This window comes from Pteronotus mesoamericanus, unplaced genomic scaffold, assembly GCF_021234165.1.
Source record: "Pteronotus mesoamericanus isolate MK-2021 breed Mesoamerican mustached bat unplaced genomic scaffold, CSHL_Meso_final contig_68, whole genome shotgun sequence".
NCBI lineage: Eukaryota > Metazoa > Chordata > Mammalia > Chiroptera > Mormoopidae > Pteronotus > Pteronotus mesoamericanus.
The window spans coordinates 182,187-302,791 of NW_026555234.1; the positions used below are offsets into that span (position 1 = coordinate 182,187).

At 69.5% G+C, this 120,605-nt stretch overlaps 6 protein-coding genes across 9 annotated transcripts; 2 read left to right on the top strand and 4 right to left on the bottom strand.

Moving 5' to 3' along the window:
• Positions 1-1,988: 1,988 nt before the first annotated feature.
• CPLX1 (complexin 1) lies at positions 1,989-20,949 on the bottom strand. The gene is made up of 4 exons (XM_054581848.1): positions 20,860-20,949; positions 19,518-19,621; positions 8,459-8,634; positions 1,989-3,572 (listed from the first exon to the last, which is right to left on the bottom strand). Exons 2-4 carry the CDS (start codon positions 19,546-19,548, stop codon positions 3,375-3,377), a joined length of 405 nt encoding a protein of 134 aa, XP_054437823.1. The 5' UTR covers positions 19,549-19,621; positions 20,860-20,949; the 3' UTR covers positions 1,989-3,374.
• Positions 20,950-26,940: 5,991 nt separating this feature from the next.
• On the bottom strand, positions 26,941-64,315 carry GAK (cyclin G associated kinase). The gene is made up of 28 exons (XM_054581838.1): positions 64,095-64,315; positions 59,873-59,934; positions 59,195-59,254; positions 58,295-58,409; positions 57,640-57,782; positions 54,786-54,911; positions 53,840-53,929; positions 52,643-52,778; positions 52,286-52,398; positions 51,033-51,123; positions 49,977-50,100; positions 44,165-44,214; positions 43,552-43,700; positions 43,272-43,394; positions 42,325-42,458; positions 39,671-39,865; positions 39,441-39,558; positions 39,189-39,268; positions 34,596-34,789; positions 33,868-34,014; positions 33,302-33,751; positions 32,887-33,060; positions 32,517-32,627; positions 31,681-31,797; positions 28,692-28,916; positions 28,284-28,432; positions 27,404-27,580; positions 26,941-27,313 (listed from the first exon to the last, which is right to left on the bottom strand). The coding sequence occupies exons 1-28, from the start codon at positions 64,237-64,239 to the stop codon at positions 27,212-27,214; spliced, it is 3,900 nt and encodes a 1,299-aa protein (XP_054437813.1). The 5' UTR covers positions 64,240-64,315; the 3' UTR covers positions 26,941-27,211.
• A 142-nt stretch (positions 64,316-64,457) lies between these two features.
• TMEM175 (transmembrane protein 175) lies at positions 64,458-76,906 on the top strand. Of its 4 annotated transcripts, XM_054581846.1 has the most exons (12): positions 64,458-64,542; positions 69,308-69,474; positions 69,711-69,749; positions 70,422-70,519; positions 71,831-71,882; positions 72,085-72,120; positions 72,641-72,724; positions 72,920-73,084; positions 73,722-73,800; positions 73,973-74,108; positions 75,211-75,325; positions 75,539-76,904. In XM_054581846.1, exons 2-12 carry the CDS (start codon positions 69,316-69,318, stop codon positions 75,866-75,868), a joined length of 1,293 nt encoding a protein of 430 aa, XP_054437821.1. In that variant the 5' UTR covers positions 64,458-64,542; positions 69,308-69,315; the 3' UTR covers positions 75,869-76,904. The 4 variants fall into 4 exon arrangements, with proteins under 4 accessions (XP_054437821.1, XP_054437820.1, XP_054437819.1 ...); XM_054581845.1 differs by having other exon boundaries at positions 72,971-73,084; positions 75,211-76,906; XM_054581844.1 differs by having other exon boundaries at positions 70,425-70,519; positions 75,211-76,905.
• Positions 76,907-76,999: 93 nt separating this feature from the next.
• Positions 77,000-88,539, bottom strand: DGKQ (diacylglycerol kinase theta). Its single transcript, XM_054581850.1, has 23 exons — positions 88,266-88,539; positions 85,831-85,910; positions 85,184-85,283; positions 84,811-84,896; positions 84,599-84,724; positions 84,271-84,424; positions 84,110-84,184; positions 83,922-84,022; positions 83,597-83,844; positions 83,387-83,477; positions 83,200-83,254; positions 83,021-83,082; positions 82,571-82,721; positions 82,094-82,132; positions 81,406-81,521; positions 80,036-80,187; positions 79,673-79,821; positions 79,364-79,542; positions 79,009-79,109; positions 78,704-78,850; positions 78,462-78,573; positions 77,565-77,717; positions 77,000-77,229 (listed from the first exon to the last, which is right to left on the bottom strand). The coding sequence occupies exons 1-23, from the start codon at positions 88,537-88,539 to the stop codon at positions 77,128-77,130; spliced, it is 2,853 nt and encodes a 950-aa protein (XP_054437825.1). The 3' UTR covers positions 77,000-77,127.
• A 5,855-nt stretch (positions 88,540-94,394) lies between these two features.
• On the top strand, positions 94,395-108,267 carry IDUA (alpha-L-iduronidase). Its single transcript, XM_054581840.1, has 14 exons — positions 94,395-94,657; positions 95,436-95,576; positions 104,483-104,565; positions 104,736-104,843; positions 105,096-105,191; positions 105,270-105,472; positions 105,548-105,727; positions 105,833-106,049; positions 106,284-106,496; positions 106,598-106,719; positions 106,796-106,921; positions 107,002-107,078; positions 107,449-107,549; positions 107,696-108,267. Exons 1-14 carry the CDS (start codon positions 94,494-94,496, stop codon positions 107,800-107,802), a joined length of 1,938 nt encoding a protein of 645 aa, XP_054437815.1. The 5' UTR covers positions 94,395-94,493; the 3' UTR covers positions 107,803-108,267.
• SLC26A1 (solute carrier family 26 member 1) lies at positions 96,403-99,176 on the bottom strand. The gene is made up of 2 exons (XM_054581839.1): positions 98,598-99,176; positions 96,403-97,932 (listed from the first exon to the last, which is right to left on the bottom strand). Exons 1-2 carry the CDS (start codon positions 99,174-99,176, stop codon positions 96,403-96,405), a joined length of 2,109 nt encoding a protein of 702 aa, XP_054437814.1.
• Positions 108,268-120,605: the final 12,338 nt, after the last annotated feature.

The window sequence follows — 120,605 nt, forward strand, 5'->3', positions numbered from 1 at the left end:
ACGCGGACACGCGGACGGAGACGACCGCGAGCCGCGCGGCAGCCCAATCCCGCCCCCGTCCGAGCTAGTCAGGCTCCCAGGGACCCGCCGCCCACGGATGCGAACGGCCGAGACTGGCGTGGAGCCGTTTCCAGCGCGGACAGGTGGCGCAGACCCGTGGGTCGCCGGCCCCGCTGGCTGCGACTGTGGACAGCAGGGTTCGTCTCGCGGCGGATTAGCAGAACTAGACAAATGGCCCTTAATTGCCGGACCTTTAAAAACCTGTCCTGACGGCCTCGATGGTCGGTGGCTGCGACTCCAGCCGCTCGCCGAGCGCAGGTCTCCTGGGCGGAGTGATGCCTGGCTGGCTGCGCCCGGGGGCCAGGGAGAGGTCATCAGAGCCCGCTGGGTGCCTGCCCGCGCGGTGGAGGACGCCTCTGGAGGGAGGGCTCCGCTCTGTCACGGTCCAGGGAGGAGAGAAACTGCTACCAGGCAGCGTGGCCTAAAGCAGGCTTCCCGGGCAAGGCCCCCGCTCTGGAGCGCCCGGGGCAGCTCCTGCCCCACGGCCCTGGCGTGGCTGTTCCTCAGCCTGCAGGGCTCTCCGCGGGGCTCTCTGTCCACATCACCCCCGCGCGAGGAGCAGCAGCCTCACCACCCTCTCTGTGCCCTGACCCTGACTGACATCCTCCGCAGAAGGAATCTCCGCTTGGCTTTTGTGTGGGTTTATCATCTGCCTCCTGCTGCTGGAAAAACCAGTCCCAGGACGAGGGTCCTCGGTTACCCTCCGTGCCTGGGACTGAGTTGGGGCTCAGTCAACAGCAAGTGCTTGCTTTCCCTGGAGCCCTCGGACCCCAGCACCCGAGGGGTCTGCCCACCAGTCGCTGAGGAAGGAGGGCTGCCCAGGGTTGCGGGCACACCCGTCGCCACCTCGCACCAAGAAGGGTCCAGCCGGGCCTGGGTGGAGGGGAGACTGAATGCTGGGTGCCCTGCGAGGAACAGCCATACTGGGCGCTGCCTGCAGAGCCCAAAGCACAGAGTTGGCTGCGAGGACTGTGAGCTTGGGGTCCAGGCAAGGAGGGTGAACGGCTGCTCCCTCAGCAGGTGGAAGGTGCACAGGACGCTCAGTGTCGTTTGGGGCTGGGAGCCGCCCCACCCCCACCCCACCCCCGGCAGGAGGGGGATGGGAGATGCTCCACCCCACCCTGCGCTGGTCCGAGAGCATGTTCCTCCCAGACCCCTCCCCACCCAGCATGTGCGGCTGGGGGGGGGGGGCTGTGGCTGGCTCCCGGGGGTGCCTTGGGGCGCAGCTTGGTGGGGAGGCATGCGAGGGGCAGGGTGGGGTGAGCACGGCCCCCTCCGCGCTGAGGCCGGACGCCCCCTGCGAGTGCAGCCAGCGGTGAGAAAAGTCGCCGGGGACCCAGATTCGCCGCCCTCCTGGAGAGGACCCCAGAAGTGGGAGTCTAACAGGCCTTTCTGGGCACAGCCCGCCGTGTGGGCTTTGGGCACGGGAGGGACCGGGCAGATCCCAGGGAGAGACCGCGGGGGTTGGGGTGCCCCAGGCTAGGCAGGTACCACTAGCACCTTAACTGCTTCTGCCCAGAAGCGCGGGCACCCCTTGCGGGGTGGGAGACCAAGGCCCCCGGGACGTGCTGGCGAGGGGCAGGCTCCCCAGGGCAGAGCAGAGAGGCCCGGGGCACGGCCCGCACAGTGGGACCCCAGCCAACCCAGGGCCTGCGGCAGCTGTGGGGGAGGAGGAGCCTGCGGTGGGTCTTGGAGGTGGGGGGCGGGGCGCTACGCGGAGGGGACCCAGGCTGAAGCGGTCGCCTGGCCTGCGTCTTAGACGATTACTCCTGCTGGGGTTGCCTTAGGGAAGGGGCGTCTGGGACAGGGTGGTGGGGGGCCCTGCAGCCGCTCCAGGAGGAGGGGAAAATGCTTCCTATCGGATGGGCGCGGGGGGAGGGGGCGGATCCCTGTGGGTCCCACCGGCCCCTTCTCTCCTCCCAGGCGGGATCAGGTCTCCGGAGAGAATGTCCACACGGTATGAAATCACGGTGGTGTTTATTGGCTGCGATTCCATCCGGAGAGGACACACGCCGCGCCCCCGACATGCGGAGGAGGCGCGGGCGCGAGGACAGACAGACGGACGACATCCAAGGTCTACGCGAAGCTGGGCTGCTCCGGCGCCCCAAGCGCGGGGGACGGGTGCGGGGTTTCTGCGAGACAACGCCCTGCCTGCTCGGAGCGGGCACCCGAAGCGTGGAAACGGGCATCTAGGAAGACGGGGCAGCGGAGGAGCCGGGGCGCAGGGCGCGCCGTTCGTATTGCGGTCTGGTCGTTATGGCTTTTCTGAACAGCGCTGCGGAGCCGCGCCCGGCCGTCCACTCCTGCCCTCGACGGATTTCGGACGCGCATACCAAGGCCACCGGCTTTCAGTCCAGATAAACTCCCCGAAGACACTAGACCTCGTTTACCTGAGATTCAACGCATGTGATGCAAATTAAACAGGGACGGGGGCAAGCAGGGCTGCGGGGTCCGCTGTCGAATCCGCCGGGCGCGCGCCACGCCTCGGGGCGCCCGGCGGGAGGGAGCGGCGGGGGCGGGCACACCCCTCCGGTCAAGGCTCCCTCCGCCGGAGGGTGGGAGCAGGGTCTCCCTCGCGCAGCCTCGGGAGGGCGGGCTTGCGGTGCCGGACTCGGGCGGGCTGACGTACTAGGACGTGTTCCACTCCGGGGGTGGGGGTCCCCCACTCGTATTGCTTTGTTTCCTTCAGCTTAGAAAAGGGCCCCGGCGCCCGGAGGAGCGGGCCCGGGGGAGGGACGGACGGACGACGACGAACGCGACGGGTTCAGACGGAGAGGTGGGCGGCCGCGCAGGGTGTCAGCGTGGGAGGAGTGCTTGCGGGTCCGGCGCATCGGACAGGGAGGGGCCCAGGCACCGGCCGCTGCCCTTCCCGCCGCCTCCAACCCGCACCGCGCCCCCGCCCCCCACTATGGCTGTGCTCCTGAGTTTGGGGCCGATCAAGCGCGCATCAAGCGCGGAGGGGTGGCCGGTGGCGCGGCCTCAGACGCTGCTGGGCGGGCGGTGAGGGGCAGGGGTGGTCAGGGGGTTCCGGGCTCGAGGCAGGGGTCCAACCCTCCAGCTCAGGGGGAGCTCAGGGGGCTGGACCCCGGCCGCCGGCACGGACGTCAGGGTCCCTGGGGGTCGACGCCCCTCCCACGTGGCGGGCGCGTGGCAGTGCGGGGAGGGGTGGCGGCGGGCAGAGGCGCCCCCGCGAGGGGCGCGGGGCGCAGGGACGGGGACTATGGCTTGTGTCGCGCTGGGGCTGCACTCTGCTCCCGGCCTCCCTGGGGGCCTCCGCGGGGCCGGGCGGGGGGCGGGTGAGGGCGGGGCGGGCGTTACTTCTTGAACATGTCCTGCAGCGGCCCTGGCAGGTACTTGATGACCGTGTCCAGGATGCTCTCGTCCTCCGGCTCCGGTTCGTCGCCGCAGCCTGGCGGGATGGCCTTCTTGGGCCGCGTCAGGCTGCCCTCCGAGTTGGCCTCCATGGCCGCCTGGGCCTCGGCCTCGCGCTCCTCCTTCTTCTTGATGCCATACTGTGGGGACAGGCCCAGGTCAGCGGCCCCGCCGGGCCCTGTGCCCGCAGGACCTGGGTGAGGGGCCTGAGGGGCAGCACCCACGGCTATGGGAGGCCACCTCGGCCCCACCAGAACCCCGGAGGGAAGGCAGAGTCCCCACTCAGGAGGGCGCAGAGGCCCCCACAGAGAGCTCCTGGGCACCGGCGCAAGCGGGAAGCCGCAGGGGAGCGCGTACAGGCATGTCTACCTGTTTGGGGGCACCACGCAGGGTCCCCCAGCTCTGCCCTGCCCGGTGCCTCCTTGAGGAAGCTGTACAGCCCCCAGCCTGGCCCGGGCCGGTCACAGGAGCAGCGGGAAGGGTGGCCATGGCGGGGAGGACCCATTGCTCCATTGCCAGCTGACCAGACCCTTGGTCCCGGCCCAACTGTCACCCCTGTGCCCGGCCAGGTCTCCCCGGGACACAGCCATGACCCCAGCCCCTGGCAGATGCCTCTGCGCTCTGTGAGCCACTGGTAGGAGACATGCCCCATGGCCACTCCACGGTGGGTGTCTCGGGGCCTCGGCCACAGGGCTGGCTCCCTGCGTGCCTGCCCCCCACCCAACCCAGCTCCTCCCTTGTAGTGGGTCGAATGGTATCCCCCAAAATCCTTGTCCCCTGGAGCCTTGGGCAGTGGCTCAGTTGGCTGGAGCATCACCGGGACCAACAGGTTGCAGGTTTGGTTCCCAGTCAAGGCACGCGCCTGGGCTGTGGGTTTGAGCTCTGGCCAGGTGCACACAAGAGGCAACCTATGGATGTTTACGCCCCCCCCCCAACTTCCTCTCTCTCTAAGATCAATAAACATGCCCTCAGGTGAGGATTTAAAAACCCCCGCGTCCCAGGAACCTCCAAATGTGTCCTTATTGGGAAACAGCGTTGTTTTGCAGATGTAATGACAGTAAGAGCGGCAGGAGAGAACCCTGGGCCCCAGGTCCAGCGAGCGTTTGCTGTGAGGCACAGAGCAGGCCGTGTGAAAACGGGGAGGCAGATGAACATCGGGAGGGATGCTGCCCCGGGCCAAGGACACCGCGGCTGCCCGGCGGCAGACACGGGAAGAGTTCGCTCCTGCAGGGTTCGGCGGGAGCACAGCCTTCAGGCCTCCGAACTGAGGGAACAGGTTTCCCGGAGGCCACCTCGGCCCTGCCAGACCCATCAGTCCCTGCCCCCAGAGGCCCTGCCGCCTGAGCCTGTGGTCGCAGGGAGCCCTGGAGGCCACAGCAGGACCCCCGCCTTGGGCTGGTGGGAGCCAGGCGGGGCCGGGCTGGCCTCTCGGCTTTGGGGGTCTGGCCAGCCGCCCACGCTGCGGGGAGGGGAGCCCCTGGGTCAGGTCCGAGGCTGCAGGTCTCACTTGGGAGCCCACAGGAAGGAACAGGGGGTGAGGACGGCCCACGGGGGTTGGGTACGGGTGTCCGCGACAGCCAGCTGCCGAGGGGCCCACACGTGGCCTTGGCGACGGGGTGCTCTGCCCAAGCGGGGGACCCCCACTGCCCACAAATCTCTCCTTATCAGCCCTTTCCCCCAAAGCCTGGCTCTCCACGGCCCTGCCGTGTTTCAGGTTGGGGGGCTGACTGTGCCCCACCCCTGCTCTCCCCTGGGGCTGCAGGCACGGGGCAAGCAAGAGCCACCTTCAGCCGAGGTCTGGGAAGAGGAAGCCACGCGCTCGGCCCAGCTGTGACCAGAGCACAGCCGGGGGACCTGTAGGCCAGAGGGACGAGGGACAGCTGCACCTCCTCAGCGGGGCTCCTGAGTGGCACGGAGCCCCCTCTGCACCCTGACCGGAGCCAGAAGCACTGGGAGGGTCCCGACCAGGGGCAGTGAGGGCGCCCAAGGGTGCCTGGAGCGGCAGGCACTGAGCACTGAGGGCAACACGCGGGCCACACGCCAGGCACCCCTGGGGGCCGGTGCAAGGAGCACGCGCCCTTTCCCTGGGCCGCCGCTGCTCTGGGACACCCCCGCCGCAGGCAGCCGCGGCCCAGGCCACAGGAGGAAGGGAGACGCCTGGGCCCGGGAGTCCTGCAGGGCAGCGCGCGGGCTGGGGTGGGAGGTGCGGCCAGAAACTAGGTCAGAGCAGCCTCCTCCCCGGCAGGGCGGCTGGCACAAGGCGGGAACCTGCGTGGGCCTTGGCGGCCCAGGAGGCTGTGCTGCCCCCGGCCTGCCCCACGCGCACAGCGAAGGGGACTGGGCTCCGGGAAACGCTTGGTCCTGGCAGAAACACTGGCCTGGCAGGGGGAACTCACCTGCAACAGGAGGGCTGAGCGGAGGAACCCGGGGAGGGGGCGGGAAGCAAGCTCAGGGGACTGGGTTGGGACCCTGTCTGCAGGCACTTTCGGAGCTCCTCCCCGACGGGGTGCAGGAAAGACACCCCAGCCCGGTTGCCCCAGAGGCCTGAAAGCTTCTGAGGCTAAGGCTGCTCACTCTGGCCTTGACCTGAGGGTCACGTTCCTCTCTGGGCCTGGCGCTCCTGCGCCGCGGTAGCCCCAGAGCCTGGCTCAGGCGGCTGCGAGCCGGCCAGCTCGAGGTTCCCACGCCCTAGAGCCCGGGGTCCGTCGACAGTTGTTGACCAGCGACGCTGACCACCGAGAGGCCACGCCATCAGCGCTGGACCCACGGCCTGCGGCTGGGAGGCAGCTCGGGGCGGCCTGCGCCCCAGACGGCAGTGTGACCGCACGAGTAATAAGCGGCGATCGCGCCCGCCGGGATCGGCACAAACCTCCAACGGGCTAGGAGTGATGGCGGGGGCGCGGGGCGGGGCGGGGGCCGGAACCCGGCGGGGCTCGGCGCGGGGGGGTTGGTTCTGGCTCAAAGCTGCGAAACTTGGAGGCGGGAAGCCCCACGCCTGGCGGTGCGCATGCCAATCTGAAGGTGGGCGTGCAAATCAGGAAGCACGAAGCACAGCAGGGTCGCGTGTGCAGGTGACGCACAGGTGGGCCCAGCCCCCCTCCCACCTGCTCCCGCGCTCCGCCGGGAGCGAGAGGCTCCGCCCACCAGCCTCCCTCCGCGGAGGTGCCTCTCAGCCTCGTCTCCGGGTGAGGGGCCTGGGACCGGGAACCCCGCACCCCTGCCCTAACCATCCCTCACGAGCCCTGGCAGAGGCCGATGGAGAGGCACACCGGCCAGGGGAGGGCGGGAGGAAGCCGGGGCCAGCGGGGAGGCACCTCTGCGGAGCAGGAGGGCGGGCGCGCGAGGCCGGAGCACAGCCAGGTGGAGGGGCGCTCTGCGGGGAACGGTGCGGACTTGGGCGTCGGGCCACCTCGCGGGGCCAGGGCCGGGCCGGGTCAGTGGACGCAGCTGGGACGCCGCGGAGCGGGAGGCGCCAGGCGCCGCGCTCCCCACATGGGCCACCAGGGGGCGCCCCGCCCTTGCGCGTCCCGGGGATGCCCTCGCCCCTCGCCGTGCGCGCTCCCCCTTTGGGGGGCCGTGGGGCCGCGGGACCTGGTCGGGGGGGCCCTCTCTGCTGAGCCGAAGGCTCCTCGCAGGGAGTGGACCAGGTTCCGGAGCCTGCAGTGCTGCAGCGGGAAGCCGGGGCTCCAGCGTCTGGGACCTGTCGTCGCTCTCCCGAGCGGCCTCGGATCCGGGAAGGCGCGGCGTTGGCGGGGGCGCAGGGGGGACACACGACAGGGCGAGTCTGTTTCTCTGTCTTTCCCTCTGTCTCTCTGTCTCTGTCTTCCTGCCTTGCACCCGCGCCGGGCTCTGACCCGTCTGTGCCCAGCACAGCTTCCAGGGGGTCTGCTTGACGGTGCCCATTCTCGGGCTCCTCCCCACACAGCTCCTGACTGCGGCAGGACAGGCAGAACCGGGGCGGGGAGGCGGCTCACGAGCCGCAGGTCCCTAGGGAAGGGCCCCAGGCGGGGGCCCCTGCACTGACCACTCGCGAGGGCGGGGAGCGGGCCCTCCCGCGCGCCCCGAGGCGGAGCGCAGCAGGCTCCCCGTCCGCCTCCCGGCTCCTTGGCTGGTCCAGGCCCGGCACCGTGGAGACCCACTCAGGAAGCCTCCAGGCCCCCACCCAGCCCGCACCCCGAGGGTGCATCCACAATGGCTGGGACCACCTCCTTCAGAGCCCAGAGATGGGGGCCAGGCAGTTGGGGGCAGGAAGGAGCCCGGCGAGGCCGCGCCCCCAAATCCCACCTCCCACCGGAGCACCCAAACCCAGCGATGCCTTCGGTGCAAAGGGCGCCCCGAGGCACGAGGGCCTTTGGGGGAGGAGGCCCCACCCGGCAGGGGCCGGGGAGGGCAAGCACCCCAGGTGGCATCGCCTCAAGGACCCTGGGAGGCCACATGGCTCAGGGGACCCCTCCCTGGGCCCCTCTCCTCCAGCCTGGCCCCCAGTGGCCCTGGCCTTGCCCACCCCCGACCGGGCCACTGGAGGCAGGTCGGAGGCAGGGAGGGGTCCCCCGGGAGACAGCCGCTCCTGCAGGAACCTCCACCTTGTCTACGGTGCCTGGGTGTCCCCACCCCGAGGACAGGCCACCGGGGGCAGGAAGGGCTGGGCCCCCCACCCCCGCCGGGCACTGCAACCCCCAGTGAGCCTGCGTGGCACGCGGGGCGGCCTAGGGCGCAGCCACCCCTCATCCCGCACCCCTCAGGGGCCGCGCCCCGAAGCTCCCGGGGGGCAAGCCACAGTCCTGTCCAGTGCAGCCTGGCCAAGCGGGGGCAGAAAGGGGCCCCCAGGCTCCACATGGCCCTCCCCCCGACCGCGCTCCTCCCCCCGGGGCTGGTCCCGCACCCAGGCCTGGCCTGGCAGCCCCCGCGGGGCGGTGCCCGGGTGGGTGCAGGTTCAGGGCCGACTTCCCCGTGGGAGGGGCGGGGGCTCCCCGGCCCCAGGGCCCAGCCGCCCGCCGCCCCGCCTGCGCCCGCCGCCGAGCCCCACCTTGTCCCGGATGCCCTGCCGCATGGCCTCGCGCTCGGCCTCCATCTTGGCGTACTTGGCCTTGCGCTCCTCCTCCTCCTGCCGCAGAGCCTCCTGCCGCTCCTCCTCCTTCTTGGCTGCGTCGGGGTCCTTCTCCTCGTCGCCCCCCAGCATCTTCCCCATGTCCTTGGTGGCCCCTGAGGACAGGAAAGGGAGTGAGCTGGGGCAGCCCCGCAGGGGGACAGCCCTGCCCGGCCCGGGCTTAGGTCCTGGCTCCTGCTACCTGCAGAGGGAAGCGTGGGGGCCGGGGGCAGGAGGAGGCGGGGTGCACGGGTCATCTGCAAGGAGGCAGGGTTGCGTGTGTGTGCACACGCATGTCTCTGTGAGGCTCTGGAGCAGGCCGGTGCCTCCTCTGTGGGCGCTCTGTCGGACTGAAGCTCAGCCCCCAGGAAGTGCCGGAGGGGTGGCGGAACAGCGGCCGGCGGGTGGAGGGGCGGGCCCGGTGTGCAGCGGCTGGGCGGCGGCTGAGTCTGCGCCCGGCGCCCTGATCTCTCCTGCTGCGCCGGCCACGGCTGTTCTCTTGAGGTCCCGATCCATAGTCAACAACCAACACGTCCCCGGACACCCCGGGACTGGTCCCCCAGGGCTGAGCACCGTGGTTACAGCCTCGGATTGCGGCAGGTGCCACGGCGAGTCCTGGCCCTTTGGCAGCTCCAGGCAGCAGAGCGGCCGATGTGCCCATCCCACGCATGGCACCCCCGGGGCAGCACCGCGGGTCAGTGCCTCTCAGCCGCAGCGGCCAGGCCCGCAGGGCGCCCTCCACACATGCATGCACGGCCAGAGCCGCCAACTGGCCCGCCGTCTGCACGCTCCCCGGCCCCGCGTGTGCCCGAGGGGACCCCCGTTGCTCCCAGTGACAGCTGTCCCCGTGCGCACGGACCTCGTGCCCCCACCTCAGGAGGCCCTCCCCCTCCCCTGACCCTTCACGAGCTCCGCCCTAGGCCAGCCAAGCAGGCGCCTTGGGAATAAACTGTCCGTGTGGGCGGGTGCTGACCCCGCATCTCCAGCCACGCTGTCCCCGCCCTGGCTCCGGGCCGGCCCTGCCCGCTCCCCCGGAGGCTGTGGCTCCACGTGCTTGGCGCTCGCTCTCAGCGTGGCCGGGCTGCTCTGGCACCGCACCGGGCTGCGTGGGACGGAGCCTGGACGGGCCCCCTTCCCTGCAGGTTTGTCTGCCGGGTGCTGCCTCTGCCCCCTGAGTACTCAGGCACCTGCCCCTCGTCGGGGAGGAGGGCGCAGCTTGGAAAGCCGCCCGCTGCAGGTGGAAAACAAACCAGTTTCTGGCTGCGCTCTGGGCTGAACACCAGCCGCCCACAGGCTGCACCATGCTGATCACCTGGGCCTTCCTGGCGGCCGGAGGCCTGTGCAGGTCGTGGGGTGTGCGGTCGACTCACCCCCGTGGTCCCTGCGGGCACGGGCAGCGCCTACGCCAGGTGCTCGGCCGGGGGCACAGACCCGGGTGGACAGACCGAGGGCCTCAGGGCCATTCTCAGCCGCACCTGTGAAGTTTTGCCAAACAGATTTCAGGCCAATGACTCGCAGGAAACTGGGTCACAGAGTCGCTGACACGCTCTCCGGACAGTTCCCCTGGTAACCGGGCCGGCAGCTGGCCGCCTCCTGGGCTGCCGTCCTCTCTGGCTGGCGTGTGGGGGAGGCAGGGGCACCCCCCCCAGGGGCAGCGGCCGCCGCGCTCCCGCCTCCCTGGCCTGTTGGCGCCCGAGGCAGGTGGATGGTGGCTGCGTGCGTTTCTCTCGCCCGGACAAGCGGGCGCCCCTGGAGAGAGGCCCGGGGAAGCACAGGAGCCCCGAGGAGGAGGGCGGAGGGGGCCACGCGCCTCTCCCTCCTGAGGGTGAAATGTGGGGGCGGGCAGGGGGCACGGGGCTGGCGAGGCCGCCCTCACTTGGCGGCAGGTCCCTGAACCGGCCCCTCTTGTGTGTCACTGGGCTGGAGCTCCAGCAATTGCAACAAGCGTTTAGTGAGCACCGACTGCGTGCGGAGCTCGGTGACGCTAGGCGCCGGCCTTGGGGGCTTGCCTGGGGCCCTCCAGCGCCACCGTCCCTGGTGCCGGCCCGAGCTCTGGGCTGGCCCAGTGGTCAGAGGGGTCAGAGCGGGCCCAGCAGCGCAGCAGAGCATGGGGCGGCAAGGGGAGCCTGGATGACCTCTCCTGGGCCAGGGGTGAGGGCAGAGGTCAGGCGGAGCCGATTCACGCTGGGGGCCGGCTGCACAGACACCGGCTGCGGGAATGGACCCGGCTCTTAGGTGTCCCCAGCGGGACCTTGGGGGGCCCAAGAGCCCCCTGTGCCGAGGGCTCAGAGCCCCACGGCCCAGGGGTGTGCAGACGGACCCCGCCTGTTCCCCACGCCCCTTCACGTTCCCTGCAGGACGCGGGGGGCGGACCTAGCATTAGGGTAGAGGGTGGCAGAGGGGGCAGGTCTCTGCCCTAGCTCTGCCCTTTCACCCCTGACCCCACGGAGGAGGCCGCCCGCAGCCTCCCTGAGGGCAGTGGCTGAGTGGGGGGCCTCTAACGGGGAACGAGTTAGAACGGGAGTCCAACCCCAAGGGCTGCGTCCGGGAACCGGAGAGCGAGGCCTCTACCTGGCGGAGCCTCCGGCCGAGGGCGCCACAGACGCCCTGGAACAAACGCCCCTCACGTCCCTGCATCAGCAGGACACACAGGACACAGCCGCGCCTCAGCCTCAGCCAGGAGCGGGGGCCACACTGCCCGCACGGCCGCGGTCCTGGGGAGAAGACGGGCCAAGGGCACGGCCGCCCGGCACGGGGACGGCGCGGTGGGAGGAGAGCGGGGAGCACGCGGGGGCGGGGAGGGCCGCCGGCCGAAGGGGTCCCAACGACCGCGGACCGCTGGCCTCGCGGTCCTCGCACATGTGACACGGGAGTGGAGTGGCCTCTAAAAACTGTTGTCAGAAACTGAGAAGTATGTCTAAGAATTCACAGATGGAGTGTTTCAGACATTCAGGAAACATAGTTCCAGCGGTATTTAGAATGTTCTTGGAAGGGAGAAAAAAGGAGGAAATTCCACAGTTTATTTCTGTGAAATCGGCATAAGAACTATGCCAAAAATCAGCCGAGAAAGAGAGACAGAGAGAGAGACAGAGAGAAGAGGAGGAGCAGGAGGAGGAGGAGGAGGAGCAGAAGAGGGGGCGGGGGCGGTCAGGCCCCTGTACACTGGCCGTGGAGGTAGCTGTTCTCATTAGGGCAAAGTGAAGGTTCGCCCTTGGAGAGCCACTGCCCTGGGGCCTCCGGGTCCGTGGACAGCGGGGACTCCTGGAGCGGGGTCGGGGGCTGTCCTGAGGCCCGGCGCCAGCCCTGACACCCGCCCCGCCTTCCTCCCCAGCACGGGGCACGGCCGGGCGGGCGGGGGGCGGAGCGCGGACTGGGCTCCGCTGCAGCTCCCCCCCCTGGAGGCCCCGTGACTGCTGGGACCCTGCCCGCCTGTCCCCCTCCAACGGGGAGGGGGTGGGGTCACGGTCATCGCAAAGGCAGGCGTCCTCAGGGGCGCGCACGGGGGAAGCGGCGTGATGGGCACGCAGCGCGGCGCGGCGGCCAGGAACCAGGAGCCCGCACCGCGGTCAAGACGGTGGTCCCGCCCGCTTCCCGCTGCTTCCTGGTGGGAATCGAGAGTGAAGACATTTAGCCTGATATGCCACCCGGACACACAGAATGGGGTCGGGCGGCTACAAAGCCACGGAGGCGTCGCGTTCTGGCAGCTGAGCTCCGGGCGGGGGGCACCAGGCCCTGTGGGTGGCGGGGTGCCGGCGGCTGAGGCCGCTCCTCACCCTGGGGACCCGCTGCCCAGGCAGCGGCAGGGAATCTAAGTCGTTTCCCTGGAGAAGCCGGAGCGGAGACCCTCCGGGCTCAGGCTGGGCTCGGGCACTCGGGGGCAGAGCCGCACACCGGGCCCGAGTGGACATTGGTTTCCTGAAAGAGGCCTCGCCCAGGCCCCGGCTCCACCCACCAACCCCGTCCTCTGGCTGCACCCAGTCCCCAGACATAAGAGCCAGGCCACCACACGTTCATTGCACAGGGGAGCCTGGAGGCCCCACGGGCGCAGAGGAGGGACAGATGGGGCGTCTGGGGGAGCGACAAGAAGCCGCGCCCTGGAGCTGAGCGATGCGCCCGCAGGGTGGGGAGAAGACCCGCAGCGAGGGCTGGAAATCTGACATTTCCGAAGGCCAGGGTTGAAGAGAAAACCCAAAAGCCTTTGGAGAGAGAGAGAGAAAAGGTCACATGAAAACACCAGGAAAATAAAAATAGCACCTGGCTTTTCAACAGCGACTTTAGGATCTGGAAGACCATGGAAAAAAGGCTTCACATTTTTGAGGAGTAAACTCTATGAATCTGAAATTTTATACCCCGCCTGACCACACTCAGGCGTGAGGGTGGACTGGGGCCTCCACCAGCCTTCTGTGCCCTTCCGTCAGAAAGCCCGCACGGCGGCGGCCGGACGGCCAAGCAGCTGCCAGTGTCCGGGGCAGCTGCTCCGGCTCTTCTGGACCCTCAGGAGCACTGTGTTCGGGGGCTGCGGGCGGGTGTGGGATGGAGGGCGGCCCCCAGAAAATCAGGCGAATGGGGAATGAGGTGCTCGTTAATTACAGGGTGAACCTAAGGGTTCATTTATTCTTGGAAAGTGAGAGTAAGTTTATTAACGCTCAGATCAGGGAGGCAAAAGGGGGGCCCCGGAGACAGGATCGGGGTGGACCCGTGTGAGCCACGGCTGCCCACTGCTCCCCTGCCTGCACGTCTTGCCGGAGCCCTGACACTTTAAGAGAAAAGGAGTGAAAGGACGGCCCCGGCTGCTGGGGCCCCGTGGCCTGAGCGCCGGCCTGCGCACCAAAGGGTCGCCGGCTCGATTCCCTGTCGGGGCGCAGGCCTGGGTTGGGGGCCAGGTCCCCGGTTGGGGGCGCGCGAGAGGCAACCATCACACGGATGTTTCTCTCCCTCTCTTTCTCCCTCCCTTCCCCGCTGTCTAAAAATAAGTAAATAAAATCTTACGAAAAAAAAACAACAGTAAAAGTACACGCCTGAGGAAACGGGGGGTGGCGTGCTCAGGAAGCGCGTGCCCCAAGGTCTCATCGCAGAGAAACGCAGTCTGGCACCCGCTCATCCGTGAGCACCAGTCAGGTGGCCACAGTGACCGTGGGAGGCCTCCGTGCAGGGGCAGGGAGGGAGGGGCGAGGGCTGTCCCCTGCCGGGTCCCCAGTCCGGCCCGGAAACCACAGAACTCCTGAGGGGCCACGGTGAGCACTTCCCCGAGAAACACGACGGGACTCGTCTTGGGGGCGGCCTGAGAAATGAGTTACTTCAGCTCCACGTTATCTTGTCCGGCCTGGATGGGAATTATCCCGTCCCCCCGGCTCGGCCAGGGGGCAGCAGCAAGGTGGGCGGCCTGCGCACACGCCTCTGGAACGGCCTGCTGGTTCTGCCGCCCACCCCGAGGGGCAGGATTCTGCCCACACCTGCCTGTGAGGCGGACAGAGACCCCCGACGCCTCCGAGTCCCGGGGCCGGACACAGGGCGGTCGCAGCTGAGAGCCACCGTGACCGTCTCCCAGGCTCACCTGCCGCCCCGGCTGGTTCTCGTTGGCAAACAGCAGGAAGGACCCTGCAGCGTCTTGGGAAATTAAAAAGGGATCTGAAGGCATTCCACGTGAGAAAGTATTTTTAGATTTTATTTATTTATTTCTAGAGAGACGAGAAGGGAGGCCGAGAAACATCCATGTGCGGCTGCCTCTCGTGCGCCCTCTCCTGGGGACCTGGCCCGCAACCCGGGCCTGTGTCCTGGCTGGAAATCAACCGGCGACCCTTTGTTTCTCAGGCTGGTGCTCAATCCACGGAGTCACACCAACCAGGGTGAAAATATTTTTTTAAATAAAGCAATGAGTGATGATAACAGGTGAATTTAAAAGTGAAGCACTATTCCCATTTTCTGTACTTTGCTTCAGTATTTCAATTCCCTACACTGAACACTTACTATTTCAACAATGGGGAAAGTCCACTTCCACGTTCAAAATTAGATGCGTATGAATGTGTCTAACGAAAGAGAATGCAAAGACCGAAGCGTCGTTGTGTACGAGGACCACAGACGGCGGGTCCCAGCCGCTCAACGGAGGGCCGGGCGGCGCGCGCAGAGCCCGGGGTGCAGTGGGCTCGCCCGCCCATCGGAGCTGAAATAATGCTCTAAAAGGGCACGTCAGCTGCAAAACTCTGCGGAAGGCTTGTAAATTTAAAAAGAAAAAAAGTCCTTCTATCAGGAATAAATAAGTGAAACGGCAAGGAAGCATTTTAAAAGCAAAAGTCAGGACGACAGAGGTGGGGTCAGATGTGATCACTGAGGCCAAGTCCCTTCACCAGCCCCTCCCCCCCAATAGGAGGGGTCTGGGGGGGCCTGGGGGGCCTCCCCTCCCCATCCTGGGTCAAGGAAGAAACTAGGAAGGTCCCAAGGACAAGTGAAGCTGCCACACGCCAGGGGAGGGGGCGGGGTGGGGGAGGCGCCGTGTCCTGGGGCGCCAACACGCCAGGATGGAACAGCTAAAAGAAAGTTGCTCTCTGCCCCTCCTTCCTGGCAGGGACAGAGCCCACCCTCCTGCGTGTTGGGGGCCCCCAAGGCTCCGCCCCCTGACGCTGACCTGCTGACTGAGGGTCACTGCCGCCTGGCCGTGCCTCCCGGAAGCCACCACCCCGCAGGCACTGACTGCAGGTCCCTCATCTCCTGCCGGATGGAGCCGCCAGGACACCTCTCCCCTCCCCCGAGGGCCTGTGGTGGTTCCGCAAACCGGGGTCAGCTGTCTGGACACCAGCCCCTCCCCAGGGCCCCTGTGACACCAGGCGCCCGCCCGCGTCCCCGCCTGCACACACACACACACACAGCGTCCCCCCTGGCTTTTGGGGGACAGAGGCGAGATGAAAACGCTGATTAGGGAGCCCGGCAGAGCGGAGCCCGGCGACAGACGGTGCGGCCGGGCCGCTGCAGTCCCCTCGCCCGCCCCTCCGTTCAGCCTCTGTGCTCCCCCCGCAGCCTTTCCACGGCAGGGGCGTCTGTCCGTCGAGGGGGCAGGACGGGGTGGGCGGCAGGCCCGGGAGGAGGGCCTGGCCCTCCTGACCCCCCGCCTGCTCCCCCGGCCCCCGAACAGGAGCCGTGGCCGGGGCTGCCCTCCCTGACGGCCTGGCAAACGGAAGCCCCTTCGGACCCACCCCTGCCTTCCCCCAGACGCCCCGAGGGGCCCCCGCTGGGCTGGCGGCTGGAGCTGCGCTGGGGGCAGCAGGCGCCCTTACAGGCGGGGGCCTGGGGTGGGTCCGCGCAGGACAGGAGCCCCAGAGGCTGGGCGTCTGCTTGGCTGGATGGACAGAGGCCTGGGTGCGAAGTCCACCTTTCTAGGACCTTCCTTCTGAAGGGAAGCTACGTGGCGGGCGGCCCAGCGACTCACGGGCCCTCCAGGGCCCCAGGGCCCCAGGCCGGCGGCTCTGCTGGGGTCTCTGCAAAGCCGCCGTCTTTGGTCGCCTAGCACCCGGCACCGGCACCGGCACCTGAGCCCTCTGCTGGGTCCCGACAGCTGCCTGGCCTCGGCCCACCCGTCTGCCTGGACGCTGGAGTTCAGGCAAGCCCATAGGACCCAAGGGGACCCAAGGGGACCCAAGGGGACCGTGGGGTGGGGCGGGGACTGTCCGCTCGGCCTGCCAGCTGCCCCCTAAGGAGAGGGAGCCAGCGTTCCCGACTGAGCCCCGCGGGGCGGAGAGGGACCCGCCCGCCGCTGGCCGGGCACGACGTGGGTGACGCCGGGCGCAGGTGCCCCAGGAGCCCCCGCGTCCGACGGAATCGGGCGCTCTGAGCGGGGGCCTCGGAGGGACCTGCGCTCCCCCGCCCCCGCTGCCTGGTCAGGGGTGACCGGGCCTGGCCCCACGAGGCTGAGGTCTCTGAAATGGGCCAGCGCCCGGGTCGCCCCTTCTCGGGGCCCCTCCCTCCCGGCGCCGCCCCCCGCCCCGCCCGGACGGCCAGCGCCCGCAGGGCACGGCCCGCACTGACCACGCCACCGGGAGCCCCTGGCCTGCCCACGGCTCTGCCCCGCCCTCCGGCCGCCGTCCCTGCGGCCCTGGGCCATCGCGTGCTGTGTCCCTGCCTGTCTGTCCGTCCTCGGAGCGGCCTCAGGCCTGCAGCCTGTGGGAAGCCCTCCCCTCCCCCCGCACGGCCCCCAAGGGCCTGAACGTGTTCTGGGCACAGAACGTGTCACGCTGGGCGGACGACGGAACAGCCAACCAGAACTGGGGCTTTTGGGCCAACACAGCCAGGCCGAGGCTGGGTCGCCTGGCGCGCGCCTGCCCACGCAATCCCTGGGTCCCCTCAGCCCCTGGGCCACGTGCCGCTTCCTGGCCTCGGGGAACCTGTCTCAAACTACACCCTTGAGGGCCGAGCCGCTACAGACCCGGGCAGCGTGGCCGGGCCCCTGCTCCAGGCCGCTGTGAGCGGCCGGCCTCACCCCCGCGCGGCCCCCGTGGGGACTCAGCCTCATTGCTTCCTTTGCTCAGGGCCAAGCCTTGGCCGACTGAAATCCGGGGTCACCTCCGGCCCGCAGGTGGCACGGGCCTCTACGGCCTCCAGCGCATCCGCTCGGGGAGAAGTCGGCCACAGCTGCCGTGTCCCTTTATGGCTGGGCCCCGGAGAGCCGCCCCCGACAGCCCACGCGCCCTGGCCTTGGGGCAGAGCTGGGGGGAGGGGCATGTCTTCCACGTCGGGAGAGCTTGCGCCCTGGGCGGACGCTGCCTCCGGCCGGCCCGCTCACCCCCCGGCCGCGGGGGCGACAGCCACCGCTTAAGCCTCAGTGTCACCCCAGGGGTCCGGAGACCGGAGTGTCCGGGCCGGTCCTGCCATCGCCGGGTGGGGCCCTGGGAGCCACCTGTCCCTCCCTCCGAGGGCCATAGCTGCCTGCCTGCCCTTCAAGAAGCAGCTGGGGTGTGACCGGCCAGAGCAGTCGGTGAACTGGCCCCTGGGTCCCCTGCTCGCCACCCATGGCCATGCCAGAGGCGCAGAGACAGCATGGACGGAGGGCACGTGCCTCATCCCCGGCCCGGGGTGCCCTGGGCCCAGAGGGCCCAAGGCCCCGTAGGACCGGCCCTGCGCATGGGGGGCCTGCTGCACCCTGTCTGGCTGTCTGTCTGTCTGCCTGGCTCAGGGTCCGCACCAGGCAGTCACCTCTGTCCGGCACACGGTCAGGGCAGCGGAGGAGGTGCCAGGTGGTGCGCCCTCAGCAGAGGACTGGCTGCTGCCAGCCACCAGGCCGGGGACGGCCTCAGGGGGCCGGGACTCAACTCCTGTCCCCAGGGCGGCTCCGGCAGGCACCCCGACGCCCTCCTCCTGCCGAGAGTCTCTGAGGTGTGCGTGGGCGGGCATGTGCTGAGCTGTCTCAGGCTTCTGCCCCAACTGTGCCCTGCTGCTGACGCGTCTGTGTCTGTCGGTCTCTCCCTGTCTCAGTCTCCGTGCCGTGTGTTCTGCCCCCGCACCTCCGGTCCCGTTTCCTTGGGGCCCTCAGCCTGCGTGCCAGCCCCCTCCACGTGCTGTCCCCTGGCTCTCGGGCGCCAAGCCGCTCCCTGGCCCCGCTGCCGCCCCCGCCGGGCTCCCGGGAACCTTGCTGTCTCGCTGTCTCCGTCTGTCTCCCTCCACCCGTCTCGCATGTCCGGAGGCATTTCCGCTTCTTTTTCTGGGTCTGTTTCTGGGCTGTGTGCTCTCTGACTCCATCCCCTTTCCCGCGTCTCTGGGTTCACCGCCCAGGGCGTCTCCCAGGCCCTTCCGGCAGGCCCTCTGCGGCGGGGCTCCAGTCTGCCTCTCTCGGGATACGTGTCTGTCTGTCTGTCCCTCCGTCTGTCTCCCTGTCCCCACACTGACCCTGACGGCCTGGCAAGAGGAAACGCAGGCGGAAAGCAGGCCTCGCCTGGAGGTGCGGCAAATGCGGGGGTCGCCACGGAGCCCGGGGCGCCCCCTCGCGGCACCCCCGTCCCTGAACCGCGGGAGAAACTTCAGGATGACACCAAACAAAGGGAGCGCAGGCTGGCAACCACCCGGCCGGCTGCAGCCGTGCAGTCGGCCAAATCAGACCTGTCAGTGTCCCCACCACCCCGCCTCTGGGCCCGAATGAGCCACGAGTTAATTGCCAACACAGGCTGGGCTGGCTGGGCGGCACGGGGCTCCCCCTGGCCCCCCCCCCCCAAGTGCCTGGATGCTGCCTGTCCTCGAATCACGTCCGGTGATGTAATCATTATAATTAGACTCAACCTGCAGCCCAGCCTTGACCACGAAATCTCTGGACGCGGCCCCGCAGGAAAATGCCTGTTCACGTGCCTTCTCCAGCCATGGCTGCTGCTGGGGTGCAGGGCACGGCCCCCGTTCCTGGCCCCAGTGCCCACCTCTGGCCGAGGCTCCCGGTCCCCCTGACACAGCGGCAGCTCCAAGACGGCGGCGGTGGCACAGCACCTGACACACGCCCGGCTGGGGACGGCGCCAGGCCAGGTGTGGCCGAGGGGACGTCCATGGAGGACGGTGGCCACGGCCGCGAGGCGTGGGCCGCAGGCTGGGGGGCAGGGGTGGCCCCATGGCCGGGGCTGAGCTGAGCGCCCTGCCCCGAAGCCGCCCTGCCAGCGTGGACCTCGGGCCACTGCCCCCCTGCCTCCTGGGCCAGGGTCTCCAGCCCCGAGGTGGCCTTGAGCCAAGCCGGCATGGGACTCAGCAGGGCTGGGAGCGGGTCCTCTCCCTGAAAACATGAGAGGCCACGCTGCCTCCTGCAGGGGGGCCCGGGCGTCTCTGGTCCTGGTGCTCAGCCTGCTGCCCTGCCCCCGTCCAGCTCTGTCCCCTGCCCCAGTGGCTTGGCTCACCCATGGGGCCACCGACCCTGCCGGCAGGACTGTCCCTCGCTGCCCCCGAAGCCCACCCTGAGGCGCCCCCGCCAGGCTGCGTCCTGAGGCTCAGCCCTGGCCCCCGAGTGTGCGGTCACAGCCTGCGCCCCCCACCCTGTCCCTACCTCCCAGGGCCTGCTTCATCACGAACTCCATGACAACGGCTTTGACTCCTCAGTGGTTCCTCGGAGGGTCCGAGCTCTCAGGCAAGTGTGGCGGTGTCCGGTGCCTAGAAGAGAGGAGAGGGTCACAGGCTGCCAGGTGACCCACCCTCAGGCTCCCTGCCCCCCCGCCCCGCCCCCCCCCCACTGCAGGTCTGGGGTCTGAGAGCAAACACCGTTCCCAGGACTCTGGTCCCAGGAGGGTCCCTGAAGAGGGGGCTTCTACGCCCACCCTGTCCATGGCGGGCAGACCCCAGAGCCCCCACAGGCCTGCAAGGCGGTCTCACCCCACCCTGGGGGCGTCTGCAGCAGGGCCCCCGGGGGGGTGCTCACCGCGGGCCGGCGCGGCGGAGGGAGGCCAGCCTGCGGCAGCGGGGCAGGGCCAGGGGCGTTTGAAGGTGACTGGCTCTGCGGCTGCCCTGGGGGGCTCTGGGACACAGGGCCAGGTCCCACTCACAGACAGGGTGCAGGTGGGTGGGGCCTGAACGGGTGCACCTTCAGGGGGTCCTGGAGGCTGCTGGGGGAGTGTTGGGAGACCAGGCTCCTTCCCGGGGAGATTCAGTGCCCACTGCCACCAGCCCACTGCAAAGACTGGGATGGAGGAGCCCCCAGGGGCCAAGCCGTGGGGACACCCCCCCGCCAGCATCTGCAAAGGTGGGGCGCTGCGGGACCCAGGCCAGGTGGAGGTGGGGAGGTGTTTCCAGTAAAGCCTGCATTTGCATTCCCCCGGCCCTGGCGGGGCTCTCCTGGCAGGCAACCCAGGCCCCTGCAGAGCCCCTGTGTCTGTGGGGTGTCTCCTCCCTCTGAAGGGGACCTGCGTGTAAGCTGGACGGGCGGGAGGTGGCAGGCGGGCCCCCCTCCCCGCCAAACGCCTGTGCTGCAAAGCAGATTCTCTTCCAAACTTCTCCCCCGGCTTCTGGCTGAGAGGGAACTGCGGGGCCCAGCCGCAGAGGAGTCGGGGTGAGGACGCTGGAGCCCCCCGAGGGGCGCGGGCCAGGCTCCCGCCACCGCACCCTCGGCGCTTTGCGGCGGGCGAGTTGCCCGGCTCTGCGGAGCGGTCCCCAGGCGGGAGCGCGCCAGGAGAGAAAACGCAGGAGACAGGGGACGAGGGAGGAGGGCGCAGGCAGATGCGAGAGGCAGGCGACGCGGAGAAGGAGCTCGAAGGAGGGGGCGCGGGCCGGGGCCGCGGGGCCGCTTCAGCACCGCGCCGGCGGACAGCGCCCGCCGGGCGCAGCGCGCTCGCGGCGGACCGGGGCCGGAGCCAGGCGGCCGGGCCGCTAGGGGCTCCGCGCGGGGCGCCGGTTACCTTTCCGGGGCCGGGGCGCAGGCGGCGTACGGGCGGTCAACGGCGGGGCGCGCTCCGGGCGGCCGGGTCCATGTGGCGCCCCAGGAACTGCGGCGGCGGCTGAAGGGCACGGCGAGGAGGGCGCGTCACACGGAGGAGCCCCCGCCCCGCGCCGGTGACGAGGAGGGCGGGGCCGCGGGCGCCGGCGGGGGCGGGGCGGGGGCGGGAGCCGCGCCCCCAGCTGCCTCCAGACCCGCCCCGCCGGTCGCGTTCGGGGGTCCCGCGACTCGAGGCCTCAGAGCCAGCGCGCGCGACCCCGGCCCGCGCCGCAGCCAGAGTCTGGATGCGGCGCCCCATGCGTGTCCGGGTGCGGGGCCGCCTTCCCGCGCGCTGGGGGCGCTTCGCGAACGCGTGCGGGGCCGACACGAGTGCACCCCCTGCGGGAAAAGCCCTTCCTCGCGCCGAGAGGGAGGAACGGGGGTCGCGCCCCCTTCCGTTCACCCGGGCGCGCGCGGGAGTGCGGACCCCGGCGCGGTGGTGACAGTGGTCCCGCCCCGGCGAGCGACCCACACCCAACCGCCCCCAGACTCGTGAACTGCCCCCGCCTCGGCGGGGAGAGACCCACAGACCGGCCGGGACCTATTTTTCAGGGGAACAGAGTCGCAGGGACGCCCCCGTCCTCCGGCGGCCGGGCCCGCGGCGGGGAAGGAGCGTGAAGGTCGCCGCGGACGGGCCGCCCCGCCCCCGCCTGGGCCTCGGGGCCGCCGCTGCGGCGGGCGCTGCACTGCGGAGACCGCGGGGGCGCTGCAAGGTCGCGCTCGGTCCCCCTCCCGCCCTGCCTGAGGGTCGCCAGACCCCGCCCTGCGTCCCCGCGCGGGCCTTGTGCGGGGGCTGCGGGGAGGACCAGCTGCAGGGCCCTGTCGCCAGCAGCACCCAGGGCTCCCCTGGTGGCCGCTTCATCAACATGTCACCGAACCCACGGCTGAGTCATAAGGAGTCGCTGGGGCGGGTGGGGGGTGGGGGTGGAAGCGGTGGATCCTGGAGCCGCCCTGGCCCCTGACGCCCCCCGGGGGGCGCCCTTCCTCCTGCCGCCCCTGGTCGCGCAGCCGAGCTCAGGGAGCCGTCCAGGCTGCTGGGCGCCCTGCTCCAGCTCCCGCTCCCGCCGACACCTGCAGGCCCCACGTGGCCGCCGCGCCAGGCCGGCCCTCAGCCCCGGAGGTGTCCCGGCGGGAGGCCCCGGGGCAGCTTCCTCTCAGCCCCGACTTCAGCCAGGCCTTCCGTTCTCCCACTCACAGGCCTGACGCCTGGGTCCGGGCCAGGAGACGTGGGAGGTGGGGGGCTGCCCAAAAGAGTGGGCCTGGGGACAGGGTGCAGGGAGCCCCGCATGCTGCCTGCCCTGCCGCCCCCCGAGGATGTGAGAAGCGCGTTTGTTTCATTTCTTCATGGGAGGTGGGTCGAAGCCTCAGGCCTTGGGTAGGTCTGGGGACAGCTGCTCGGTGGAGCGGTCACATTTCCAAGTGTTTGAGGGTCCCCAGCTCAGGGTCTGCTCAGCCTGGCCCTTCCGGACTCCTTCCCACAGGGCCTGCAGGACGACCCAGGGTGGACACCCTGCCAGCAACACCAGGCGGGCCCCACACCCCCGGCCCGGACGCCCTCACGAGCCACCTGCAGGCAGACGCCCCGCGGACCTCAGAGCAGCTGGGCCCGGCAGGGTCGGCCTGCACAGGCCCCGGCAGGCGCAGGCCCCTTGGGACACAGAGGGCGGGGGTCCCCGACCCGGCGCTGGAGGCCACGGCCCCACGAGGCCACACGCCCGGGCCGGGGGCCACGTCATGGGGGACGGGCTCTGCGGGCACGTGGATGCCGCCTCCCTTCTCTCTGGGTCTCGTTCTGCTCCCGCCCCCGGGGGGCGCCATCCCGTTGGGTCTCGGCCGCCGCGCCCCGTCCCTGTGGTCACCTGCGTCACCCTCGCCGGGCTCCGGGGCCCCCCGCTCGCGCTTGCCCAGGCCTGGAGTGGGGGCAGGTGGCCCGCCAGGACTCAGGCCCCAGGGGGAAAGAGCAGGTTGGGGACGGCCCGGTGGGAGGGGCCGGTGCCCCGGGCGGGGGGGGGCCCCGCTGGGCAGCACACTTGGCAGGAGGGGAGGACAGGGCCCGCCCCGCAGGGTCCAGGCCCTGTGAGTGGCCGGCACAGGACCCGGTGCAGGTGAAGAGCCAGCAGACCTGCAGGAAGCCGGGAGGCCCCGGAGGCTCAGTGGGAGGCTCCTAAAGCCGAGGAAGGCTGCTGGGCGGCGGCTCGCAGAGCCCCTGGATGTGGCCTCTGCCCCGGGGACGTGCGGGGCCCGCAGCAGCGGGAGGCAGGGAGGGGGCCGGGAGCTGGACAGGGGATGCCCCGGCCGGGAGGTCGGCGTGGTCCCCCCGGCAGCAGCCAGGGCCCCCCGCCCCCGAGCGGGGCTGGGCCGAGGGAGGCGTGGCGCTGCGTGCGCGGCCCCCCTGTCCGCAGGCCCCTGTCCCCCACGGCCACTCCAGACGGCAGAGGTGGTGTCCTGCCCCAGCCCCAACTCCGCCCCTCCAGGGCCCTGCTGGGCAGCCCTCTGCCCCCTCCAGGAGCCTGTGCCCAGGGCAGCCCCTCAGGCAACGCTGGCCCTGGAGCCGGGCTTCCCTCCTGGCTGGGGGGCTGCAGGCCCCGAGGGAGGGCCTGAGGGGGCTCCCGGCGCAGAAGCTAAAGAGGAAACTTAACAATTTGAGAAGCTGAGCAATTCAGTCCCCAGCACGGGCTCCACTGCGGTGCTGTCTCGCCGCCGGGCTGCTTTCTCCCTCAAAGGGCAGCAACGGGGCGCGGCGCAAGGCAACTCTGAGGCGCCCCGTGGGCTGTGGCTCCCTGGCCCCCAGCAGCAGCCCCTCCGGGCCCCGAGGGGAACGGCGGGGGCCGATGGGCGTCCACCCCGGAGCCCGGCACAGCGGACCTCGGCGCTGGTGCCTTTCCCACCAGGGTCCCCCCATGGCCGCCAGGAAGACGGACCCCGAATGAGAGGACTGTCCAGGCGGAGCAAATGCCCTGGGGCGTCTATGGCTTGGGAGACGCCAGCGCATCTGCGGGAGTTTGGTGGTGACCCAAACCCGCGTCCCTGATGGGCTCTGGGTGTGGTCGCCCCGTCGCGTGACCCCCACAAGGGGAGGGGCCCCGTACGTGCTCCTGCCCTCTCTCCTCCTTGTCCATAAGGTCTGCGCCCCCTGCGCCCCCCACGGCCCCGCCGCCTCCCGCTGGCCAGCGCGGCGGCGGCCTCGGGAACCGCTCGGTGAGGGGAGCCAGGACGCAAGCAGTGGCAACGGGAGGAGCCCGCCCCTCGGGGAGCAGGCGCCCCCCCAGAGAGGAACCGGTGATGACTGGCTGGAGCTGCCGCCTCGAGCCCCAGGGTCCTTCTGGGTGGGGGTCGGTGGGGGGACCGCACGGAGCGGGGAGCCGCACCTCCTGTGGGCCCGTGTGGGAGGCTGCAAGGGGGAGGCCTTGATCTGGGTCCCGCCGTGGACGGTCAGCGCCTGGCCCCAGCCAACAGCTTGGCCTGGCAGCTTTGGGGCCGGCCCCGGGCCTGGGCCCCTCCTCTGCAGCCTGTCTAGGGCCAGGCCGAGACTCTGGAACTCCCTCCTTGTCTCCCCCCGCACCAGGGGTCCAGCCTCCCCGCTCCCGCCTGTCCTGGGGCCCAGCAGATGCAACCCCAGGCCAGGCGTCCCCGTGGGGCCCGGCGGGGGCCTGCTCCCAGCCCCCAACCCTGCCCACTGCACTCCGCGCAGCCACCCCACGCTCGCTGCTGTCCCGAAGGCAGGGCTCTCCTCGCAGCCCGAGCGGGCGCCTTGCCCTTCTGCGCCCCCCGGCCCGCGTGCGCTCCAGAGTGGCCCCGGGGCTCTCCTCGGCCTCAGCCCCGCGCGCGGGCAGAGCGGGCCAGGGGCCGCAGAGGCGGACGGGGCAGCCGGGGCTCGTCCTGTGGGCGCGCCCTGGGGGCAGGGCTGGGGGTGTGCTCGGGCCAGAGGAGGGCCCACGGCAGCCCCCGGGCCTGTACAACCCCAGGGCGGGGGCCGGGCCCGGCTCCTGACGGGTGTCCAGCGGGGGTGGGGGCGGACGGTCCTCCGGCTCTGAAGGGGGCCCCCCAGGGCAGCGAGTGCTCGCGTCAGGCTGCTCGCTCCCGGGAGGGATGCCAGGCGCCGGGGCTCTTGGGGGGCCCCTGCCCCAGACAAACCCTGGTGCCTGCCCCCAGCGTCGGTGCCAACGAGGAGTAAGAGGAACCAAACACGCTTGTTGGGTCACCAGTTGAGAACTAGTCACACCAACGACAGGCCCGGCATCTCGGGCGTCTGCACGGCTGGCAACACCTCCGGGGGTCCTGCTGCCCTGGCCCAGTGGGTCCTGCCCCCACTCTCGGCTAGGAAGGGCCCGGACGGGCCGGAGGGGCACCCCCTGCTCTGGGCCTCCCCGCCCTGAGGTGTGCGGCAGGCAGGGCGGCAGGACCTTCCTGAGACGCTGAGTCCAGGCCTTACCCGCTGCCCAGGAGGGGCTCTGGGCCTGGCGTGGGGACCACAGGACAAGGGGCGCATGCAGGGCCCGCTGGACACCAGGGCGACAGAGCAAACACCAGATCTGTGGGCGTGTCCTGGCTCTGCTCTCCTGGCGGCCAAACTGCCCCCGCCAAGGCTGCCACGTGTCGGGGACAGGCTCCGTCCTGGCGCCGTGGCTCAGCCGGCCGTCACCGAGACGGGCAGGCCCAGCTGGCCCGCGGGGTGGCTCCTGGCGAAGTCCCAACCCCGTGGTGCTGGGCTGGGGCGCGGGGGCCTCTCCCAAGGTGTCCGCAGGCCTGGGGCCAGACCCATGCCCGAGGGCCACTCCAGAGACTGCAGGATGGGACGGGGTCCTGGCAGGCCTCTGGAGGGGCAGGCCAGCCCAGGCCACCCGGGGTCCTGCGTGGGCTCAGCCCACGGCTGTCCCTGGCCCGGGTCCGGGTCCGGGCAGGACACCGCAGGGCGGGCTGGGCTCGGCTCCCGCAGGCCCCGGGCCCCGCAACCTCCCTGTGAAATTCCTGAGCCTATTTAGGTTGCTCGTTATTTTTTAAAAGAACTAAAAGCTAAAAATAGTGGCGACGCGGCACCAACACGGTCCTTACCCCTCCGCTGCCGCCCAGAGGCTGCGCCGCTCAGCTGCGCCCCATTCAGAGGCTGGCGCTCGGGATGCGCCCCCCCCCCCCACACCCGGCGGCGGCCGCACGGCCTCAGCCGTCCCCACGATGCGCCCGGAGCCTCAGGACACCAGCACCCACTTCCCACAGATACAGCGTCAGCGACGCCGCCCGCGTCCCGGAGGCTGTGGGGCTCCCTTGAGGTGTCCCAGAACCTCCCCACCCCACAGGGCGTCTTGTTGGCTCAGCAACTCCCACGAGGGCTGGCGGGGTTGTGCGGGGGGTTAGGGGCTCTGCCGGCCGTCGCCAGTCAGGGAGGGGAGGCCGCGTCTCCGGGCCCGAGCAGCACAGCGCCCGGCAGCTGGACTCAGATGAACCCTGGGCCCCAGGGACCCACACATCCACTGGGGGCTCGGGCAGCCCCTCAGCCACGGCTGTCGCCGTCCCGACGCGGGTTGTCCCCGAGCCTCTGTGGCCCCGTCGCCACCCACACACCTGGCCGCGGGCGCTTCTCCCACAGGCCTTTGTGCAGAGAAAGCCGTCTTGTTTTGGATCCCTGAGCGCCCCGCCCCCCTTGGAGGGGGGACCCCGAGGACACAGGGTGTCCAGTCGCACGGGGGCCTGTGTCCGGGCGCCAGTGCCCCAGCCGAGCCCAGGGACCACGGCGGGGGCCCAAAGCCGCGGAGCCTGCCCAGCCCTCACGCTGCCCGCCTTCCCCGCAGGGAACCCCCGGCCAGGGCGGCGCCGGCCAGCGTGAGCCGCAGCCCCGCCCGCAGCGCCGGGTCCTGCGCTGCGTCCTCGGGGCAGAGCCACCTCAGCCGGTGCCCGCAGAAGAGCCGGACACGCGTCATCAGAAAATAGTTTAATTATGTACAGGCGGCCCCAGGCCGATCACACCCGGGGCCACGGGAGGCGCACGAGGGGCCGGGGCGACGGGGAGCAGCGCGCTCCGCCCCGAGGGGGGACGGCCACCGAACACGACGAATCACAAACCGTGACGACTGGGAGAGGCGTGAACAGACACTTTCCTTTGGGAAAAAGAGGAAACCAGAGGCCCCGGGACGCTTTCTTCCCGCCGGGGTGCAGGCCGGGGACCCGCAGGGGCAGCCGGTGGCCCCGGTGCGGCCACGCTGGCCTGGCCCACGCGCCTCAGCCCGGGCAGGTCCCGTCCGACCTCTGCTGGTTCCACGCGCAGCCGTGACCGTGAGGGCTCAGAAGAGGGGCCGCGCGCCTTGGCTCTCGAACTCGGACCAGGCGTCGCTCAGCTCCATGAAGACCATCCTGGCCTGCTGCTCGTACGGCTGCCCTGCGGCCTGCGGGCGGCGGCGAGGCGGGCTCAGGCCTGCTCCCGCCCCGCGTGGGCCTGCCGCCCCGCCCCGCCCCGCCCCGCCCCAGGCGCGCACCTTGTCGGGGTGGACCACCAGCACAGCCCGGCGGTACTGCCTCTTCACCTGCTCGGGCGTCACCAGGTCGGCCATGCCCACGGGTGTCCAGCGAGTCTCGCCGTCCCACAGCACGGTGTGCAGCGTGGACAGCAGGGCGCGGATGTTCCTCTCCTTGCCCTCGGTCCAGTCCAGGAGCTGCGGGGACGTGGGGGACACAGGGGCTGCAGGGCAGGCCTCGGGCCCCGGCCCCACCCACCGCGCGGCCGCCCTCCCGCTTTCGGCGCGGACCCCACGCAGGCACAGTCCGCTCTGCTCCCCGGGTCGGCGGGTCACCACCCAGACCCAACAGCACACGGAACCTGTGACCCTCGTCAGCCGGCGTCTGCCGACGACCTGCCCGCATGGTCTCGCCTGGCGCGTCCCTGGACAGCAGGCCAGTCTCCAGGGCAACCCGCCAGACGACCCCAAGGCCACGGGGCCGCTGCCGCCTGCCGATGGCCTTGTGGCCAAGGCCCTGAGCGCGCAGTGACGCGGGCCCACAGCCAGCCCTGGGCAGCAGAGGCCGGCGCGGGGACGTCCCCTCACCCCCAGGCCCTGCGGCGGCCTCCAGGGCACTGCGCCCAACCAGGGGCGCGTGCGGCCCGACCTCCGGGGGCGGGACGCTGAAGTGAGAGGACACCAAGGCCGCCCTCAGGCCCGATGGCACCGGGGCCTTCGCGGAGACGCCGCCGTGTCCGGACGGTGTGCGTCCGCTGCAAAAACCCTCAGGCAGGAGGCGGGCCTCTGCGGGGGTGGCGCACGAGCCCCCCCGAGTGTGAGGGCTGGCGAGAGGCACCGACGGCACCAGGAGACCCTCAGTGAACCCCACGGCCCCCGGGGCGCCCCGTCTGCCGCGCACCTTCAGCTTGAGCGGGTCTGCGTCCCTCGCCTGGTCCTGCCGCCTCATCTCGGCCATGGTCCTCGGCCCCTTCTTGTCGGTTTTGGAGGAGAAGCCTTGATTGGACAGCAGGTCTTCAAAATCGTTCTCGGACACCCGCGGCTTTTGACCTGGAGAAAGACAGGGTCTGCTGAGGCACGCGGGCCCCGCGCGGACCTCCCTGACGCTGTGCTTGCAACGCGGCGGCCGCCGCGGCCTGAAGCGCAGCAGAGGGAAGAGGACGCGCCCGCCAGGGCGGCCGCCGCCTGGGCTGTGCTGGCCCAGGGACCCCCCGAACCCCACCAGCCCCCAGGTGTGGCTCGTCCAGGGTTAGGGGCCTCGCCAGGCAGCTTCCCAGGAGGAAACCACACACAGAAGGGGGCGGCTCACCAAAGCTGGGGGCGCGGACGCCCCGCTCCTCGCGGTCGCCGATCACGCTGAAGTTCGCGGCGTAGTTGGGCCTTGGCTGTGGACAGGTTTTGGGGGATGCCTTGGTCTGGGGGGCCCACGGGGTGCCCTGGGCCGGGGGCCGACTTGACTGCCAAGAGTTGCCACCCTTGGGAGGCGGTGCTGCTTTGGAACCGAAGCCCCCGGGAGCAAACCCGCCGGGCGAGCCTGGGGAGACAGAGAGGGAGCCTAAGACGCAGAGGCCGGGAAACGCGCACCTGCCAGGCGAGCGTCGGCGGTCCGACACCAGGAGGGAGCAGCATCACTGTGGCCCCCCGGCTGGGCAACGGGGGGACAACCGAGGGGCAGGGGCACAGCGGGGACGGTCCTGGGGTGGTCTGCCTCCCCAGCGCTCTCAGAGGCAGGGCTGATTCTTTAACCGCTCATTCGGAAACAGGCTCACAGGAAGCTGCAGAGCCAGAGCCCCCGCCCAGAGCCCCAGGCTCAGCCCACACGCAGCAGACAGACCGACCGGCAGCCTGGGCGCACACGGGCTCGGCTGGCGGACGTGTGTGTGCTGTGTACACACTCCCATGAGCTTGCGTGTGTCTGCAGAAACCTTACTAGATCCCGGGAGGGAACTGAGCGCCGTCTGCAGGTCTGGGGCGCCCTGGCCACGCCCCCTCAGGGCCTGCCTCCAGTTCCTTCCGTCGCGTCTGGCTGTGCACGGTCACCACACGCCCCGGTCCCCGTCCCTGACGTGCCGCCTCTCTCGGTGACTGTGAATGGCGCTGTTTTTGACCCGGGTCCGTGGGTGCGCCGCCAGTCCCCAGGCACGGCCGAGGTCTGCCCGCAGCTCGTGGAGCTGCCGCAGGAGGAGGGGCTCACCGCGTGCGTCGGACAATTTTCAGGAATCCCGGGAGGCGCGCCGCGGAGACAAGCAGGTCAGCTGGGACGGACAGCGCCCCTCCTCCCTCCTGCCTGTGCCGGCAGCCCCCGGGGAGGCGCGGGGGCAGGGCGCTCTGGCCTGCCCCCTCGGGTGCGCTTTTGTAGATGCTCCCCCTCAGGCTGATGAACGCCCCCCCGCCGTCACAAGTTGAGTGTGTCTGTCACTAACGGGCGCCGAACTCTGTCAGGGCCTCTTCTGCGCTGTCGACGGCTGCCCTGCGGGCCCTGCCGCCGCTTCCCGCGTGCGGCCCCCCTGGGACGAGGAGCCCCCGCCGGTGTTGGCAGGACCCCACCCCGGGCGCCCGCCTGCCCAGGGTCTCGGCCCCGACCCCAGCGCGGTTCTGGCCGCGAACGTGCTGGCAGCCGGCCCGGCCGCCCCCGTCGCGGGGAGAGCACGTGGGACCAGCGAGAGCCCTTCAAGCGTCTCCCGCGAAAGCACCTGGGACCGCGGCTCCCGTTTTGGGAAGTTCTAAGTAGAAGCTCGTTCTCCTCGTAGTTAGAGAAGTGCTCAAACGACCTACGACACACGCGCTTGTCTGTCCGCTCCGCAGGCCTTATCGCGCTTCCCAGCCGTGTCCGCCTCCTCGGGGCCTCGGTCTGCCGCCGGTGTCATCTTTGTTTGTAGAGTTTCTCTTAGTAGAGCTTTGTCAATCTCATCGGCCTTATCAAACACCCGCTTCCTGTTGAACCCGTTCGAGTTCACTCTGCTGCTCCTCTCGGGCGCCTCCCGGTGAGGCCCAGGCCTCGGCATGTCCCCTCCCCTGCGTTCTGAGATGGCCTGTGTGTCACTCACAAGTGCCGTTTCCAAGCGTGCGAGGACCTGCCCGTGGCCTTGCGGCCCAGGTGCCGGGCTCGATTCCACGCGGCTGTGTCACGCCCAGGCCACGGCCTCTCCGGGGCAGGTGCCCCAGGGGCGCGAGGACACGTGCCAGCCCTCCTCTCACCCGCTCGCCGTCCGGGCAGCGCCCCACGGTTGGAGACCCCGGACGCGGGGCTCTCCAGCAGAGGGAGTCTGAGTTTGTCTGCTTCTCCTTTCGGTTCCGCCATCTTGGTTTGAAACCGTGCTTCGGGCGGTGGGGGGAGGGGCGGAGGGCCTGGGGCTGCCGGGCAGAGCTGAGGGTGGGCTCCCTCCCACGGGTAGCGCTGCAGACCCTGACAAGCCCTCCCCCCACGGGACGTGGAGCCCGCAGGCCAGGCAGCCCCCCCACATGCCGAGGGCCCAAGACACAGCTGTGCAGTGGGGGGAAGCGGGGGCCAAGCCCAGCCGCTGGGAACGCCCCTGAGGGACTGCAACCCCAGCACCAGGGACCTGCTAGAAAAACGGGCCCAAGAAAGAATGGAGCTCTCCTAGGACCCGACCAGAGGGCGGCAGCAGGAGCCCTCGACACACAGCGGAGGGAGCGGCGCGGCCCACAGGCCCACAGACCCACCCGCGGCCGCCGAGAGGGGGCGAGGGCGGGGGGGGGGCGGGGCACAGCAGGGGGCCTCCTGGTGCCCGGGACTGGGCTCCCATGCCTTTAACGGACGGCGCGGGGCCACCAGCACGGGGCTGCAGGGGCGGCCCCCACGCTCCAGCGGGAGGCGCTGGGCCGCCCAGAACTGAGAGGTGCTGCTTCCAGCCTCCAGCGGCACCCGCGGCCCGGCTGCCGCAGGACGGCAGGCCTCTCAGACACTCGCGGCCTCTGAACAGTCTGTGCCCACACACTTCTGAGGGGCCACACGGCGGGGCCACGTGCCCCAGGCCGGCCCCAGGACGCCTGACATCAACAGAGCAAGGCAGATGCAGGGTGCCCGCGGGGGCCCCTCTCCCCCACGGCCCCACGGCGCCACCTGCGAGGGCCAGGCCCGGACGGCCCTCCCCCGCTCGAGGCACTTGGTCAGCAAGGCTGGCCACGGGGGCAGCTGGGCTGCTCCTGGTGTCAGTGGCCCGGGTCCCAGTGGACGAAGGAGAAGGTCCCTTCCAGGGAACCTGAGCCTGGCACAGGGGGCTGCTCGCGAGCAGACCCGGCCCCGCACGCCCGCCCGGGCCCGCCCTGCGCATCACCTTGGAGGCTGGAGCCAAGGTCGCCGAGGTCTGCGAATGGGTCCAGGCTCTGGGACTTGGTCTGGCTGGCCGGAGGGCCTGGAGGGGCCGGCTGGCCTCCCGGACAGAGGAAGGGGCCTGGAAAAGGACAGATGTCACACCGGGTGCGGGGGAAAGGGTGCCCAGCCCACTCTCCGGCCTGACGCCGCGGGAGGCCTCGCTCGGCTCCACGGCATGGAGCGCCCGCCCAGACACGCCGCGCCCAGCACTGCCCCCGCCCGCCCGCCCGCCGCCCCTGGGGCCTCCCACAAGTGTGAGTGCGCCCCGCAGTGTCCCTGCGACAGGGTCGGTTTGAGGACGCCCTGCAAGTCAACGCCCGCGGGGACGCCGGAGCCGCCACAGGCGGCGGCTCCTTGAGGCCGGGGCTCCCGAAGGCAACGAGCCAGGGACAGCTTTCCCGTGGGAAAAACAGGCCAAGAGCATGAAACAGCTCTAAAAAGATACAAATAACCAAAAACGTGGAGCAAACAGGAGATCGAGGGACCCGTGCCACACGCCTGTCAGCCCGACAGCCTCTGACCGCCGCCCACAGGTGACACTGCCCAGCAGGACAGAGCCGCCGGCGCCCGGAGAGAACGGACGTCGCACGCACAGGCCACGAGGGCTGTCACGTGTGCCCCCCAGGACACGAGGGGGGACAGGGTGGTGGGTGCCGGGCTGCCCCCCCAGGCGCCAACCGGTGTGCGGGCCCCGCGCCCCGCCCGTTCCCCCGCTTTTCTGGGAGGAGCTGCGGCTCCGTGGGGAAACACGGAGCAGGCACCCTGCGGGGACCCCAGCTCCCGGGGACAGGGCCGCACCTTCTGCGGCTGGCGTGGGGGCTGGCGCCTCAGCCCAGGCGTCCCACCCTCCCAGGAGGTCCGGCGGGCTGGCCGAGGCCCTTGTCCTGCTGGGCTCTGCCGGCACGTCCCCTGGAAAAGAGCGCGCGCACCACGGTGTGTCCCCGCGGGGGGCCCCGTCAGGTTCCAGGGGCCCGAGAGGCCGGGGGTGGCGGCCGCGCTGACGGAAGCCACAGGGGCGGCCGGCGGAGCGACCCGCGGGCATCGCCGCCCCGCCCCCCAGGCAGCGCCCACGCGCACGGCCGGCTGCACACAGTGCCCCCGCGCTGCCTGCACCCACCCTGGAGCCGGGGCAGGAGGGGCGGACCTGCGCGGCCGGGCCCCCACTCACCCAGCTGCAGGAAGTCGGTGCTGCAGGCGGGGGGTGGGGCACTGTGGGTGCGGGGGAAGGACGGGGACGGCGCGGCCGGGGTGTCTGCGGCAAGGAACGCGCCGAAGAGGTCGGGCTGGGAGCCGGGCCGGGCGTCGGGGTCGGAGGTCAGCAGCAGAGGGTCGAACGGGTCGGCTGCAGAGATGCCCAGAGAGCAGGCGGGTGAGGCTGCGCAGGCCCGGACCTGGGGCCCCAGCGCCGCAGGCGCTAGGAGGCCCCACAGACGCCGGGCCCCCGGGCCGATGCCCTGGCCTCAGGCTGGCTGGGAAGGGGCAGCCTAAGCTCGCGGGATGCGAGCCCAGGACGGGCAGTGGAGGCCGACCGCCCTGGGCCACCCGCCTGCCCGCCCGGCTCACGGGGCCGGGGCCGTACGTACCGGCAGCGGCGGGCCCGCTCGCCGGCGGGGCGGGGTGCGTGAAGAGCAGGGGCGTCTCCCCACCGAGGAGGTCGCCTGGGGGACCGTCGGGGGCGGCTTCAGGGGCCCCCAGGAGGGAGCCGAGCAGGTCGGCGTTGCTGGGGGGTGCCCCGGGGGCCTGGGCGGGGGGGGCCGGCTCCGGCTCAGAGTGCAGCCCCAGGAGGTCAACGCTGTCCTCTGGCTGCCGGGGCTCCTGGGGAGCGGCCGGCGAGTCCGCCTCGAGGACCCACTGCTGCCCCTGCGTCCTTGGCGCCGCGCCCGGCCCGTCCTCCTCGGCTGCGTCCCTGCTCTCGGCGGAGAGGGTCGCTGTGTCCTCGTCCGACGGCTCGCTCTCCCCTGCGTCCTCAGCCGGAGCACATGGCGTCTCCTGGGCAAAGCTGTGCTCTGGGCCCGTCTCTGCGTGTCTCTCCTCTGCAGAGAGAGCGGCTCACAGATGAGCAGAGGTCGCACGGGCAGGACCGCGGGGGCTGGGCTGAGCACAGCGCAGGCCCGCAGGCCAGTGTGGGGCGGGCGCCCCCAGGGCCTACCGTGCCAGTCCAGCGAGTGCAGAAAGTGGCCGGAGTCGGGGCCGCTGCTCTGCGGGGACTCGGGCTCCGCGGGCTCCGCGTCTGGGGAGCCTGTCTCGGCGTCATACTGGGCGGTGGAGCCTGGCTGCCGGGGGAGCTCCGGCTTCCCTGCCGGGAGAGAGCAGGTGGGCCTCAGGCCGCCGGCGTCCAGTGCGGGCAGCCCCCGAGGGGCCGGGAGGCCTGTGGACGGGCCCCTGAGCTGCCCGGCCCCTCACGCACACGCGCACACGCAGGCCCACACACACGGGCACTCCCCAGGGTGCTTAGCCGCCTTCACGCAAGAACGTGTGAAAAGCGCAAACCAAGACCAGAAGGAGGACTGTGACGTGGCCGCCCTCGGCCGCACGAGTCCTGCCGGCCAGCGTGCCTTTTATGCTACTTTTTTTGTAACTGCTCTGAAATAAGAAGAGGAGACGGCTGAGCTGAGCCGGGGGCTGGGGTCCCCGTGCCCAGCTGGTCCAGAACGAGGCCTCAACGCCTCCGAGTCACACGGGAAGTGCCTGAGCGTCCAGAAACGCGCCCTCTCCGAGCCGCCCAGAGACCCAAGCCTGGCCCCTGTGGGTCCAGCCTGCGGCCATGCCCGGGGCGGGGGGCGCTGCCTGGCTCCAGGCGCTGCGGACAGACCCCTGCCAGCGGGGCCTGAGCCTCCCTCCCGGTCCCCCGGCGCCGTGTCGGGATGGGGCCCTCACCGAACTTGGAGAGGATGTCTTGCTGCTCCTCCCGGCTGGAGAAGAGGATCTTGGGGTTCAGGCCCCTCATGCTCGTGCTCTCCCAGGGAGGGGCCTCCCGGCTGGGCCTGTCCCGGGGCTCCACCTCCACGTCCAGGCTCACCTGGAACAGGTCCGGGTACTTCTCCTGGATGTCGCAGGCGTCCAGGTCGTACCTGCAGGAGACCAGCCCAGTGTCAGGAGGCGCTGGACTTGCTCACAGGCCACCCCGATGTCCAGCAGGAACAAGCCCAGTGTGGAGCGGGGTGCTCTCCGGCACAGGCGTGGGCCACAGGGACAGGCGGGCGCTGGCTCTCAGCCGCACGAGCCACCGGGGCTGTGCCCTCCAAGCAGCTCCGGGCCTGCCCTCCCCCTCGGGCCCTGGGTTCAGGTCCGGCTGAGACACGAGAGCTGTTTGCAAGGCAACGAAGCCGCCTTCCCTGGCAAGACTCCCTGCTGGTTGGCAGGTGCCCGAGTCACCTGCCAAGATGGGGAGGGACAGGCAAGACGCCCAAGACTTCGCCTCCCGGCACCACATGGCACAGGCGGGCGGCAGCCGTGTCTGGGGTCACCGGGCAGGGGGCACTTGGGCCGCCGGTCCCAGCTCTGTGGGAACGCAGGGCGTCACACGCCCCGACACCACACCCGGCGACATCTCACACCCGTGTGGACAGGCCGGGCCCTCAGTCAGGCCCAGGCTGCCCTGTCAGGCAGGCCCTTCACGCCGCCCGCATGCCTGTCCCACAAGTCACAGCAGCGAGACAACAAAACAGGGGCAGCAGGGCCCCCAGACCCAGGGGCTTGGGGGGGCCCCTGAGTCCGCTGCAGCCCGAGCAGCGCCCGCCGGGAACAGACCCCGTCCCAGGCCCGTGCAGCAGGGTCCCGGGACGCCCGACCGGCGGCCAGTGTGCGGGAAGCACCGGTGGATCCTCCATGAGACAAAAGCAGGGAGCTCGCACCGCCCAGCGGCAACGCCCAGCCTCGCCCCCCGCCCCCCGCAGACGCAGGCCGCGGAGGGCAGCCCGGGCCTCCCGCTCCTTGGGCGGCGGCCCCTCCGTCCACTCACTCCGGGGCCCGTGGCCGCCACAGCCCCGTCCCGTCCTGGGGCAGGGATCCCGGCAGGAAGGCCTGCACCAGGCAGAGGAAGCGAAAGCAGAACAGGCACGCGGTGAGCCAGGGACTGGGGTGCCGGCAGCCGGGGAGCGCAGCCGCCGGCGAGGGCCAGGGCACGGGCGCACGGCGGGCCCCGGTGAGGAGCGCAGCACCTGTGCGGGCCCCACCCCGCCCCCCGCCCCCCGCCGGCCCCAGAGCCCGCCCGGCCGCCGCCCGGCAGGCCGGTGAGGGCACAATGAGGGTCTGTGGGCGGGGGCTCCAGGGCCCAGGCTGGCAGAGGGCCCAGCCCCCAGGCCCCGCTGGCCTCCTGAGCCCCCGGCCACGAGACAACGGGCAACCCGCGTCTCGGGCCGCCGCCCTTCCCCGCCCACCCCCAGAGGACTGCCCCTCAGTCCCAGGACGCCTCACTGGGGACGGGCTCGCTCAGGCCGGTCTGACCGCATCCCAGGCCGTCGTTCCAAGCTCCTCTCGAGCGGCGCTGCTGCCGCTGCACCTGCCCGAGTCCGGCCCCCGGGACACACTCCTCCGCATCCGGGAGACGCCGCACGGCTGCCTCCCTGGCAGGTCCACAGCCGGGGCGCAACACCCCGCGGCTCACAGACCAGCGTCCACACCGATGCGGCCAAACTTATGTCACCAGCGCACCCAGAAAGTCCCTTCCAGCCGCGAGGCCCGGTGCCCCTCCCGGCAGGCCCTCCCCGGCCATTCCGACCCCCCGCCCCGCCGCCCGCACCAGGCCAGGCGAGCGGGTCCCGCGTCCTCGCCCGCCACTCCCGGGCGCTCAGAGGCGCACAGGCTGCCACGGGGGACGCCGTCCGCGTCCCGTGCTGCCCCGGGCGCGCGCTCAGGGACACGCGCGGGCGCGGGGCGTGAGCACGAGCAGAGGGCCCCCGCGGCCCCAGATGGGCGGCCTCCCCCCGCGGCCTCCCCGCCCGCGGGGACCCTCCCCCGCATTCCCCAGCGCTTCAAGGCGCGGCACGTGTCTTCCGTCTGAACGCCTACAGCCAACCCCTGCTTTGTCTGAGAACACCTTTCCCTTGTCTTTGAAGAGTAAGCTCGCTGGACGCAGAGCGCGTTCTCCTGGGCCTCTGGGGAGCCCGTCCCCCGCGAGGCCGTCCGGCTGCCGCCCCCCCCCCCCCCCCGTCAGGTGCTGGTTTCCAGCCCTTCCGATGCGACGTTCAGGGAGCAGGTTCTCTCCTGAGTCCTCTTCATGGAAAGAGCTTTTGAGCCCACGGTTTCAGGTCTTTCACGAGTTTAAAAAGCTCCTAACCAGCCACTTTTCAAGGGTCACTTCTGTTCTCGCCCTCGCCTGGTCTCCCAGGGCCCCTCACGACGCGGTTCCCGGGCTCCGCGCCCTCTCCCGGGGCCGGAGGCGCGTTCTTCCTGCTCCCGACGCCCAGGTCCTGCCGGGTCCACGCCCACTGAGCAGTCTCGGCTGGGACGCGTCCGGCTCCAGGACTCAGGCCCGCGCCCTGCGCACAGCCCGGGCCGGCAGGGACCCCCTCCTGTGTCCTGAGCATGTTATTCGGCTGTTCAGACGCCTCCGGCTCTCCCGTGGCTGACCTGCCCGCGCACATTCCCCCACTTACTCATCATCCCCCACGTCTGTCTTTGAAAACAAATATTTCTAAAGTACGCTTGCCTTGCGGCTGAAAACTATCGAAGTTCTGGGAGTTTATATTCCTCTGAAAGAAGAAAAACCCCAAAAATGTTACAGTAGAGACATTGTTTAGAGTGCCAACGTGGAAAAGACTGCAAAGGCAAGGAAGTAGAAGCACGTGAGAACTCGCACGCGGAACACAAGGCGCACCCTTGTCTCCCGAGGCCGGGGCCGCTTTCCCTGGGTCTCTGCCCTGGGCGGCGCCGCGCGGGGCCCTTCAGCGTGTGGGTGCACCGAGTGCCAGGACCCGGCTTGGGTCCCAACGACCCCGTTGCTGGACATGGCAGTGTGGCAAGCGCAGGCCCCGGGGGCGGCAGCAGCGGCCCTGGGGCTCCACGTGGCTCCCTCTCGCACGGGCCACGCGTGAGCCTGGGCCTCCCGCAGCCTGCGCAGGCGTGTGGTGGAGCGGAGTGCACGCCGGCGGGTCCGGGTCCTGCCCGTGGACCCTGTCCTGCCCCGCGCTGGCTCAGTCGGTCCTGCCGCTCTGGGCCCAGCGCCTGCCTCGGAGAGGTCGGCCGCACGAGGCCCTGCCAGAGGCGTGCGCCCCAGGCCTCTGGGACCCGTTGCTGAGTAAGTCAGGAGCCTGCGGCCGACGGGGCGGGGGAGGCGGGGGCTCCCCCCTCCGCTGCAGCGACTCCCGGTTTTGTCTCTCGATCGGCCTGTGAGCCTCTCTTCCTCACCTCCCCTGTTGCTGTCCAGCGGAGCGCGGTGCACGCAGCAGGCGCTCGACAGAAGGGGGCGCGCGGGGAACACCTTTCACCCAGCTCAGCCACGCCCAGCGTGTAAGCAGCTAAATCGGCCATGACATCGGGGTGCACCACGGCGGCCACCACATTCCTTCGAGGGGGGCACCTTCAAAACCGAACCCCCTGAGATCTGGGGACACGCCCGGGCCTCAAGTCCAGCCTGGCCCACGGGCCACGCGAGAACCGCCTCCTGTGGCCTGCACCCCGTCCCTCAGCCCGTGGTGCGTGGCTGGCGGGTGCGCGCACTCCACTCGTGTCCCTCCCACGGCGACGCCGTTGGGTGTCCACCCCGTGACGCGGGTCAGCGAGGAGCTGGGACAGCTCCTCGAGTAGAACAGGGACACTGAGACAACGGCTGAGCAGTCAGTAGTCAGCCGCCACGTCACAAGACGCCGTCCTCCAGGACCGAGGACACTCAGCGTCCCCGCCGGAGGGCCGGTCGCCCGCGGCCTGCGTCAGGGGACGAGCGCGGAGACCCGGCTGCTGCCGGACGAGGCCAGGAGAGTCACCGACCAACACCCACGAGAGCCAGGTAGAGGCCCCGGCCGAGGGGGCGCTAACCAGAGCGCGGCCCGGCCCCCCTCCGCCCGCTGTGACGCCCCAGCGCAGCGGAGGACACGGCAGGAGAGCCGACGGACCGCCCCGAGGCCCCCCGCACGAGACGGACGCAGGCCCTCAGGACACGGGACCCCGCCTGCGGGCCCCCCGGGGGCGCCTGCTCGGTTTCCCCCGAGCCCCAGGGGCTTGGTGTGACGCGTGGCCAGAGGGGTGGGGGCCGCGGGCGGCTGGGTCCGGCCCCTGGGACCGTCCTGCGCCAGAGCAGCCTCACCTCGGCTCATCCGGCCGCCGTGACTTCGCGGCCGCTGCCCTCAGCCCTCTGCCTCCCTGCCCCCACCTGTGACACGGCCGCTCTCACCCGCACGTGCGCTCGGACCCCCTTCCTGCGCGGAGTGAGGAGCCCGCGGGTCCCACGCCATGCCAGGCAGGCCTCCTCAGCCCAGCCCCTCTGGGGACCCCGGCGCTCCGCCCGTCCCGCCCACGGCGACGCCAACGTACTTGGCAAACTTCACGGTGGTGGCGTTCCGAGGCACGAACCCCGTGTGGAACTGGACCTGGAACATCTTCATGGACGCCATCTGCAAAGAGAGCGCCCGGGACGCCGCCCGGGCGGGAGCGTGACGCACGCCGGGCCCGGGGGGTCTCCGCAGCCGAGGCCTCACGCACGGCTCTGGGGCGAAGGCGGGGGGCCGGCGGGGCCCCAGACCCCCCCCCCCCGGAGGGCAGCGCGCCCGGCCCCCCCGCGCGCACCTTGGCCTGCAGCCGCCCGCCCAGGGTGGCCCGCGCGTGGTAGATGACGACGAGCACGTCCCCCTGGACGGTGGTGCCCAGCGGGATGACCGCCTTGCCGTCCTCGGTCCGGAAGTCCCTGCGGCGGCACGAGGGGCGGGGCCGTGAGCCGGACGCGCGTGACCCCGCGCCCCGCGCCCGCTGGGCTCCCCGCCCCCAGAGCAGCCCCGGCGCCCGGCGCCCGCACCCACCGCATCCTGTCGTACTCCTGGGACGTGGTGGCCACGCGCTCGTCCCCCACGTAGACCTCGCAGAAGGGCCGGCAGCCGTTCCTCTGCTTGTTGAACAGCGGCACGGGCGCCATGGTGACGGCCCGCACCAGGACCGGCTTGCTGTGCGGCGTGATGGGCTCCTCGGCCACCATGTCACACATGTACTCGATGTACCTGCAGGGGCCCAGCCGGGGGCCGAGCGCGTCACCGGGCGTGTGCACGGCCACGCGCCCCACCACACGCGTGCTGTGCAGCGCACGTGCCCTGTCCTTTCCCGGTCAGACGGACGCGCTCAACTCCACCGGCAGCCCCTGAATCAAGGCTGCCGTTCCGTCTCTCAACCGTGGTGTCCGAATTTTCACTCCATTCGAAACCCTCCTGGGTCGCCCTCCTCCCTCCCTCGGAGTCACAGGTCACCTGCAGGCGGGTGGGCCCCTTCTGAAACGCTGTGGGTCTTCCCGGCTACCTTCCTGGTCCTGATGTCTACTTCAACTCTCTCAGGGCCCAAGAACGTAAACGCCCTGGACGGTTTCCACTTCTCAGCGTCGCCGCAGGTCCACGGCCCAGAGCACAGCCCTTCCTACGGGACGCTCCGCGCGCCCTGGCGGCGGGTCCTGCTGCTGCTCTGGGGTGCCCTGCGGGCGTCGGTGCCTCCCGGGCGGTGGCGCCGTGTTCTGTCCACGCACCTGCCCGCCCTCCCTGGAGGGGCGCTGAGCTCTGGGCTCCCGAGGGCTGTGTCCCCCCTTCCAGCCCCGCCGTCCTGCCCTGTGACCTTGGCGAGCCTCCGCCTGGCACTCCCCGGGGGGAGACTCCACGGCCCGCCCCTGGCTCCCTCCCAGGCGCTCGCCCTGGTCCGGGTTCCGGCCACGGGGAAACCCCCCTGGATGGGCAGCAGCGGTGACCTGCTTCGACCGATGGAAGGGGCGGGAGGCCGCTGCCGAGCACTGTCACGCCCTGTCCTGCCAGCAAACTCGCTCTTGGGCTCCCCCCAACCTCAGCAGGAGGCCGGACCAGGACCTCGGCCGCAGGCGAGACCCGAGTGAGCAGGGCGGCACTGGCTCGGCCCGGCTGCTTCCCGGTGACGGTCTCCCCCGCTGACCGCGGCCTCCGCCGACTCTGCCTCTCCGGCTGGCCACACCCCTGCCCCTCGATGGCTGCCACAGCCAGGCCAACCACCCTCTGGGCGTGTTTTCCCCTTGTTCAGCTGCTCCTGGCCCCGCCCTGGCCGCCAAGAGTCACCGGGCGGTTGCCGCGCTCTCCTGCGGCCCAGGAGCTTCTGGCGGGAATGTCTCCATCCCTCCACCTGAGCGCGGCTCTGGCCGTGAGAACAGGGCCTGCGCAGCTGGGCTTCCCGCGTTCTGACCCTGCCCAGGGTCCTCGGAGCTTCCGAGTCGGGCACCATCGCCCGCTCGCGGGATTCCCAGTGCGCGCTTCTTCAGTGTTCCCTGGCACCGCCTAAGCGAGGGTGACGGGACGGCCGCCCACGCCTGCACGGGTGTCCCCGTCCTCGTCCTGCGGAGGCGCCCGGGGCAGCCTCCCCCCACCTGCACGGTCACGGAGCCCTGTCTCTGCCGCAGGCCACCCCCCGCCTGCCGTGACCTCCCGCCGGGTGCCTCTGGGTCTCCCGCTGCCTGCGCCCTGGGGGCCACATTCTGGCTCTGACCGGCCCTGGCCGACTTGTTCCGCGGGCGCCCTCTGCGGCCTCGCCGACCACTCGCTGGCCCTTCTTTCCGGCGCCCGGACCCCGCCCTCGGCTTGGGCCCTGGCGGGCTGACTGTTCTAACGGTCAGCTTCTGTTCCCCAGGCTGCCACGCACCTGCCCGCCCTCAGCAGCTGGGGACGCTGGTGTTTTAGGTAATTACGGTGGGAACAGCACCCCGCAGGCCCCCGCCCCCACCCAGGGAGCAGCCCAGAGTCCGGCGGGGCACACTCCGGCTCCGCCCGACTGGGGCAGCTGCTCAGCGGGACCCCGTGGTGGTGGGCACTGCTCAGGAACCCTGGGTGCATTTGGGATTCGGGGGCTCAAGCGGCTTCCGGGCCGCATGTTGAAAGGGCCAGCGGCCCTTCCCCTGGCTGGGCGGCCAAGCCCGCCTGCGCTTCCCGCACGAGCGGCCCGGAGGCCGCGGCCCCTGCTGGCTCCCCGAGTGGCTGCAGACGAGATGCCACAGACGTGGCACTGCGTCCGCGCTGCCAGGCTCACCCCCAGGCACCGAGGCGGCCCCACTCCAGCCCCTGTCCAGAGGCTGTGCGCCCACCCCGGGCGGAAGGAGCGCCAGAACGCCCCGACCGGCCTGCACACCCCCCTTCCTCCCACACGGCCACCCAGAGCCCACCCGCGCCAGGCGGAGACCAGAGGCGCTGCCCCCACTGCCTGCGCGAGCAGGCAGCGCCCAGCACAGGCCTCGCGGCCACGTCTGCCCCAGGAGCTGGTGCCCAGGAGCCGGACGGAGGCACGGCCCGCCTGGACCCTCTGGCCGGCCCCCGTCTGCAGAGCAGGGCCGTGGAGGTCGGCACAGGGCGGGGCTGCTGTTCCAGGCCCAATCCCCGCCCCTTCCCGGAACCCTTCCCGCCGACCACGGCCCCGGGACACCGCACACATCCAACGTCTCAACAGAGGGGGGGACACCCAGTACCTTTTGTGGGATGGCCAGATGCCCGGCGGGCAGCGCTTCATGCTGAACATGTACACAGCGGCCTCGGCGGTGCTGAAGAGCCGGCAGAAGCACAGGAAAGAGCAGACGGCCACAGCCGACGCAGCTCTGCCGTCCTAGGGCAGAGGGCGCAGCTCAGGCAGGCCCCAGCCCGCCTCCCGAGGGGACGGACGGGGCGCCGTCGGCTGGGCTGGGCGCGCGTGCCCACTGAGAGAAACGCACCCGAGAAGGTGAGAGCCCAGCCCCGAGAGAGAAACGGCTCCTTCATAAACGGCACAGGACCCGGGCCACCACCCCCGGCCTCACGCTACTGCCCCCCCCCCATGCTCTTCGCTGTCACTCCTGGTGCGACGTTACACCAACAGCAGCACGGCTGTGCTCGCCCAGAGGGAGCACCCAGTGGGTGCCCCGCCAGGTGACACCGCAGCCTCTCCGGCAGCCGGGGCCCGACTGGCCCTCAGCTACGGTGCAGAGGGGCAGAGACGGTGCCGCCAGGCAGCAGCCGCAGTGCCAGGCTGTCGTGGGAGCCACCTCACGGGGCAACAACGCAACACCAGGGGGCGCCACCAGCTCCATTCAAAGAAGGGGGGGCAGCTGTGGGCAGTCTCCCCGAGACACGAGGCGCGACAGCTGCCTGGGGGCCCGGGGCGGGCCCTTGTGGGCCCCCGAGGGTGGGGCGCGGCCGGGGCACCTCGGCCTGCGCCGCTGCTCCTCTCGGGCCTGCCAGGGGTCCAGGTGGCAGCCCAGGCCCCCATCCTGGGTCCTGGGGAGGCGGTGGCTGGGGGCTGGCGCTCAGCAAGGAGCCCCACACTCCGGCCCACGTCACCGCCCAGGGCGCCCGGGCGCCTGGCCCTCCTCCCAGCACGGCCACCGTCCAGCACCCTGGGTTCACCTCTGCCCTGTCCCCGGGGTCCCGGCCCGGTGCTCACCATGCAGTGCAGCGCGCACACGTTCCTGTGGTCCTGCCGCAGCCACCAGTGCATGTCCCTGCACACGCTGTACAGGCTGCGAAGGCTTGGGGCCCGCCGGGCGGCCCAGCCGTACGTGGACACCTGCGGGGACAGGGCCGGCTCACCCCGTGCCCGCCTGCGGCGCGGCCCGGCTGGAGGAAGCGCCCGGCCCCTGCCGGCGCGAGCGGGAGGCCCGGCTTCTGCCGTCACCAGGGTGGCCCGTGCCACGCCTGCACCCCCCGCAGGTCCGGCCCCTCACCCGGCCGTGGAACTTGGAGGGCCGGTAGGTCCTGGGGGACAGGTTGTACACCGCGTAGCGCCCCGGGTGCTTGGCGTCCAAGAACAGCCGCACGTCTTCAATGTTGTTTTTGATGGCCGACTCCACCCCTTCTGCCGGGAAGGACATCACTGGAAGAGAGCAGCCCATCAGCCCCCAGCAACGGCCGGGGGCCGCCACGCAGCCCCTGCCCCTCACCCCCCGCCCCCCTCACAGAGGACCCCCAGGGGGCTGCAGGGGGCGTGCCCGGGAGGCAGGCTCTGCCAAGGCCCGGGAGCACCGCAGGGTCTCCCGGGGTCTGGGTCGTGCCTGGTTTTTGCCCGGAGACCCAAGATTTAAATGCACACGGCCTTGCACCCTTTCTTCCAGGACCTCAGAGCTCCGGAAAGTTCCAGACCGGGGGAGACGCTGGGTTGACATGGGCAACGTCCGCTGTGGGCCTGGAGGCCCCTGGACACGGGGACAGATGCCCTCCCCAACAACCACGCCCTTCGCGCCCTCAGCTGCATGGGGGATACACAAGCGACCCGCCTCCCACACCCCATCTCCCTGCAGGAGAGCCAGAAAGGCACCCGTGGGTGAGCCGGCAGCACACCTGCGATTCTGGACGTGACGTAAGATATGTCCAGGTCTCCCTTGGCGTAACTGGAATGGAAGAGGGCACTCGGTTAGCACAGGGTGTTCCCACGGCTACCTCACAGGAGCCTGAGGCAGGGCGAGGCTGGGGGAGCTGGGGGGCGTCTCCTGTTCAGGCTGCTGCTCACGGGTGTGAGTACGTGGTTCACCACGTGTTGGAGCACACGCGTGTGCGCGGGGATCACGGGCTGGGGGGTGCACAGGCGCAACCAGCCTGGGGCCTGAGCTCGGTGCTGCTCCACGGGGACAGGCCCTGTCGCATCCGGCAACCAGGAGAAAACCCCAAGGTGCCCCCAAAGGCCACACGCAGAGGCAGACGCGGCAGGGACGCCGAAGCGAAGGGTCCAGGGGTTTGAAACGGCTGCCACCAGTGAGCTAATGGATTAAGTGGACGCGCCTAAGAACAGACAGGCCGTGTGGGCAGAAACAGAAATCCTGAGAAAGAATCAAAAACTGAAAAAGGCCAGAGACAGAGACAGCACAGCCGGAGCGACGACGCCTTTGACGGGCATGTCAGGCTGGACGTGGCCGAGGCAGGAAGCGGAGCCACAGGGCAGGCCATCTGCGAAAACCGAGAAGCACAGAGAACAGAGGCTGCAAAGCCCAGGGCAGGACACGTGGGGGCTGCAGGCAACCCCAGCAGGGGCGCCACGTGAGGGGAGAAGGGCAGGGGCAGGACTGAGACAGCAACAGCTGAGAGGCTCCCCAGGGCCCTGCTGGGCGCCCCGGGAGCCGGGCAGGGAGACCCGGGGAGAGCCACGCCCGGGCCGCGCACACAACGGCAGGAAATCAAAGGAGAAGGGCATCCCTGAGGGGAGCGGGGGAGGGGGCGGGGCCGGACAGGACGCACGGACAGGACGCACGTGACCTACGAGGGCACAGGACAAGAATTAGACCCGCTTCTCTGAAACCACACGAGTACGGCGGGCAGGCCATCTGAAGTGTTCAAAGGAAAAAACCCAACTCAGAATTCTGGGCCCTGTGAAATGATCCTCCAAAAGTGGGGGGCGGGGGAGATTTTTTTTCAAACGACTTTTCTCAAAGAAAAACCGAAAGAACTTGCTGCTGATAGTCCTGTTTTATAAGAAACGTTGTTAGAACTTTTTCAGAAAAAAAAATAGCACAGGCCAGAAACTCTGATTCACATTAAAGAACAGAAGAGCGTCCAAGAAGGAAGGGAAGGCCGAGGGGAAGGCCCTCCGCAGCGGTAGTTCCCGGGCGCGCGGCCGTCTGTTCCCAACAGGGACGGCTCACGGGTCGTGAGGGGCGCGCGGCCGGGCCGGGCCGGGCCGGGCCCCAGGCCCCGAGGCGCCTGTCACAAAGCCCTGCCCACAGCCCCGGGGACACTGCACGCCCCGGGGCAGCCGCTAAGGGGGGAACACACAAGCCAAGACGGGCGAAAACGCAATCGCGCAGGATACTCGATTCAAACCGCGTGGAGAAGCAGAAAAAGAGCGGAAGAGCGCGGGGAACACAGACCAGGGCAGCGAACAGAAAACGGCAACAGGCACGGTGGACGCTGACCCGGGCCGGTGAGCACGCCAACCGCCGCGTCCACAGGCACCGACCAGCCGGCCGAGCCATCCGCCCCAGGCCTGCGGCCGTGGCCGCGCCCGGCGCCGGCTCCCCCCGCCGGCGGCCCTCGCGCGCTGTCCCCTCCCTCCCCGTGCCCACAGGCCCTGTGCGCAGTCGACGCGGTTCCTGTGTGAGCCACACCGTTTGAACGTGTTCACTCCCCGTCCGTCCGTGCCGTATCTTTCTGCCATTTTAAAGACTTTATTTACTTATTTCTAGAGAAAAGGGGAGGGAGGAAACCTCCGAGCGTGGCTGCCTCTCGCGTGCCCCCGGCTGGGGATCCAGCTGCAGCCCGGGCCTGGGCCCCACTGGGAACCGAGGCCGCGACCTCCCCGTTCCCAGGTCCTAGGCCAGCGCTCAGGCTGCCGAGCCGCCCGGCGGGGGCCAGGATGCGCGCGCGTAACTGACCGGCGTTGACGAGCGACGCGCCCATTAGCCGGGGACTGGGGTCCCGCCCCCTGGGGACCCTCGGTCTCCCTCCTGCCCCACAGGGTTTCACCCTGTCCCCCCAGGCCCACGAGTGCGGGCCGTGCACCCGCTGACCGCTCCACACACACGAGCGGTGCTTGAAAACACGGACGTGTGTGTGGTAGGGTTCATCCCCTACCGTTCTAACTTCTTGAAGTGCTGCTGGCTGTCTTGGGTTATGTGAATTTTAAGATCAAAGTCTGTGAAGACAGAATTTTTGTTTGTACGGCGATAAAGATCCCGATGCACCAAAGGGTGTTCTCCCAAACGGAAGTCTCTCCGCCTGTTGAGGTTTACCTGCAGGGCTCTCACGGACTCAGCCAGGCGGCGCCCAGCAGGGCAGGAAAGGAGCCCACAGTCTGGCCGCGCTTCCCGCCGGAGCCCCGAGTCAGCACCACGGGGCAAGTTCACTCTAGAATTCGTCCAGAAAAACGGCCAAGCGAGGCCTGTTCTCGGGAGGGGGGGGGAAGGAGGGGCACCTATGCGCCAGGCAGCAGCGTGCTGAGGGCTGCAGGGCCGGGGTCAGGCCAGATGGGCCGGGGAGCAGCTCAGGCTGAACGGTGGGCTGGGCAACAGGCTGGGGCGGCACCCAGCTTGTCATCAGCCGAGGGGCCCCTCCTGTCAGGGAGAGCAGCCGGGAACCAGTGAAAACGCCCACGAGCCCCGGCTGGTGTGGCTCAGTGGGCTGAGCACCATCTTGAGAACCGAAAGGAGCCAATACGGTTAATCAGGGCGCAAGCCTGGGCTGGGGGCCAGGTCCCCTGCAGGGGGCGTCAGGGGCAGCCAATCTACGTACCTCACGCCCTCCCTGCCCTCCCCACTGTAAAAGGAAGGAAACGAAACCTTAAAAAAATACCTGAACCCCCCAAGTAAGGTCCACGTGGATTAAAGACCTGAGTATACAAGCAAACTGTTAAAAACACCTCGAGACGTTCTGAAACACGAGCTTTGACACACGTCTCACCTACGTGGGCAGTGGGGGGCCTTCCCACGCCGGAGAGCAGATGAGTTTGTGGGGCAGACTCGCACTTTTAACTAAACCCAGACAAGGACAGACAAATACCAGACAAAGAGAAACTGCTGTCCAAGTGCACTAGTGTATGGAACACGCAACGTAAAAATCCAACACACACAGAAGCCCAGTGCGCAGAGAGCACAGGCCGCACCCAGAAGAGAGGTGCACGGAGCCCAGGCTGCAAGGCTCCTCCCACCCCTGTGCCTGGCGCCAGGAGGGCGGCTCAGGCCGGCCCCTCGAACCCAGAGCCGCCCACGGAGGTGTGCCGGGGACAGACGCCGCGTGTTCAAGCCCTTGCAGAGCCGGGACTCGGGGGCCGGGCGGGGGCTACGCGGACCCGCGGCGCTGGCCCCGGGCAGGTGCGGGCGGTGGGAGTCCAAGCCTGTGCTCCAGGCGGACGGGGAGCGCGAAGCTGGACACAGACGTGAGGCCTCGGGGACACAGGCCACTGCAGGTCTGGTGAGCGGGCACGCACCGCGCTCCAAGGCCCCCCGAGGCCAGGCCCCCGAGACTCCCAGGTCCACGCCCCTTCAACGAGGAGGTGGCAGAGAAGACGGCCCAGTGGCCCAGAGGGTCTCCGTCAGCAGTGACGGGAGCCATGCCCCCAAAGCCTGAGCTGGGTCCAGGTCCTTCTGTGGCTCAGTGCCCGGTGGCCAGAGGCCCCTGCTCAGCACCTGGGACAGCACCTGGAGGGTCCGTCGGTCAGTGGGGAGGTGGCCCTGCCTCTCACTCCACAGCTGCCGGGCACACGCGATCCGGCACGTGAAGGCCCAGCTGCGGCTCACACCGGGCCCCGCAGGAAGGAGGACTGGCACCGACGGCTTTGCGTCCTCCCTCGACGCTCTGCGTTTGTCCACGCGTTTGGAAAACAAAGCGCCAGCGTTGGTTTGGGGCCATTTCACAGCAAACGCCTGCGCCCACCACCCTCCCGCCCTCGACGGTGTATCCAGGCGCTGAGCCTGGGGCTGGGAACGAGGTCAGGCTGCTGCCCTCCCTCCGGCGCCGGCCCCACACTCCGTGCAGGCTCACCGTGGTACCACGCGTTCGCCCCCGGCCCTCCGGTCACCGTCCCAAAGCTGGCAGCTAAGGCCCAGGGCGCGGCGTTGTGGCCGAAAGCCGCGAGGCGCTGGCCCACAGGGAAAGGTGCCTCAACCTCGCCTTTCCCGCGTTTCCCTTTACGAGTGAGGTGCAGTCACTCGCTCCGCGTCCAGGAAAAGCCTGTTCCAGGGGGCGGCAGGGCACAGGCCTCCGGGGCCCACGCCCCACTCTGGACAGGTGAGCGCCCGGCAGTGCTCCTCACCCGGAACCTGTGCCTCCCCCCGACCCCTCCGGTCTGCACGGCCAGGACTCCAAAGGGCCCGCACTGGGAGCAGCCGACCCTCCCGGTCAAGGTGCGGCCTGGGGCCCGACGGGGGGCCTCGGTGCGAGCGGCTGCCAGCGCGGCAGGGCCTGCGCCTCGGGGGGCTGCCTCTCTGCCCACCACACAAGGTCGTCAGAGACCAAGGGCAGGGTGAGCGAGCCCCTGGACAGCACGATACACGTGCACACAAGTGCTCACACACACGCAGCCCCACACGTGTGCGCGCACACCCATCCACACGTGCACGTCCACACAAGCACAGAACTGTATATATGCACGAACAAACGCACACCTGCTCCCACACAGGGCGCACCTGCATGCAAAGCCCGCACCAGCTCACATGTGAACACACATGTGCCTGCTCGTGTGGGAGCATCCACGTGCCACATGAACACATGCCTGGCCATGCAAGCACACCTGTGCATACCCACAAGCCTACATGCAAACATGCTTGTACACACCTGCTCACACGCATGCCCACGTACCACACATAAAAATACCCAATCATGCACACACGTGTTCACACGTGCACACCCACTCACACCCACAACATACAAGCACACCCATGTGTATCACCCCCCCGTGCACACCAGCACACAACACACGTGCTCACATACATGAGCACGAGTGCCTCCATCTATGTTGCCCACATAGTTCCGGACCAAAATTACACTCGAACGGCTACACAGAAGAGGAGACGGGGCCAGGCCTGCGCCCCGGCCAGCAGAGCTGCTGGTCGCAGTCGGAGGAACAAGTGTGTGTCCCGGCCGGGGCTCCCGGCCCCTCAGGCCATTGCGGCTCTGCTCCTGGAGCCGACGCAACACAGAGCCCCCTGGTGAGGCTGCTGCCCCCGTGCCAGCCACACGGGGGGCCTGGGCGGGTCGCAGGGCACACAGCCCAGCCAGGGGGCCGTCCGCTGGTGCCCAGAGCCGATGGGCTGCGCCTTGCGGACAGGTGCTCCCCAAACAAGCCTCCCGCAGGTGGCGCCCCTTTTGCCTATGGGCCCTGGACCCCCGGCCTGAGCCCGAGTTCTCGTGCAACGTTAAACGAGGGGCCAGAAAGGAAGCGGCCTGCGCACCATCGCGGCGGGAGAGGCGCCGTCCCTGCGCGGTCGGCGCAGCGGAGCCGACGCTCGGCTTCCTGCCAAGCCCCTCACGGCGCAGGCGGGAGAGGGGCCGCGGGGTCACCCCACCCTGCGGGGCAGAGCCCGCCCCGGGGCCGCATGCCTCACGGCCGTGAGTGCAACTCTGCCGGGGCTGGAGGCAGGCGGCTCCCAGAGGGTGGGGACCCTCTGGGCCACGGAGCAGCCGTGTGCTGCCGCCCGGGGCCTGCCCCCCCCCACCCTCAACTCACCTGGCGACGGACTGGATGACCTTGGAGGAGGTGTCCTTGATGTTGGTGAGCAGACGCCCGGTGCCCCCCCGCAGGATGTCCAGGAGGCCGCCGTAGGGCTGGTCGTACTCGGCGAGGGCCAGACCTGCGAGGAGAGACAAGTCTAGGCCATGGCTGGGCTGGGGCCCAGTCCCAGAGATGGGGTGTCCAGAGCCCCCGGGGCCTGAGTGGAGCCGCACTTCCTGTCCCCACCAGCCGTCCGCGCACGCGCACGGGCAGAGAAAGCAAACCAGGGGCCTGCGCCTCAGCCCTGCCTGGCGCCTGCCTGGCTGCTCTCACAGGGCCGGGCCGGGCCCTGTCCGCACGGGCCAAGCCTTCAGGTGCCCACGGGCCTCCAGCGCCGTCTCTGGGGTATCCGGCTGCTTCTGTTCCAGCCTCCCGGACACCGGGGACGCCGCTGCTGCGCACAGGCCGACCGAGGGCCCGGCAAGGGCAGGAGCCTCCCTCCCGGCGGTGAGAGATCAGGCGCACGCGGAGAAGGCAAGAGTGGGGTCACACCGGTGGCCGCGACCGTACAGAAAGGCCACGTGGCTGGACGGCAGGCGCACTTCTGTTTGTCCGCAGGTGGGGGAGCCCCCCTCCAGCGGCCGACTCGCCGTTCCCGTCACGACCGCATCTCTCCGACGCGCCCCTTCTTGCGCCAGCCGTCAAGGTCACAGTCTGTGGCCCGCGGCCCTGAGAGACGTGCCGCGTGCGTGGCCCCCCATCGGCACCCCCGCGGGCCCCCCGGAGCCTGGGGGCTGAGCCCAGGCGGCCCCCTCGACAGCCCACCAGGCGCCGCAGAGCCCTGCGCCATCCCGGCGGCACTCACACTGTCCTCGCCCTGCCCCGAGGGGGCGCCGCGCTCTGGGAGCGCGAGCCCACCACGGTCCGTCTCGAGGACGGCCCTGGGGACCGGGGACCAGCAGCCTCTCCTGCTGCCGGGCCACACGCCCCGGGGGGGGCCTGGGGGGTGGCAGGCAGGGGCGGCAGAGGGTGGCTCCGGGATGGAGGGGGCTGCAGGGCAGGGGCACTCACCTCCGCCGTGGCCGCTGTTCGCGGGGCCCCCGGGCGGGGGCGGCCCCCGGGGCGGGGCGGCGTGCCCATAGCCTCCGTTCTGCTCCAGGAGCTGTGGGGTTCAAAGGCAGGGACTCACCCGCGGAGGTCAGCGCTCGCACAGCACCGTTCCGCCCGCCCTCGGGGGCAGCCCCGGCCCCTGTCCCCGCCCGACTTAGCGTCCTGCCCCTCCCACCACAGTGGGTCGCGCGGGCCCGCCGCCCGCGGTCGCACAGCCTCTGCCTGCGAAGGGCCGGCCCCGTGTGCCGCCGCCGAGGCGCCCGGGGGCCCCGGCCGACGGCAGGGCACAGGCCCCGTCCCCGCGCTGTGCGGCCGCCGCCCTCTCACAGGCTGTGCTTCAGCGCGGGGCGGGGGGGCCCCCGGAAAGGCCCTCATCCCGAGCAGAAGTTCCACTGCACTGCGCTCGGGACGCAAGACGACAGGAGGCTGCGTCTCCGTGACCTGGCGGGTGGCCAAGGCCCCCAGGCCCACACTGTCACCGGGGGCAGCCTGTGGCCGTCCCACGGACGGGGTCCCCTCCTCACATGCCCCCCACGTCTCATCCGCCAGGTACTGGCGGGAACGAGACGCCTCCGCCGTGACCAGCCCCCGCGGCGTCGCCTGTCTCCGGGGCCAGGCCGCCACAGCCGCGCAGAAGGCCTGGTTCTTGCCACCCTCAACAGCACGGCCCTGGTCGCCCCGGCTCTGTCCTGGGCTGCAGGTAGGACCCGTGGCCCTGTCAGCGCCCCACGGGGACAGCTGCCTCACTGCCTGGGGCAGAAGAGCCCTAGGTGGGGGCTGGCTGCCTGCGCCACGGCCCCGGAGCCCGGGAACACTGAGACCAGGAGGTGCGCGGGCCCTGCTAACCCGGGCTGGTGCCCGCCCATCGGTGCCGCCGGCGCCCCCCGGGGACCCCAGGCAGCGCACGCGCGCGCGGCCTCCCGGAGCAGACGCCTCCCCGCGCCCCCCTCGGGTCGGCCCGCCCCACGCCCGCCCCCACCCCGCTCCCAGCACCGGCTGCCAGTGGGCACATCAGGCCTTTCCTTCTGCCTCCCGCCCCCGAGCCCAGAGCCCTGGGCGTGAGGAGGCCCTGGCTGTGCTGATGACCTCCTGGTAGGAGACCGGCCCTGGGTCACTGGGATGTGGGGGCGCCGCCCCGCAAAGGGGGCCCCTCTTCACAGCAGCCTAGGCCTCCTAGGACCCCGCCCCTACAAGCAGTGCCAGGAAGGCCCCACCTCTGTGATGGGCGACTTGGGGTTCACGTCCCTGGCAGCTGCGATCTCCTGCAGCTGGTTCACCAGCTCGGTGATGGACAGCCGCTCCTCGGGGTTTACCTTCAGCGTGGCGCCTGTGGGGGGCAGTGTGTGCTCAGGGGCCCCGCGTCCCCCCCACCGCAGTGCGGCCCCTCCTCCCACTGACATCAGACTTCCCCAGCGAGCGAGCAAAGCCCGCCCCTCGAGCACCGCGAGTCACAGAGGCTGACGGACAGGCGCTCCGTGGAAAAGCCCACACCAGGGAGGCTGCCCGCAGCCACGGGGGACGTGGCCGGGGGCATTTCCCATGGTCCCCACGGTCCCCACGCCAGGACTTACGGATGAGGCCATGGAACACGGAGTAGCGGGTGTCGTCTGCAGGGATGGAGTACTTCCCGTTCACTATGCGAAGCTTGGCTCCGTCCTCGAAGGGGTGCTGCCCGAAGCACAGCAGGTACAAGATGCAGCCCAGAGCCTGCCGGGTGGGCAGGGCGCGGTGAGGGGCGGGGCAGAGGGCAGGGACAGCCCGGTCAGGCCCGGCAACCCAAGGGGGGGGGCAGTCTGGCCCCGCCCGGCGTGACGCGCATGCGCAGAGCGGGGCAGCGCCTCCCGCGCAGCCAGCCAGCCCCGTGTCCCCGCTCGGGGACAGAGAACCTTCGGGGCAGGGCAGCGGCCCAGCTCCAGCCCTCTCACTTCCGGCAAGGACTCTTCCACCCAACAGCCCCGACGTGCGAGCCTTGGCCCTGCCGGTCGGGAGAGCGGGGTGGCCGGCTGGGGAGGGAGGCGCTTGGGCCCCTGGCACACGCAGGCGCACACGCCCTGAGGCGGAGCGGGCAGGGCCGCAGAGCCAGCCGGGCCCCCGCCGGCCTCCCTGCCCCGGGCCGACGGCGCCCACGGGGGTCGCGGCAGGACACGGGGCACACAGACACCGGACCCTCCGGCGTGCGGTCCCACGCCCGCCCTTCCGGCTCCGCACGTGCACGCGCGTCCTCGGGCGCGCGTGGCCGGGGTGGCCGCCTGGGGTCCCCCGCAGCCCAGGAGGGGAAGACGCAGCGTGGGTGCAGCGGCAGCGCACCGCCTGCCCCGAGAACAGCTCCAGCCGGCTGGCCCCGCGGTCACGCCTCCCAACCGCCCCTGCCTCCACCGACGCCGCGCGCCGCCCGTCCACAGCTTGCCTGCCCAGGCCCAGGCCCGACAGGCCCGGACCGAGCGCCTCGAGGCACAAGGGCCCCGGGGAGGCCAGGACAGTGCAGGACGCCCGCCCCCACGGAACGGCGACCTCACAGGTGGGGCGGTGCGTGTGCCCAGACCCTGCCGGAGCCGTGCTGGGCGGGAGGCCCTGGCTGAGCCTGCAGACAGCAGACCGCTGACCCCACCCACGCCGACCCCAACTTCTCCTCAGTCTGTCTCCTCGAACAGCAGTGGAAGGAAAAGGAAAGGATAAAGAAGAAACAGGGGAGGCCCAAGGCAGGAGCACGGCCCCCGGAGCCCCACACAGGCCGGGGCCCACGCCCCAGACACGCGTGGCGGCCTCACCCAGATGTCCTGCTTCTCGCCGATCGGGAAGTTCGAGTACAGGTCCACGATTTCCGGTGTCCTGTACATGGGCGTCGTGTTCCTGGTGACCTGAAGGGAAGGCAGGCCTGTCCAAGGGAAGTGGGCGCAAGCGGCAGCGACCTCCCGTCAGTGCCCCAGGGCCCTCCCGTGGGCGGTGCGCCCCGCGGCGCCTCTCTGCGGAGCGGCCACAGTGCCTGCCGAAGCGCACGCCGGGGATGGCAGCGCGTGCCCTGGAGACAGACGGCCCAGCCGATGGGCGACCTCGCCCGGGGGCAGCCCGGAGCCGGCGCTGCCGGGCGGGCCGCCTGCGTGCGGGAAAGGAAGGGCTGTTCGCAAAGCAGCTTCCTGATGTGTTCTTGGGGACAAAGGACCGTCCTGAGCGGAGCAAACTGAACCCAACGTACAGGTGAATCAGGTTTTCATGTGAAAGACCTCAGACCCCGGCCTACAGGGCGGGCTCTGTGACGGGGGGCGGGGGGCACAGCCTGAGGGGCAGCACGGCCCCCCATGGCAAACACACGCGCCCACCGGGGGCCAGAGGCGCCGCACAGGCTCGGCGCGGTGGCCTCGGCAGCACACGCGCAGGCGCCCCGTGGCTCCCCACAGCGAGATGCGCCTCAGGGAGAGGCCGGGCCAGGCGAGTGGACAGGGGACAACGCAGGGCCACATCCAGACACAAAAGTGACGCCCGGCACCTTGCCCAGGCCCCTCGCAGGACCGCCCTCGGAGCCGCACTTGGGTGACTGGACCAGGCGTGGGGGGGGGCGGGCGGGCGGGGCCGCTGCACGGATCCAGCCGCGGGCTCGCGCCCCCGAGTGTGCCCACGGGGGGCGGACTCGCTGCGCTGAACCGGCGCCAACCCTCGGCCCGGCGCAGAGCCCCCCGGAACCGCCCCGGGGCCCGCGCCGGCCGCCCCGCGCCTCACCTCCTCCTCCACCAGGGCCCGCCGCTGGGCGCTCCAGCTGTAGTCGGGCACGTGCGAGACGGTCGTGGCACTGCCGAAGTCACACAGCTTGATGGTCCCCTGGTTGCTCAGCAACAAGTTTTCAACCTGAAAAATTCCAGGAGACGGTCCTCATGAGCCTGGGGTGTGCACAGCCAGCTGGCCCCGAGGAAAACGCAGCACCTTAGCTTCCCTCTGATCCAAGTCCGTAGGTGTGCCTTTACGGACGGGTCATCGGAAAAGTTAAAGTCGACCGTACATCGAAGGTAACTGCAATTAATAACATCAGACGCACCACGAAAGCCTCTAAAACAGCCAGGAGACGAGCAAAGTTAACACACCGTTAAAAAGTCCTCAAACACATCAAGAAGCTGAGAAGAAATCCAGCCAGGAAACCGTCCAGCAAGATGAACCTTTAAAATCCAACATACAGTGGACGCAGGTTCCTAACAGTGAAGGCGCAAACCTACCCCAGGGACGCGAGGCCGCTGTCCAGGGCCGGGCCAGCCCTGGGTGTGTCCGCGAGGCCCACAGCAACTGCAGGACGGCCGCACAGAGACAGAGCCGCCAGGGCCGTGCGGTCACGGGGGACACGAGCCTGCGGTGGCTCCGCCGGGCGAGGGGCACCGGCCCCACGGGGAGGGGGCGGCAGCCCTGCCAACCGTGCGCTCGGGCGGCGGCTCGCGCCATGGGGCCCGGCAACGCCCGCTGCAGGAAACACCCTGGCCAGGCCCAGCCGCCCCCCTGGGGCTTCTGCGACGAGGCAGAAATGGCAGCTCGACGGAAACACGGGCAGCACTGCCACGGCGCCCCCCAAAGAGGACGCCCAAACGCCAGCGACCACAGCCAGCCTCACTCACAGAAGAAAGACGCCGCTGAAACCACAGGCCGCCGCCAACGCCAAGGCCGCAGGACACGGCACAGGGACTCCGCGCTGCTGGCGGGAACGTCCACGCACAGACGCAGGCGGCCTCCAACCCCCTAGGGACGTGGACGTCCGGAGCTCAGGGAGCGCCGGCCACCACTGGCACGGGCGGCAGGGACCCCATGGCACCCCCTCTGCTAACTGGGCACATGAGACGGACAGACCCTGAAACCACAGCGCTGAGCAAGAAGCCGACAGGAAGGACGCGGCCCAGAGCGCCGGGCAGCAGACAGGAGCCCCGCGTGCAGCCCCGGGGAAAGCCGTGGGGGCGCCGGCGCACACGGGGCTCCGAGAAGGCGAGGGGCCCGCAGACGCGGACGCTCTGACCGCGCTGTCCCCGTTCTTCCCTGCCCTGGCTGGCGGGCGCATCCAGACAGCAGGAAAGGCCCCCAGACAGTTCTGCGCTGCCCTGGCGACCTCCTGACGCCAGGGCTCGGCCACATGCTGCCCGCCAACCTGTCCCCTGACACCGGCCTCTCGGGCTCAGGGACAAAGAGGCCAGGCCAAGGCCTCTTGGGACCTGAAGGCAGACCAAGGCCCACAAACCGGGTGTCCATGCCGACCCCCAGCCAGCGCCCACGGGGAGGGCCCCCCGCTCCGCCCCGACCTGAGGAAAGCTGGGTAGCTGACCAGAGGCAGGACGTGAGGCGGTGCTGACACAGCGACTTCCAACTTTTCCATCTCACGGCCTGTAAACTGACTACTAAAATCCTGCAGCGCAGCAGAGAGAAACTGGAACGGTTTTGAGTCACTCCCACCGGACAGCTGCCGTTGCGCTCTCGTCTGGCGCGCTGAGGGGACAGAGGTCAGCGCCCCCGGCCGGGCGGCTGGGGGCCGTGCGCTCCCCAAACGCCGGCGGCAGGCCGGGCGGGAACCACAGGCCGGAGGGGCGCCCGGGGTGCGAGTCCCGCTGGGGCAGCGACGCTGCTCCCCGACGTCCGCCCAGCGGCTCGGGTACGGCGTCTGGGAACCGGGCGGCCCGACACCTGGGGTCCGCCTTAAAACCCTTCCGCAAAAACCACCTGCAGCCGCTGGCACGGGGGCCCCTGGCGCCGCGACGTGACCAGAGCCGGCACCTGAGCCTCGTGGGGGCCGGGCTACTCCCACAGGCGTGGGCCTTCCAAAGGCACAAGAGGAGGAATAAAAACCAGGCCACGAGGCAGGGGAAGGTACTGCAGCACCTGTAACTCCAAAACGCTACAGTAAGGACACATAAGGAGCTCCAGTTAACCAAAAACAATACAACAGACCAAAACCAGGAAAAACAGCAGGAAACAAAACATTAATTGGAAATGATGCTAACGACTACACAGAGCAAAAAATACTTAACTCCACTGACAACCAGAAAAAGCGAAACCACTGTGTGCAGGAGGCCACTCCCCTGCTGTCCTCCAGGCCAGGAAAACGGGGACAGCGGCTTCACGCAGACGCCCCGTGGGCGGGGGGCGCGGGGCCCGCAGCCCAGCCCAGCACCCGCACCCACGCGTGGTGCCGCCACCGCCAGGGCAGGAGGGCGGGAGGGCGGGTGCCGGGGGAAGGGCCGGCCCGGGGCAGCCCCGGCGCAGGCTGCGCTGGGCCCTGAGGAGGGTGCACCCCCGGCAGGACAGGCGCTGTGCCCCAGGACTGGGGGAGAAGAGGGGGCCAGGCCCCACACCTGCCGGTGAGACGCTCGGGGAGCCTGGAGGAAGCCCCAGGCCCAGCCGCAGGGGAACCCTGGGCGTGAGGGTCCCCGTGTGCGTCCGTAAAGTCGGATGACAGGCAGGGAGGGCTGTCCTGCTGCTTCAGAGGAGAAGCTTCCGGAAAACCCACGGGCCGCTAAGACGCCCCCACACAGGTCTGGGAGGCTTCTCGGCGGAGCCTGACTGGCGGGAGCCGTAGTGTCCTAACTAGCGGGCGGGGCGTGCAGGGCACCTTGAGGTCCCTGTGGATGATGGGCGGCTTCTGCCGGTGCATGTGCTGCACGGCTCTGCACGTCTGGTAGAAGATCTTCAGGACGGCGTCGCAAGACAGGGGCCCTCGGGCCTCGCTTTTCTTCAGAAACTCCACCAGCTGCCCTGGAAGAGACGGGGGTTCTTGTCACCACACGCCTCCCGTGCTGACCTGCCCGCAGGCCGGGGGGCCGCCGCAGCCCTGTCCGGGGGCCTGTTGGGAGCGGCCGCCGCAGCCAGGGCGCGGGCCACACAGACCCCGCACCAGGGGAGCCGGCGCAGACGCGCCGACTTCTCAACCGCCTCCCGCGACAGGCGTGCTCCGCTTCCTTGGTGACAACGCCATCTTCCCGTCGGCGTGGTACCACGGTGAACGCTCTCCCCACCCGGAGTGCGGCTGCCTCACACGCCCGTGCTCACTCCTTCTTCCGCCCGTCGCTGCCGCTGCGGGGCAGGTGCAGGATGGGCCGACTCCGCCCCCAGCCTTTGCCCCCCAAGGCTCTGCAGGGGCGCGGGCCTCCCCTCTCCCGCCAGTGCCCAGGGAGCCTTTCCCCCAAGAACACGCCCGCACACTGAGGGGGCCGCACGCCTCGCTCCTTCCCAGGAGAGGCCGCCGGGGCGGCCCCGCGGAACGTTACCTTTGCAGAGCTCCGTGAGCAGCAGGAACTCGGCCTGCCCCGTGTCCGACTCCTCTTTTCCTATCGATGCCGCGGAGCAGAACTGGACAATATTGGGGTGGCCAGAGAGTTTTTTCTGCAGGTGTCTTGTTAAAGGAGAATACGTATAAGCCTGCACACTTAAAAACAAATATATAGCGGGGGGGGGGGGCGACAAAAGTAGGTTTGCACCCAACAGGGCTCATCTTTGTGTTATTTAGTTGTGTTATTTTCCATATGAACAACTGCAAACCTATTTTTGCCCCGCCCCTGTACACAGGACATTTAGACCCTAAAGTCACAGCGGTGAATGAAACGACCTTAGGATCTCCGTGCGGCAGAGAAGGACAGGGGCGAGAGGAGGCGGGGATGTGGGGGACGGAGAGCGAAATCTGGGGGGGCCGCCACCGCACGGGCCACACGCCTGGCCCAGGCCAGGCAGGGCAGCGGCAGCGGGCACAAGGCTGCGAGCCGGGAAGGCGTCCACCTGAACCTCTGTGGGGCAAGAGCCCGCGGCTCCATGGCCAGCAGGCTCGCTGTGGGCAGAGCTTAGCGAAAGGAAAGAGAGCAGGTTCTGGCCGCAAAAGGCAAGACCCCGCCCCAGCGGCAGCCCCGGCGGGGTGGGGAGCAGGCAAGGAGGGCCCACCGTCCCGTCCTGCCCGAGGCCACGGCCCAGGTGGCACCCCGGGGCTGCCTGCCCGGACACGGAGTCCTCTGGGCAGGACCGCACCTCCGCTCCCAGGACCCGGAGCCCCCTGGTACTGCCCTGGGAGTGTGGACAGGGGGCACCCCTCCCCGAGAGGCCGTCGACAGGCAGGTCCAGGAGGAAGGCAGGCCCCGGCTCATCAGGAGGCACGTGGCAGGGCAGCGGCAAAAGGATACCATGAAGCACACCTCCTGGATGATGGCCCTGCTCCTGTCCTCCTCGCTGGACAGCAGCCTCTGCGGGGGAAGCGCGCAGACAGGGTTAGCGCGGGCAGCCCCCAGTCAGCGCCCGGCAGGACCATCGGGGCTCTTAACCCCGACCTAGGTGCGAACTGACGGAGGTCAACGACCCCCGAAAATGGTCCTCTGCCTTCCCAGGGCTCCAGAACTACTACACCTTGGAGCCTGTCCGTCAAACAGGCGGGAGTAAACTAAGGCAACGCGAGGAAAGAAGACGCTGCAGAGACAAGGGTCCTCCCCTGGCCCAGGGTGCAAGCAGGCCCCGGCCGCACGCCCAGAACGGCCGCTCCCTTCTGCGGCCTGCGCTGGGCGCCCGCGCCTCCTGACAGGACCAGGCGGCCTGCCCTCGACCCTGTGCACACACAGCCGCTCGGTGGCTGTGACGCGCCTGCTTGCTGGGGCCTCCCCGCGGACCCCCGGCACCGCAGGGCACGCTCACCGCCCCCGGCCCCGGGGCTGGAAACTGGCCAAGGCCGCGAAGGCCCGAGGGCTCCGGGCCCTCAGAGGGACCAGGCGAAGACGAAACAAGAGGGAAAACTCCCTCAAAACACTGTCGCTTTGAGATTTCCTTTAAAATAAACGAAAACCCACACACAATGGGCCGTCCTCTCTCACCTTCAGTGCATACTCTCTGCCACTTCCCAGATCTTGAGCTTCATACACAAATGCAAACCCTCCTGAAAATGAGAAAAATTAGCATATCAGTGCAGTGCTGTGATCTTCCTGAACAGTAACGTGTCTTTACTAAGTAAAACACACACTGGACTCGTGGATGGCAATTTGTTTTCTGCAGAAACAATAGCTCCAATTCGAGTAACACTGTTGTTTCTTTTTTTCTTTTTTAAAAAAATTATCCAGCTACACAGGCAGAAAGGAAGTAAACACAGGAACAGAGATCAATGAGGGGAAAATGGAGAGAATCAACCAAGCCAGAGGCAGGTCTCTGAAAACAAATGAACTCAATTAACTCCACCAGCCAATGCAAGCGAGCGCTGGGGAGAGGCCGCCAGGGCTGACGGCCGCACCCACAGCTGCACGGGGGCCGGAGAGAGAAAGGCGCCGCAAGGCGGGCACTGCACTGCACACAGACCGAAGAACCCTAAACGAACCCCTAGTTCTCAGGGAACTAACACGGCAGCGCACCGAACCCAACGACATCTGAGAAATGACGAGCCCTGGCTCGGGCGGCTCTGTGGGTTGGACACCGGCCCGCAAACGAGGGTCGCTGGTTCGATTCCCTGTCAGGGCACCTGCCGGGGTTGCGGGCCAGGTCCCCAGCAGGGGGCGCGCGAGAGGCAGCTGCTCGATGTTTCTCCCGCACGTCGATGCTCCTCTCTCTCCCGCCCCCCTTTCTCCCTCATTTCCGCCTCTCTAAAAATAAAATCTAAAAAAAAATCCACCACCACAGATACAATGCAAACAGAGCAGGGGAAGGGGGTCGTCTCGACACAGAGAAAGCATCCGTTCACATGCAAAACCCAGTCATGGTTCTTCAGAACAGAGCAACAGAACTCAGACAACCGGGAACCAAAGGCAGCATCTTCAACCTGAGAGCCAGGAACTGCTGAGCACCATTGGCCAACGCGGGACCGTCTCCCTAAGGGCGAGTCCGGGGCCTGCTCTCAGCGCCACGGCGGGGCCGGAGGCCAGGAGGCAGGAGCCACGGCGGCGTGCGCCTGCGGACTCCACCAGAAACGCTGGGACCTCGGGGTGAGCTGGCTGACGGAGGCACAAGGCGCTCACCCTGTGGCGGGGCCCCCCCACGGCCACGGCCACGCCGACGCCACCCTCCTCAGATGCAGCAGCCACCCCGTCCAGGGTCTCTCTACCCCCCGAGACCCGAACGGTGGCACCCACACTGGGGTGCAGCCTGACTCCCGCCGGCCCCCAGTGTCTCGGGCTCCGCTCTGCAGCCCGCTGGGGGCCCGCACGGACTCACCACGCCCCCGGTTTTGTTCCCTCGTCCCGACACGTCTGACGCCTGCCACTGTGTCCCACTCCTGTGGAAGCCGGTGCCCCGCTGCCCACACTGGCCTGGGAGCTCGGCAAGGCAGACCTTCTCTGCTCCCTTGGGGGGACGGGGCCTGGATCTCTGCGGCTTTTCTTACAACTGCACGCAAGCCTACAACTACCTCAAAATTAAAAAATGGAAACAAAACCAGCAACACTCCCACCTAAGACACCTCAGAGAGCGACGGGCTGGCACTGCTAAGTCTCCGCCGTGTGTGGCTGCCTGGCACACGTCCCCTGGAACCAGGCACAGCGTGGCGCCTCCGCGGCTGCCCGGGCCGTGCCCATGCTCCCTCCCCACCTCGCATGCGTGAGGGCGACACGAAAGGGGGCCTGCGTTCAGTAGGAGGAAACGCCACGGCTCCTGTCAGTAAGAAATGGAAACAAGAGCTGGACATTTCACACACAGGAAACATACATCAACCCCCTCCACAGAGTCTCATCAGGGAAGTGCAAATCCAACCACAAGCGGACACCACTGCACACCCACAAGCACAGTAACACAGCAACAACAGCTGGTGACGTGTGTGGGGAACGGAAGGGGAAGCGGGAACCGTGCTGGTGGGACAGGAGCTCGGCAGGCGCAGTGCAAGGGCCTGGCTGCTCCACGTGCAGAGACCCCCGGCCAGCAACCCCGCTCCGGGGTATTCTCTCAAAACGCGTGTGCAGAAGTGCTGTTAGCAGCTTCACTCAGAGCAGGTGACGGCCCCGTGGGAAAACCCCTCCGTCCGCGGCAGCCGAGCGGGCCCGCGAAGCGCAGCACCAAAGGACGCGGACTTGGCAGCCCGGTGCCGCGGGCGGGGGCTGACTCGGGGCAGGAGAGCTTGTCTGGGCAACTCAGCAGCTCTCTATCGCAACAGGCGTTAGGCCACACAGGGGCGTGCAACCATCAAAGCACTTACGTTCTATGTGTTTTACTGTGTCAGTATCTTAATTTCAATCACCTTTAAATAAAAAACAAGCACAGGCCGTAAGTGTGGAAAACCCGCAGGGAGGCGCGCATGGCAGGTGAGCCTGGAGGACGCCCGTCCACAGGCAGACGCCACCATCGCCCGCGGGAGCAGGGTGTGCGGGGCGGCGGGGCCTCCACACAGGGCCTCCCACGCTGGGGGTGAGGACCAGGGGCACGTGAGCACTGGGGACCTTAACGCGTGAGGTCCCTCAGCACTGTCTCTAGAAAACAGGCGCTCCCCTGGAGCGGGCTCTGGAACCCACGCCCCACGCACGCGGTCACTGCCTGTGTGACAGGGACACGCGCCCCTGTCGGCAGCAGGAGGCCGCAGAGAGCAGCAGCCAAGCCCGGGGGGGGGGGGCAGAGAGCAACCCCCCCCCCGCGACCTCCCTGATCCTCACAGTGACCCCCCACAGCGACTCCCCGCCACGGTGTCCCGCTCCCAGCACCCAATGTGCCAACAGACAGAAGAACCTGGAGGGGTGGCCGGTGCTGGTTCTGATGCAAGGTCGAGTGAGGCGCAGAGTGAAAAGGAGCGGTGGCCTGCGTACAGCGCCCCGACGGCCCCAGCGGCACCGGCTGCGAGCTCCCTCCGGGACAGGCTCCGGGCGCTGCTCCCTCCAGCAACGCCAGGCAGATGGCCTGCCCTCGCAGAGCAACGCACTCAGCCAGACGCCAAGGAGCCCGGGCAAGGCAGCCCCCGTGGGCTCCTGGCCCTGAGTCCACACCGGCCAGGGGGGAGCCTCGGCGAGCCCAGGCCTCGGCCACCATCAGGAACACAGTTCTCGTCAAGCAGCGGAGATTGTGTCCGCCAAGTAACCACAGCCCGGACGTGGCGGGGTCGTGCCGCGCTCCTGACTCACGTGGGTGTCAGCCAGGGTCTGTCCCACCTGAGGACGCCCCTACACTGTGCTGTCCTCGGTCACCAGGGCGTCTCTCATTCGAAGGCAAAAGCCTCCCACTGTCCACCCTGAGTTTCTTAAAGAACCGAGATCGCAGCCTGGCACTGTCAGGATGAGCACAGGGGTCGGGGGGCCTGCCGCCACGCCGACAGACGTGAGGGGGTGCCGCACTCCGGGCGCTGGCACAGGCACCGGGCCCACGCCTGCGAGCAGGACGGCCTGAGAGGTCTCCTTGGTAAATCACGGCCGAGTCCACTTGCTTCTGGCCAAGACACACTTGAGGAATGAGGACATCGGCCAGGTCAGGTCAGCCGGCTTCCCGCCTCTGGCTAGCGGCAGGGGTGCCCACGGCAGCGGCCAGCGGGAGGGCTCCCCCAGGCAGGTTTGGTGTTTACCACTGGGCCCCTGCCTCCACCGAGCCAACGTGGGGAAATACACACAGTCTCAGTGCCGGCCCCAAAGCTGACTGTGTTCGGCCGGCGGGCAGAAACACCAGTGAGACCGGACAGAGTGTAAGGAGAACCCAGAGCGGAGAATGCGCGCACCCGCGTGGCGGTGACTTTCGCGTAAGGCAGGGATGGGACAGTCCGGAAGCTGGGACCAGCCCGCAGGGACAGGGCCCACCAGGACTGACCCCTCAGAGGGCGTTCGGGAGGATCCCACGCCCCAGGGGGCCAGGGCTGCCGCCGCTCTCAAGCGGCTGCCCGACCGCCCGCGCGCCCCGCAGCCCGAGACGGGACAGGGAGGGCCGGGCAGGGCTTAGCCCACCCGGCGCGCGGCCCCCCGTCGGACCCTCGCCCGCCCACGCCCCCGCAGCTTGGCCTCACCGAGCGCTCACGGCCTCGCCCCGGCCTGCCCCCGCCCCACCAGGAAGTGCCGAGCCGAGACCGCTCTCCCCACGCCCGCGCCAGAGGCCGCGACTGACCGGCCCCCGGCCGCCCGCGAGGACCCTCGGCGCCCGCCCGCGCCTCACCCTCGGCCAGGACCCGCCGCACCCGCAGCCGCAGGTCGCCCAGCTCCACCGTCTGCCCCACGAAGTCGGTGTGGTCGCGGCCCGCAGCGCCGCCCAGGGAGCCAGGGCCCGCCAGGAAGTCGAGCGCGGACTGCAGCAGCGACATAGCAGCGGCCCGCGGCGGGCGCCCCCGGGGACGCGGGTCCTGGGCGCGGGGGTCCGCTCTGCAACCGCCGGCCCCGAACCGCACCGGCTTCCGCCCCGACGCCGTGACGCAGACCCGGAGAAACGCCGGCGCGTCGCTTCCGCCCCGCCGGGAAGCTGCGCGTGCGCGCAGCTCGCGCCGCGGCTCGCGCTTGCGCGGTGCCTCTGTTCGGCGGAGACCTTCCGGCCGTCGAGCGTCCAGTCCCCGCTCCCGGCTCCCCGCGGACCGACGCGCGGGACGGTGCCCCCGGCCGCTCCCGCCCAGGTAGTGTGCGTCCCGGCCCTGCTCCTCCGGCTCCCCCGGGGTCGCTGCTGCGCCGTGGCCCGGGAGGAGCCGGCCCCTGTGCGCGGCGCGTGGCAGGCGGTGGCCCTTGCGGGCGAGGGCGGGGCCGCGGGCGGGGTGCCACCCTGGAGCGACTGGGAGCCCGTCCGATATTTAGGAGGACTGGTGGCACCGCGCACAGCTCTGGCCTGTGGCTTTGGGGGCGGGGCACACCAGCGGTTGTTCTTTTTTCAAAAAATTGGTCGTTACTAAGGACTGGAAAATTTAACCCTAAAAACCCAGCTTCCCAGCTTCTGTAGGAAAATGAGACCAGAACCCCGGGCGGCACCGGTCACCGAGAGCTGCCCCCGCAGGATTGACAGCCGTTCCCTGGACCCGCTTGGCTCCCTGTGCTCCCGGGGGTTCACGTGGGCACCTGCGGCCACAACCCCTTCTATGGAATGTCCGTCTCAAACGGAAAAACGGACCTGGGAGCCCCGATGGGCATCTCAGTCCTTCCCGAATGCCATGCCATTGAAACCCCTTCCCAGACAGGCTACTTCGTTACCACCTTTACACAGTGGAAACAGTAGCCTAGTTTACACAGCGCTCAGCTGCTCGCTCATCTTCCTCTGGGCACCTCGTTGTAACGCTCCAGGGCGTCTTGGAGAAGTCTGGTTAATCCCCCCCCCCTTTTTTTTGGATGAGAGAACAGGCGCAACAATGCCATTAGGTGGCCAAGGTCAACAAGGGATACAGCTAGAATTGCACAGTCACGTGTGCTTGCAGCCCATGTGTTTGCTTGGTAAACGGGATACAGGGGTTGGGGGCTCAGGAAAGAGTGCAGAGGGCCATGGGGACGTGTGTCTTCAGCATGCAGGTGGTAGTGGACAATCAAAGCCGAGGACAGCCTGTCGGAGGGAAAGGGTCTAGAGCTCCAGGGCAGGGACCAGTGGCTGCCAGGGCAGGAGACCAGGCAGCCTGTGTCTTGGAGCCAAGGGAAGAGTGTGTCCGGAGCGGTGAGCAGGGAGCTGCGGGGAACGGGGAACAGTGACATCGGGGGGGGGGGGGTCAGGGGGGAGGGCGTATTCTCTCTGGACGCTGGAAAGACACTTTGTTGTCGAAGGAGGGGAAGGAGGTTGGGGAAGGAGGTTGGGTCGCAGTGGGAGGTGACCTTGTGTATCAACTGGAATGAAAGTGAAAGAACTCTCTGAAGGCTCCTGTTTCCACTGGAAGGAAAAGAAAGCCTCTATTGAAAAGGAGCTGGAGGGGAAAAAGCTCAGAGTTGAGCCGTGTGGAAAAGACCACAAATGGCTTCCTGGGAAACCCGGTGATCAACTCAACCAGAAAGCAGGTAGAGGCACCGGGCTCACTTGAGCTTGGAGGCCGTGTCATTTTCCTCGTATGACCTAGGCCCAGGGGGAGATTTCTAAGCAGGGTGGCTGCCTCCTAGCTCATGAATATTTGCAGAGACTGTCACATGCTGGCTGGGCCTGGGGGTGCTGCAGTAATGTAGCCCTAACTCAGAACAGAGTCTCCGCCCCGCGCCCCCTCCTGAGTCCCAGACGTTTGTTCTTCGGTGTCTCACCTCGCCTGCACACGCCCGAAACTGAATTTGTGGTCTTCATCCCCAAACCTGTGCCTCTGTAATTGCTTGAACGAGGACATCTGGTATGACATATTACCTAACTTCAAGACTTACAAAGCCACGATAATCAAAGCAGTGTGGTGTTGATAGAAAAACAGACGAGTAGATCAATGGAATAGAATAAAGAGTTCAGATATTGGCCTGCAAGTATACACATGGTCAACTTATTTTTTACGAAAGGATAAAGATAATAGAAGAAAGAAGAGTACTTTCAACAAATGATGCTGGAAAAATTGGGTATCCATGTTAAAAAGAATCCATATCTTTCATCATGTGTGCAAAAATTAACTTAAGACACATCATAAATCTACATGAAGCCTAAAACTGTAGAACAGAATCTGAGGTTTTTTTGATATAACCCCAAAGCCCAATCTGTAAAAGAAATAAACTAGACTTCACCAAAATTAAGAACTTCAAAATGCATTGTTGAAGACGTCCTTTTGTAGGTGAATGGATAAACTGTGGTACATGTTTAAAATGGAATATTATTCAGTGATAAGAGAAATGAGCTCGCAAGCCACACGAGGACGTGGAGGAACATTAACTGCACGTTGCTAAGCGAAGTCAGTCAGTCTCAGGAGGCCGCGTGTTGTGCTCCCCGGTCCACGGCGGAAAAGGCAAAGCTGGGCAGTGAAAGCATCGGTGGAGGCTCGGGGTTTGGGGGGAGGGCAGGGTTTTCAGGGCTGCGCAGCCTCTGGGACCTGTGACCAGCCATGCGCTCGTCAGAACCCGTGGTGCTGCCACGCAGCGTGAGCCCCGGTGGGAGCCGCGGGCCGGAGGCCACGGTGCGTCGCGCTGCTTGCCGGCCGGGCCCCTGGTGCACGGCGTACGGGGGCTGGACAGGAGCGGTTGGCGACGCGTGGGACCCTGTTTCTGCTCGTTCTTCTGCAGCCATAACACTCACAAACAGTCTTGTTAACGGAATATGTACATACCCACTGTTGAAAGAATGAAAAGACAGCCCAAACCGGGAGAAAATGTGTGCAAGTCACGTAGGCGATAATGGACTTTTATCTGGACGACATAAATACATAAAAACTGTACGCACAACTCTGCCCAATCTTAATAATTTCCGAAGCCCTGGCCTGGCACGTGGTGCCCTGGAGTCAGCCTGGCATCCAGTGTTGGTCCCCCGGAGCCCGCGCCCCAGCCACCGGCTCCTCGCAGCCTCGCCTGGGGCTGGAGGAGATGCCGCCTGGGGACCTGCCCCTTCCGGGGCTGAGCGCTCCGCACGACCCTGGGGACAGCCACTCGCTGGTCCTGGTGACTCTGCTTCGGCCTCCTGCCGGGGGCGCGTCCCAGGCTGAGTCCTCGCAGGAGACCTGCTCCTGCCGCGCCCCGGTGTGCCGCCCGTGTGGGTCACGGTCCTGCTCAGTCTGCCTCTGGTGCCTGGCACCACGCACAGTGCCCGCTGTGCTCACAAGTCTGCAGTGTTTCCTCTGTTACAGGAATTTGCGGCTTCTCTGCCTTATCTCCACCATGATTTAAAATCCTTCAGGCTCTTCCATCTTTTAAAAAGCTGTTTCTTAGCTGCATGCTCCTCCGTGCCGGCTCTGTGGTCCTTCTCCACCCCCACGGCTGTTGAAAGGCCGTGTGATGCAGGCGACGTGCAGCGAGGGTCCTGCGCGCTGGGCCCCAGGGCCTCGGTCACCCTGAACGCCCAGCAAAGCCGGGCCGCGGGAGCCACGGTTGAGCGTGCAGCTCGGGGACATCAGGCACCTTCACGGGGCGGGGCTCCCGTCCTCAGCACCCACAGTCCCTCCTTCTCGCGAGACTGGCGCTGCCACTGTGAGCAGCAGCTCCGAGCCCAGCGCCCACCAGCCCGCAGGGCCCACGTCTCCCGTCACGCTCGGGTTCTGGCCGCGCCGGGACCCCGGCACAGTGGGCACGGGCCCGCGCCGCGCCGCGCCCCGCAGGCTCACCCACATAGTGACAGGAGTCGGGACCTGCCCCTTCTGGGGCCGAACGGTGCTCCGCTGCGTGGACGGACACGTGTGCTTGTCCGTCCATCCGTGGACGGGCACCTGGGCTGCTCCCACCTCGAGCTCCCGTGGACAGTGCTGCTGAGAGCTTGGGTGCGTGGACACTCAGGGAGGCTTCACTCCCATCCGTCCGCGGGGACTGCCTGCCCCTCACAGCTGAAGAAGGAGGGGCACCCGGGTCCGTCCACGCGGTGGGATCAGCCACACAGGAGGCCACCTGCGCCACCGTGCCCGGTGCGAGAAGCCGGCCCCGCGAGGCTCTGTGGGGCAGCCTGGAGACGGCGAGGTGGCGGCAACAGCGCTGCTGGCGGCAGGGCCTGCGGCCGAGGACGGCTCGGCCGCTTGGGGACACAACCCGGTGCCCCTGTCAAGAGCCTGGAGCCGCAGGCCGGAGGGGTGGCTTCTGCTGTCTGCACACTGTAAAGAGTGGGCGAAGTGAGGAATAAATGGAGACACAACGTGGCCGAGAGCTGGAGCCCTGTCCCGCCCACCGGCCGGGCCGCCCAGTGGGCAGGCGCTGTCCTGCGCGTCCGCGCTCTTGGTGCGCGAGGGCCCGGCGGACGGGGGCTGCTGCGTGTGCCCGGTCGCGTAAGCGGTCTGCCGGTCGTGTCTTCGGCAACTTGACTGACTCTCTGTTGTGTTTCTGAGTTTTACGCACATGGATCTGCTTCACGCGGGTTCACGTCTCTGGCTTGAGCCACTGGGGCAACGGCACAGACAGGAACTGACTTCTCGTCCTGGGGGCTGCACGTCCGCGCTCCGGGCAGCGGCCCGGTCAGTGCCGGGGGGCGGGGGGCGCATCCGCCTGCCGCCTCTCACCGTCCTCCCGCGGCGGAGCGGGGGCGCGCGGCACGCCCCTCTCGCCGGGGCCCGAGTGCCCTCGGGGCCCCCACTATGGCCTCGTCCAACCCGTGCAGCGCCCCGCTCACCCCGTTGGCCCAGGGCTTCACCACGTGGCTCTTCGGGGACACACGGTCAGTGTGACAGCGTGAGAGTTCGTGGCGCTGCCACCCCCCGCGCGCCCGGCGCGCCCCAGAAGCCGCCCCGCCTTGCAGCACGGGCGCACCGCCGGGCCGCGGCGAAGCCGCAGGGACAGCCCGGGGCGCCCCAGCAGGCTCAGACCTGTGCTGCTCCGCAGGCCCCGCCATGTCCGGGCCCCAGGCCCCGGAGCCAGCCCCCGACGTGCAGGGAGACGGAGACGCCCCCACGGGCCCGCGGGGCGAAGATGCGGCGGCCGGGACCCAGCACTCGCAGCGCATGCTCAGCTTCAGCGATGCCCTGCTGTCCATCATCGCCACGGTCATGGTCTGTGTGGGGCCCACCCAGCTCAGAGCCCCCCAGAGCCACGCACCCCCCAGGCAGCCTCGTGACGGAGCTGGGCCATCCCAGCAGCACTGGGGCTCCCCCGGCCCTGCACGCAGCTGGAGGGGGTGGGGAGCAACCCAGCACTGGCCCGAGCCCCCAGCCCTGTGGCTCCCGAGGAGCAGCCAGTGCTCAGCCCAAGAAATGTCCCTCGGTTCCTTTTGTGTCTTTGTTGGTAGATCCTGCCTGTGACCCACACGGAGCTCTCCCCGCAGCAGGTACTGGGGTGCAGCCGGCAGCACCTGGTGGGAGGGGAGGACCCCGGCGCCTGGGAGGGACACGAGTCAGCCCCCACCCTGGCCTGCGAGCAGTGGCGGTGGAGTCCTTGTGGGGGAGGCATGGGCCTTCGCGGCGGGAGCTTGGGGAGCAGGGGCCCAGGGGGACGCGGGAGGCACCCGCGGCAGAGGCTGCGGGCAGGGCTCTCCCAGAGCAGCCTTCCCGGGAGGGGCCGGAGTGTCCAGCTCCATGAGCACAGCAGCAACGCAGCCGGGGCTGTGCAGGGTTTCGGGAGACGTCGGAAGGTCCCTGGGCGTAGCTCCTTGCGTGTGGCCGGGGCAGCCTCGTGGTGGGGGGCGAGGGCGTGCCTGCGCACGGTGGTGGTCCGCCCCGCCTGGCGCCCTTGGCCGCTGCGCCCTCGGGGGCCGCGGGGGCTGCTGGGTCAGGCTCTCCCACCTGTGGGAAGGCGGTGACAGTGCCTCCTGGGGGGGCTTTGCTGAGGGTTAACTGGAACCGCGGGGGTCCTCGTGGGCAGCGGCACCTGGCACCCAGACGGGGCCGGTGCCGCAAAGGGACCCCGCCCCTGAGGCCAGCCACGCCCAGAAAAGCCCTGTCCCCGGGGCTGTGGGCACCAGGGAGCTCAGCCGCCTGACAGGGACGCTCTTCTGTCCCAGCAGTTTGACAAAAGCATACAGAAACTTCTAGCAACCAGGATCGCTGTCTACCTGATGACGTTTCTCATCGTGACCGTGGCCTGGGCAGCACATACAAGGTGTGGGGTCGGCCTGGGGGTTGCCGCCTGGGCGGGGTCAGCACGGCCGTCACCGGCCCTGGCAGTGCCTGCCAGCGCCGTCCTTGGGGTCATCGACCTGCCCCTCGCTTGCTGGGCTGAGCCCGGGGGCGTGGTTCAGTGGGCCGCCCCGCCCCCCCTCTGCACCTGGCGGTGCCAGCCGGCGCGGGCAGTGACAGTGGGCTAGGCACTGCTGTCCCTGCCAGAGCCGCCTGCCGACCGCACGGACGGCCGTGCCCCGGGACCTGCCGTCCTCTCCAGGAGGGAGAGGCTCCTGGGGATCCAAGGGGAAAGGGCCCCAGGGCTTCAGGGGGCCCCTGAGCCCCAACCAGGACACCCATGGACAGAGCTGGGGTTGGGGCAGGGGTGCTGGGCGCGGGGCCTTTAGGCACCTGCTGTTCCCGGTAGGGACAGGCTAGGGGACAGCCCTTCTGCCTCCTCGTTCACAGAGACAGGAGGTGGGAGCGGGCGGGCCACTGCGCCCTCCGGCCTGCCCCGTCCGGTGGGGATGAGCAGGCTCCTTTCTTCAAGGGGCCACCTGAGGCCATGCCCTGCTGCCCTGGCCCAAGGCCCTCCAGGCCATGCCCCTCGCCCAGGGTGTCCCTGAGCGTGGAACCCTGAGGCCACGTGGGCGGGGACCGTGGCCCGCCGAGCCGAGTCCAGGGAAAGGCCCATCTTCCGAGGGGCTGGAGCCCTGGGGAGACCCCCTAGAGGGCGGGACGTGGACGGCGGCGCAGGGCCAACGCGAGCTCTGCTGCGGCCGGTCGGCGTCTGTTCTGCACGGTCCGCAGGGCGTGGGACCGGACGTCCTGGGAGGGTTCCCTTCCTCAGAGGCGGACGGGGGCCTGAGGAGCAGGCCCGTGGGGGTGGAGCTCGTCCTCGCAGGACCCGGCCGCCCCCGGCGCATCCTCTCGGGGCGCACGCAGGCCTCCCCCTGGGGCTGTGGGGAGCGACCAGGCCCGCGGGGTCAGCCGGCCCTGCTCTGAGGATGGCGACCCCCAGGGCTTCTGCGTCCGTTCCTCCACACACCGACCGCGCGGGCAGCGCCTGTGAGTCAGCGACGGACGGGACACGGGACAACGCTGACTCGCGGCCGCCGGGGCCCTGGCGTTTCCTGGCGTTTTCTGGCGTTTTCTGCCGCCGCCGTCAGTCTCCTGGCCTTCGTGCCCTGGGTGGCATCTCATAGGGGTTAGAAGTGACGTTGCAGCGACTGAACCAGAAATAGGGGAGACTTGGTGCCGCTAGAACCCCGCTGTTGATGGCGTCTCTTCCTGTGTTTCTCAAACTGCTCAGATTGTTCCAGGTTGTTGGGAAAATAGACGACACCCTTGCCTTGCTGAACCTGGTGAGTGTCCTTTCGTGCTCGGGCGGTGGGTCCCGGCGCAGACCCGCCCTCCGGGAGCAGCGGAGGCAGGCGCTGGCTTCTCTGCTGCCCTGGCCCCGGGGGCCCCGCCGGGAGAGCGGCCCCAACCCCCTGTGGGGGGCAAGTGGCGGGGGCGGGGCACGGCAGCCTGGAGTGACCTGCCTGCCGCACCCCTCCCCCCCAGGCCTGCATGATGACCATCACCTTCCTGCCCTTCACAGTGAGTGCTGGCCAGCTCCCAGGCCTCGCCGGCCCCGGCGCGCAGGGAGGGGACCAGGCCCAGCGGGCGTGCAGGGCAGGGAGGGGGAGGCACGGGGGAGCCAGAGTCGTGCCCGCCTGGGAGGGCGTCCCTGGGTTGGCAGGCTGGGGGGCGGAGGGGAGCCTCCCACAGATGGATGGGGGCGCCCCCAGCTGCCGCCTGCCCCCCGCCCATAGCCTCCGGGCCACCCAGACCCACCCCCGGCCCGGGGCCTGGCACACCTCCTTGGGTGACGGCCCCCCGCTCTGAGCTGTGACAGGGAACGGCTGGCCGGTGCAGGGCTCTGCATCCCAGAGGCCTGGGGAGTTTCTCACCCTCAGGATGAGGACTCGGCGCCGAAGGCAGAAGGCCATCCGTGGACTGGCCCTCATAGCAGACGCCCCCGGCCCCCACCACCGGTCCCAACCCACCGGCCCTGCCGCAGGGGCGCCGCGGCAGCCCCGGCCCCGCAGAACCGGGCTCTCTGTCCTCTTGGCCGCAGTTTTCCTTGATGGTGACCTTCCCTGAGGCGCCCCTGGGCATCTTCCTGTTCTGCACGTGCGTGATCGCCATCGGGGCCGTGCAGGTGGGCCCCCCCCCACACGTGGTCCCCGCAAGCGGGGCGGGCTGTGGCCGCGCGGGCTCCAGTGCCGGCGCGGGAGAGCCCGCCCGAGGGGGCCGCGCAAGTCCTGGGGTGGTGGCACGGCAGCAGAGGGGCTCCTGCCCCTGTGCCCTGGGACCTCGGGACGACCCCACCCTGCAGCTGCTCCCCGCCCCGCAGGCGCTGATCGTGGCCTACGCGTTCCGCTTCCCCCACCTCCTGAACCCCCAGATAGGGCGCTCCGCCCACCGGCGCCTCTACCGGCGGCACATCCTGCGCCTTGTGCTCCGGGGCCCAGTGCTGTGCTTCCTGGCCGCCGGCTTCTCCCTGTTCTTCTACCCAGCGGTGAGTGGGGGCGGGGGGCGGGCGCACCCCCCGTGGGAGCAGCGCCCTGACCCAGAGCCTGGCCCCCCGCTCAGCACGAGGACCCCGGGCCCGCCTGCGGCGGCGGGCTCCCCTCCGCTCCCCAGCACGGCCCTGGCGGGTGGCCCCTGTGTCCCGCCCGCGGTCCGTGGGCTCTCGAGCGCCCCGGGCGTCGGCGTGGACGCCTCCTCGAGCGCCTGTTTCGTGGCTGGGTCTGTGCGACCTCCGCGTGAGTTTTCAAGGCAGCTCCATCGCGCCTGCACAGCGGCGGCACCTCTTCGCACCCCTGCGGTCGGCGCAGGGTCCCGGCGGCCGCTCCCGCCAGCACTGTGTTCTGGTCTTTGAGGGTGGCTGTCCCGGTGGGAGCGAGGAGACGGCCGGCCGTGGCCTCGCGGCCTCCCCTGACGGGGAGTGGGTGTCGGTGTCGAGCGCCCTGGGGCTCGTGGGCGTGGGCCTCCGCCCTCACCGAGGTCAGCGGGTGCCAGTCTCCGCCCCGCGGCCCCTCTGGGCGGCGCGCTCTGGCGCGCCGCTGCTCCCCTGACGGCGCAGGCTCCCCTGGGCCGCACCTGCGGGGAGCGCCCTCCCTGCGGGGGGCTGACCCACTCCGTGCCTCCCGCAGTCGTACCTGCTCTTGGCGACGGTCATCGTCCTCCCGTACGTCAGCAAGGCCGCCAGCTGGTGCCGAGACAGGCTCGCGGGTGGGTGCCGGGTGCTGCTCCCAGGGCCCTGCCGCGCAGCCGCGCGTCCCTGTGGGTCTCCCCCCTGGCCTGCCTGCCCCCGGCCCCTGGGGGAGGGGGCCGGGACATCCTGGCGGGTCCTGGCCTCTGAGGCCCCAGGGCTTGGCCAGCGCCTCCCCTGCCGCCTCCACAGGCCCCCAGGAGCCCCCGGTGCACAGCGTGGAGCTCCTCACCTTCACCCTGCAGGAGCCACTCAGCAAGGAGCGGGTGGAGGCCTTCAGCGATGGGGTCTACGCCATCGTGGCCACGCTCCTCATCCTGGACATCTGGTGAGAGCCTGCGCTCGGCCGCCCCGGCTGGGGGACGGGCCCACGGCCACCTGCCCTGAGGTGCCCCTCGCCCTCCAGCCCCGCAGGGGCACTGGGGTCCCCCAAGAAGGGGCCCCGCCCAAGCAGGGCTGCCAGCCGGCGGGGTCCCCGCGCCGGCCCCGCCCATCCCGACCCCAAAGGCCTGTCTGCCTCCTGCCAGCCCCCGCCTCCCTGCAGCCTCCAGGTCCCGGGCGGCGTCTCCGCGCCTCCTCCTCCGCCAGGCTGGCGGCTCTGACCTCGTGTTCTTGTCTGGCAGTCTAGTCTTCGTTCTAATTCTTGGTAACTCTGCTACTGTAATCCATGAGTTTTTTTAATAGGGAGCAGGTGTCTCCTGGCACTGATCCCTGAGGCCTAGACCTGAGCTTCCAGAACGACCTGCCACTAGCTTGCACCACCTCTGTGGGCGGCATGCGGGCGGCTGTGGTTGGGGCCGGGGAAGGGGTGTGCTGCTCTCTGTCTCTACCCAGAGCCCCGGCCCCCTCCCTGCTGGCCCGGAGGCTTCGCAGGGTCCCCAGGCAGCCCCCTCCCTCCCCCGCAGCAGACCAGCTCTTGCTCCCTTCTTCAAACCCTCAGGGTCTGCCCCCTGCCCACCTGTGGGGACAGAGTGTCTCAGGCGCCTTGTGCCCCTGGTGGGTCAGAGAGCTGTCCCCACGGGTCCTCTGGCTGTGCAGCTGAGGGCACAGCCCCGTGGCCTCCAGGAGGGAAGAAGGCCAGGGCTCGACATGCCTCAGAGTCACTGCATTCCGTGACGGCTGCGGGTCCACCCGCAAGCGGACAGGCCTCACAGCACCCAGCCCTGGAGGCCAGAGGGGCTTGGGCCGGTGCTGCTCGCCAGCCTCCGGGGTCCAGCAGCAGGGCTGGGCTGGGCTGCCAAGTAGCAAAGCAAACAGGACACAGTTAAGCTTGAACTTCAGGCAAATGACGTGCGATTGTCTGCTGTACTGAGTGTGTAGATACAGGATAATGTGACTTAGTGTCCCCAAAGTCCCTGTCGTCCGGGGGGTGGGGCGCAGACCGGCACTGCGCCGAGGCTGCTACAGGTGCTGCCTGTTCACGTCCGCAGCTCGGACAACGTCCCAGACCCCAAGGACGTGGCAGGGCGGTTCCACGGCAGCCTGGTGGCCGCGCTGAGTGAGTCCGGGCCGCAGTTCCTGGCGTACTTCGGCTCCTTCGCCACGGTAGGCCTGCTCTGGTTCGCGCACCACTCGCTGTTCCTGCACGTGCGCAAGGCCACGCAGTCCATGGGGCTGCTGAACACGCTCTCGCTGGCCTTCGTGGGCGGCCTGCCACTGGCCTACCAGCAGACCTCGGCCTTCGCCCGCCGGCCGCACGACGAGCTGGAGCGCGTGCGCGTCAGCTGCGCCATCATCTTCTTCGCTGGCATCTTCCAGTTCGCCATGTGGACCACGGCCCTGCTGCACGAGGCGGAGACGCTGCAGCCCTCGGCGCGGTTCGGGGGCCGGGAGCACGCCTTCATGTTCGCCAAGCTCGCGCTGTACCCTTGCGCCAGCCTGCTGGCCTTCGCCTCCACCTGCTTCCTCAGCCGCTTCAGCACGGCCATCTTCCACCTGATGCAGATCGCGGTGCCCTTCGCCTTCCTGCTGCTGCGGCTGCTGGTGCGCCTGGCCCTGGCCCTCCTGCGGGCCCTGCGCGGCCTGCGCCCGCCCGCCCAGCACCCTGAGGAGGGCCCGCGGGCCCCGCTGCTCCCTGCGCCCTGCTAGCCCGGCCTCACCGGGGCTTGGCCTGGCCATGCCGCACGTGCCCAGCCCGTACCAGGACCCCACGCTCGGGCGGCCACGTCACCGGCGCTGGTCCTCGACACCAGGCGACCCCTCTGGGGCCCCGCCCGCCCGCCACCCCACACACCCGGAGCTCCCCGTGGCTGCTGAGCAGCAGACCGCCCTCCCCTCACGCCGGTCGGCACGCACAGACGGGAGCGAGACGGTGGCAAGGCAGCGCCCGGACTGTATTGTGTCGGACGTGAGTTACAGTGCACGTACTGTGGGCTGCACAGCGGGCGCTTCTGGCGCAGACACTGAGCTACAGGACAGGCGGCCCCTGCAGACGTGGCGCCGCAGGGACGGGGGGCGGAAGGGAGCAGCCCAAGAGGCACAAGAGACGACACGGCAAGCTGCTCAGTGCAACGTGGGTGCGACTTTGGCAGAAGCTGGGGGGTACGTCTGAAGTGGAGGCAAAGCCACCTGGGGAAGCCAGGGCTGGCCCTGCCAGAGGTGCCAGCAGCAGAGGGACCCCGCCCGGGGTCGACAGCGGAAACTGTGGGGCCACGGGAGGCTGCCCCAGCCGACTGAAGGTCCGGTCAGGCTCCTCCCGGGGTCCGAGGTGTGGCTGTGTGGGTCCTCCAGGCTCGGGCTGCAGGCGGCCTGCCCCGCAGTCCCGTCCAGCCGCACTGCAACCACAGAAGCCCGGTCTGCTCAGCAGACACGGGACAGCCACGCGATTGTTTGCAAACAAGTCACAAAGTGCCACGCGTCCCTGGTGATTAAAGCCGGCTCCCCCACTTCCTGCTGTCACTGCTTTCTCTGGCCTGGGGGCTCGGTCACTCGGTCTGGTCCCTTCCAGGCACTTCTGCCAGCCCCTCCGGGCACCACACCCCCTCCTCGGGGGCTGGGCTCAGCCCGCCTGGCCGCCTCAGGCCCTGCTGTGCCGCGTGGTCGCTCCCAGGCCACAGCCAGGCTCACGGTGCTCAGGGCAGGAGACTGGAGTGGCTAGTGGCGGAGAGGCCCCTGTGCCTGTGCTGGGGACACCCAGGGTCCCGATGAGGCCCAGGGCCGCCCGCTGCAAGGGCCGCCAGCTGCAAGGGCTCGGTGGTGGTGGGGACACGGCGGGGGGCCCATCTGCCCCGCCCCCGCGGCGATGGCCTGGGCCCTGGGGGTGGAGGCTGGGCCAGTGAAGCCCTCGTCCAGCCCCATCACGAGTCGGGAGGCAGGGTCACAGGGAGGAAGGCCCGAGGCTGCGGCTGCTACTTGGGGTCCCCCTCGGGGAGAGGCACTCCGTCTGCTCGGGCCTCCTTCGGGGTCCCGGCCTTCTTGGGCTTCTGCTTGGCCTTCCTGAGCATGTGCACCTGTCCCAGGGCAGGTGAGGTCAGAGGGCAGCACACTGCAGGCCCCCGACTCAGGGCTCCGGGGCCCCTGCCACTGTGTCAGCACATTGGACGGAAGGGCAGGGGCGGAGCCACATGGTTGTGGCCTTTGGGGCAAGGGCTCCAGCCCCAGCCCCCCAAGTGGCGGACCCCCTCCACGGCCCTGGGGGCACATTCCCACAGAGGAGAGGTGCTCTCCAAGGGCGGGCTGGCCCGGACCCCAGGACCCGCGGGGCCAGGCAGGGGTGCGCCATGCCACGCCCCTCACAGCCACAGCGGGCCAGCCCTGGGCCCCAGCCAGCACACCCCCGGCTCACCTTGGGGCCCACAGCGGAGATGATTATGTGGCCAGGAGCCTGCACCCAGGGCTCGCCGTCCACCTGCACAGGTGTGGCCTTGAGGAGGGTGACGCGGAAGTAGGCGCCCTGGGCGATGCGGATGCCGGAGCGCAGCCCGCCCTGGACCTGGCCCTGGGGGGGGGGCAGGGGGTCAGGGGGCAGGGGGTCAGCGGGCAGCGGCCTCACCCTGGGGGCAGGGGGCAGGGGCCAGGGGGCAGGGGCAGGGGCCTCACCCTGGGGGCAAGGGGCAGGGGCCAGGGGGCAGGGGCAGGGGCAGGGGCCTCACCCTGGGGGCGGGGGCAGGGGCCAGGGGGCAGGGGGTCAGCAGGCAGCGGCCTCACCCTGGGGGCAGGGGGCAGGGGCCAGGGGGCAGGGGCAGGGGGCAGGGGCAGGGGCCTCACCCTGGGGGCAGGGGGCCGGGGGCAGGGGCAGGGGCCTCACCCTGGGGGCAGGGGGCCGGGGGCAGGGGCCAGGGGCAGGGGCAGGGGCCTCACCCTGGGGGCGGGGGCGGGGGCCAGGGGGCAGGGGCAGGGGGCAGGGGCGGGGCCTCACCCTGGGGGCAGGGGCCAGGGGGCAGGGGGCAGGGGCCTCACCCTGGGGGGCGGGGGGCAGGGGGCCAGGGGCAGGGGCCTCACCCTGGGGGGGGGGCGGGGGGCAGGGGGCAGGGGCAGGGGCCTCACCCTGGGGGCGGGGGGCAGGGGCCAGGGGGCAGGGGCAGGGGCCTCACCCTGGGGGCAGGGGGCAGGGGCCAGGGGGCAGGGGCAGGGGCCTCACCCTGGGGGCGGGGGGCCGGGGGCAGGGGCAGGGGCCTCACCCTGGGGGCGGGGGGCCGGGGGCAGGGGCAGCGGCCTCACCCTGGGGCCCGCCCGCACTCACCATGTGCAGGACGCCTGTCACGCCCACCACCTCCAGCAGCCCATCGTCCATGCGCGGCTTCTCAAACCTCGAGTCACTATCTGGACCCCACAGGTCAGCCCCTGAGCCCCAGCTGTGCCGAGGCGGGGTGCACAGGTGAGGGTGTGGGCCGCAGGCGCCGCGTGGCGCAGGCCGGGGTCCCGCCAGAGTCGGCAGGGGCCCCACTGGGGCAGAGCACCCGCCCGAGAGCCCACCCACGGCACCTGGGGATGTTGATGAAGATGAGGCCCTCGATGCTGGGCAGCTCCACCTCCTGCTGCTCCACCTGCAGCCGGATCTCCCTGTGCAGGCTGCGGGAGTGGCTCATCTTCTGCAGCCCCACCCGCACGTACACCCCCTTGTTGTGGAGCCTGCGGGCGGAGGGGCGCCTGCAGTCAGCAGGCGGGGCGGGCAGCGCCTCCCCACCCAGCCCTGCTGGGAGGCGGGCCATCACGGGGTGGGGTGGGGCGGGGTGGGGGGGAGGCGCAGCCCCTCTCTGCCCGCCCCCGCCCCCGCGGCCCCGCAGCACCTGCTTGTGAACTTGCTGGGCTCCTCCTCGCGCGCCTGATGGAAGTCCAGGCTCAGCTCTGCGTCGATGCCAATCCCACAGTAGTTACTCATCTGCACAATCTGGGGACGAGACACAGTCTCCCGTGCCCAGGTCCACCCCGGCCAGGTGCCCCTGCCTGCCCTCGGCCGGGCCCAGCGATGCCAGCGCCCAGAGGGCAGCGCGGCAAGCAGCGCGGACCAGACCCCACGCACCAGCCCTGGACCGTCACCCGGCAACCACCGCTCTGTGCCCCGACTTCCCCAAGTAAAACAAAAACAAAAACAAGTCCCACAGGGGCCCACAGCCGCCACACCCTCACCCGGGCCCACCGCACCTTGGGGGGCTCCAGGTCGGCCACGCCGTTCCCCACGCCGTTGGCCTCATGAGCGTCCAGCAGGATGGCCCAGCGGTCCACGAGGACAGCGTCGGCCTCATCCACCGACACCAGCACAGAGGACAGGTCCTCTCCACTGTAGCCGGGCCCCCAGCGGAGCACCCGGCCCAGGTCGTTCCCTGGGGCAGGGCAGACGCCAGCTGACTTGCCCCACCCACTGCCCCACCCCAGGCCTCCACCAAAGCTTGGGGGGGGAGGGATAACCCCACAGGCCCGCCTCCTGAATTCTGACCCACCAGCCGACCCCACCTGTGCCCAGGGGCAGGATGGCCACAGAAGGCTCCGGGCAGGCCAGCCGGTGCCGCGTCTCCTCCAGGGCGGAGAGCACCCAGCCCACGGTGCCGTCCCCGCCACACACCAGCACCCGGAAGCAGGGCACCTGGGAGAACACGTGGAACCTGGCGACGGGGAGACAGGCGCTGTCTGCCACCAGCTGCAGCCACGCAGGCAAGCGCGGGCAGGGGGCGGAGGCCGGCCGCGGGAGGGGCCGCCGCTCGCCCCCCTCCAAGGCAGCCCCGCGGCTCCGGCGCCAAGCCATCGGGGGCCGCCCGCCCGGCCACGGGTGTGCGAAAGCCCCTTGAGGGGCCTGCCGGCTGCGCCCACCACACTCACCCAGGAAGAGGCCCCCCGTGCGTCAGCTCGAAGACCTGGTGAGGGTTCAGCAGCTTCCGGAAACTGCAGAGCAGGTCGCGGCCCTTCAGGCCTCCACTCTTGGGGTTCACGAACACGAGGAGGGGGCAGCAGTCCGGGGGCAGCTTCGTGTGCTGACAGACGGGGGCTGAGTTACGGCCGCCCCGCCGGGCTGCCCGGGCAGCGACCGCCCCCCCCTCCAGTGCCCCCCTGGCCTGGGCCAAGCTGGGGCCGCGCCCGCCCAAGGGAGTCACACACCAGGACCACCCAGTGCCCCGAGTCCACCAGGCTTCTAGGGACCCCCCCAAGGCAGAGAGGGCACCCACAGGCCTCTGGCCAATGGGGCCGAAAGGGGGCTGCCCGCTCGGAGCTCTGAGCACACAGGCCAAGGCCGGCGGCGGACACTGGTCCCCGAGGCCTTGCCATCACCTCATCCACGCGACCACAGGCCTGGCCCCACCGCAGCTCAGGAGCCGCCCGGCATGCGGCCTGGGGGTGCAGCTCCCAGAGCCCCTGCCCACCCACCTGGCCGCCAGGGGGCCCGGGTCACGGGGAGACCGCCCACGGCCCCTCAGGCTCAGGGAAGCCCCCACGATCCCCAGAACAGTGCCCGGAACCCAGTGGACAAGAGGCAGGGACGCCCTCCCCCGTGAGAACTGGGAGGGGTTGAGCACGGGCTCAGCGGCCACAGCCCAAGGCCAAGGGCGCGAGGGGCAACACGGGACCCACCGGGCAGAGCCGCCTGCAGGCACCATCCGCCTGCTGGCAGGTGCGTGTCCGCACCTCCCGCCCCCTTGGCCCTGGCCTGACCTGCAGGCCGCACTCTCCGGGCGTCCACCCTGCCCTCGGCCCCTGAGCCGGCATGGGGTGGGCGGGGCGCGGGAGCCCGAGCTCCCTGCTGGCCTCTGCGTCCCCTGGACAGGCTTGGGGCTGGGGCAGAGCAGCTGGGAACGGCTGGGGGCTCTGCGGCCATCGCGGCTGAGCGTCAGAGGCTCTGGGGAGGCACAGAGCACGGGGGTCTGGAGCACAGGCCCCTCGCCCCAGGGGCCGGCAGGGCTGGCGGGCAGGCGGCACCAGGCACCCCTGCTCCAGGCAGTGCCGGGCCTCAGGGCAGCATCTGGTCTGAGGGCGCCACCTGCTGGCCACGGCAGTCAAGGCGGCAAGCGGGCAGCCATGGGCCTGCTGGGCAGGGGGCTGAGGCCGGGCCCAGTGACCCCAGAGAGGACGAGGGCCACGGGGAATGCTCGCAGTCCACGCAAGCCTCTCACGTGTGTAAACCGGGCATGTGCAGCTGACCTCCGAGTGCGAGACAAAACCAGCCTCGGAGGCCGCGTGGCTCAGCCCCCACTCACCAGCACGTCCGGGAGCACCAGGGCGGTCAGTGGCCGGCCATGCACAGCCGTGTCCCTGACCAGCATGTAGAGGCGTTCGGCCTCCGCGAAGCAGGCCACGTCCAGCACCACGGCACCTGTGGCAGGTGGGCTGTGAGCTTGGCCACAACCAGTTCCAGCCAAGCCCACGTGGGGGCGTCTGCGCAGCTGTGGCCCCCCCGCCCCGCCCGACCCTAGGGCCTGGGGGAGGGGCCTTCACGGAGGGCTGGGCGCCACAGAGACAGGACACGGGGGGGGGGGGGGGGGGGGGCGGGGGAGGGGTGTGAGCAAGGCCGCAAGGACCAAGTAGCCGGGCACGTCCTCATTCCCTGCCTGCCAAGCCCTGGGGACCCAGGGGTCTGGGCCCCCAGAAACGGGGGACCACGGACTGCTGAGGACCCACAGAGGGGACATGGGCTCGTGGCACTGCCCTCCCATTTCTGGAAGGCCTTGAGTTTCTGTGACAGGGATGCAACCCCACGGGCAGAACGGTAGTATTCTCCGGCCTCGGCCAGGGTGTAGCCAGGAAACAAAACGAGTTTCCCTCCCAGGTGGTTCCAGAAGGAGCAGAGACTCAGGTGTCAGCGAGGTGCCAGCCCCGACGGAGGTGAGCAGGCAGGGCCCCCCCCTCCCCCAAGCTAGTCCAACTGCGCGGGGCTGGGGGGCTCACCTTGGGAGGCGTACACGTGGCTCACAGACACCAGGTCAGCTGCAGAGACGCGCTGCGGTCAGGGGCGCAGGAGAGGGCAGAGGCCGAGGGGCCCTCACACCTCCCAGGCCGCTGCCCCCAGCCGCTTGGTTCAGGGGGAATGTCACATCACATGGCAGGGCCAGCGACCCCAGGAAAGGGCACGCCCCCCGACTCCAGGGACAGCAGGCTCCCCCCCCGCCCCCGGGGCCCAGGGAGGAGAAGGCAGAGCCTGGACTTCAGGAGGCTCAGCAGCCCCTCAGAGGGCGGGCCGCAGCCTGGGCCCCGGGGGTCAGGAAAGACCGACCGGGCGGGGCACCGGGGGGCACAGGCCGGGACGGCGATGGGGGTGTCAGAGGACCCGGCCTCGTCCAGCAGCCCCACCGCCTGTCTTGGGACCTCTGCCCTGTCCCCAGGGGTCCGTGGCCAGCAGCCCTCGGCCAGCCCAGGAGGTCGCACCTTTGGTGGCCAGAGTCTCATCCAGCAGACTGCCGTACTCAGGGGTGGACAGGCCAGGGGGCAGGCCCCCAATGAACAGGGACACACGGGGGACCACGGGCCTGCTCTCGGCCAGGTAGAAGCGTGTCTGGTTCATCTGCCGCAGGGACGTCTGTGGGGGGAGGGGTGTTGCTGAGCAGGGTGCACCCGCAGCAGCAGGGGGCCCCGGAAGAACCTGGGGCAGAAGCGAGAAGGCAGAGAGGACAGAAGCCACAGGCTCCCTCCCCCCGCCCCTCAGGGAGCTCAGGGCTCTGAGGCCCAAACCCTGGCCTCCAGGAGCAGGTGCCGGAAGCAGACGGACCTCCAGGCCCCACAGAGGCTGGCAGGGTGGCCACGGGGACCATCTCTATGAGGCAACAGCCACAGCCAAAGACCAGCAGCTCCCGAAGGCCAGTGTCCCCGCCCACTGACCTGCCGGATGTCACGGAGCCGGCTGAGCAGCAGCTCGTCGTCCGCCAACACCGTCCGCTGGACTGGGGGCGGGGGGCAGAGTGTCAGCACCCGGAGCCATGCCCACCCTGCAGACAGCCGCCCGGGGCCCGGGGCCCAGGGCCGACCGCACGGGGCATCGCGGCAGGCCGTCCGCTCACCTTGCCTGCTACCCATGAGGACCTCCACCAGCTGGAAGCTCTCGGGACTCTCAGCCTGGGGGGCAGAGGTGGGGGTGTCAGGCTGCGACCAGGACACCCCAGGGCACCCCGGTGGGGCTTCCGCCCCGGGCTGGGCCGGCGGCCAGGCCGGCGGGGAGGCCAGGACCTGCAGGCCCACGACACACACCTGGCGTCCGAGCAGCGGGAGGACCTCCAGTACCACAGCCCGGGCCGTGCTGTCTGCAGTCACCCGAATGGACACGAAGGCCACACCCACCCTGCGGGGGACAAGCTCAGGGGCTGTGGCCACACTCCCGACCGAACCCGTTCCCCCCCCCGCCCCCCCGCCCCCCGGCCCGACCCGCAGGCAGGCCCCGCGCCCAGGGCGGGGGCTCACTTGAGCCAGGCAGGGTAGACCTTCAGGACTTCCTGGGTGCGGGGCAGGGCACGGATGATCCAGGCCTCAGCCGCAGGGACGCCCTCGGGGGGCCCGGGGCCCCTGCCGCCCTCCTCCTCCAGAGCCCCGCCGCCTGGGGCCTTGCCCCTGGCCCCGGGGTCACCGGCCGGCGGCGGCGCCGAGGGAAGTGCCTGCAGCTCGAAGTCGCGCGGGTCCTCCGCAATGTAGAAGGCTCGCAGGGCCGCCTCCTGCGGGGGGTGGGGGCGGGGGGGTGAAGAGCCGCCCTGCTGGGGGCCCCGCCACCGTGCTGGGGGCCTCTGCTTACCAGCACCTCCTCGCTCCCAGCCAGGCGGGGGACACTGACGACACGGAAGTGCCCGCGATGCACAGCGTCGCTGCCGTCAAAGATCCGCAGCGTCTGCTTGTCTGGCCCAGAGGGAAGGGGCGTGAACCCGAGATGGGCCAGAGGAGGGGCGGGGGACCAGACGGGGAGCGGGGGCGCTGGGCACGTACTGGACTCTGGCGGCGGCGGCACCTCTCTGCCCGGGCCTGCGGCAGCGCTTCCGTCCGCGCCGGGGTCCCCCTCGCCTGCGGGATGATGCGCACAGCAGGCCTCTCTCGCCTGCCCTCCCGCCCGCCCCGCCGGGCCCACCGGCCGCCGCCCCCGCGCTCACCAGGCTCAGGGCCGCCGCTCTCGGAGATGCGGAAGCAGTGCCTCTTGCTGAAGTTGCGGGATAGCAGCCGCACGCACGTGGGGGGCAGGACCATGCTGCGCAGGCGCCCGAAGGAGCACTCAGGGGCGAGCACCGTGGAGCAGACCGCGTGAGCCTGAGGGGCAGCGGGCGGGGGGCGGGGAGGTCGCGGCCTTGAGCCTCAGGCCTCCAGCCTGCCCCCCGCGACCCCGCAGGGCCTCGCCCACAAGAAGCCCCGACTCTTCAAAACAGGGGCCTGGCCCCAAAAGACGGGCACAGATCGAAAGGAGGCCCCGACACCCCGCCCCACCTGGACGCCGCACCATTGGCAGCGCAGCCCGGCCGGCACGTCGGAGGAGCCGCACGTCTTCCGACAGACCTCGCAGCGCGCGCCCGAGGGCAGGTTCCCCTCGCGCCAGTGGTGGTGGGGCGCGTCCTGCGGGGCGGGGGGGGGGGGGAGCGGTGTCAGCAGACGCCGGCCCCCCCCCCGCCCCCCCCCGGCCCGTGACTCCCGCCACTCACGGGGTCACGGTGCCCATCCTGGTGGCACTGGCGGCAGTCGCTGCAGGCGAAGGGCACACAGTCGGGGTGAACGTGCAGCTCACACACTGGGGGGCGGGCAGCGTTAGGGGCCTCTCGCCGCGCCCCACCACCCCTGCCCCGTCTGGCCACGCTGTCTTTGCGCTTCCTGCGCCTGAGGTGGCCCCTGCCCGCCGCCCCCCCCCCGGCCCCTGCCCGCCCCCCCCCAGCCCCCGTGCCCCCACCACGCAGCCTGCAGCCGCCCCTGCCGCCCGCCTGGGACGACCCCGCCCCGCCCCGCCCCGCCCCTCAGGCCGCCGGCCTGGCAGGGCTGCGGCAGCGGGCAGCAGGGGCCCGGACCCGGGGTCAGCAGTACCTTCACAGCGAAGCGCGGGCACCTCCAGGCCCTTGCGGCAAACCGCGCAGAACTTGCGCTTGTAAAGCCCCCGGGGGCCGAAGCAGTGGGCCACGGGGACCTGGAGGGGCAGAGCACGGCCTCAGCCCGGCGCTCGCCCTGCCCCCACAGCACCTGCCTGGCCACGCTGTCCCCCAGCCCTGAGGCCGTCCTGCGCAGTACTGACAGGGCCTGCCCGGCCACCGTCCCCCGCTGGGTGCGGCCAGCGCTGCCCTGACCCTCCCACCGTGGCTGCATGAAGCCCCTTCCGTGGCGGCCAGGACAGGGACACCCCTGCTGGTCCTTCCCGCCCAGCTGCTCCCCAGGTCTGTCCTCCTGGGGTAACATGTGGGGCAACCGGAAGGGAACGCAGGCGGAGGAGGGCCCACGGAGGGGCAGGAGGGGCCGTGCTGGGGTCCATGGGAGACACGGGGGAGAGCCAGGGGGATGTGAGGCGGGGCGCTGCCTGGAGAGGCTGGGGGGCAGGGGTGAGGTTCAGGATGCAGCCCAGCACAAGGGGCACTCCCGCCCCCGCCCCCAGGCTGGTCCCACCGCCCGCCCGGCCAAGCCCGGCCAAGCCCGGCCAAGCCCGCCCAGCGCGCAGGCCGGCGCCCGTGCTCCATACGCACCCGGACCAGGCTGGGCGCCACGCTGGCGCAGGGCGTCTTCACCTGCTTCAGGCACTTCTCGTGGGACATGAAGTTGCAGACTGCAGGGACAGAGTGTGGGAGTCGGCCCCTGTCCTGCCCCGCGATCAAGAGGCCCCTGGGTCGGCACGCAGATGGGGCGCCAGCCAGCGGGCTCACCAAGAGCCGCGGCGGGGCAGCAGGGCCCTGGCAGCGCCAAGTCCCCGCCACGGGGGGCGCACTCTTCCACGGCCGCTACGGCCAACCCCAGCAGGGCGAGTCGCTGCAGGCCCCAGCCCCACCCCGCTGCGGGGGCCGAGGGGAGCCTGGTTCCCACCATCCCCACAGCTCGGCCAGCAGGGCGCCATAGCGACAGCCCCCCCCCACCGACCCTCTCAGCAGCTCTGAGAAACACCCTGCCCTCTGCCCCACCCCACCCCTCATCTGGAGGAAGCCCAGACCGCGCGTGGAGCGGGGACTGATGGCTGTGACCGCCCTGGGTGACGTATCTGGTGTCCCCAGAGGAGCCCCTGCCCCGAGGCTTAGCTCTCCTTCCAGTCTCTAAGAGGGGCGGGCGGGGGGCGGGCACCTCTGCACATCCCCCAATACCAGCTTTGCCAGGGACACCCTTCCCTCACCCCCCACCGCTGCACGCGCCCCTAACGATCCCTCCCCCACGCCGCGTATCTGCTGAGGCCCACGGCCAGGCCATGCCCGGCCGGGACCCCACTGAGGCCAGTGGGACAGCTGCCCCTGCCCTGTCCACAGGGGTGGGCAGTTTAGGGGCCCCAAAGGCAGTGAGGGCCCCGACTGCACTGGGCTCCCCAGGCCCACCTGAGAAGCAGGGGCACCCCCACCTGTCTGGGGAGGCCCAGCGAGACTCAGGCTCAGCTGGGAGATGGACTCAAAGACAGACAGGGAGGCCCGGAAAAGAGTGTCTGGAGCGGCCTCGGTGGCACCCACAGCAGGGGTGGGTCTGTGCGGATGGGGCCGAGGTGGGGGCGGGGGGAGGCTGGCGCCGGCTGCGGGGCCGGGAAGCCGGCAGGTGGCAGAGGGACGGCCCTCCGACACGGCCTGGGGTGGGGCTGCCCACGGCCGGCCGTGAGGCAGTTCCGTCCCAGGCCGGCGAGGGCAGCCCCGAGGCCCAGCTTCCCAGAAAGTTCCAGAAGCAGCAGAGGCCGAGGCCGAGGCGTGAGGTCCCGCCGGCTTCCCCTCACAGCAGCCAGACCGACTCTGCCACAGAGGCGGCAGCTGTGGGCAGGCAGCGCCCCGCTTCCCCCCAGCTGGGGAAGATAACGCCTCATCGCTGCGCACCACGCGTCCTGGGCACCCCTGCCCGGGAGGGGCTCTTCCTCCACACCCTTATCAGGCTCCCCTGCTTGCAGAGGTTGCCAGCCCCTTCTCCACAGGAGGAGGGCCCACACAGCTGCCAGGGAGGCCTCCGTACCATCCCTACATCCAGCCGCGCTCTGAGAGCTGCTGGGCCCTTCCGTCCTGGAGCCCTGCCTTCTCCGCCTCGCACCTGTGTGGGGGCCCTGGGGCGAGCCTCCGACCCAGGGGGAGAGAGGGCAGTGCAGTGTTTCCAGTGAGGAGAAACCAGGGGTGACCACCCCCGTGCTAGCCTCACACAGAAGACATCCTGTGTGGGGGCCCCGCCTCTTCCCTGCCGAGATCGGACCAGGTCTCGACAGACCTCTGCCTGCGTTGTCCCTCAGTCCCCAGAGCCAAAGGCCGGCCTCCCTGAGCAGGGCAGAGGCTCCCCACGCGGCCACCCTCCGTGCCCCTAGGCAGCTGGGTGGGGTCCCCAGGTCCGCCCACCTGCGCAGGACTGGAAGGGAGAAGACCCTGGACGCACAGGCTCTGGCTGCCCAGGAGCCAGAGGAGGGAGGGCCTTTACACCCCGCCAGCCTGGCTTGGCAGCTGGATGGGAGCCCTGTTGGGGCATGCCGAATGTGGGACAGCAGGCCCCGCAGCCGGCTGTCTGGGAGCCTGAGCCGCGCACACACCAGGCCCCAGTGGGCAGAGGGGGCACACACCTGGGCGAGAACGGGCCAGCACAGGAGCACAGGGGCCGGTGTGCCAGGCCAGCCCTGCCTGGGGCAGTCGGCCTGCTCAGGGTGGGCTGGCCTCATCCCCCAGCCGCTGCACCTGCCACCCTGCCCCGCGCGGGGGTTGGGGGGGCGGGGGAGGGGCATGCTCTTCCCCGTTGGACTCTGACCCAGGTGAGGAAGCCCAGGGAGTCCTGGGGAGGGGCCCCGCGGGCTCTGGACGCCCCGGAACCCCAGGCAGAGCTGGCCCTCATCACCTCCACGGGAAGGCTCTAGCCGGCACGCCCTGCCCGGTGCGAAGGCCTCTGCTGGGCCAGAGTGCAGAGGCCAGAGGTGAGGCGCCCGTCGGGGCCGGGGGCTACGGTCTGCGATGGGGTCGCGGGCGCTCACCGTCGCACAGGAAGCCGGCCAACCCCCAGATGAAGTCGGAGCAGAGGTGGCAGTAGGTGGGCTTGGTGAGCGTCACCTTCCGGAAGGTGTGACCCGGTGCAGCGGGGCCCGGGGTCCTGGCGCCTGTCCGCTCCGGCTCCGACCCCGGCCCGGACCCCGGCCCCAGCCGCGCGCGGCCTCCGCTGCCCAGATCGGGGCTGGCGGCCGGGCTGCCCAGGCGCGGCGAGCCGCCGCCGAGCCAGGAGCCGGCCTCAGGCTCGGCCGTCGCCGCCATCCCCGGCCCGGGCGGCCCGAGCCCCCGCAGCTGGCGAGAGCCGGGTCGGCGCTGCGGGGCGAGGCCGTGGTCGCGGGGCTCCCGGCAATCAGCGCCGGCTTCCGACTGCGCCCGCCGCCACTGCGCAGGCGCGCGCTCTCGGACCCGGCCGGGCCTGGCGGCGAGGCTGGGCTGGCCCGCGAGGCGGAGCGGGGCGCGGCCTGAGGGGCCGGCCCTAAGGGGGCGGGGCCGGCAGGAGATGGGGCTGGGGGCGGGGCCGGGGGCCGCGGGGCCTACCGCGGGAGGCCTGACGGGAGGGGCCTGGATGGGGGCGTGGCCCGGGGCGGGCCGGCGGGAGGCGGGGCGCGCCTGCGGAGCTGGGGTCCTAGCCACGGTCGGAACGGGGCTGGGTGCGGCGACCCGGCGAGCAGAGGGCGGGGCCGGTGGCTTCGGGCCGACCGCCTGACCCGGAGCCGGGGCTCGGCTCCCCGCACGCGGCTTCCCCGCACCGATGCGAGGCGTTTGCACCTGCGGCGTCCAGGCGCGCGCCTGCGCAGACCGACTCCTCTGACGCGGTCCCGGGACCCAGGCTGTGGCTCGCGGTCGTGCAGGGCGACCCAGCGCGCGCGTGGCGCAGCCTGGGTCCCCAGGGTGGGGACGGGGTCAGGCTGGCGTCTACGGTGGAGGGGGGTGTCGGCGACGGCCGTGGGCTGGGCGGGCCGTGGGGTCGTCGAACGCGCGGTTTCTGCCCTGCCCGCAGGACCCTGCCCAGGGGATCGGCCCCTGTCCTCAGCGCAAACGGGGACTGACGATCCCGGCCACCGACGGCCGGGACCTGCATCCCTCCAGGAAGTTGCTGCCTCGCCTGTTCGCGGATGACCTTACAGGAGCCCCCTCCCATCAGCTCTCCCTTGGGAAGCCGGGCGGGGGGGCGGGGGGGGCGGCATCCCTCTGTCCCTCTGCGCCGTGGCCTCACGTTCCTGTCGCAGGCGGTCCTGGACCCCCTCCCCGACCTGAAACCCCACCCTACCGCGCTCCCAGCAACATTGAACCCCACCGCTCGTCCTGCCGGCGGGGCACCCCCGCGTGCACAGCGCTGTGCGATCCAGGCAGCGCTGGAGATGTGTTCACGCAGTCGTCACCCGCCTGATCCCTGCCGAGTCGTGAGCTGCCCTCCAACCAGGCCCCTACCCTGGCACTGCGGCCGTGGGCTGCAGGGCCTTGGAGCAGTTGGTTCCTGTGGGTGCAGGGAAGGGTGGGGCCCCAGGGCCCCAGAAGAGAAGAAAAACAAATGGGGGTGGGGCTGGGGGGAGGCAGCCAGGGGAAAATAGTGTCCCGGGAGAGGGCGTAAGGCCCCCCAAACGCTGCGGAGGAAATCCCTGGAAGTGCACCCACTGGCCAGATAGCTGAGGGAGGCAGGGGGGCTTCCGGGGGTGGGCTGTGGAGAGGAACGAGCTGGTGCCAGGGTCCGGCTCTCAGAGGAAGAGGAGCAGGCCCCTGAGAAGGTGGGCACAGACGCCCCCCCACCCCGGGAGCTCATCGTGGCCCGGGCGGTGCTCACCGAGTGTCATCCCTGCCCTCCTGGAACTGTGCTCTGGGCAGACAGACAACAAACGGAAGACAAGCCCAGAAATGCCACCCACTGTCTTGGGGCCCACAGTAGCCCCAGAGAGCCAGGTCCGGGTAACCAGGAGGAGCTGGCCTGAGGCAGTGGGGACTGAGCACGGGGTTGGGGACACTTCCAAACAGGGGGAAGCAGGGTGTCAAGGCCCTGGGGTGGGGCCACCAAGGAAGGGGAGGGTGCCCCTTCCCGTGGTGTCCCTCAGGCAGTGTCCACGTCCCGGGGCTGAGTCCCCAGCTCTGAGCGCAGCTCCCAGCACGCCTCTGCCCCCTTTCCCAAACCTCGAGCCAGACGGACGCGAGCTCCTGGGTCTGCTCCTCTCTACCTTTCCCCTCATCACCACCCACCCCATGAACCTGCCCTCAGCCAGGTCACGGGTGACACTGCATTTGACACACGTTTCTCCACGGACACAACTCGGCCAGCAGCCCTGTCTCAGCCTGAACGAGCTGTCAGACACACCAACTGTCTCTAAAAGGTGCACCCCAGGCTCCCTTTTAGAGACAGTGTCCCTAAAAGGCAGCACCAGGCTTGGGGACTGTTGCAAGCAGTGCAATCACCAAGAAAAAGCACAAAGGTGCAGAAAACGTGGCACTAACTCGAGGTAGGAAGGACATCTGTCTCCAGTCTGAGCTGAGACAGGCCACGTGTTGCCTCCATCCGCTCAGAAGACATGTGTCGGGTTTTTCACGATGCTGCGCATGTCCCCGAGGGTCAATGGTGGGGCTACAAAAAGATCTGAGTGAGCAGATGGGTTCACAAGTACAGGACCTGTGAGTGTTGAGGACCAACAGGGTCTGCAGCACAGACGCACCCCTCCTCCACTGGGGGGGGGCGCTGTCACCGCTCAGCAGGGCTCCTGGGGAGCAGGCCCTCTTGACAGGCCTACCTCCCGTGTCCTCAGGCCACGAAGAGGCCCATCTGTGGAAGACTTGCCTGCCTTTTGATACTTTTTTTTCATCTGCACTTCGTATCATCAGAATGAAAGAGAAAAAACAAAATAAACAATACATTTTATGTCGTCTCTCTTTGCAATGATCGTTCAATATCATTTTCCAGGGAGAAAAGACAAAGGGAGCAGAGTAATCCCTCTGGCGCAGCTGATCGGGAAACCAACGCGGACGTCTGTTCGCAGAAGCCCTGGCTCGTCGCAGGCTCTGCCAGCCAGTCATTAGGGCCGCGCTCCCGCCTGCAGAGAACGGAGTCATCGCCGGCTGGAAGGTTTCGGGCGCGCTCTTCTGCGCTGTGCTAGTCCAAGACACCCCTGCCAATCGGGCGGCCTCCTTCCACCACGTCCTCGTCACGTTGCTGTGAGGGTCCAGCTTATGTTGGCAATGTCGGCATTTCCGGACGAGGCAGCAGCGCCCAGCTGTTTATTGGGCGCCTCGCTCTTGGTTAACTGCCGCGGGTGTTCCTGGGTGCAGCGGCGCATCTGGCATTGACTTCACGGTGTGGAGAAGTGGCTGCGAGCGACCGAAGCACAGCCGGCCGACCCCGGCCGGTGCTTCCACAACACAACTTCCCCTCGGCCAGAGCCTGAAAGGGCCCCCCCAGCGCCACCCCAGCAAGAGGGGAAGTGCGACAGAGGGAACCCGTGAGTGTGGAGACTTCCGGGGTCAGTGTGTCTTGGTTTGGCAAAGTCTACAGAACCACACGACCATACGACGAAGGCCCTGCGTGAAAAGGCCACCGTGGGGCCGGCTGTGTCCAGAGGTGCCCCGTGCTGTGCCGCCCCACGGCTCTGGCCTTGCGGCCCCGTCCAGGAGAGCGCACACCCTCCGGCGCGTTTCAGTTGTGGGCAGGACCGGGCCCCGGCGCCGGGTGCTGGCCTCGTCCAGACCCTCGCACTCCTACATGGGGCCCTCGCCCCGTCGTCTGTGTTCGCAAACACCGCGCAGGCCCGACTGGACGTTGGGTGGGGCGAGGCTGAGCAAACATGAATCTGCTCAGATGTGGTGAGGTGACAGGGATGGAGACGTCCGCCTCTGAAGGAACAACTGACTGCTCACGTTTCCCAGGAGAAGGGGTACTCCACGCCACACAGGGGCACGGGGAAGCACCCGTCTGGGCCAGGAGGCAGAGGCGGGACAAGGGAGCGTGGCCCGGAGCCGTGGCTGGGGCTCTCACAGGAAGGAGGGGCAGGCAGCGCAGGGTGGGGGGCAACGCACATCAGCGGCCCGGCCCGCGGGGCGGCGGCCCCTGGTTGGCCGGCACCTGGCTGGTGTCCGAGGGTGAGGTGGGGAGCTGGCGGAGTGGGCTCCGGTGGCTTCCTCTGTCATCAGGGGCGCTCCCAGGGAGGCCTTACCCGGCTCTGGGGACGGGGGCCCTGGGAGGGGTGGTCTCTCCCAGACCAAGGCCCCAGGAGTCACGAATACAGAAAGCACACGATTGCAGTCGGTACAGTCAGGGGCAGACAGACGGGCGGTGGAGAAGGAAAACGTTTTCACCCACCCTGAGATACAAGCCAGACTTGGTTTAAGAGGAAAAACCCAGTATTTTGTTTACCAGCAGAAAGGGGGAAAGACAGGGGCTGTCCCCGGGAGAGAGCTGCCCCGGCCTAGAGGCCCCGCCCCCGCCCCGCCTCTTTTCAGCCAGAAATAAAAATGAAAAGCCTAAAAAATACCTGTGACAAATGTACAAGGCCCTGAAATGACGCCCCTCCCCGTGTGGCCCCGCCCCAGCCTCCGCGGCAGCGCCTCCCCTCGCAGCAGCCAGGTCTGTCGCGGTGCCCGCGGACACACAGCTCCGCTGCCGGTTCCCGAACAGTCTTCAAGCCTCTTCTCTCGGGTCTGGTGCCGTCTGAGTCCGATGCCCCTCGGCCTCCCCTCCCAAAGACCATCGGTGACGCTCAGAGCCCGCCCGGATAACCCAGGATCCTCTCCGCAGCCCAGGAGCACTGACCTAATCACACCTGCAAAGTCCCTTCGCCAAGTACGTCTCACGCAGGGGTCTCGGCGGGGCCGGTCGGCCGTGCTCTGTCCACTGCCCACAGCCTCCACGCCACTGTCCCACGTTTTCACGGTGACCCTGGATACGCTGTAAGTCCCCTGCGACGTCCTGGGAGCGCTGTCCGAGCCGCTCCTGGCTACGCTCTCTCTCGCGCCCCTTCCCTCCCTCCGGGGGCTGTTGCCATCGGTCTCCTCCTGGAAGGACGTTGTCCTCCGGCTCCTTCACGAGAAGCGTCCCCAGGGTTGGTTTCTCCGAGATGTCTTTTGAGCCTTTTCGTTTATGAAAGCTCACTTTTGGTGGGAGTCAGAGCTCCAGGTTTGCAGTCGCTTACTGTCAGGACGCCGACGTGTCCGTTTGGTGGCCGGCAGACTCAGTCTCAGCGGCCTCTGCTGGGCCTGGGGGGGAGGTGGCCGGGGGTCTGGGCCACGGTCTCCGGGCTTCGCTGCCTGCCCTCTCAGCTCTTCCTGGCTCTGCGGATGGCTCCCAATTACCAGCTCCCGTCTCTTGGAATAGTGTCGTGTCTCCACCCTGAGAGACCCTGCGGCTGGCTGACTGCAGGGCGGGGCTCCGCCGTCTGGGGGCACCGCGCAGGCCCGACTGGACGTTGGGTGGGGCGAGGCTGTTCAGTCCGCCGGGCAGCTGTGCAGTTTCAAGTGTAAACATTCACACCGGGCCCCTCGCTCACACGCAGCGCAGGCCACCCAGCTGTCTACTAGACGGTGCCCTCGGCTTCCCGGCTTCTCAGGGGCAGCTGGTCCCCGGCCACGCCTGTGCCTTTACAACAGCCGCGCTTTCAGAAAACGCCCCCCAGACCCAGCGGTCACCTTCGGCCCTGCTCTTCTTCCCCATCCATCCCATCCGCTGGTCCCAGTGCCCCGCGCGGCCGCCTCTCCGCAGAGTCTGAGCCAGCAGGCGGCCGCCCACCCCGCCCGCTGGGCCCCTCCGCACGCATCCACAGAACAGCGCTCACCCTCGAGCCGCCGACCGGAGCAGCGCGTTGCTAAGGGTCCTCGCGCCGGCGGCGGGGCAGGGCTGCTGTCACGGGCGGCGAGGGCAGGGGGCGCGGGGAGGAGCTTCCCGGGAGCAGCGGCAGAGGCAGCCGCCGACTCCCCGGCGACGCGGGCCGCCCGGCCCACCTAAGCCCCGCCCCCGCCCCGGCCACAGCCCCCCGAGCACGCCCGCCGCCGCGGCCCGGGGCGCTCCCGCCGCGCACCCCCAGCGCGGCCCACCTAAGCCCCTCCCAGCCCCGACGCGCCCGGGCTCCAAGGATCCGCCCCTCGGTGGCGGTCATGTGGCGCGCGACCCGGAGGCGGAACCGGCCGGCGTGGCGCAGATCTCGGCTCCGGGAGCACGGAGGACCCCGGGGGCCTGCAGGGGCCGGGGTGTCCCCGCGCCGCGCCCGGCCATGAGCGCCCCGGCCGAGTGCCCCCCGGGGCCCGGGACCGCGCTGCTCGCGCTGCTGGCCGCGCTGCTGACGGCGGCCCGGGCTGAGGCCCCGCACTTGGTGCGCGTGGACGCGTCCCGCGCGCTGCGGCCCCTGCGGCCCTTCTGGAGGAGCACTGGCTTCTGGTGAGCGCTACAGGCAGGGAAGCTGAGGCTCCAGCTCTCCGCTCTGCTTCTGTCCCGCCGCGCTTTTCTTAAACCTGGACCGCGCGTCCCGCTCCCGGGCCTCCCGGAAGCCCTTGTCGCGCGGGAAGAGACCCTTAGGCTCCTGCGCCCATGGCGCACAGTAGGTGCCACAAAGTGAAGAAGGCCGCCCACGGCGACTCACTCCTCCCTCTTGGGTCCCCTCCAGTTAGAGTGGGGGTCTCTTCAATGTCCCCCAGCCCCACGGAGGTTCTAGCTCAGTGGGGACCCCGAGCAGTGGAGGCCTGAGGCCAGGCCCCGAGTTTGCCCGGCGGTGGGGCCTGTGATGGGAGGCAGCCCAGGCCCGGAGGGGGCCGGGGCTCAGGACAGGGTTCCTTCCGCAGAGACCAGAGCTCTCCTGGGGCAGCCCCGGGACTGGAGGCAGCCCGGCGGTGGCCCCGCCCCGCCCCTGCGTGTCCCCAGCCCCCTCTGGGTCTCCGCGCTTGTGGGGCAAGGAGCAGGGTGGGGATGTGGTCCTCCCTCCTCTGACCCCCGCCTCCCGCCCCCTCCAAAGCACGAGGCTCCACAACATTCCTGGCCTTAGAACTGACTTCATTACATCGGAGACGGTGTGACCCCTGGCGCCGCTCCCCAGGCTGTGGGGGGGCCCGGGTCCCAGGCGGGCGGGGCCCGGCCTTGCAGGCGCGGGCTGTGTGCTGAGGCTGCTCCGCGGGCCCCGCCCACAGGTACTGATGCCCCGACACCCTTTTTCTGTCACCAGCCCCCCACTGCCACACAACCGGGCTGACCAGTATGACCTCAGCTGGGACCAGCAGCTCAACCTGGCCTACGTGGGCGCCGTCCCCCATGGGGGCATCCAGCAGGTCCGGACCCACTGGCTGCTGGAGCTCGTCACGGCCAGGTGGGTGCCTGAGGGGGAGCAGCCCGGCGCAGCGGGGCAGGGCTTGCTTCACGGGGGTGGAAACTGAGGCCGCGTCCACCACGGCGGGCGGTGGGGCGCCCGCCGGGGCGGCAGCTCTGAGGAGCCATTGGCCGTGCGCTCCCAGCAAAGTGTCCCGTGGGGCGGGGAGGCGGGAGGATGTCCCCCTGGCTCCTGGGGCCGCGGGCGCTGGGGCAGCCCCAGGACCTGGCATGGCTGGCTTCCTGCTGGGGGCCACCAGGAGGCTCGGGGTGGGGCGGGCGTTCCCCGCGCTGGCTTTGCGGCTGGACCCGGCTCCAGCGAGTGTGCGCGCACCGTGTTGTGTGTGCGGGGGCCAGGCCTTGCAGGGTGCTGCCCGAGGGCCGGGCCGAGGCTGCGCTGGCCACACCGCCCTTGGCCCTGCTGGGCTTGGCCGTGGCCCAGGCACGAGGTGTAAGAAACACTTGGGTGTGTGTGTTGGGGGCTTGGAAAGACACAGAGACCCTTCCACTGCTGGTCAGAGCTGCCAGCTCTCACCTGGTGGGGGGGGCCACAAGGGTCGAGGGACCAGTGTCCCTCCAGCATCATGGAGGCCACGTGATTGCCTTGGGCCCTTGTTCAAAGGAGACAGTGACGTTGAGTGTCAGACTGGCCCCCGCGGTGCTGCGGACGTGCAGCACCGGCGTCCAGCCCCACCTTGGTGGCCTCTGTTTCAAAGTCTCCCTCGTCCCTTCAGGGAGGAGACGGCACATGTGCCCCCGGGAGACTCCGTCTGGGTGGCCCGGGGTGGGAGGCTCGGAGGCAGGGGGCCTGCGCCGGTGCAGCTGCACTAGAGCGAGGAGTCGGCGGGCGCGGGCCCCTGGCAGCGGGCGCGGGCTGCCTGCACAGCGCTGTGCACGGTGTGAAACAGCTGCCCCTCGTCGCCCGCGTCCCCCTGGCCCTCCCCGAGGACGCCGCCCCCGCTCAGGGCGTCCCTCACCGAGGGGCTGCAGCAGGCCAGCAGCAGGGCGATGCCCAGGGCCCCGCAGTCTCTCCGCAGCTGCCGCAGCGTGGCCAGGCCGGCCGCATCCAGGAACAGCAGCGGGGCGCAGTCGATGACCACCGCGTGGAAGCCGGCCGCTCCGGGCACCAGGGCAGCCGCGCTGCTGGCTGGGCCCCGGTCCGTGTCTGCGACAGGCTCCCCCTGGCGGACCCCTGCCTCGGGGCCCGGCCCCTTCCTCCGGGCAGCTGCGTGCCCCACATCCAGCCCCGTGAGGCTGTAGAGGGACCTCAGGAAGAAGTCCTTGTTGGCAAAGTGCAGCGGCCCTGCGAAGCGGAAAACCCGCACGCCGGGCTCGGGGACCAGCCCCTCAAACTCCGAGACGTCCTCGTAGAAGCCGGAGCCCCCAACGCGGGCGAGCAGGGCCGTGTGTGGGCGCTGGGTGCGGCCGATCAGGCTGAGCAGCGAGAGGAGCAGGCCCGCCAGCAGCCCGGCCTCGGTGCTGACCAGCACGCAGGCGGCGGCCGTGGCCACCCAGACCAGCGCGTCGGCCCGGCTGAGCCGCCACAGCTGCGGCAGGTCCCTCGCCTTGCGCAGGGCGCCCCTCAGGCTGACAATGATGACGCAGGCCAGCACACTCCGCTGCAGGTCCCGGAACAGCGGCGCCAGCGCCAGCAGCACCAGCAGCACCACCGCGGCGCTGACCACGCTGGACAGCTGCGTGCGGCAGCCGGTGGCCGTCTTCACCAGGCTCTTGGCCAGGGCAGCGCTGGTGGCGAAGCAGTGGAAGAAGGCGGGCAGCACGTTGCAGCAGCCCACGGCCAGCAGCTCCTGGTTGGCCCGCACGGAGTAGCCGTGGCTGCGGGCGAACATCTCCGCCAGCGAGATGGAGAAGGTGGAGCCCACGAGGGCCAGGGGCACGGCGTCCAGCGCCACGCGCCACATCAGTGCCAGGTCCGGCGCCCGCGGGGCCATGAAGCCAGTGGGGATGTCCCCGGCCACGCTGGAGCCAAAGCGGGCATGCAGCTGCCCAAGGTGGGACACGAGCGTGGCCGCCACGATGACCAGCAGCTCCGTGGGCAGCGGCACCTTCAGGCGGTGCCGGCAGCGGTCCGAGAGCTCCCTGGCGGACAGCAGCACAGCCAGGCAGACGGCGCTCGTGAGCACGTCGCACAGGTTGGCCTGCCCGGCGTTGCGCAGCAGGCTCAGCCACGTGCGGACCACCATGCCCGGCCCCTGGTGCCGGGGCACCCGCACGCCCAGCAGGTGCTTCAGCTGGGAAGTCAGGATGGTCACCGAGGCCCCCATGGCGAAGCCGTCGAGCAGTGGCTGCGAGAGGTAGGCGGACACGAAGCCGAGCCGGAGGACGCCCATGAGGACCTGTGGGCAGAGTGTCGTGAGGGCAGCGGGCTGTCCGTCCCGGCCGAGGGGGAGGCCGCTGCCAGAGCCGGACCTGCCGCGGGAAGGCAGCTCTTCCTCCTGCCCTGCGAGAGGCGCTGCCCCCGCCGGGAGGAGCGGAGCCAACGCGGGGGCGGTGCCGGGAGGCGTGGAGCCAATGGGAGGGCGGTGCCGGGAGGCGTGGAGCCAATGGGAGGGCGGTGCCGGGAGGCGTGGAGCCAACGGGAGGGCAGTGCCGGGAGGCGCGGAGCCAATGGGAGGGCGGTGCGGGGCTGCGGTGGCCTGGCCCTGTACAGGGGCCAGCAGGTGTGGGGGGGCCCCGGGGAGGCAGGCAGCCCACCCGCGACAGGAAGCCTGGGGAGGCCGCGTGGCCCAGCCGCGCGTGTCTGTAGCTGAGGCCACGCCCGGGCTACCAATTCCAGCCCAGGCTGCTGTCGGCCAGATGGGCGCCCTGGGCCCCGGGCCCCCCCAGCCCCTTGGGCGCTCCGTGCGGGGGCACCTTCTCCCGCCCCCTCTGCCCATGCCTTGCTCTGTCCTGGCCTGGCGGCTAAGCCGCCCGTCCTTGGGGGCCCCCACCCGGCGCTTCCCAGCTCCGCCCGGAGCGAGCGCCCAAGGGGCTGCCCTTGGCACTGCGGCCGGCCCCTCACCTGGTAAATCCCGGCCACCAGCGTGAGGGCGGTGGCCACGCGGATGGCATAGCAGTCACGCCCGCAGCCCTGCAGCCCCAGCGCCGCCGCCGAGGCGTTGAGGGCGCTGCTGTTGTCCCCAGGCGCAGGGCCGTCCTGGGCGGGGTCGAAGCCGGCCAGCAGGAGCTCGCGGTCCACCACCTGCCCCACCATGAGGCAGAGCAGGCTGAAGATGCCCACGGAGACGTGGCGCGAGGTGCCCATGAGGAAGTAGATGAGGTTCGCGAAGAAGGACGTGTAGAGGCTGTAGATAGGCTGCAGCCCGGCCAGCAGCGAGTAGGCGATGGCCTGGGGCACCAGGATGATGCCGATGACCAGCCCGGACACGACGTCGCCTGCCAGGTCCTCCCGCAGGCGATACCTGCGCAGCCAGCGCGTGGCGGGCAGCAGGGCCTGCACCAGGCCCCAGGCACCCCGCGCGCTGCACTCGCAGCTTTGCCGCAGCCTGGCCTTCAGCGTCTCGCGCAGGCCTGGGGGCGTCGGGCGCGGCCGGCGGACCAGCACTGGCACCCCCGCCTGCTGCTCAGGCGACACTTCCATCCTGGGGTGCCAGGCCCCTTGGGAAAACCTGCCAAGGAGACGTGGGCGTCGGTGCTGGGGCGGGGGGGGGGGTCCCGCTCGTCACAGGGACCCAGGTACACAGGTGGCCAGACGCAACTCCGCCACATCTCGTCCGCCTGCCGGGCCTGATCCAGGCCCCCCTCACCCCGCACCCCTGTCAAACCACCCTCTCCGAGTGACAGGCGACCCTCCCGGGTTCTGCCTCCGAACCCACAGGGGCGCTGCGCACCAGGCCGGCTGGACGGGGTCTGCGGCCCGGCCTCCGCACCCAGCGCGGCGTCTTGGGCCCGGCCCTCTCGCGGCGCCGGGCTCAGCTCAGGCTTCGGCTCTCTGATTCTCTTCACGGTGACATTGAGCCTGTTTGCTCTGCTGCCGGCGTTGACAGCGCTGCCTGGGGCTGGGGACACGTGGCCAGGGGTTTACCTGGGGCGTGGAGGGCGGCGGTGCTGCTGGGCTGGCGGGGGCGGGGCCGGGCGCCCAGACCCCGTGGGTTCAGGCAGCGGCTGCCTTCAGGGGACAGATGAGCGCTGTTTCCCCCTCCGCGGACCTCACCTCAGAGGGGTCCCCGGGGTCCAGGACGGGGTAGATGCCACCTGCCTTTTGCCTGCACGGCCCCGCAAAGAGCCTGCCCTGCTCCGCCGCCCAGGAGCCGGCCTCTGTGGCCCCGTCCGCCAGAGCCTTCGCTGTCTGGCATGGGCCTCGGCGCGGCTCTCACCTGAGGGAGCTGCCCACGGGCTTGGTGGGCAGCGAGGAGCCTGGCCGCCTGTCCTCGGAGGCCGGGCCTGCTCCTGGCTGGACCCCGGGCCCTCTGGCCCTGCTGGTGGGTGGCGGTGCGGGCAGCAGGCCCTGGGTCTGGCGCCCCGGCCAGGAGAGCTCTGCGGCTGGCCTCTGACTGCGTGGCCTGGCTGGGCTGGCAGTTAAATCATTCACCGCAGAGATTGCTGAGTCACACGTTTCCCCAGACGAGGGCTACCTGAGCGGCTAATCTGGAGAGCTGTGCTGTGATTGGAGGCTCATGAGTAATGGCATCGTGTGGCCTCTGACAAGCTCCCAGCCTCCCGGGGCAGGGCTGCAGGTGTGGGGCGGGGCAGGCGGGGCAGGCCCTTGGGGGAGGCCAAGGCTCAGGCCCCGGCCTATCCCGGGATGGACACAGGACGGACTTCAGCTCAGGGTACCTGGCTCGCAGGACCCCCGGAGGAGGGTGTGGATCAGAGGGGACCGAGGGAGAGGCGGGTCTTCTCGTCCCGTCCCCAGACACCCTCCCTGTCCTGACAAGGGACAGGTTAGGCCAGGCGGGAGCATGGGCAGGGCCACACCTGGGCAGCCGTGTCCTTGGCTTCAGTCCTGTGCTCTTCCATGGAAAAGCTGCCACGTGTGCATGCAGCTGAGGGCGGGCCGGTTGCCAGGCATCAGGACACTGTTACTAGCCTGGCGTCGGGCGAGGGTCCTGAGCCCGCCCCCTGGAGCCAGACCACCCGGGTCCCAGCGGGGCACAGGCCCTGGGGGTGGCGGGCCTGCCTCCCTGCCCCTGGCTCTGTTCTCCACAGGAGGGCCCTCCTGGCAGCGCCTGCCGGGGCTCTCCTTGAGCTGCAGGCGTGTAAACTGAGGGCGAGTGCGGTTTTTACAGCGATTCTTCGGACCCTCGGTCCCCCACTTTTTAAATGGAGGGAGGGGCAAGCAGGGGTCCCTCCATGGGGTGCCGAAGCCCCAGGTGCGCCCCCCTCCTGAAGGGGGAGGTCCCTCCAGTGGCAGGAAGGCTGAGCCGGCCGGGGCCGCTGTCCCCGGAGGCCTGGCCTCATCCTGCCTCGCCTGGCCCTGTGGGAACTGCCAGTGGAATGAACATCAACAGCAACCCTCTTGCAGAACTCCATTCCCCTGGGATGGGGGTCAGTGAGCAGCTGGGGGGCTCCCATCCAGGCCCCGCCACACTCAGCCCCACTTTGGGGCCTCGGGAAGCCTGCCCACAAGTCCTGCCGCAGCTCTGAATCCCTGGGCCTGGCCGGGGAGACCAGGAACCCCACTTAGGGGCAAAGATGGGAGTGGCGCCGGGCGGGGGGCAGAGACTGCAACGCGGGCTCCGCCTCTAGGTCTGATTCCTTGTCCTCAAAGAGCCTGTGCTGGGCCCCGCGGGCAGAGCCAGGGCCACCTGCCCACAGGAGTGTGGCCGGGACCCACTCAGCTCCTACCCAGGCTGGGCGTCTGAAGCAGGTGACAAAATACAATAGAGGCCACAGATGTCCTTTGAGAGAATCGCAGGACCCCTGCGGCCTAACACACTTACAGCCACAGACCCCTGTCCTTTGCCGGCCTCCCTGCCATGTGTTCACAGCTGTGACCATCCTGTGGCCTGGCCCGACCTCGGGCAGGTGTCTGGGGCCCCAGGGGAGGGTGCTGAGGCCCCCCACCCCACCCAGGGAGCGCGCTGAGGGGCCTCCGGGGCCTTCCCCCTGCTGCCGGCCTCCCCTCCTTCCCTGTCACAGCCACACAGTTATTTACTTAGTATTTGTCTTTAAGTCAGGGTTTTAAATTGCTAAGTACACTTCCTTGGAAAGGAAACATTGTATCCCTACAAGTGAAAAGAGGCCGGCACACAGCCCAGTTGGTGTCTGAGGCCGAAGTGGCTCCCCGAAAGCCCCCGCTACCCTGCGAAGGCCTGCGCTCCTAGGTCCAGGAGAGAAGGCTGAGGCCAGGCAGACCCTCCTCCCAGGCCGGCGGCGCGGGCCCACACCCGGCCACCCCCGCCCCGGGGCTGTCGAGCAGGCTCTTCCTCGCCCCCACCTGCTCTGGGAGCGCGCGGCCTGGGTCTCCACCCCGCACATCCTCCGCCCTGCATTCCCTCCCGCGCGCGACCGCGCCCCCACACCCCGCAGTGGCGCCGGGCATCACCCCGCTCCGCGGCCGGCACAACCGAGCACTCACCAGGCCGGGGCGTAGCTCGGCACTCGCGGCGCACGCGCCGCGGTGGGGGCTCCGGAGCCGCCCACCCGCCGCAGGCGCGCGGTGAATGAGGCTGCCGTGGTGCCGCCGCCGCCCCGCTCATGCGCGGGAGCGATTCCTGGTGCCTGGCGCCCGAGTTCGACCCCCTGCAGTGTGGCAGGATGGAGGGGCCCTGGGGGTCGATCGGGGGGCCAGGCTGGGTCTGGGACCTAGGCTTCTCTGCGGGGGGGACGGGGAGGGAGGTGGGGGGGCAGGGGATGGTGCTGAGCTGGCTGCGCCCTTCACCTCCCCACTCAGCGCCCTGCCTGGAAAGTACACCGTTTCCTTTCCCCACGGAGTGGGGGCTCCCGGGTCCTACCCCCACCCTGGCGTGTCCTGGCCCCTGGGGGCAGGCGTCCTGACGGGCCCCCCAGCACCCCTGGTTGCTGAGGCCGGCGGGGCCCGCCGCCATGCAGGCTCACGCAGGAGGACGGGCTGAGGACACCTCCGGCCCAGGACGAAGCAGGGGCTAGCAGGGGCCTGCAGAAGGCTTTGTACCTTCGCTTTGCTCTTGGGCACCATTGTGTGCGCCCGCCTCCCGACCCCCCTGTGTGGGACTTTGGAACCCATCTCCTGCACGCATTTAATTTTCACCCAAGTGCTTATTAAGTTTTATTTCTTTGCTATTGGTTGTGACCTTTGGATGGAAGGGAAGGTGGGGGAGGGGAGGGCTGCATCCTGCTGGGCCCCAGAGGCGGGAAGGCAGCTGAGAGCCGCAGGAGGCGGCTGGGAGGCCTCTGAGGGCCGGGCCCGCGCCCTCCGCCTTGACGGGGCGCAGCGAGGCTTGGGGGAGAGAAGGCGGTGGAAGGAGGCGTTGGCCCGTCCAGACCCTCCCTGTGTTCAGGGGGTGACGCCGGGCCGAGCGGGGTCTGCTTAGGGCCGGACCGCGGGGGCTCCCTCTGCCCCGCCTCCGCCGTCGCGCACACGCGTGACACACCGTGGCAGGCCGTCCTGCCTTTTCCCGCCTTCATTTCTCCATCCGTGGGTGGAGCAGGCACGTCCTCAAGGGGAGCCCTCGGACCCCCTGCCCAGCCACTGCCTGTGTCCCTCACGGGCTGCGCCCCGACCTGGACGCCACACCTCCCCGGGGGACCGCCTTCTGGCCGCAGTGAGCCGCCAGAGGGGTCCTTTCAAAATGCCACGGCAAAGGCAAGACTCTGACGACAGGAACAAAAAAGTGCTTGTCGGAGGTCGGAATTGGGGGGGGGCAGGCAGGTGCAATTTGGGCGCGGAAGCCACGCCGGGTGACGCTGCAGCGGTAGATTCGTGGCACCGAACGTCTTTCCAAACCCACAGAACGCACACCATCGAGAGACCCCCAGACACTCTGAACTGCGTGACAGCAACGCGTCAGCGTCGTCTGGTCAGTGGTCACGAACGTCCCCCGCTGGCAGGGCGTTGACGGTGGAGAGGCTGTGCAGGCGACACCTCCCTCTCACTTGTGCTGTAAACCTGCAACTGCTGGAAAAAAAATTAAGTCTTAGAAACGAGCTAACCCGCCAAGCTGCGGCGCGGCCTGCGTGGGTCTGCGACAGGGCTCCCCGCTCCCCCGTGAGCCGGGCCCCTCACCGCGGTGGCCCCAAGGCCTGTGTGACAGTCGCCGTCTCCCCCGCGCTGCCCCAGGCCCGCCGGCTGCCTTCCTGCCCCTCAGCATCCACGAGGTCCTGCCTGTCCCCGGCACGCCCCTTGCTGGCTTGTCCCATCGCCTGGAGGTCCTGGGCGTCGCCTTGGAGAAGCTCTCCCTGCCGGGCCCTTTGCTCCCTGTCCCATCCCCTTCCGGGCCGGACGATGCTGGTCCCCACTCAGGGCCTGAGCCCCAGGGGAACTGGGCTGCAGCCTGGGACGCGCAGCCTTCTCCCTCTCCTGCCTGTCTGTGTTGCCTCCTGGACTGGGAGCAGGGTCCTGGCCTGCAGGGGGCGCAGAGAAGCCGGCCCCTCAAGCCCTGGTCCCACGGCCTGGGGCCCACGTCAGGGTCTGCAGGATGTGGGTCCCTCCCTCCCTCCCTCCACCACCACACCTTTCCCAGGAGACCTGTCTGCTTCGCCCACTCCTGAGCCCCTGCTGTTCTGAGCCCCGGGCTCTGAGGCAGGGCAGGTTGCGGGGGGGCGGGGGGCACGGATCCAGGGGAGGCGCCAGTTCATACTAGGCCCCGGGCAATAGGCCTCCGTGGCTGGCATTTGCCGAGGGGGGCCCACGATTCTGGGACCAGATCCTGTGTGGCGCTGGTGGATCCTCTACCTGCCTGACCACAGCCACGGTTCCAGCCCAGGGCTGCCTCTTCCAGCCCTGACCTCTGGGGTCCTCTGCAGGTCAGCGGGGCAGGGCCTGAGCTACAATTTCACGCACCTGGATGGGTACCTCGACCTTCTCAGGGAGAACCAGCTCCTCCCGGGTGAGTGGCCGGCCCTGGCCTCCGCCCATCGGGTGCCGCCTCCCCACGACCTGGGTCCTCGGTGGCGCTCACCCCGGGACGGCCCGCTGGTGGTGTGGCGAGGCCCCAGCCTGGGGGACCGGGGACCGTGGGGGCGGGGGGCAGTGGCACAGCCCCCTCCCGTGTTGCAGGCTTTGAGCTGATGGGCAGCCCGTCTGGACGCTTCACCGACTTTGAAGACAAACGGCAGGTGTTTGAGTGGAAGGACATGGTCTCCCTCCTGGCCAGGAGATACATCGGTGGGCAAGGGCGGGGACCGAGGGGCCAGCGGTCGGCACTCCTGGGCTGGCTGTCCTGCCGCATCACCCAGCCGCCTCCCGGGTCCCCTGAGTCATGAGCTTGATGGGGAGGGCGGACAGGCGCTGGGGGGCTGTGCGGACTTGGGGTGAATCAGCCCAACGCCCAAACCCCCGGCCTCCCGCCTGGGAGTCGGGATGGGCACCCCCCGCCCCAGGGCGGGCGGGGGCCAATATAACAGCAGGGCCCCGCAGGTAGGTACGGACTGGAGCACGTGTCCAAGTGGAACTTCGAGACGTGGAACGAGCCGGACCACCACGACTTCGACAACGTGTCCATGACGGCGCAAGGTGAGCGGGCCTCCCGGTCCGGCGCGGAGGGGCGGCTCCCAGCGGCGCGCGGCGGCCGACGCCTCACCCTTCCGCCAGGCTTCTTCAACTACTACGACGCCTGCTCCGAGGGGCTGCGTGCGGCCAGCCCCGCGCTGCGCCTGGGCGGCCCCGGGGATGCCTTCCACCCGCCGCCGCGCTCCCCGCTGAGCTGGGGCCTCCTGGGCCACTGTCAGCACGGCACCAACTTCTTCACGGGCGAGGTGGGCGTGCGGCTGGACTACATCGCGCTCCACAAGAAGGTACGGCCCGGCCCGCCGCCCCGGTCGTCCTCGTTGGCGGCGCTGGCTGTGCTGAGGCTGCGCTGCTGACCGCAGGGTGCGGGCAGCTCCATCTACATCCTGGAGCAGGAGCAGGAGGCGATGCAGCAGATAAAGCGGCTCTTCCCCAAGTTCGCCGACACCCCCGTTTACAACGACGAGGCAGACCCGCTGGTGGGCTGGTCCCTGCCGCAGCCCTGGCGGGCCGACGTGACCTACGCGGCCATGGTCGTGAAGGTGGGCCGGCGGCGGGACCCCTCCCGCCCCCGTGGGCCGCCCTCCGCAGCAGGAGGGCGCGGAGGGAGCCGTGGAGGCCAATGCCCCAGCTGCCCGCACCCGCAGGTCATCGCGCAGCACCAGGACCTGCTGGTGGCCAACGGCAGCTCGTCGGTCCGCTACGCGCTCCTGAGCAACGACAACGCCTTCCTGAGCTACCACCCACACCCCTTCTCCCAGCGCACACTCACCGCTCGCTTCCAGGTCAACAACACCCACCCACCGCACGTGCAGCTGCTGCGCAAGCCGGTGCTCACCGCCCTGGGGCTGCTGGCCCTGCTGGGTGAGCCTGCGGCCCAGGCGCAGCGCCGGGGCTGGGAGCTGGGGGGCGCGCACACGCTGGGCGCACACCTCCGGGGGCCGCGCGACAGGACCAGCTGGGTGGGCCTCAGAGGCTGTGCCCGGCCGGGGTCCTGGCAGGGGTCCCGGGCGAGGGGAGCAAGTAGCGGGCGGGCGGGCCCTGGGAGGGGCAGGGGTGGCGGCCTCCGTGCGGCGACCACCGCCTCCTGCCCCGCAGACGGGGAGCAGCTCTGGGCCCAGGTGTCGCAGGACGGGGCGGTGCTGGATGCCAACCACACCGTGGGCGTCCTGGCCAGCGCCCACCGCCCGGCGGGCCCCGCCGACGCCTGGCGTGTCGCCGTTCTGGTCTTCGCGAGCGACGACACCCGCGCTCACGCCAACCGCAGCGTCGCCTTAACCCTGCGCCTGCACGGGGTGCCCCCGCACCCGGGTGAGCACGGGCTCCAGGGCTGAGCGGGTGCGCCGGGGCGGGGGCGGGGGCGAGGGCGAGGGGGCGGGCCCGAGGCGCGGCCCCAGCGTCTGGATCCCCAGGGCTCGTGTACGTCACGCTCCGCCTGGACAACCGGCTCTGCAGCCCGCACGACGAGTGGCAGCGCCTCGGCCGGCCGGCCTTCCCGTCTCCGGAGCAGTTCCGGCGCATGCGTGCGGCCGAGGTCCGCGGCCGGGGCGGGGCGAGGGGCAGGGCTGGTCCCCAGTTCGAGGCCCCTGAACGCTGGCCCCTGTCCCCAGGACCCTGTGGCCACGGCGCCGCGCCCCTTCCCTGCCAGCGGCCGCTTGACGCTGCGCCCCGAGCTTCCGCTGCCGTCGCTGCTGCTGGTGCACGTGTGCGCGCGCCCCGAGGAGCCGCCGGGCCAGGCGAGTGGCAGTCCCGACCCCGCCCCGCTCTCGCCCCACGCCCTCCCCGCACCCCGTCACGGCGCCCCCTCTCTCTCCAGGTGACCCGGCTCCGCGCTCTGCCCCTGACCCGCGGGCAGCTGCTTTTGGTCTGGTCGGATGAGCTCATGGCCTCAAAGTGCGTGAGTGCGGTCGCCCCCACCCACCGCCCCATCCCTGCCCCGCACGTGCCCGTTCTTCCCCGACCGGCGCTCGGCCCCCCACCTCCTGTGCCTGCGCGGTCACCCCACTGCAGCCCCCACCCTGGCCACCCAAGGGCCACACGCTCCTCCCCTCACGCGCCTGCCCCCACTGAGGGGAGGCTGTGAGGTCACCATTGCTTGATGCGGGGTGAGGGCACCTACAAGGGACCCCGCGGTGGCAGCCGGGCTCCAGCCCCTCCCCTCAGACACGCGTGGCCTGTCACCAGTGCAGGAGGGGTGCCCAGGGCCCCCTGGGGAGCGGGCGGGGGGGCCGGAGGGCATAGGGCTCTGACGGACCACCCCCAGGTGCCTGTGGACGTACGAGGTCCAGTTCTCCCCGGGCGGCCAGGGGTACGCTCCAGTCAGCAGGGAGCCGTCGACTTTCAACCTCTTCGTGTTCAGCCCAGGTGCGTCTGCCGCCGGCGCCGCGGCCGCACCCGGTGCCCGCGGTGTGGGCTCCAGGGCCAGGTGGAGCCTGCAGCTGGGGCTTTGGGAGCTTGCGGTGGGATCAGGAGATCACGTTTTCAAGACGTGTGTGCCTTTGCGTCCCCAGACACGGCTGCCGTCTCTGGCTCCTACCGAGTCCGCGCGGTGGACTACTGGGCCCGGCCGGGCCCTTTCTCCGCCCCTGTGCAGTACGTGGAGGTCCCCGCGCGGTGAGGGCCGCCGCCGACCAGGCGCTGGAGCCGGTGCCACCCCGCGGGCGGGCCCCTCAGCGGGTCGTCAGCTCTGCGCGTCCCTCCCGTCCCATCGCTCACCCCTTAAAGTGCCTTTCCACACCTCGGTCTTGCAGTCGCCTTTGGGGACAGGTGCGGGCTGCAGCGCCCCTGCCTTGCCCCGCTCGCAGGCAGACCCTTCTCTCGAGCAGGGGCTCCGGGAGGGGCCCGCTGGGCACAGACAAGGCTGAGCCACCAGAGGCGGCCCCTCCAGGTGGGGGGGCCCCGTTCCCATCCTGCCTTCCACCTGCAGGGGGACCCACCGCCCGCAGCCCAGCTGTGTTGCCCCCTCCACCCTGCCCGGTGGGGGCAGGGCGCGCTCCAGGCTGCCTGGGCCAGCCGCTGAAAAGGCCGACAGGGTGTTGGGTGGCCTTCTTGGGCATCCTGGTCCCATTTGTGGGCCCAGAAGGGAACAGATGGTGAGCACAGAGGAAGACAGTTCGGGAACATCTGTAGAGTTGTGGTCCGGGGTCAGCGAAGCCACAGGGTGGTACAGAGCCCCGGCCCCACCCCCACTGCTCCCAGGAGACAGAGCAGGTGAGGGAGCACTCACCTGGGCAGGAGCAGGCAGGCACCCGGGCCTTGGGCCGGGGGTCCCTGCGAGTGGAGCGGAGGGGAGCGCACCGAGGCCCCACCCCACTCCTGCCTCCGCCCACCTCCCCTGGGCTGCCCCGGGCTCGGGTGGGAGGGGACAGCAAGGCCCACTGCGCCCCTCCGGCTCCACGGGCCACCTGCCCAGTGCCTGTGTGAGAATCGGGGCCACCAGCCGCCTCGTCACGGGTGGGAGATGTCCGTTGGGCCACACATCCATCTGAACCCCAAAGCCAGCAGGTGTTCCCCCCCGCCCCTTCCCCGTGGTGATGCCTGAGGGCTCGGGGCCCGGAGGACCTTGTGTCCTAGTGGGGCGCTGTGGCCCACTGACCGCTGCGACCGCCCGAGTGTGCCCACCCCGTCCGCTTGAGCGGCCATAACGAGGCACCGCAGTCTGGGGGGCTCCGGGACCCTGAGTTTATCTTCCTCCTGGAGGCTGAAGTCTGAGATCGAGGTGCAGGCCCGCAGGGTCCTTCCAGGGCCGCTCGCTCAGGCTTGCAGGAGGCACTAGACCCCGTGCGCCTGTCCGCCTAGAAGGACAGGCGTCACCTGGGAGCAGGGCCTGCTCTTGTCACCTCACTGTGACCCCCTCCTAATGAGATCACTTCCGAGGCGCTGGGGCTTAGAACGTCAACATGGGAGCTTTGGCGGGACGGGTCCTCCCTGGGGCCGGGGTCCAGCACCCCAGTCGCCAGGCGGGCCCCCTCCCCCACCTGCCACCTCAGTGGCTCGAGGGCCCTGGCAGCCAGGGGTGTCTCAGCTTCCAGCTCGCTGGGCGGGGCCTGGGTTCCTGGGGGGACCAGGTCCCTCCTTGGGCACCAGCACCCGCAGATGCGCGGGGCGGGGGCGGGAGTGCCGGGCGGACGGGGCGGCCCCGCCTCTTCCCCCTGCAGAGCGGCAGCACCTGTTCAGGCGGTGCCTCAGCGGTGGGTTCCCGGCCCCGGATGCTGCACCCGCCCTGGTAGGACGGACCCCTTCTTTGGAGGTGGCTGTGGCTCTGGGGCAGTTGCCTGTGCTCTCTCCTTTTGTCCCCGGGGAGGGTGACTCACCGTCTCCACCGCGATTGTGGCTTCTGTGCGGTCAGGTGGCCACCAGGTTGCTGGAGCGTCCCCACCCTGTGACCGCACTGCTGGTTGGAGGCCGGCCTGGGGGCCGGGCGGAGACCGAGGGAGCCCGCGTGACTGCCCCAGGCCTGGCCTCCGTCCCTGCTGCCACAGCCGCTTTGCGCTGGGCCCTGTTTTGGAGTGTCCCCCACGCTCCCTGGAAGGACGAGGACGTCCCTGTGGGACGCAGCAGCTTCTCTCTGTGCCTGTCCCCAGGCCTCCTTGCCCCAAAGCTTCCCGTCTGGGGCTTTCTGAATCTGGCCTACTGGTCATCCTCTTGGATGCTGCCCAAGGTAGGGCCAGGCTTGGGCCGGCTCTGTCACCCTGGTCCCACCCGCTGGGGTGCAGGCGTCCGTTCCCGTCGCCCACGGCCTGTGCACGCGCCCCTTCTCCCCATGCGGCCCGCCCCCCTCCCCCGGCAGCCCAGGCACGGCCAGCACGGGGCTCCCACGGGTGATTGGGTCACTCGGCTGCTTGGGAAACCGGGTCAGAGGTTCCCGGAGCTCCGCTGCGAGCCTGGGGCTTCTCCCGCTGGAGGCGCGTGGATGGCGGGTTTGAGGTGGGCCTGGGCCGGGAGCCTGGCGCTTGCTGCTGCCAGAGGCGGCGGCCGCTTCCGGCGGCCTGGGGCCCGCGGCCAGCTGCCCGAGCAGCAGGTGGTCCTGTGGCCTAGCCACGGCCAGACCTGCCGCAGGGGCTTGCCTGCTGCCCAGGGAGCGGGCGGAGCAGCCGGCATGGGCCCTGCTCACCCCCAAACGCACAATCCCACCGAGCACCGTGCCCCTGGCTGTGGGTGCAGAACCCGCAGAAGCTTACCTCACTTTATTTTTTTATGTATTATTCTTTAAAGCTTATTAAAACAAAAAAGAGCTTCTTTATTTATTTTTGGAGAGGGGAAGGGAGAAAGAAAGAGAGGGGAAGAAACATTGATTGTTTGCCTCCCGCACACCCCCAAGCCCTGGCCCGCAGCCCCGACCGGCGCCCTGAGCGGGCACGGAACCAGCGTCCTCCAGTGCGCAGGACGGCACCCCCCCACTGAGCCGCGCCGGCCGGGGCGGGACGTGCCTGCTTTAAACAGGGCGTCCCAACACTTCTGACACTGTGGGTTCCTCCCCCCCCCCCCGCCCCCGCGCCTGGCCCGGGGCTGCTGCCATCCAGCAGGGGCGCCTCCTGCCAGTCCAGTCCCGCAGCACAATGACGTCCGGAACCACACTACGCTTCCTGGGTCCTGTGGGGACAGCAGGACAGTCGGAGCCACCGGGGCACACCGTGAAAGTGCGCTACGTCCCTTGTGCGCGGTGGCAAAGCGCTTCGGACGGGGACAGAAAAGAGCACGTGCAGGTCGGCTGCGTGTCGAGCGTCCGGCAAAGACGCTGCACCCAGACCTCGGCCGCGATCGGCGGCACCACCGGCTACAGGGCGGGCACCTGCCGTTCGGCACCAGCCTGTCAAGTTACACGGACTGGGAGGAGGTCCCCTGGCTCTCCCGTGTTTCTGACGTGGAAACGAATAACCTCTGCAGCTTCCCCAGGGAGGGGCACGGGCTGAGGGGGACAGGGAGAGCAGGCCCAGGCGCCCCCACAGCTCCCCTGATGTGGGGGTGTCGCCGGGGGTCAGGCATGGATGTTGCCCCACGGGACAGCGATGGCAGCTCCCAGCGACCCCAGGACCCAGGAAGGCAGCATGTCCGTCGCTGCAGCCAGTCACCTGGAGACCGCCGGGCCCCTCCTGTGCCTGGGGACATGCCAGCGACTACAGTGCGGGTTCTACGTAGGGATGCGCCCCCTCGTCACCAGCTCTGCGTCCCTGAGCCGGCTCAGGTCGGGGGACACTGGACACTGGCCCTGAGGTCTCGCTGAGGCGAGCGTCAGTGCTGCCCGGCAGCCTGCAGGCTGCACCTCCAGAAGCTCCCGCGCGCTTCCTTTCCCAGGACGCTGTGTGCCGACGGTCATCGCGTGTGTGACCAGGCCCCCTGAGGGTCGGCCACCTCAGAAACGCCGCGCGTGCGAGTTGCCGTGGGTCCACCTCGGCCGGCGGCCCTGGGGCACCTCTGGGAACCCCGCTGCAGGCCGGGCGAGGCCGGTGTCCCGTCCGCTGACCTCGAGCTCCGCGCCCAGGCCCCGCTGGCACCGCAGATGGGGTCTCGGTGGCTGCGCCCTGGCCTGCGTGGGCTGTGCAGCGGCCGAGGCCACTGTCATGCTGCCCAGGCTCCTGCCAGAACCGCCAGCGAGGCGGGAGTGCGGGCATCCAGGCCGCCCTGGGGTCAACCCCCTGCGGGTGCTGGAGGCAGAGGGGCGGCCCAGGCGGGGTCCTCGCTGAGGGCCTCCTGCCCGTCTGTCCCCACGTCCCAGGACGTCCCCGACGTGTCCCTCCCAAGTCTTGCAAACGGCTGCCCCTCGGCCAGGTCCCGCTTCCTCCGGCGGCAGCACGGAGGCCCCGCCCCCACGCGGGCCCCACCCGGGTCCGCCTCTCCTCTCCCCGGAGAGAAGGAGGAACGCCCAGTCTCCAGAGTGCAGCCCAGCTGTTGCCATAACAACCAAGCCTGGCCTTCCACCTGCCCTCTGCCAGCGGTCAGCTGGGTTATTTCGGTAGCGGGGACGCCATTTCCCATCAGCAAGGTCACTGGGAGCTGGAGCCCCGTGGAGGGTCTGTGTCCTGGGGCCGCCGCTAGTGCCCGCGGTCTGGGGAGGGACAGGCAGGACACGCCCCCTCCAGCACAGCCGCTCGCCTGAGGTGGGCCAGGCAGCCTCGGGCCTGGGGCAGCGGGGACCCCCCAAGGTGCGAGCAGGATGGACGGCGCCCCGCAGGCCCCAGGCCCTGACGGCGCCCAGGGGTGCAGGGAGCAGACCCCAGCGGGAGCCACGGGTGGGGAGCCAGGCGCCAGCACACGCGGGGCGTGACCCGGACCGCCTCCGGGGGTGGAGGGGCCGCCGTGCAGGAGGGCCATCCCGCGTGTGGGGACCCGCAGCCCCCGGGCGGTGTGGGGGCAGCTTCGGCCCGGGCCCTGGCATGATGGAGCCCACCAAGTGCACACCCTCCCCAGGCGGTGGGGGCCCTGGTGGTGCCGCCGCGGTCCACGCGCCCCTCCCGCCCACTCAGACGTCACCACGAAGGACGGCACCTGCGCTGCCCTCCCGGTGTGCCGTGCACCCCGGCCCCAGGCTGCCCCCTGCAGCCTCCTGGTCAAGGGCCCTCACCGGGTTGGCACAGGAGGGGCCGCCCACCCTGCCGGGGCCGAGGTGGCCGGTGGGTGCGCCTGCCCAGCAGCCCCAGGTGGCCAATGCCACACCGTGGCCTCCGTGCCTGGACTCTGGGGCCGGCCACACGGCAGCAGTCCCTCTCGGCGACGTCCTCACAGGGGCCTGCGGGGGTCGCCCGTGGGTGCGACGCTGCCCTCGCCCCTGCCCCCGCCCCCGCCGCTGCCCCGAGCAACGCCACCGGGACTCAGCAGGGCACTCCCTGGGCCGACGGCGGCGGCAGGCACGGCTTCTCCGCTGGGGGCTCGTCGCCCATCAGCTGCGGTCAGGACGGCCCGGCCAGGGCAGCGTGCCGCTCTGGCCTTGGGCAGGGACCTGCCCAGGCGCTCGGGGGTGCGGCTCTGCGGGGGACAGGCCCCGCCTCCGCGGAGTGCTGGCCACCCCCGGGGCCAGCAAGGCCCTGCTCGGCCGGCCGGCTGTCCTGCCCCGTGGCCCCGCCTGGAGCACTAGCCACGTTCCGTGATGGCCAGTGCCCACGCCCACGCCCAGCGAGCCCTGTGGGGGCAGCTGACCATCAGAAGGGGCCTCCGGGTCAAGGTTAGCCTGGGGGTGCTGCTCTTCTGAGCTCATCCTGCAGAAGGGTGGGCCTGGGCCGCTTGCCCCCACAGAGTCTGTGCCAAGAGTCACCAGTGGCACCCAGTGTCCCTTCCGAGAGGAAGGAGGAGGTGGGTCCTGGTCCCTCCTGACAGCAGTTCCAGGCAGGCCCTGGAAGGAGAGGCTGGAGCTCGCCACGCAGGGCACGGGCGAGACGGGGACCCAGAAGAGGTCACCTGCGCACTGAATGTCGGAAGAGGCATGCGCCGTCTCCAGGCACCTGCGCGTTTGCTCGGCGGGCCCCGGCGCAGGGTCCTCCGGCCGCCTGGCACCCCAGCCACCTTCCTGACTGAGCGGAGACTCGCCTCTTCCTAGCACTTCGGCTGGCGTTAACAACGGCGCCTTCGCTGAGGCTTAGCCCCGCAGCAAGCCGCCTTATTTCAAGCTCCGCCACCCGGTCAGTGTTCACACCTCCGCGTCAGGAGACTGCGGCGGCGGCCGGTGTCGCGGCCGGCATCTCCACTGTCTCGTACCCCGCCCCGCACCAGCCCTGCCTCGGACCGAGCGCCCTTCCCAGAGTGTCCTGCAAACAGCACCGCGCCTTCCGTGCGCTCCGACCGACCCCCGTCGCCCAGCACGGCCCCCGAGATCCGCCTGTGCGGCCGTGCTGATAGCTCACTCCCCTTCATCGCCCGCAGGGCCCCGCTGGGCGAGGTCACCGGCCCGCCCACGATGCCTGGGTCGCTTCCACCGCGCAGCTATTGTGAATAGAGGTGCTGTGAACGGTGGCGGCCAGCCCTCCGTGGGGCAGGGCCCCCCGCTTTTGTTGGGTGAACACCCCGGGAGGGATGGCGAGGGGCGGGGCTTGGCTTCCAGGGCCCGCTGACCGGTTCCCACAGGGCTGGGCCAAGCCCCACGCCCACACCCCCACGTGACCCGCCTGCAGGTGTTGCCCTGGCCTCTGGCTGCCGTGCTAAGGGCACTGATGTTATTAGTTCAGTGCCTTTTTTTTTTTTCTTCTGTAGATTCTGTAGAATTGTCTACATAGATGATCACATCATTCTGCTTATTTCTTCACAGTCCGAGCCTCCGCCACCGTGTTGGATGGTGTGGGAAGACCCTCAGCCCACGTCTGGCTCCAGTTCTGGGGAGAGCACTGGTCTTGGACAGTTCGGTGTGGCGTTGTGGGCCACGCCGTTTTCTGTGGATGTGCGTTACCAGGCCGGGGAAGTCCTCCGTGCCTGCTTTGCTGGGCCCCGTTTACTTAAGAATCAGGAGTGGGTGCTGGATCCTGCCCAAGGGCTTTCCTGCTTCCGTTGAGACAGTCACGTGGTTTTTCTTCCAGTGACTCTCGTGACTCGCGGTGATCAGGGCGCCCCACCTGGTCGTGGTGCGTGAACCTTCTTCTACGTTGTTGGAGCTGATCAACTAAAATTAAGAATGGTCTGCCTGCGTGCCCAGGACCGACGTTGCTCTGGCTGTGCTCACTCCGTGGAGGGAGTTGGAGGTCTCCCTTCTCTCTGATGAGTTTTGGTTCCTCCTTGAATGTTTTGTGGAATTTCTCAGGGAAGCCCTTTGGGCGGCTGCCTTCCTCGGGATAAGGCTCTTCACTAGAAGGTCACGCTGTTTAGTTGTATGATCGGGTATCCGTTTCTTCCAGACGGAGCATCGGTAGTTTTTGCTTTATAATGAATTTGTTCGTGTCATCTACAGTGTCAGATTTATTGGCACGAAGTCATAGTGTTTGCTCTTATTCTTTTCCTGTGTTTAGAATCTGCCGTGACGTCTCCTCTCGCATTCCTAACGCCAGCCGTTTGTGTCTTTGCCCTCTTCCCCCAGGTACACCTGTAAGAGATTTATCGATTCCGCTGATTTCAAAGAACCAGCTTTTGGTTTCATGAATCTCCATCATTGTTTTTCCCGTTTCATGGGTTTCTAAGGCGATCTTTACTGTTTCCCTCTTCCATTTCCCTTGGGTTTTGCCTGCTCTCAGTTTTTCCCAGTGTCTTCGGACGGAAGCTGAGGTCACCGGCACAAGACCTGGCGGCTGTACTATGGGCACTCGGTGCTTTTGGCCTCCAAGCAGCACGTGAGCTGCATTCTGCAGGTTTTGATACGTTGTCTTTTCATTTCCGTTCAGTTCAAAATAATGTTTAATTTGCCTATAGTTTCTTCTTCTGTCCACAGGACGCTGAGATGCGGATTCTTTGGTTTGCAAATACGGGAGGACCGTCCGGGCACCTCCGTTAGCGATTTCTGAGGTGACTCCAACGCGGTCAAGGACGTTCTTTGAATTACTTGAATTATTTGAAATGCATTGAGACGTGTGGCCCAGAAAGCGCTGGGCTGCTCCACGGCGTCCGCGAGGCCACGTCAGCGGCCTCGGTCGGGTCTCCGCCTTCCTGGGGCCTTTCTGTCCGCCCGCTGGGCCCAGTGCAGGGCGAGAGTCTCCGGGTATAGTTTTGGGTTCGCCCACTTGTCCCGATCAGCTTTGCTTCGTGGGCCTTTATTACCTGCCGTTAGGCACAGGTGTGCGCAGGGTCACTGTGCCCTGTGTGACTCGGAACGACCGTGTCTCTCTCGGGAGCCCCCCTTGCTCTGAGACCGGCTCCGTCTGGCGGGACCGCAGCGCTCCGGTTTCGTCCGGTGTGCGTCGGCGCAGCGAGTGTTCCCTGCCCCCGCTCTCCCAGCCTGTCTGAGTCGTGTTGGTGCGCGAGGCCGAGTCTTGCTCTCTGGCCTGGTCTGCTAACCTGAGCCTTTTCACTGGAACGTGTGTGTCGCTTACGTGTAGTGCAATGGCAACATGGTCGGATTTACATTCACCAGCTTGATGTTGACTTTTTCTCTGTCTCAACTGTCCTTTCCCCCTCTTTTTTAGCTGTAAACCGTTTGCTAGGTTATTTTAGTGGTTGTTTTGGACTTTAATATTGTACCTTTTTTTAAAAAAAAAAATTCACTTTTTAAAATATTTTATTTCTTTTTAGAGATAAGGGAAGAGAGGGAGAGGAACATCGATTGGTTGCCTCTCGCACGAGCGCTGACCAGGGACCTGGCCCACAACCCACGCAGTTGCCCTGATGGGGAATCAAACCGGCGACCGTTTGCTTTGCAGGGCGACGCCCGGGCCCCGAGCTGCCCTGCCTGGGCAGGGCCAAGGGACACACCTTCACAGGCAACTCCTGTTGCTAGTGCCCCGCCCCCCACCCCGGTCCCTCGTGTGGCTTCGGGTCCGCCTGGCGCCGCCTTCTTCTGCTCAGAGGACACACTTGAGCACAGTGTAGATTTGCTGCTGACTTGTTCTTCTGGCTTCTTGCATCTGAAAAAGCCCTTATTTCATATTTATTTTCTTTGCTATTTATTCTTCGCTGGCAAAGAACACAGGTTGATGGGCTTCTCCCAGCGCTTTAAACCCATTGCTCAGCTGCACTGTGCTCGACGAGACGTCAGCGAACCTCTTTTTCTTCGTTCCCGCACAGGCCGCGTTCCTGTTTTCCTCGCGATGCTGTTAAGCTGTTCTGTCTACAGCTGTTTCTCGGCGTTTTGACAGTGACGGGCCTGCCTTGGTGTCGTGTTCTTCGTGTTTCTGCTGCCTACATTTTGTTGAGCTTTTGGGAACGGTGGGTCTGTGTTTTCCAATACATCTGGAAAAAGTCTGGCCTTTTTTTCCTTAAAATAGTTGTTCTTTCCCACCCCGGCCTCCTTTCCTGGGGCCTCTGACGCCCCGTCACCACCTGACTGTCCCGCAGCTGCCTGACGCTGCCTGTTTCCCAGCGTCCTCTGTGTCACCCAGAGCGTCTCTGTTGTTACATCTTCAAGTTCAGCAACCTTTTCTTTTGCAATGTCCTTATTCCCATTGAATGTATTCTTTAGCGCATGTTACAATCTTCACCTCTGGAAGTTCAGTCTGAGGCTGAACTCGCCCTGCCTCTCCTCGCCGTGGTCGGCCTTTCAGAATCTCACGCGTGGACAGGATCACGGTGGGCGTGGGTGATGTTCCCGCCTGCGAGTTCAACATCTCCGTTGCTTCGGGGTTCGTTTGGGTTGGTTCCCGCTTTGGTGTGGTCATAATTACTGCCTTTTTTTCATGTCCAATAGTTTGGGGGTCAAACATTGGGTGTTCTGCCTTGTTTGGGTGCTGGGTCATGTTGTATCCCTATAAATGTCTTGCCTTTGTTTCTGGGACTCAGTGAAGTTATTTGGGTCTGTCGCCAAGCTCTGGTGGGAACCAGCAGCACCGCCTGCGGTCAGCAGGGCCCTGCTCTCTCTGCTAGCAGACGCGCCTTAGGTGACAGGTTCTCGGGGGCCGTTAGTGTCCGGCGGGCTCTCCCCGTCAGGCGGTAACTCCCCCCGCCCCACGCGGGTTCTCCGTGGTCTCGCGCCCGCCTGCTCTCTGCCGGAGGCTGGGGCGGCCCTTTGCAGACACCCGCGGTCCCCCCGGCCTGTGTAGCTCTCTCGTCTCCAGGACTCTGCCGCCTGGGCTCCAGCTGCCCTGTCCCTGCACCGGGCCCTCTCCGCCCCCTGCCTGCAGGAGCCCCGGGGCTCTGCAGGGAACCAGCCATCCTAGGCTCCCCCCCATTTGTCTTCTGTCTCTCAAGGACCACTGTCCTTTTGCCGCATGAGGCCCACAGTTTGGGAGCTTCTCACATGGACTTATCTCTCCTCACACCTTGTGCGTGTGCCATTCCTGGTGAGAGCATGTTGGCCGGCGCCTGTCGCTTCATCTGCAGCAGGAGCAGAAGCTGGACGACAGCCGTGGTCACTCCCCTCCGAGCCCCGTCCACTGCCTGCGTGCGCCTCTCTGGGCCCCCACCTGCTGCTAAGATGCCCCCTCTCTGGGGGCCAGGCCATGTCCTCCCCGCCGCCCCCTGCGCTCCACCTGCGACAGAGCCACGCCGCAGCCAGGCGCCGCTGGCTGCAGGTGAAGGATGACCGCACGACCAGCAAATTAGCACTTCTTGCGGTTCACCTGTGCCGGTCTGGGGGGCATCAGAACATACTGCAATCCTCACGATCATCCTGTGGGACCGGATCGCAGGGGCGGGGACCGAGACCCAGCGGTTCGCCGACTGCCCTGAGACTCGCTGTAAGAGGGGCAGGATTTGAACGGGTTCCATATTCTGGGACAGTTTTCATGAGGGGGCCGTGGGAGCCGGCCGATCGGAGGGCTTCGCGCAGGAAGCTGCCTGGGCCGGGCTGGGGCGGACCTGGCGCTGGCTGGGGAGCGCGGCGGACAGGGAGCGGCTGGACTGGGAAGCCTCCGGGAGGGGAGCTGCCACTCCCAGGGGCTCCGCCAGGGGGCAGCGCGTCCCCGCGCAGGGAGTCGGCCCGAGGCCTGGGCGCCCGCAGCCCTGAGGCGCGGAACCCAGGACGCGCCCTTCCTACTCACACCCGCCGCGAGGGCCGGGCCGCGCCTCCGCACCTGCGCGGACTGCCACCCCACCTGGGCCGGATCACCTGCTGTGGCCCCTCCTCGCCGCCCACCTTGTCCCCCACCCCCACCCTCCGCCCACTTCCTGTTCTGACCTCCCCAGTGCTTCAGAGCCACCTTCCCACACACCTGCCCTCGGCAGCCTGCACACCTGTGCAGCTCTTCACGGCCTGGTGGTGTCTCGTCCCAAACCTGTCCTCAAAGGCTGAAGTCCCGGGCAGCCTGGGACGCCTCCGCCCACCTGCCCTCTTGTCCCCAGGGCCAGCCTCAGTCCTCGGGCGGCCCTGAAGGTGGCTCCGCTTCCCTACCATCTGCCTGCGGAGCCTGACTCCAAGTGCGGGGTGACTCCTCGGGTGCACCCCTGGGCCCTCACAGAGGGGGCCGGCAGGGTGAGGTGGGCAGGCGCACCTCCACCTGCCCGCGGGGGGCTGCACAGGCCCAGAGAAAGGATGCGGAACCGCCTCCTCTCCGGCTGGGGATGTGTGGGCCGGCTGGGCCCCAGACCCGGAGGGCTGGTGTCCCGCCCCATGCTCCCCTCTGCCCTGGGGACACCGGCCTGCAAGGCCCCTCCCGTCCCAGGCTGCCCTGGAAGGCTTCCTGGAAGAGGGGCCTCCTGAGAGGGGAGAGGATGCTCGGCCTGCGTTCCCGTGCCACACGTGGGCAGAGGTCCAGAGGGGCCGGGGAGGCTGCACGGGGGCGGGGGGGTGGGGAGCGGGAACCGCAATGTGGGCACAGCTGGGTTCAAGACAGGCCGGGCCCAGGCGTCCAGGGCATCAGGGGTCATGGGGTCTGTGCTGCGGGCCCTGCTGAGCCACAGAAGACTCGGGGTTGTGATTAAAAGTGACTTTTGATTCAAGCGAACTGACAGTGGAGGGGAGGCCGGGGGAGCCTGGACTGGGTAGTTCAGGCCGGAGAGGACCGTGTGGGTGTCCTAGAGGCTGATGGATAGAAGGTGGGGCGCAGGAGCCAGTACGTGCAGGGGGCTGTGCAGAGGGACGGCAGGGGCGGCAGCGTGGAGACAGAGCCGCGGGGCAGCGGGCTCCACAGCCTCGGTTTCAGTCCTGCACGTGCCCCGTACTGGCTGGGAAATCTTGGGTAAATGGCCCGCCTTCTCTGTGCCTGCATTTGCTCATCTGCACCAGGTGCCAGACACCTGCCTCATTGTGAGGGTCGAGGGAGGCGCTGGGTGTGCGGTGTTCTTTACTGCTACCATTATTAATGCCCTTGTGGTGTTAGCAGCAGCGGGTGAGAAGCAAGAAGCCAGCAGGTGGGCGGGGGGAAGGTACTTGCCCTCGGTTAAGGGCACCAGGTAAGCCTGGGGCCCACGTCCGGCCCTTGTGGTCCGGAGTTGCGTTTTGGATCGCCTCTCTGCCCTCACCCGCTCCGCGAAACGCGGGCCCGAGGCCCAGAGGCGTCCGAGGCCGTCCGGTTTTCCTCTCCCGGACAGCCGGATGCAGCTGGCCCGAGGTCCACTCCGGGCTGCCAGGGAATAGGGTACCCTGGTTCCGGGGCCTCCGATGCGGCCGCAGATAGGTGCAGGTGTGGGGTGGGCGCCGCGGCACCTGGCGGTGCGCGGAGCTCGGTTGGGGCGGGGCCGGGGGCCGGGTGTGGGGACGGGACCTGGAGGGGGCGGGCCCGGGTGGAGGCAGGGCCGGACAGGGGCGGGGCCGCGCCCCGGGGTGCCGCCCCGCCCGCGGGCCTCCCGCACCGCAAGGGTTAAGCCCTCGGGCCCCGCGGGCGGGGCGGGCGCGCGCGTGGATTGGCGGAAAGTTCGGGCGCGGGGCGGGGCGAGGGGCGGGGTGGGCGGGCCGCGGCGCGTCGATTGGCGGAAAGTTGT

What these genes read in the sequence shown, in the direction of transcription:
- CPLX1 (XM_054581848.1), bottom strand. Translation starts at nt 19,548, where the DNA reads ATGGAGTTCGTGATGAAGCAGGCCCTGGGAG. An exon ending in GATGAAGCAGGCCCTGGGAG is followed by an intron (nt 8,635 to 19,517) that starts GTAGGGACAGGG and finishes TCCTGTCCTCAG; the next exon opens with GGGCCACCAAGGACATGGGG. An exon ending in GGCAGGGCATCCGGGACAAG is followed by an intron (nt 3,573 to 8,458) that starts GTGGGGCTCGGC and finishes CTGTCCCCACAG; the next exon opens with TATGGCATCAAGAAGAAGGA.
- GAK (XM_054581838.1), bottom strand. Translation starts at nt 64,239, where the DNA reads ATGTCGCTGCTGCAGTCCGCGCTCGACTTCCTGGCGGGCCCTGGCTCC. An exon ending in GCTCACGGAGCTCTGCAAAG is followed by an intron (nt 57,783 to 58,294) that starts GTAACGTTCCGC and finishes CGTCTCTTCCAG; the next exon opens with GGCAGCTGGTGGAGTTTCTG. An exon ending in CAGGAGTACGACAGGATGCG is followed by an intron (nt 39,559 to 39,670) that starts GTGGGTGCGGGC and finishes GTGCCGCCGCAG; the next exon opens with GGACTTCCGGACCGAGGACG.
- TMEM175 (XM_054581843.1), top strand. Translation starts at nt 69,316, where the DNA reads ATGTCCGGGCCCCAGGCCCCGGAGCCAGCCCCCGACGTGCAGGGAGAC. An exon ending in CGGAGCTCTCCCCGCAGCAG is followed by an intron (nt 69,750 to 70,421) that starts GTACTGGGGTGC and finishes CTTCTGTCCCAG; the next exon opens with CAGTTTGACAAAAGCATACA. An exon ending in CCCTTGCCTTGCTGAACCTG is followed by an intron (nt 71,883 to 72,084) that starts GTGAGTGTCCTT and finishes CCTCCCCCCCAG; the next exon opens with GCCTGCATGATGACCATCAC.
- DGKQ (XM_054581850.1), bottom strand. Translation starts at nt 88,539, where the DNA reads ATGGCGGCGACGGCCGAGCCTGAGGCCGGCTCCTGGCTCGGCGGCGGC. An exon ending in GGCCGGCTTCCTGTGCGACG is followed by an intron (nt 85,911 to 88,265) that starts GTGAGCGCCCGC and finishes CTGTCCCTGCAG; the next exon opens with TCTGCAACTTCATGTCCCAC. An exon ending in TCCCGCTGCTCGGACGCCAG is followed by an intron (nt 83,255 to 83,386) that starts GTGTGTGTCGTG and finishes TCTGCCCCCCAG; the next exon opens with GCTGAGAGTCCCGAGAGCTT.
- IDUA (XM_054581840.1), top strand. Translation starts at nt 94,494, where the DNA reads ATGAGCGCCCCGGCCGAGTGCCCCCCGGGGCCCGGGACCGCGCTGCTC. An exon ending in CTGGAGCTCGTCACGGCCAG is followed by an intron (nt 95,577 to 104,482) that starts GTGGGTGCCTGA and finishes GGTCCTCTGCAG; the next exon opens with GTCAGCGGGGCAGGGCCTGA. An exon ending in CGTGTCCATGACGGCGCAAG is followed by an intron (nt 105,192 to 105,269) that starts GTGAGCGGGCCT and finishes CCCTTCCGCCAG; the next exon opens with GCTTCTTCAACTACTACGAC.
- SLC26A1 (XM_054581839.1), bottom strand. Translation starts at nt 99,176, where the DNA reads ATGGAAGTGTCGCCTGAGCAGCAGGCGGGGGTGCCAGTGCTGGTCCGC. An exon ending in TGGTGGCCGGGATTTACCAG is followed by an intron (nt 97,933 to 98,597) that starts GTGAGGGGCCGG and finishes CTCTGCCCACAG; the next exon opens with GTCCTCATGGGCGTCCTCCG.